The sequence below is a fragment of the Zingiber officinale genome, chromosome 2A (genome assembly GCF_018446385.1).
Source record: "Zingiber officinale cultivar Zhangliang chromosome 2A, Zo_v1.1, whole genome shotgun sequence".
Taxonomy (NCBI): Eukaryota; Viridiplantae; Streptophyta; class Magnoliopsida; order Zingiberales; family Zingiberaceae; genus Zingiber; species Zingiber officinale.
In genome coordinates, this window is record NC_055988.1 from 18,606,147 (window position 1) to 18,750,325 (window position 144,179).

Here is a 144,179-nt window from a genome sequence, read left to right on the forward strand (position 1 = left end):
AAAATTTAAAATAAATCAGCTTCAAAATAATTTCTAATCAAAATTTTAAAGAGTTTACAAACATAAATATTTTTTGAAATTTTTCTAAGTAGAATTTTTTTTTAACTTAGGTAATTTTTAAACAATTTTGAGAATTTCTTTTGAAATTTTTTTAAGTTAAACTTAGGTAAGATAATTTTCAAAAAAAAAATTAAGAAAAAAATTCTAATTCTAGAAGAAATTTTAACTTAGGAAATATTAGTTTAGAATGTTTCTAAGTAAAAATTTTATGCATGAAACATTTTTCTAAATATAAAAATATTTTTGAAAGAATTGATTAAAAAATGTTTGAAAAACTTTTTTCAAGTATTATTTAATTTTAATTTTAATGTTTTACCAGAAAGTTAATTAAACATTTTATTTAAATATTTTGGCTTCTAGGTTATGGCGAGACACTAGGCCTTCTTGGTTATTGGAGCAACAACCACTGCCTTAGATAAAGCCTCATAAAGAAATTTTAACGTTTAATTTTCTCACTGAAAGCTTTAACAAAAAATATTTAGTCTAGAAAAGATTTTGGAACCCAGTAAAGGTTCCTTCCTACTGGATTAATCAAGAACTTAGGAGGTACATAACTTTTGGGAACTTTCCTAAGTTGTCTCTGATGTTTTCTAATGTACCAGTTTAATTTTTCATATAACTTGAATTTTGATTTTGGAAATTTATCTAAGCATGCATAATCATTTTTCAATTTTTCAATTTCTTATTTTCTAATTTTAAATTATTGTACATTTCTAGTGGGCATGCTTTTACTAAGTTTAACTTCAACTCATTATTCTCCTTTTCTAATTTAACTAAGTCTTTAGTAAGAACTTTTATGAATTCAAATGACTGCTTGGGAGTCAGATTACGTACCTCACTTACCTCTATTTCTGATCCTCCCCCTTCATCGCAGTTTTCTTCTTTTGATGATCCTCCCCCTTCATCTATGCTCATTTCCGAGCTGGTTTCTTCGAAAAGATGATTGGTCATCAGTGCTAATCCCGAAAATGCTTCGACTTCTTATTCCGAGGATGACGATTCATCCCATGAAGCCTTCAGACTCTTGCACTTCGAGGACGTCGACCTTTGAAACTTCTCCTTGCCCATTTTCTTTAGTTTTAGGCAGTCATCCTTGATGTGCCCTTCTTCGTTGCAGTTGTAGCATCAGACCGTCCTTTTGTTGCGTTGTTGTTTCCTCGACTGTGATCTAAATTTATTAGTTTTAATAAATTTATTTAACTTCCTTACCAATAACGCCGCTTCAGTTCATCGATCGACGCTTCAGAGTCGGGATCTTCCTTTTCGGCTTATAGGGCTATATTGAGATTTGGCTTTTCTACTTGTTTAGGCTATGCAATTCTAGATTCGTGAAGTTCAAATGTAGAAAATAAATTTTCTAAACTACTTATCTCAAAGTCCTTAGAGATGTAGTATGCATCTACTAAGGACACCCATTCTAGAGACCTTGGGAAGGCGTTGAGCGCGTACCGAATCGAGTCTCGGTTTGTTACCGATTCTCCGAGGTTGTTCAGTTGCGTTATCAGCTCCTTAATTCTTGCTTGAAGTTGCGCTACTTTTTCACCGCTGTACATCCGGAGATTTGTCAGCTGGGTTCGGAGAATGTCCCGTCTTGCTAATTTTTCTTCTGAAGTGCCTTCGTGGAGCTCCAGGAATTTCTCCCAGAGGTCTTTAGCGGAGTCGTAGCTTCCGATCCGACTTACCTCTTGAGGCAGTAGAATGCTGAGAAGATGAAATTTTGCCTTTCCGTTAGCCATGAAATCAGCTTGCTCCTTCTTTGTCCACTGATACTCTTGTTTGTCTTTTGGAGCTGAAAAATCAAATTTCATAGTTAGAAGAATGTCAAAATCCATTTTAAAAAAATACCTCCATTCTTCGTCTTCATGTAGTGAAGTCTCCGTCAAACTTCGGGGGATGAATGCTTGTTCCGACCATCGTCTTGATCTTTGTGCTTCAGTCGGCGGTTAGTCCTTCTGAGGCTGTCGGGCTCTGATACCACCTGTTGGTGCAGCGGAGCCGGCAAGAGGGGAGGGGTGAATTACCTGCAAATATAGAATATTCTACCTCCTTGAGCGCTGGTGCCACCAAGGCTAATTGGTCTAGCTCTTGTTCCGGTCATTCTGCCAAAATTAACACAGATATTAATCGAGATAAAGAATCGGCTACCTGGTTATTATTTCCGTCAATATGTTCAAATTGAACTGTTGGGCCGACTCCAGTGATATAATCAGTAAAAGAAATCCATCGTACTCTAAAAGGCTTGTGGTTAGCGGTTTTGCCGAAAAAACTAATAATTGACTGACAATCAGTCCTAATAAGGAGTTTTGATTTATCAAGGAAGTAGATTTTCAAGGCTTCCATAGTATTCATCACCGCATAAATTTCCGCATCAATTGTTGATTTCAGAGGATTGAACTTTCTGCTTGAATAGACGCATATTTTTAAAGAGGAGACTGGTGTCAAATTTCTTTCTCTTCCATTTGCAGATACCTCCCCATCCATCCACACATCCGTCCACGTCTAAAATTATGTAACAATCTGGAGGGGGTATTTCTAGGTTCGGGAGTTGTTTTGTTTTCTCCTTGACTTGGTGAATTAAGTCCCAGTCTTACTGATTTAGCCGTTTCTCTCCATTAGGAGATGTTTTTGCATAGAGAGGACCCAAGAGCTTCCCAAGATTTGGAATATAATTTCTTGCATAATTTAACAGTCCCAGCCATGATCGCATACCTTTAGTGGTCCTAAGATCATTATCCTTGAAATCCGCGATCTTGGATATAACATGCGGTTGTAATTTAATTCGACAATTTCCAATAATAGCTCCGAGGAATTCAATTTCTAGTACGACAATCTTCAACCAATTCTGAGCCCTCCATGCATATCCCTTATGAAATTGCATCCAATAATGAACTGGATATTATCACCCAATACCATTGGAAAACTGTAAGTGTAGGGGACTCGGAAGATATTATCTTCAATCATCATCCTTCCATTCTTCAGCTTCATATTAGCGGTTTGTTGTGAATTTATACCGCTAAAATTAATCAAAAAGGTGTTCTGTTCCAGTGCTTCTTTCGGGATTGATCTTTGATCTACGCAATAGATTGTTGTTCCCGTATCAAGGATCGCCTTTAGTTTGAATCTTGGAATTCCTGGAATTTCAATTTCAACTGTTAAGTTATACGACATATTTTTCACTAACCATGGGCTTTGTGTTGCTGCTACTGTTTCTTCAATTAGCATGTTAGCAGCTTCATCATCTTCTAAATCTCGAAAGTCCTTCTGCAAATCTTGTTCTAATTGCAGAGCTTCATAGTGAGATTTATAATAGCTAACTTCATCCTTTAGTCTCTTTATCTCTTCTTCACACCAGATAATATAATTCCTTTGCTCCTGTATCAAATTCATTGGATAAAATAGTGTTGATGGAGTAGGAGTGACAGGTACCTCTTTAGTGAAATAATATGGTCCGCACAGATTGTAGACAGTCAGGAAGTAGTCGGGGCAGTGTATTCTTGCTCGTTGTATAGTTGCCCTTTTACAACAGGTACAGATATGTGATTGGGGGGCAAAGATTCTTTCATTATGCTTCCATTGATGAAGACAGCTAGATTGAGCTTCAGTTAATTTTACTTGCTGCCTGTAACCTCCATCTTCCAATCCAAGCATATATATTGTATTTAACTGTAATGTTTGGATAGATTTTTGTACCTCATGTATATCTTCTTCTCCTTCTGATATACTGAAGATAGCGTCACTTTGGGATTCTCCCTCTTGAACGAAGAGAATGTCACAGTCTTCTGGTAACTCAAGTTGCTCAAAAATAGCAACTCTTTTTATGTTTCTTCTTTCATTGGAGCAATCTTTGGCGAAGTGCCCTTCTTGTCCACAGAGATAACATTTGCATTTTTTGTTACAAAGTAATGCTTTCTCTTTTCAATTCGTGCATGTGAATCATGAGGTTTACCTTTGTAAGTTTTCGATTGTCTTACCCTAATGTTCTTCGGTCCTAATTTTTGATAATACCCTGGTATAGGAATTTGGCTACAGAAAAATAAATCTTTTATAGACCGCTTGAAAGCTGCATCTTTACATTCCTGCTCCAGGAATTTATGAGTGAAAATGATTCTTGGAAATACTCCAACTGTTAATCCTGGGTGTTTTACTTCAAATGCTGCTTTAATCCGATTTCCAAGGTCTCCAGGCATTTTAAGCCAAAATTTCTCTGATAATTCTGGTCTTGCGTAAAGTCGTCCTGTCTTTGCTGCCAACCTCATATAATCATTGATATACTGAATAATATTTTTTACGTTATCATAGGATAACTTCTCCAGATCTCTATACGCAGAATTTTGTATTTCAGTAGAGCCTTGAGTGGGATCTTCTGCTGAGAAAACCCACCTCATTTGGGATAAAATGTTTTGGGTTCCTTCCCTTCCTTCACTAATGGATATAAGAGCATCATATTCGGTACTATAAGTCATCCTCCATTGAACCCAGGTTTTCTATGAACTCAATCTTTTCCTTGAAATCCGTAAATGCTTGAGATGCCACAAAATTCTTAGTTATGGATTCCCACCGAGAAAAGGCGTCATCAAAGAGATTTAATTGTTCTGGAATCACAAATAATGCTCCACTTTGCTGCTGTGCAGAAGGTAAAGTCCATAATTTATTATTCATTCCTCCTTTAAATTTTGCTTTTAGAGGTTGCTGCTCATAAATTGGTTGGAAGGCCAGAGGATTTGTTGTATTATTTGCCCGTGGATATCTTGGCAGTCCCATTGCAGTATCGGTAGGAGGTCTATATGGAGAAAAAACCGTGCTTGTAGAATAAATTTGTTCTATTGCTCGTGCTACTTCATCTACTAGCCGCCTTAAACTTGGTATTCCATCTCACAATTAGTAACAAAAAAAAGAAAATGTTATCTCTGTGGACAAGAAGGACACTTCGCCAAAGATTGCCCCAATGAAAGAAGAAACATAAAAAGAGTTGCTATTTTTGAGCAACTTGAGTTACCAGAAGACTATGACATTCTCTCCGTTCAAGAGGGAGAAGCCCAAAGTGACGCTATCTTCAGTATATCAGAAGGAGAAGAAGATATACATGAGGTAAAAAAATCTATCCAAACATTACAGTTAAATACAATATATATGCTTGGATTGGAAGATGGAGGTTACAGATACCAAGTAAAATTAATTGAAGCTCAATCTAGCTGTCTTCATCAATGGAAGCATAATGAAAGAATCTTTACCCCCCAATCACATATTTGCACATGTTGTAAAAGGGCAACTATACAACGAGCAAGAATACACTGCTCCGACTGCATCCTGACTGTCTGCAATCTGTGCGGACCATATTATTTCAATAAAGAGGTACCTGTCACTCCTGCCCGTCAACACCATTCCTCCTCAAGACTTTTCAACTCAAAAATTAATAGCAATAATAAAATGTAAAATAACAGTAATAAAAGAGAGACAATAAATTTAACTTGGTTACAACCAAGGAGTTGTTAATCCAAGACAGTCAAACAACTCTACTAGAATGTCTTCTTCACTGTAGGCGGAGAAGCCTTTTTTACACACTAAGAATGCTCAGAAGTTGCTAGGAACTTAATACAGAGTTGATTGAATAATTTCCTAGCTCCAGGGGTCTTTATATAGCTCCTGAAAATTCTATCTCGGGTCTTGAGAGCGCCTCCAAAGGGGTTGAGGGCGCCTCCAAGAGGCTAGACCGGATAAAACTCTATCCATTTACAAACGATCACTTTGGCCAGGTCGAAGGCGCCTCCAATGGGATTAAAGGCGCCTTCAAGCTAATAAAGACACCTCCAACACTGCAGGCAGCGCAGGCGACTTCAACCCTCCGTTGAAGGTGCCTCCAGCTGTTAGTTAGAGCCCTAGAGCCAATCATTTGATGATTGTATTATGGTCTTGTTGTATCATATTCTTATATAAATAAAGACATTTGTTTTTTGGGTTATTATACTTACTTGTATTGGTGCCAAATAAACTAAGTATAATAGCGTCCTTGAGTAGAAGCTTCTTACCTATATCAATCGATTGGTTGAATCGATAGTGAGATGATATAGGGAACACTACTCTTAATCATTCCTAGTCGAGTATTAACATTCAGGGATAATGTTAATGCAATAAGACTAGTATGTAGGTCAACTCGATGACTTGATCTCACAAGTCATGGATATAGAGATATCAAGTTGACACATGGGTATGCATTGGAGAATGTATACTGAATGACCCGCCATGAGAAAGTATCATGGATCGTTATATGAGTGTCATATACTTTCTCATGTAGTTATTAGTATGACTACTAGTCCTTGGACCTGAAGTCACCATGGATCCCTACATAAGGAGTTATGTACTTTGGTTTCGTCAAACTTCACCCGTAACTGGGTGGACTATAAAGGCGATTACTGGGTATGTAACGAATTATGCAGAGGGATGTGAGTGATGTAAATGAGATCTATCCCTCCTATATGACAGGAGCGACATCGATATTCTTGATAGAGTGAGACCACGAAGTGCATGGTCATGCCCAAATGAGTCAATATGAGATATTGTGCTCATTTGATTTAGTGAGTCTACTTGGAGATCAAGATTTAGATTGGTCAGAGGATGACACGGTCTATGCCTCACATTGATCAATTTAGATGTCTAGGATAGAAGGACACTTGTCATATATTGTGAGGAGTCACAATTAGTAGTCACAAGGTGATGTTGGATCTCAACATTCTTGTAACTTGGGTAGTAATGATGTGTTGCTAGATACCGCTCATTACTTATGCTCCTAAATGAGTTTAGGGGCATTGCCAACGTTACAAGAACCTATAGGGTCACACACTAAGGACAATTAGATAGAGATTAGGTTCATATGATGAACCAAGAGGATTAGATTCATGTGATGAATCAAATTAGATTAAGAGTAATCCTAATTGGGCTAATTGAGTTGGACTCAAGTTGATTCATGTGTTCAATGAGTCTAATTTAGATTATGACTCATTGAATCAATTTAATTAAATGAATTAGATTCATTATATTAAATTGGCTTGAATTAAATGGTTGGATTAGATCAACCATGAGAGAGATTAAGTCAAGTTTGACTTGACTTGAGAGGAAGAGGAAGAGTCAAGTTTGACTTGACTTTATGCCACATCATTTGTGACTTGGCATTAAGTGACCAATAATGGTGTTACACATCATCATGTTTAGCACATGTGTGTGCCACCTCATGTAGGTTACAAATCTCTTTAATGGCCACATTAAATGAGAATGGGGGTTTCAATTCCCATTGTGGCCGGCCACTTATGGTGGTGAATGAAATTGATTTTTTCATTCAAGCCAATTCAACTCATCTTCTTCCTTGCTCTCTCTTCTTGCTCTCCCTCTCCTCCTCTTGCCGTGACTGATTAAGGGTGCTAGCACACCTTTGTTTAGTTTTTTCTCCACCCATTTGTTCGTGTGGATACTTCTAGAGGATCGTACGCTTGACGATCTTGAGATCCGGCACTTCCTTGGGCGAGCGGGATTCGTAAAGGTCACGCATCAAGGGTAAAAGGTTTTCTCCTTGTAAATATCGTTTAGAACTAAGTCTAAGAAACTCGTACTCAAATTTTTGTTTTATTTTACTTTGCACAGATCCGGTGGCTTGGGGTTTCGGGGTTTCCGTGACGCGAAAAAGCAGTTTTCGCGGCCCGAAAAACCCAACAGTGGTATCAGAGCCACGTGCGAAGTCTTGTACGAGTTTAGTTTGCGTTTTTATGAAAAGTGTAGGTTCTGTAATTTTTCTGTAAAATTAGGTTTTTATGGTTTTTTATGGGTATTTTTCTCGTAGAAGCGAAGCACAAGTGTTTAGACACTTGTAGGCTTCGGCTACCGAGAAGATTTTTCTGAAATGGCAAGGTTTCGCCCCAAATCCTTTTGGGACAGCGGGCTAAGGTACTGTAGGATCACTAAGGAACACTCGCGATGGTTAGATCGTGGGTAGGGGCGCTGCCCCTGGCCCCGCAAGGGGATTCGTTCCGCGATTGCGCCCGAAACCCGCTAAATGGAACCGCCGGGAATTTTACTCATAAAAATTGTAAAAATTGTAGTAAAAATTACAGAAAATTATAGAAAATATATAATTTAGAATTATGTATTATTTTGTAATAGTCATAGCCCAAAAAGACCCAATCTGATTGGAAATGTGTTGTAATTCATATTACGGCCTACGAGCCGTCATTTGTGTTGTGTGTGTTGTATATTTGATACGCGACTTGCGCGTCGTGCCTTTCTCCATTTATTCTTGTTGTAAAATTAGTTTAGACTCAAATATAACTCGAGTTTCAAATATTGTAATGTACAAAATTGGAGCGGTGGAAGGTCCACTCGAGACGGAGTTACGAGGAGGGCGCGAGCAACACAAGGTGGTCAAAGGGAGGAGCTTGAGAAGCTGTTGACCTTAGGTTGACCATCCGATCTTCTCATTGGCTTGAGAAGATCGTAGTAGGGTCATGACTAATCACAAATAATTTAATTAATTGCTTGTGTGTATGTGATGCATAATTAGTAATTAATTAGTGCCTAACGATTAGATTAGATCTAAATCGTGTACAAGATGCACCCTCTCGATTAGATTAGATCTCAATCGTGTCAACTCAAATGCCTACCGTGCCGTGATACCTATCACTACCTCGATCACATGTGTTGTTGAATCTGCCAAAGCAGAGCTAACACATATTATCTTGGTAGGGTACGGAGGGACAATCTTGGTCCCGCTTATCAACGCATGGGCGAGTACAAACTCAATTAGATTGAGTATTCCTAGTTAACTCGGTTGGATCGAGTACAACTATAGACATTCTTCCAACGGTTGGAAATATAGGACATAAATCACATTTATATTAATTCTTGGGCGTATTAGCCAAAGCTAACTCAAGTTTTAATATAACTGCGGATAATGATCTATAAACAAGAGTTGCATAGAGATGTAATTGGTAAATCGTTACCTACCAATCATACTAAATCTTGGGCGTATTAGTCAAAGCTAACTCAAGGGTTAGTATGATGTGGATCTTGTCCCACATGAATTATAGAATTCAGTGGGAACATCATTTAGTTAAAGGCCTAATTAAATGATTTAAAAGAATATGATATTTATTTTCTACATTTTTCTGTTATAGATTACCATGACGTCGAATACGAACTCTTTCTCCCTGCGTTCTGTCCTTGAGAAGGACAAGCTCAACGGAGTAAATTTCCTGACTGGTACAGGAACTTGAGAATAGTTCTCACTTCTCACCCAGGAACATAAACTGTACATTCTGGAGCAGCCCATTCCGGAAGCTCCTCCTGCCAATGCCACGCGAGGAGATAAAGATGCTTACAAGAAGCATCAAGATGACGCATTAGATGTGTCCTGTCTAATGCTCGCGACCATGAACTCTGAGCTTCAGAAGCAACACGAGTTGATGGGCGCTTACGATATAGTTGAACATCTTCGTTAACTGTATCAAGGACAAGTGAGGCATGAGAGATTTGAGATCTCAAGGGCACTATTTCAGTGCAAGATGTTAGATGGGGCTCCCGTAGGCCTATATGTACTCAAAATGATTGGGTACATAGAAAACCTACAGAAGTTGGGATTCCCGCTTGGCCAAGAGCTGACCACTGACTTGATCTTGCAATCCTTGCCGGATAGCTATAGTCAATTCGTTCTAAACTACAACATGAACGGAATCGACAAGCCACTACCCGAGCTGCTTAGCATGTTAAGAACTGCTGAGCTGAACCTTAAGAAGGCTAAGCCCCACTCTGTTCTGATGGTTCAGAAACACAAGGGCAAGGGCGAGCCCAAAGGCAAAGGAAAGTCCCAAGCCAAGGGCAAAGGCAAGGCACTGAAGCCTAAAGGAGGGGTCGCCAAGGATGCTACCTGCTTCCACTGCGGTCAGACCAGGCACTGGAAGAGGATCTGCAAAGTATACTTGGAGGATCTTAAGAAGAAACAAAGTGAGACTTACACTTCAGGTATATATGTTATAGAAGTCAATCTATCTATTTCTTCATCATGGGTATTAGATATCGGATGTGCTTCTCATATTTGTACTAATGTGCAGGCGCTGAGAAATAGCAGGACATTGGCAAAGGGCGAAGTGGACCTACGCATAGGCAATGGAGCACGGGTTGCTGCTGTTGCTGTAGAAACTTATCATCTATCTCTGCCCTCTGGGCTCGTATTAGAATTAGATGAATGTTGTTATGTGTCTGCTTTAACTAAGAACATAATTTCAGTTTCTTGTTTGGACAAGAAAGGTTTCTCTTTTATAATAAAGGACAAATGTTGTTCAGTTTATTTAAAAGATATGTTCTATTGTAGTGCACCTCTGATGAACGGACTCTACATTCTAGACCTTGATAGCCCTATCTATACCATAAATACCAAGAGGTCCAAGTCAAATGACATGAACCAAACCTATCTCTAGCACTGTCGCTTAGGTCATATAAATGACAAGCGCTTATCCCAGCTCCATAAGGATGGTTTGCTGGACTCATTTGATTTTGAATCTTATGAGATGTGCGAGTCATGCCTACTAGGCAAGATGACCAAGACTCTCTTTAGTGGGCACAGTGAGAGAGCAACTGACTTGTTAGGTCTTATACATAGTGATATATGTGACCTTTCAATGTCGCTGCTAGAGGAAGTTATAGGTACTTCATTATATTTACTGATGAATTCAGTAGATATGGTTATGTGTACTTGATGACACATAAGTCTGAATCCTTTGAAAAGTTCAAAGAATTCAAGAATGAAGTACAAAACCAGCTTGGCAAGAGTATTAAGATACTTCGATCAGATCGAGGTGGAGAATACCTTAGCCATGAGTTTCGTGACTATCTAGCTGAGTGTGGGATTCTATCCCAACTCACTCCTCCTGGAACACCACAGTGGAATGGTGTATCCGAAAGAGGAATCATACCCTATTAGATATGGTACTATCTATGATGAGCCACACAGATCTTCCGACATTTCTTTGGGGTTATGCTCTAGACACGGCAACTTTTATACTCAACCGAGTTTCATCCAAGGCCGTGATAAAAACACCATATAGGATATGGACTGGGAGAGATGCCCAGGTGTCTTTCATGAGGATTTGGGGTTGTGAGGCTTACGTTAGACGTCAAGTCTCAGACAAATTAGGACTCAAATCCGACAAGTGCGACTTTATTAGATATCCCAAGGAAACTAAGGGATATTACTTCTACATTCCCAGTCAGCACAAGGTAATTGTGGCAAAGACTGAGGTCTTTCTAGAAAGAGACTTTGTTTCTAGAAAGACTAGTGGGAGTACGTTCGATCTTGAAGAAGTTCAAGATGCAGACCATAGCACTGAAGCCTCGATGGAAATTGAACTAGAACCACAAAGTGTTGTGGATGATGTTGTTCCACAAAGAGTTGAGGAACAACAACCAGTTCAAATAGACATACCTCTTCGTAGGTCTGATAGGGTACGTCGTCAGCCTGAGAGATACTCATTTCTCTTGTCTGACCATGATGACGTTGTGCTCATAGAAGATGAGTCTACCACCTATCAGGAAGCTGTGATGAGACTAGATTATGAGAAATGGCTAGAAGCCATGAGATCTAAGATGGAATCCATGTACACTAACCAAGTATGGACTCTGGTTGATCCACCATAGGGTGTAAGTGGGTCTTTAAGAGAAAGACTGACATGGATGGACTTATCTATAAGGGTCGCTTGGTAGCTAAAGGTTTCAAGCAGATTCATGGTATTGACAATGATGAAACATTTTCTCCAGTAGTGATGTTTAAGTCCATTCGGATCATGCTTGCTATTGCAGCATACCATGACTATGAGATATGACAGATGAATATCAAAATCGCGTTTCCAAATGGAAACCTACTCGAGGATGTGTACATGACACAACCTGAGAGTTTTATAAATCTACAGCATACTGGCAGAGTATGCAAGCTGCATAGGTCCATTTATGGACTAAAGCAAGCTTCTCGGAGCTGAAATCTTCGATTCGATGATGCGATCAAACAGTTTGGTTTCATCAAGAATGAAGATGAACCTTGTGTCTACAAGAAGGTTGTAGGGGATATAGTTGTCTTCCTCATATTGTATGTGGATGACATACTACTCATTGGAAAGGACATCCCTTTGTTTCAGTCTATCAAGACCTGGCTAGGGAGTTGCTTCTCAATGAAGGACTTAGGTGAAGCATCTTGCATTCTTGGCATACAGATTTATAGAGATAGATCTAAGAGATTGTTTGGCCTAAGTCAGAGTACATATATTGACAAGGTACTCATTCGGTTTGTCATGCAGAACTCCAAGAAGGGATTTCTGCCGATGTCACATGGCGTGAGTCTTTCGAAGACTCAAGGTCCCTCTTCTAGAGAGGAGAGAGACCGCATGGATCAGATCCCTTATGCCTCATCCATAGGATCTATCATGTACGCCATGCTATGTACTCGACCTGATGTCTCGTATGCTTTGAGCATGACGAGCAGATACCAGTTAGATCCAGGTGAAAGTCATTGGATAGCGGTTAAGAATATTCTTAAGTACTTAAGAAGGACTAAAAAATATTTCTTGATATATGAAGGCAATGATGAGCTAGCTGTAAAGGGTTACAGTGATGCTAGCTTCCAGACCGACCAAGATGATTATCGATCGCAGTGAGGGTTCGTGTTTTGCATTAATGGTGGTGCTGTGAGCTGGAAGAGTTCGAAGCAGGACACAGTCGCTGATTCTACGACAGAGGCCGAGTACATTGCTGCATCAGAGGCAGCAAAGGAGGCAGTTTGGATCCACAAGTTCATCACTGAACTTAGGGTGGTTCCTAGTATCGCTGACCCTATTAAGCTCTATTGTGACAATAATGGAGCTATAGCACATGCTAAGGAACCTCGCTCACACCAGCGGACCAAACACATACTACGGTGCTTCTATCTCATTCGAAAGATTATCGAGAGAGGAGATGTGAAGATTTGCAGAGTACCCACAGAGGCTAACATCGCAGATCCCTTGACCAAGGCTTTGGCACAGAGGAAGCATGATGGTCACACTAGGTCATTGGGGCTTAGAGCCTACATTGATTGGCACTAGTGCTAGTGGGAGATTGTTAGTTAGAGCCCTAGAGTCAATCATTTGATGATTGTATTATGGTCTTGTTGTATCATATTCTTATATAAATAAAGACATTTATTTTTTGGGTTATTATACTTACTTATATTTGTGCCAAATAAACTAAGTATAATAGCGTTCTTGAGTAGAAGGTTCTTACCTATATCAATCGATTGATTGAATCGATAGTGAGATGATATAGGGAACACTACTCTTAATCATTCTTAGTCGAGTATTAATATTCAGGGACAATGTTAATGTAATAAGACTAGAATGTAGGTCAACTCGATGACTTGATCTCACAAGTCATGGATATAGAGATATCAAGTTGACACATGGGTATGCATTGGAGAATGTATACTGAATGACCCTCCATGAGAAAGTATCATGGATCGTTATATGAGTGTCATATACTTTCTCATGTGGTTATTAGTATGACTACTAGTCCTTGGACCTGAAGTCACCATGGATCCCTACATAAGGAGTTATGTACTTTGATTTCGTCAAACGTCACCCGTAACTGGGTGGACTATAAAGGCGATTACTGGGTATGTAACGAATTATGCAGAGGGATGTGAGTGATGTAAATGGGATATATCCCTCCTATATGACGGGAGCGACATCGATATTCTTGATAGAGTGAGACCATGAAGTGCATGGCCATGCCCAAATGAGTCAATATGAGATTTTGTGCTCATTTGATTTAGTGAGTCTACTTGGAGATCAAGATTTAGATTGGTCAGAGGATGACACGGTCTATGCCTCACATTGATCAATCTAGATATCTAGGATAGAAGGACACTTGTCATATATTGTGAGGAGTCACAATTAGTAGTCACAAGGTGATGTTGGATCTCAACATTCTTGTAACTTGGATAGTAATGATGTGTTGCTAGATACCGCTCATTACTTATGCTCCTAAATGGGTTTAGGGGCATTGCCAACGTTACAAGAACCTATAGGGTCACACACTAAGTACAATTAGATAGAGATTAGGTTCATATGATGAACCAAGAGGATTAGATTCATGTGATGAATCAAATTGGATTAAGAGTAATCCTAATTGGGCTAATTGAGTTGGACTCAAGTTGATTCATGTGTTCAATGAGTCTAATTTAGATTATGACTCATTGAATTAATTTAATTAAATGAATTAGATTCATTATATTAAATTGGCTTGAATTAAATGGTTGTATTAGATCAACCATGAGAGAGATTAAGTCAAGTTTGACTTGACTTGAGAGGAAAAGGAAGAGTCAAGTTTGACTTGACTTTATGTCACATCATTTGTGACTTGGCATTAAGTGGCCAATAATGGTGTTACACATCATCATGTTTAGCACATGTGTGTGTCACCTCATGGAGGTTACAAATCTCGTTAATGGCCACATTAAATGAGAATGGGGGTTTCAATTCCCATTGTGGCCGACCACTTATGGTGGTGAATGAAATTGATTTTTTCATTCAAGCCAATTCAACTCATCTTCTTCCTTGCTCTCTTTTCTTGCTCTTCCTCTCCTCCTCTTGCCGTGACTGATCAAGGGTGCTAACACACCTTTGTTTAGTTTTTTCTCCACCCATTTGTTCGTGTGGATACTTCTAGAGGATCATACGCTTGACGATCTCGAGATCCGGCACTTCCTTGGACGAGCGGGATTAGTAAATATAGTTTAGAACTAAGTCTAAGAAACTCATACTCATATTTTTTATTTTATTTTACTTCATACAGATCCGGTGGCTTGGGGTTTCGGGGTTTCCGCGACGCGAAAAAGAGGTTTTTGCGGCCCAAAAAACCCAACACCGGCTAGCTTTTCAGCTCCTTTTATCTTGTTTTTTTCTTCCGAGCCTCCGATTGAATGGGTGATTGCGGCCAACCGAAATAGAGCACACCCGAATCCAATTTCTGACCTTCTTCTCGAGCAGGCTTCCAACCCGGTTCTCATCCCTCGAACGTCGTGCACATTCTTCTCATCAACCGGTGTACTCTTCCGCAGCTCTCTCGTCCTTCGGACGCACCGAGCCCGTCGGCTCCCTTCCTGTGTCGTCCTTCTCGCTAGCTACATTTTTCGCTCGACTTCCTACACTCCTAAGCTCCTGCACACTTAGACACATGGATCAAATAACAAACAGGATCTAACCTAACTTAGTTGATCACATCAAAACAACCATGGAGTCCATCAATGCTCCCAAGTTTCTATTCGGAACAAGAGTTTACACCGTTCAGCTTTATTTTGCTAGGCTTGATTTGTAGCTGCCGCTCGGATCATACCTACTAAGGTAGATAGTGAATCGGTCGCTCGATAGTGTGATAACTCACTCTCTGTGCCGATCAAGACGATGGCCGACAGCACTAGTGAAAATTTTCTTTTCCCTGCGCGCCCTCGGATGAGCGCCCTTTCATAGTAGCTGACGTCATCTAAATTTTTTGAAGACTGTGCAAATCTATGATCATTATGGTCGAGCATGAAACCATACCTTTTAATTAAACCTCATTAATATCTTCCGCTAGCTAAACGTCACGTGCCCCACTTTATGCCGCTACACGTTTAACGTGACAGGCGGATATCCGCAAGTGATGTGACAGACGCCTTTTCAAATTCTATAGCCGGATCTTCTCCTAGTTTTTTGAACCCTGGATCAGACGGCTTAGGGTGATCGGCCGCAAGGTTTATAAACCTCACTTGCGTCACCATCTTCTTAACTCTGTGTGCGTTCGTCTTCGAGCCATCTGCGACGCTTCACCTTTTCTTCTTCTCCGGCAATCTTTTCTGTATGTCTCTTCACCTTTTCCTTATCTGAATCTGTTTGCTTCTCCTTCCTGCATCTTTTATTTTTGATGGCCAGTTCTTCGCAACCACCCGTCCTTGTCCCTGTGCTCTGGTATACTTCCACTGAGTCCAAGTTCGACGGGGACAATATTGAAAGTCTAAAATCCGCCTACCAATTTCCATCCGACTACCAAGTTAGTATTCCTTCTGCATACGATCGGCCACAAGAACCACCTGCGAGTTTTTTGTGTTTTTTAAAGAACCAGTTTACCGCTGGTCTGGGGTTCCCCGTTCATCCGTTCTTCTCCACTATTTGTAAATATTTTCATATTTCCCTTAACCAGTTAGTGTTGAACTCCTTTAGACTGTTGTACGAGGGTTGTTATCTTATTCACCTGCATGACATTCCTTTGACTTCTCGGCTCTTCCATTATTTTTATTACCCTAAATTCTCTGAGCCAGGGATCTTCTTGTTCCAAGCCCGAGTGAGCTTGGTCCTTTTTGATAAGATGTCATCCTCCAATACGCATTGGAGGGACCACTACTTTTTCTCCATTTTCCTGAGCGACCAGACTTCCCGACTGGCTAGCAGATAGAGATGAGGAATCCCCCATCACTCGAAAAGTACAAAAGTCGATTGAACTTTCGCCAAGCAGCTTCCAATTTGTCCAGTCAGAAATATCATATTCATCGGTTGCTATTGGAGGGCGTCCTTTACGTGTTCGTCTTGAGCCCGATCAGCATACGACTTCCATCCAGCCTAGGTATGCTCTTTCTTCCCTTCATCCTTAAATCTAACTAACTTTGCTTTCTTTTTTGCAACTCGCATCATGTTAAGGCTGCGTCTGGCCGACAAGAGCAAGCTTACATATGTCAAGATCAATGTTACGACAGTGGCTGAAATGGAGAGTCGAGGCCTATAGCCGATCAACTCCCACGAGGATCCGCTCGGCGAGGTTGAAAGAGCAGAAGCGTCGGCCAACGAGGGTGGAAGAAGTCAAACTATGGCTAGTGGGGCGGCCGCTACAATAGACCTTCCTCCCAAACGACCCTCAATGTTGTCGATCACGATAGTTTCGGAGTTAACCACTTCCGGTGAACCCCTACGATGGCGCAACAGGTGTCACGCGAAAGTGTCCTCTCACTCTGCCACATCCGCTTTGCAGACTCTGGCTCAAGCTAGTTCACGACCATCTTCCAAACGGGATGAGACATCCATCCCCGCTCTTCTTGAGCAAGGAGCAACAGCGCTCCACACCTCCTTGCCATCTGACCGGACACCGTCGTTGTCCGGGCTACCGCTGGGGACAATTTGTGCACCGCTTGTCGCCTTCATGCCGCCCCAATCCTTGCCAGCGGCCCAAGTGTCTCGCATTCGACCGATCACAATGCCCCAGTCGACGGGCAGAGCTACCTCTGGTCCGAGCGGCAAGAGACAAATAACGGCCATTATCCATTTGCCGACCGATGAGTGGCGCAGTCCGAATGACGTTGTGTCTTGCACTCTCGAGCACCAAATACGAATCCAAGGGCTGCTCACACAAATATGGGACAATGCCCGAGCCCGTGCGGTAGTCATCTCTCTAGGGGAGCTCGCGAACAGCTATACTCAGATGTCCACTCGGGTATGTACGTTGTCTCTGTACTTACTTCTTTTCATCCGCTTGGCCCTTACCATTTTTCTGTTGCTGCAATACTAGGTCGAGAATCTGGCCATGTGTCAGAGGCTTACAATTTTATAGCATGAAGTCCAGTAATCGCGTACTCAGAGCGAACAGTCAACGGCTTCTGAGACATGCTTGGAGCAACTCAGTGCTGAGGTCGCTCAACTAAAGGTCGATCTGCAAAAGAGCGTCGACCTGCTAGAGGTAGAGAAGGGCAAGAACGCCAATCAAGCTTCGCAACTGACGAGGCTCAATAAGCAGGCCAGCTCCTTCGAGGCGAAGATCCTTTCAACTAATATCAGGAAGCTTCGAGTCATTGAGGACCTAGAGATCAAGAACAAAGAGGCTTGGATCCTGACTCAAAACCTGAAGGAGGAAGTCGCATCTTTGAATGCCGAGCGAGAAAGCCGATCAGCTGAGCAAGCAGCGGCGCAAGTACAGCTGGCCACTAAGGATGCCGAGCTGGCTACTTTGAAGGCTAAGCTGGAGGCCTCCTAAACAGAATTGGAAGCTTATCAAGGCGTCAAGTCAAGCCGGTTTGAAATTCTGAAGCGAGACTACCTCCACTTAGACCCTTTCACCGACCGACTCACCGACCAGGCGCTCCACCTCTTCAACCTCACCATTGATGGGATGCTCGACCAGTTGAAGGGTGACGGATACATCCCAACCTCCTTGACCAACAAGATTATCAGTCAAGACAAGTTGACTGAGTCGCTGCCCGATGATGTGCTTGACTACTTGAAGTGAACTCGTCCCATGAGAAGCTCACCTCTATTTGTACTGCTCCTCGCAAGCTTGTAAAAAATTTCTAAGTCTTATTGCATGATCGCTTGTTCGATATATCCTTGTTTATTTGATTCTGTATTTCATCATGCATCGTCGTTTGACATTCTTCGCTTTGTTGGTTGTCACATCTGTTCATGCATCGTCGCTTGACTCTAGTAGGACTACGAACCACTTACGTTTTGTGAAAAATTTCTAAGTGTGGTTCCATGTCCGCCCGATCACCAATGTAACCAGTCGCTAGGATGTCCAAATGATCACTCCAAAGCTACTGAATGCCTTATTTTAGTGAAAATTGCTTCTTAGAGCAGCACGTGTCCTGGTCAGCCTTATTCTCAGCTTATATATTCGTTGATCCTCTTTATTTGTCGTAGACTCAATTTTATGGCAGTCGATCAGCCGTTATTCATAGTAGACTTGGGTTTAAAGTCTCTGCTCGACTGTCGACAAAGATAGGGGTTTAAGGTCGTCGCTTGACCGCTGACAAAGATAGGGGTTTAAGGTCATCGCTCGATCGTTGATGAAGATAGGGGTTTAAGGTCGCCGCTCGACTGCTGACGTAGACAGGGATTTAAGGTCGCTGCTCGACCGCTGACATAGATAGGGGTTTAAGGTCATCGCTTGACCGCTGACATAGATAGGAGTTTAAGGTCGCCACTCGATCATTGAAATAGACGACGCCAAAATGATTCTGTCCAAAAATGGGTGGGTGGAAAGCTAGAGATGTGGCTGATGCGTTGACTGGATGTAGATCTCATCCCGCTTTGCAAAATAGGCAACGTCAATGCCGAAGTGTAGAAGGAAGCGAAGCAACAGTAACGCAAGTGCAAACAGTAATAACGCGTACCTCCTCCAGTGATGGACCCCTTTATATAGAGTCCTGGTGGACAACGTACATGCTCCTCGAGGCATACATTCTCCAATATATCCTATGAATGGACTTGCCAGAAAAGTACCTCTGACACCATACCTTAACAGGGCATGTGTATCCCTGACAAGACAGTAGAAATTTCCTTCGTATGATCTGCCTATCGACCATACCTCGTGGCATGCCTCGTGTTAGCGACACTATCTCCCAGAAGGATATCGAGAGATACGACAATGGTCCAGCTACTTAGCCGAGCGGAGTAGCCGCTCAGCCAGGACTACTCCGCTCCATTGATGGTTAGGTTCCACTGCTTGGCCGAGCGGAATAGCTGCTCGGCTGAGAATCCTCCGCTCTGTCGACCTCAGAGAGATGACAATGGTCCAGGTGCTTGGCCGAGCGGGATAGCTGCTCGGCCGGGACTCCTCCACTCTATTGATGGTCAGGTCCCGCTACTTGGTCGAGCGAGGTAGCCGCTCGGCTGGGATTCCTCTGCTCTGTCGACCTCAGCTGCTTTTCCCTGCGGTGACTAAGTGTAGTAGCATGCACCTCCCATTCGGGCATGCTCTCCGGTCTCCTTATCATCCTGCTACTCCACACTGAGCGTCTGACTGTCTTACTGTATTATCCGAGCTAGACGGTTGGCCCGCCCAGACACTTATTGCCCGACCGACCTTTGTAGTCTCTTGTCGATCGGACCCTGATTGCCCCGACCGACCGCTGTAGCCGTCCTCCGCTCGGCCACCGTAGGCGAGCTTTTTAACACCTTGTCATTGACCATCTTGACTTTGACCTCCACCTCGACAGTTGATATAATTTTTTATGATTTTTTTATCAAGTGTAGAATTATTTTTGATTTTTCAAATCTACATAGATTAGTCTAGTGAGTTATCAATTGGAAGGGTACTTTAGTAGATTAAATCTGTTTGAAACATTGTATAATTTTAAATTCATCTAAAACTTGCTTTTAGGTTATATTTATCCTCCCATCACTAATGACTCTCTCTCACTCTAAACCTGTGTTTTAGATTATTTACCCTCGCATGAATCTGGGTTATAAATTCTAAGGGGTATTGTTAGTCAAAATCAAATTTCCCAAAGGGGAAAGGGGATGAATGAGGCAGAGAGTTTTGAAATAAGACAGAAGTTTATATAGATTTAACTTTAAATCTTTGTCAACCACACCAAAATAATATAATCAGAGGTGTCTGATTGCACTAACAAGGATTTCAGTTGTCAAACGAAGGTGGTTTAAGAATGAATCATAATAATCATTGCATAGGGTAAACCCTTTAATTTCCAAACCCTAAACATCTACCATGATAACCTAACCTAGCTCATTTCAGATTCATTATAGATGTCGAACCCATCCTTACAACTTGAGAATTTGCATCAAAACCCTTATACATGATTGTCTATGTATGTGGGAAAAAAAGACGATTTGCTCGTCCTCAGCACCCCAGTCAACCCATCCCTAGGCTAACACGGAAGAGATAAATCATAGGTGGCTATTAGCCATTAGTGCAAGTGGCAAGACATGCTCAAATGCGTCGAGTTTCGACCTCAAGACTTTATGTGATAACACTTTATGCCTCAACCACTGTACCACCTCGAAGGGACAAGATTTTCTATGTAGATGCTTAATGTAGTGGGAAGGTAAAATATTTAAGAGAATAAATAAGATGATCAAAGTTTGAATTTCACTAGAGATAATATTTTAGAGGTCAACTTTTAATTGTGCATAAACTTATCCGAATTTATTCAGTAGGTGAACTAAAGGAAAAGATTGGGATTAATCAACGATACTTAATCATCCGAATTATATAAAAAAACTCAATCAATTATCATTTAATATTTTGTTCTATGAAATGATTCTATCTGAAAGCGGTGGAGATGACATGTTGAGCAGATGACTCTGATATTGATTAGGAGGAGACTCAGAGATGGAGAAGAGGTAACGCCTGATACTCCTTTATGCGCACCCTAAATAGAGCAAATAGAATGTTAGAGCGAGACCCAAGGAGTGAGTCCCTGATGCAGACACTCCAACACTCAAGTCAGTATGGTAGCCGAGCGAAAAGTGGAGCCGATGAATAGTAGAATGTGTGTGTGTGTGTGATGCAAAGTATAGTAAAAGCGCGAGCATACTTGACCAACGGAGAGCACCCCTTTTTATGTCATCTCTCATGACCTCCACAATAATGAAGTGACAAAGAATATCTGGTATCAAAATATGCTGAGTATAATCTGGAAGATGTACAGTCATCTTCTGAGGAAACTTTCGTTACATATATATGTGTGAATTGTTTTTTATAACTTTCGCAATGATGAGGTGGCTAAGATGTATGATATTAGGTAATAGAAGATGTATAGTCACCCTCATAAGAAGGTTTCATTGCCTATATATGTTATGGTAGTGGAATATGTTGGATCGAAAGCGCTAGAGGGGGGGTGAATAGCGCTCGTGGCTTTCACTTTTTCGGAATCGTAAAACCGTTCGAGTAAATGCAGCGGAAATAAAAACAATCACACAAAGAGGCAAACTATTTACTTCGTTCGGAGCCTAGATCGACTCCTACTCGAAGGCCCGCGATCCTTGATCGCTTTCGGTGGGCAACAACTATAAGCACGATAATTTGTACAATTATAGGAATTTACAGCTCATAAACTTTATACCGACAACTAAAGATGGAGAAGCGTAATTCCGGGTCGTTGGTGTCGCGTCACAGCACTTCTGGGTCGTTAGGTTCGCAGCACGTAGCAAGAGATTATTCGGAGAGAGTTGTTCTGAAGTGCTGCTCGAACCCTGCTTTTAAACAGTGTTCAAGGCGCCTTAAACAAGCTCCAAGGCGCCTTGAAGCTAAGTTCTATCCCGATCAGTTCGCTGCGATAAGCCTTTGACTGCTGGGACCTGAAGGCGCCTTCAACGCCCTTCAAGGCGCCTTCAACGCCCTTCAAGGCGCCTTCAACGCCCTTCAAGGCGCCTTCAGTCTTCTGTCCAAGGCGCCTCCAAGCTGGTTACGCAGCCAGATCAGGTTTTGCACCCGAGGCACCTTCAAACTCCATGGAGGCGCCTCGGACACTGTTCATCCGAGGGATAATTATGCACTTTGGTCCCTGCAAGATATGTTAATCACAAAAATCACCCTGCAGCACAAAATTAGCATAAAATGACAATATAAATATGATAAAGAATATTGTGGCAGTCTCTGGACTGTCCGGGTCTGACTTCGGATTTCCGACCGGAAACCCTAGGTCGACCCGACGCCTACTGTTCCCTCTACGGGGAACGTGTCCTCACCTACTCCACTCAGGAGATTTACCTGTTGCCAGTGCGATCCTCCAAATTGACTGGACTTTTGCTCAGCACTCGACGCTTCCGGACTTTCTGCTGGACATCCGCTTCCCGGCTAGTCCAGTCTTTCACCTGGTTCGCGACACCAGGACTTTCCACCTAGGGTTACCACACTACAAAAAAATTGGACATTAGGACCAAAATATTAGCAGCGATTAATGAAGCGGTTGTAAAAGCATACCCAATAGAATCGGTCAAGTGTAACCGCTCTTAAAACCGCTTCAATTGAGTTTTTTGAAGCGGTTGGTAAACCGTTGCTATTGGACACATATAGAACCGGTTATTAGAACCGTTTCTATAAGTTTCTTTTAGAAGCGGTTCTAAACCGCTTCTAAATGTTACATATGACCGCTTCTAAAGGGTACATACGAGATTAATAAAAAAAACATGCTCGCATCTCATATTATTTTCACAATTTCAGCAAACCTTTCTATTTCGGCGACCCTCTTTGTTCCAGCGACCTTCTCTTTTCTATCAACCATCTATGTTCCAACAATCCTTTCTATTCTAGCGACCCATCAGATTAATTATACCCTAACATCATCCTTCGACATCCACATCATAAATCACCTTTGATTTTGTTTCTCGAGGTAATTTCTTGGTTTAGTTTTCATATGGTAAAAATGTTTTTATATGTTAATGGTGATAAAAATTATAATCAATTAGGATTTAATTTGTGTTGGCCGGTAGATTTGTAAATTTTTCTAATAAATCCCTTTAATTTAATTTGTCTTTTTCTACAAGTTATCCGTATTATTTTTCAAGTTTATTATTGTATTTTGCTTACAGCGTGTCTATGATGCTAAACTTCATTTCATATTTTTGTTCTCTAAGTTGAATAATATCATGGATTTCTCATAAGACCATTAGCATATATATATATATATGATTTTTTATTTTAAAATCCTTCTATTTATATATTTAAAATTTTATATTTAGGAATTGTATTTATATATATGTTTGTTGAATTCTTTGAAATTTTATCTACAAAGTTTCTTTAATTTTGATAAATCTTGTTTTAATGTGTTAACTTTTATAAATTATTGAACAACATCAAATTATGCAGAAGCAATGGATGGTTGCGCCACATGATAGTCTTGAGTATCGGGTGAGAATCCTATAATTTTTAGGTTATGCATTTGGCGATGCAGCTCTAGAAGTCACGAGACCATGTCCTTGTTGCAAATGCATAAACTTATTGAGTCATGATCGTGAGACAGTACACGAACATGTGATGATAAATGGTATCTTACAAGATTATCACATCTGGAATTTTCATGGAGAAAAACTAATTGTACCTTAAATAAGAATGTGATTTTTGGTAAGAGTAATGAATCAAAACCAAATGTGAGAATAAAAACAGGATAAATTGAACAAATGTGGAGAAAACAAAGCATATTTTTTTAGCCTTCCATACTGGAAATTTAATTTGATCCGATATAATTTGGACCCTATGCATATTGAAAAAAATATTTGCGACAATGCCTTTGTGTACCCGAGTTTCAATCGGGGCGGGAAACGGACGATTTTGGGAGGTTTGAAGGTGAAAATTAGGAAACCTCCTATTTCCCTCTCTCTGTCTTGTGGAAACCCTAGGCGGTCCGAAACCCTTCGGCTCTGCTTCGCCCCATCGCCGATGGTGCTCGCAGCGGAGGAGTTCTTCCACGAGGAGGAGGTCGAGCACCCCGTGCGCTACCTGTTGCTCGACCGAGTGTACTCCTACTCCGTTCCCTGCGTCAACCCTAACGGATTCTCCTCCGTCACGTCCAAGAAGGTGAAGGCCAGGATGACCGGCAAGTCGACGGGCAGGGGGCGAGGAGGCGAGTTGGAAGGATAAGCCCTCGGATGTCGGGCTTGTGGGAATATGTAATTGTAAGGTCTCCCAAACATTAATTAAGGGATTTAATTAAAAATAAAATCAATAGAGGTCACACGAACAACTAAGGAATGTATAGGAAAATTTTATATGAATTATAGGAAAATTTTAAGATTTAACCGGAATGGATATGACACCTTTTAAGATGATAAAACAATAATAGATGAACGCATCATATACCGGGAGTTAATTGACCTCAGTTACCCGAAGTAACCTAGGTATAGGTATATACGGGACATCACGCCGCCAGCTCACATCCCCGAAATCGCCGAAACCATCGCTCCTCTCCATGAAATTGCCGACCTTGCGCCTCGCGTCTTCTCCGCCACACCGACGGCGCACCTCACCGCAGCTCAAGTGTGGGCTGAGCTTGGCAACCCGTAGACATCTTCCGTGGAGGACACTGATCCGGCAAGATCACCGTCCGCACGGTAACACAGAGCGAGGATTGCGGCTGCAGGCACAAGAAGCGAAAGGCAAGTACATCCTATATATTGATATGAACTCCATGAAGTAGAGGATAGATCCTCGGATTTATAGTGATGGTCTGGTATGATGGTTTCCTGGTTGAATGAGCTGCGAATCGAAGTTCTGTGTTGTTCTTGCTCCGCCCTAGGTTTCTTCTCGAGTTTTGGCAATGGATTTTGGGTACTGTGAGGTAGAGGATAAGAGCTAGGGAGGATTTGATAGGCATTCCAAAGATGTTCTTTATGTTCATGCTTGTTCTTGTCGTATCGTGCGGTTCCTTGCAGATTTCCGTAACTTCTCGTTTCCTCTTGCGATCCATTTTTGTTTCCAGCCATGATTTGGGGGCTTTTGAACGAATTTGATGTGTCGTGTTGTTCTCATTGGTTGGGTTTCGGTTAATTCCTGTTGTGGAAGTTTTAAGCCTCGATCGATGAGGTACTTGTTGACCCATTGCTTCGGAAATGTTGAACAGATTTTGGGACCTTGATCAATGATGTTCTTGTGATTTATTGCTTCGGTAACTTTGAACGGATTTGGGAATGTGTGGTTTCAATTCGATCAAGTGTTGTTTCTCTGGTTAACTGTGGTTTTTTTTGTGGATTTAATTCGAGGTGTGTTGCTTTATTTCATAACTTGGGATGATGAGGATTTCATTGCCAGGTTGTACAGTTTTGCAGATAGCTGTGGTTTTGGTGGGGATGCAATTTGATGCTATTTTGTTCCTGTGAATGGCCTCGGTTTCGTTGTGTTGTTCTTTGATTAGTTGTGTGTGTTGAGAACTGAATTAGAAGTCGTTATCATGATCTTTGGTTTTGTGGATAGTTTTAGTGGGTTATGAATTGATTTCAATGTAGTTCTTTCTCCTTGTGAAGGCTTTCGATTGCTCTCGTAGGGTAGGGCTAGTTTCGGATTTCATTGCAAGTATTTATTTAGGTGCATAATTCGGTTGTTTCCTTTCAAATATTGATACATGTTAGGTGCTGAATTCCCATTTCTTATCGCTCTCTTTCATGGATGAATGTTTCTGTGGTTTGCACCTTGTGATGGGAATTCGAAGGGAATTCTTCTAGTTTGATAACTATTATAGGTGCTGAATTCTTTTCCTTTAGCTCTCATTTATGTATTGCAAGCTTTTAGTTGTTATTATCTTTGTTATTGAGGATTTGATTCTAGTGTTGCTTTGCACTTACTTCTGTTATGTATGCATGGCTAGCTTAAATGTTGGGTCAGTTTGTTGATGTAGCTTTGTTAAGTAAATTTGAAAGATGATGACTGATATTGGAAGCTAAGTTAGTTCATGCTACTGGCAAGGGAATGTTTGAACAGAACTTGGTATAATGGAATTGAAAGATGCTGAGTAATTGGAAGCTAAGTTAGGTGCTTCCTCTGTTCTTGTAGGTTGGAAATTGAAGGCGTAGATCCGCATGCATTGATTGGGTTGGAATGCAAGGCAAGTAATTCCCATGACTGTGAGTATCCGACTAAATGATTTTCTGTGGATATCAGCTTTTAACTGAGCCTTTTCAGGTTCTCTGGCCTATAGATGATGATTGGTACAAGGGTTCCATCACGGAGTACAATTCAGACACCAAGCATCATAGAGTATGTATTGAATTTTGTCTGGTCAATCGTTCATTAATCTCCTAACACCTCTCAAAAACCATCAATTTGGAAGCTTCACCTTTTGCTTGCTGTACATCATTTCTCTTGTTTAGTTCTTTCGTGGTATTCCGTTAAATGAAATAAGGAGCTTGTTATATGTTCTAGTTCGCTTATGGAAGTTTGAAAGCTCATTTGCTTATATTCTTTTGTTCTTCTGATTTTCTTTTTTTCATGATTAGTTGTTGATATGTTAACAGTTAATATGTATTTTCCTACGTATCCCTAAATCGTTACTCAATACACATTATGCCTTATTTTTTAACTCAAACAAACTCAACTTAGTGCAGGTTAAATATGTGGATGATGATGTCGAGCATTTGATTCTCTCAAATGAAAAAATAAAGTTTCATTTATCTTGTGTAGAAATGAAGGATTTATGTTGGAAATGTGGTGTCCCCAACTTAGAGAAGAAAGGCCTCAATTACAATGAATTGCTGGCTTTATCACTTAACTTTCATGATTGTCAAGGTCTTGAACCAGGTGAACTTGTATGGGCAAAACTTATAGGTATGTGTAAATTTATGGTGTAGTTATCTTATATGTTTCTTGTTGATGACAAATTAGGTATTTTTATATGCAGTAAATTGATTGAACTTTGAAAATATTTTCTTTATGATTATCTTCATAATTATTTAAAATGTTAGTATTGTAGATGTTGGGATTAAATTTGATGAAAGTTCTCGACACTATTTGAAGATTTAATATGATAGTAATGTAAATTTATTATTTAATACTTTACTTTGTTGCGTTACATGCTTTGTAGCTAGTGGCTACAACCATGAAAATTGTGTAAAAACTTACTATATCCTCAATTTATCTTGAGACTGAATATTGCAAGATCCATCAACATAGTCTTTTTGTGTTTTCTCTTGCTCTCACCCTATGACCATCTGTTCTCAAATCTATCTTTGACATTATTTATTAAATCCACATTTTGGTGCTAGTAATATTTAGTTGAAATAATGTACTAAAAAAGGACCAGTTGCCATGAAGGCACAACATTGAGTATTTCATTCTTGTTTTATAATAGGAATTTCTAACATGATTGAATATGCTATTCTTATAATGTAGTTTCATGGAGGAAGCTAGACTATAATAAATATGTGTGATTACTTCATATTTATCTTAGTCACCTGTGCTTGAACATTTTAAATCTGCCACTGGTAGGTTTTGGATACGTTTGCTCAAACTGGAGCACAATACAGATATGCTTTTGCGTTAATGAATTATGAGGCCAACTTTTTTCTTGATCTAAGTAGCTTCTAATACATTGCTTCACATTTGATTGCTAGATTGAAATACCAACAGTTGGGACTACTATCATGAATATCATAATTTTGTATTTGTCTTTTCCTCTTTGCATCTGAAGTGCAAGAAGGCAAGATTTTGTCGAAGCTTGGATGAAGCAAAAATGTATGTGCTTTCTTTGATATGTGATTTTCCATTCTTTCCTTTCAAAGTTAAAAAAATCATACAGCCAATTGCCTGTTGCATCTAGTTTCAGCACTCTCTAAGTTGCTATGTTTCTTTGAACTTCATATAATCCGGCCATTGTTTTGTTGCCATGTTTTTTCTTTCATGTAAGCAAGTTCACTGTATGAAAGTGCATATATACATCTGGCTAATAGCGTGTAGTACACTTATATAATCTTTTCTCTTTATTACTTGTTTGAAGTTGAAAATGACAAGATGCCATAAACGAAATATCTTTTAATGTCATCAGAGCTGCAACTGCTCTATTTGGTTATTGTTTCAAATCCATGAAGGTATGACCATCACAAATAGCTACATAGTGGTATTTGGAAGTACTTTGCTAAAGATGTGCAATAATTGTTCCATGGACAAGCTAACATATGGTGCAATGCATTATTTTCTGATGCATTTTCGATAGCCAGGACCTTTGTTTAATGTTTTCTTTGTCTATACAATGAAGAAAAATGTAAGGTGTTTTTTATAAAGCATCAACTTGCAATGGGGGGACTAAACTGATGTGCCATTAATGCATTATCAAACAAGATTATCGCATTTATGGAAGTTATGGGCTGGTGTTGTAGGTGGGGAGGAGCACCTTTTTAATTCAACCTTTTTAATTTGATACAAGCTTTTGTTAAATATTTTTTTCATTAAATATTGAAATATGTTGATAGAATATAATTTGGTGGTTCTATTGAAGGTTGCTATTGAAGGTTGGAGTAAATGTCTTTTGTCGCTTGAAGCAAATGCCTTTTGTCGTTTGGAGCACATGCCTTTTGTTGTTCGGAGCACATGTCTTTTGATGTTTTTTTTGTGGAGAAAATTTGTTATTGAAGGTTGTATATATTTTGGAGATTGAAGAAAATATTGTGTTTGTGTTATAGTGTGGAGTTAAATGTTATATGTTATGAATATTTTGAAATGAAATACAAATTGTATGTGTTAATTTGGTAATCCAATTTATATTTATGTGTTATGGAAATAAATTAGGTTTGTTAAATAAAATATGAATATTGTCAATTGATTTAATTTGAGCATTTGAAAATAAGATTTTTTCTATAAAATTGGTAATTCAATAATAGCAGCGGTTTTAACCATTCCTATAGTTAGACCTCTAAATCGGTTACAACCGCTTCTAAAGGGCAGTTTTTTATATTGAAAAATTCTATAGAGGCGATCATTAACCACTTCTATAGGTATGTATCAGGATCGGTTATTAACCGCTTCTATAGGTATTCATCAGGATCGGCCATTCACCGTTTCTATAGGTATGCTTCAGGATCGATCATTAATCGCTTCTATAGGTATCCATCAGAATCGGTCATTAACCGCTTCAATAGGTATCCATCAGAATCGACTCTTAGTCCTGAACCACCGGTTAGCTTTAATTTACCGCACATGTTGGCTTTAGCGTCGCCAACATCCGCAACGGTTTTGAACCGGTGCAATAGATTTAGCAGCGGTTAAAAACCGTTGCTATAGGTATCTTAAAACCGCTTCTAAAAGTTTATTTTTTTGTAGTGCCACCCCCTAGGACTTTTGCCTGAAGCCATCGACCTGCCAAGACTTTCCGCATAGGGTTACCACCCCCTATGACCTAGGGTTACCGCCCCCTAGGGTTTTCCCTTTGCCTAACCGCAGCTAGGACTTTTCTCCACCTAGGGTTACCGCCCCCTAGGACCTAGGGTTACCACCCCCTAGGATTTTCACCTGCCTAACCGCAGTTAGGACTTTCCTGAAACACTCATTCAACATGTTAGATAACAACACAACTTAACTTTGAACCCTTTGTCATTATCAAAACTTGGGTTCGATCGTCGGATGCTTCCCGCAACAACAATCTCCCCTTTTTTGATTATGACAACCCAAATTCAAAGTTAAGTAAAACAAATGCATAAGTATATTAAAAAGTTTTAAGTGAGCAAGCTTAAGTATATAAATTCAAATGAACGCCTAACTTAAGCTAACACTTAAACTTTTGTGAAGCTCCTCCTTAATACAGGGTTTCCTTTTCGAATTTTTACTTTTTACTTTTGAATTTCCTACTCTCCCCCTTTGCCATTTATCAAAAAAAATAAGCCAGTTGAAAATTATTTTCAAAAACGGGATAAGTGCTAAGTTGAAAAATAAATTTTCATCTAAAATTTTGAAAGCACTGAGTTAAATTTTGCAAAATTGTGCTTTACGACTTTACAAAGATTGGAACTTAGCTAAGCTCTTTGCAAGTATTGGATTTTGAAAACTATAGCTTAGGTTAAAAACTTACCTTAATTTTAAATAATACTTATTAAATTTTAGGACAAGGAGGGAGTAGAGTAGCTAGAAATTTGGTTTAGGTTATTTATTCAAAGTCAGTTGGTCCTTAAGTCTAAGTATGAGTCAAGTTTAATAGATTGACTTTAAGAGGTATCAGAGCCCTAAAGATCAAGCATGCTTAACCTGAATATTTGAATTTCCTTTAGTTTGAGAGATACTTTTAGCTGAGATAAGGTTATTTTTGTCATTACCAAGTAACTAAGCAAATTTTTGTGATATCACAACACTTTAAATTCTTAGTTTTTTTAAAGAGGGAGTTTAGCTAAAAAAAAATTGTTCAAGACTTAGTTTAGCTAAGATTTTTACTTTTTAAAATACTTTTAGCTAAACTTATGAAGATAATAGTTTTGTTAAGTATTTAACCTTAAAAAGATTTAGTTTTTCAAAACAAACTGTTTTGATGAAATTTTGAGAATGCTTTGGAAAATACTTAGTATTTTCAGCACAACTTAGCATTTGAAAACAATTGCTTTGAGAGACACTTAGCTAATCTTTTTTTTTAAACACTTTAAAAGGTACTTAGCTAAATGTTTTTTTTTTTAAATATTTAGCTAACTTTGGAAATACTTAGTTATGTTTTCAACTTAAACATGATTGTGTTGAGAAAATATCTTGCCAAGTAGCTAAGCTTAGAAAATAATTTAACTAAGTTTAGTTAGAGAAAACTTAATTAAGTACTTAGCTTTAAAAATATTTAGCTTCTAGAGGAGTTATAATTTAAGAGTCAGGTCATCAATAATTTTAATTTTAAAGCTAAGTTAAAAATAACTTGAATTTTCGAAGATATGCCAAAAATAGTTTTTAATTTTGAGGTCAAGTCAAATTTTTTAAAGAAAAATTAATTTTAAAACCGACTTAAAATCACTCTCCCTTAATTAATGCCTTAATAAATTTTTGAGTTCAGGAGTTCAAGCATTAGAGGTTAAAAAAATTATTTTCCTAATTTTTCATCTCAATCAATCTAGATTGACAAGCATGTTTAGCATTTGAGTGAACATGAGATGGAGTTGTCTTTACAGTTGATATAAAACCTAAGTTTTGAATTTCAAATAATTTTGAAATGAAGTTTTAAAAGATTTTAAAATGATTTTTGAAATTTAGTTTTAAAAAGATTTTTAAAATGATTTTGAAATTAAGTTTTGAAATGATTTTGAAAATAAGTTTTGAAAAGATTTTAAAATGATTTTGAAATTAAGTTTTGAAAAGATTTTGAAAATAAGTTTCAAAAAGATTTTAAAAATAAGTTTTGAAAAGATGTTGAAATAATTTTGAAATTAATTTTGAACAGATTTTTAAATAATTTTGAAATTGATTTTGAAAAGATTTTGAATAATTTTGAAATTAATTTTGAAACGATTTTTAAATAATTTTGAAATTGATTTTGAAAAGATTTTTAAATAATTTTGAAATTGATTTTGAAAAGATTTTTAATTGATTTTGAAAAGAATTTAAAATTAAGTTTTAAAATCATTTTGAAATTAAGTTTAAGTCAATTTTAATTTCTTAATCATCTCACCCGATCTAAATTTTCAATCAGGGAACCCTATAATTGTTGTGAGATGAATTATGGTTGAATTTAAGGGTAAGGTTTAACTTTGTGTTAGATTCAGGTTTAGCTTTGGGTTCAACAAGTAAGCATTCTTTGGATAAACTTCTGGGCTATGGTGAGACACAAGGAACTCATTAAAGTAACCATGCCTTCGAGGTTTTCCAAATAGTCCTACCCATTGAGTTTAATACTAAACCTTGGGTCTAACTAGTTATGATCCATTTAAGGGTAGCTTCGGTCAGTTCCACTTGGCCAAATGCATCAGGTCGAAGCCATATCTTCCTAGACATGCGATGCCCAAGCTTCCCTAACATACTATCATCCAAAAATTTCACCAGTACTGTGGGTCAAGTTAAACCTTAGCCCGTTTTAGTCTAACCTTAATTACCCTGCTGGGTAATCTACTCTTGTTTTACCCATTTCGGGTAGATTAAGTTCAGTTACCCTGTCGGGTAGTTCAGTGGGGGGTGCCAGCTATTCTAGATCCTCCATCTATATTTTGAATTTATGATTTAATTTCGAATTTTTAATTTGATTTTGATTTTTGAATTTTCAATTTATAATTTAATTTCGAATTTTTAATTTGATTTTGATTTTTGAATTTTAAATTTTTTATTTTGAATTTTTTAATTTAATTTGAATTTTTAATTATGTTCGTTTTATTAATATCGTTTTTCTTTTTGCTCCCCCTGGATCATAGCCTCGATAAGGTCTATCAAGGTAATAGACTTGATCCTTGGGGACCCAATATTGACCAAGTCCAACTTGATTGACCAAGTTGGACTTAGGTACCCATGCTTGGACTACCTTTCTATTATTTCTATTTACTAATGATAAATACGATTTGTATTTTCTTTTAGTTTTAAATCCAAGTCCGGATTTGTTGTAAACGGCTCGCTGTTTTCCAAGATTCAGATCCAGATTCTTGGAACCCAAAGTAAACCGTTACAACATGTTCTTGAGTTCTTTAACTTGAGTTTTCAAATTGAAATTTTCTTCCTCAAGTTGTTGGACTTGGGTTGAATTTCCAATTTGAACTGGCTCAGTTAAAGGACTCGAGTTAGTCACTTCCTTAAGGGTTGTTACCTCCTTTTGGAGTGACTTGACTCGGACGTTGGATTTAGCCAACTTCTTTAGTAAGTAAGAAACTAAATTTTCTGAATTATCTAAGCTAATACGAGAAATTAAAGAACTTATAGTGGGTTTAGAGCCTTCGGAAACGGATACGGATTCGTGGCTTCGCTCGGACTCGGTTCCAGATTCGCTTTCGGTATCTGTCTCGTATTCGGACTCAGTTTCTGCCACAGATGCTAGTACTGGTAATGCGACGAAGCTTGTCAGTTCTTCTTCGTCAGTCTCAGATTCGTCTGAAGATTCAGACCATGTTGCCTTCATCATATGTTTCTTTCTAGCTTCCTCTGTCTTGCTTGTACCTACAACCAACGTAATACCTTCCTCGACCGAAGTAGTGTCATACTGTTCATCTAATTCAAATAAATTGTCTATTAAATTATGCTTACTTACTTGGGTACCTTCGTGTAACTGAATCAGATTCTCCCACAGCTCCCTGGCGCTTGAGAATGGGCCGGCGCGATTCAGCTCCTTATTCGTTAAGCCGCATTGTAGTGTATACGTTGCTTTTGCGTTTGCTTCTACCTTTTTGATAAGGTTCGCGTCCCAGTTCTCGTACGGTAGTGGCATGCCGGCTCCGTCAGTTGGTATTTCGAGCCCGGTCTTGGTGATCATCCAGACATCGAACTCGGTTTGTAGGTACGACTCCATTCGGCCTTTCCAGTAGCCGAAGTCTTCGCCGGAGAAAAGCGGTGGATGAGTGGTGCTATAGCCTTCTTGGAGAGCCATTGAATCTTGCACGAAAAAGTGAGCAAAAACTTGTCCCAGGACTTAATCCTGGATTAGTAGTGTGGTAGAAGGATAGAAATAGAAATTTACGAGTTTCGAGAAAAAATAATAAAATAATAATAAAATATTATTTCAAATTTTGTCAAATTCAATATTTTATCAATACTAATACACCGTGAAAGGATGAAAATAAATTTTTCGAAAATAATTTTGGAGGGGAAAAAACGAAAGGCGTAAGGTTTTATTTTTACCCTATATAAACGACAAAGCCATGAAAAATGCTTGAATGGTGGTTGCACCAGTTCAAAGCGACCCCGCTCTGATACCAATTGTTAGATCGAAAGCGCTAGAAGGGGGATGAATAGCGCTCGTGGCTTTCACTTTTTCGGAATCGTAAAACCGTTCGAGTAAATGCAGCGGAAATAAAAACAATCACACAAAGAGGCAAACTATTTACTTCGTTCGGAGCCTAGATTGACTCCTACTCGAAGGCCCGCGATCCTTGATCACTTTCGGTGGGCAACAACTATAAGCACGATAATTTGTACAATTATAGGAATTTACAGCTCATAAACTTTATACCGACAACTAAAGATGGAGAAGCGTAATTCCGGGTCGTTGGTGTCGCGTCGCAGCACTTCTGGGTCGTTAGGTTCGCAGCACATAGCAAGAGATTATTCGGAGAGAGTTGTTCTGAAGTGCTGCTCGAACCCTGCTTTTAAACAGTGTTCAAGGCGCCTTAAACAAGCTCCAAGGCGCCTTGAAGCTAAGTTCTATCCCGATCAGTTCGCTACGATAAGCCTTTGACTGCTGGGACCTGAAGGCGCCTTCAACGCCCTTCAAGGCGCCTTCAGTCTTCTGTCCAAGGCGCCTCCAAGCTGGTTACGCAGCCAGATCAGGTTTTGCACCCGAGGCACCTCCAAATTCCATGGAGGTGCCTCGGACACTGTTCATCCGAGGGTAATTATGCACTTTGGTCCCTGCAAGATATATTAATCACAAAAATCACCCTACAGCACAAAGTTAGCATAAAATGACAGTATAAATATGATAAAGAATATTGTGACAGTCTCCGGACTGTCCGGGTCTGACTTCGGATTTCCGACCGGAAACCCTAGGTCGACCCGACGCCTACTGTTCCCTCTACGGGGAACGCGTCCTCACCTACTCCACTCAGGAGATTTACCTGTTGCCAGTGCGATCCTCCAGATTGACTGGACTTTTGCTCAGCACTCGACGCTTCCGGACTTTCTGCTGGACATCCGCTTCCCGGCTAGTCCAGTCTTTCACCTGGTTCGCGACACCAGGACTTTCCACCTAGGGTTACCACCCCCTAAGACTTTTGCCTGAAGCCATCGACCTGCCAAGACTTTTCGCATAGGGTTACCACCCCCTATGACCTAGGGTTACCGCCCCCTAGGGTTTTCCCTTTGCCTAACCGCAGCTAGGACTTTTCTCCACCTAGGGTTACCGCCCCCTAAGACCTAGGGTTACCACCCCCTAGGGTTTTCACCTGCCTAACCGCAGTTAGGACTTTCCTGAAACACTCATTCAACATGTTATATAACAACACGACTTAACTTTGAACCCTTTGCCATTATCAAAACTTGGGTTCGATCGTCGGATGCTTCCCGCACCAACAGAATATTCCTTGAGGAGTAGTTGTTCTTCTCTGACAGGTTGTTATGATTCCCTGGCAATATTGTCCCTGGAGGTAGTTCGACTGGCTCTATGAATATCCGACTAGATGTATGAAGGGAGACTAACACATGAGAAGTGGGGAATTGAGCCCCAAAAACCCACCCGGCTCCATGGCCGCTCGACTCCATGGTCAACCAGCTCCATGGCCGACTGACCATATGATGAGTGTTCTTACATTAAGAAATGGGGATTCGTGTCCCATAAGTTCGACCGACTCTCGGTCCAATTGACTGTATGTTGAGAGTTGTATTGCAGGGCTGACCAACTATATACTGAGTGTCTTTGTTGTGTGATGGGAGATTACCTTTGTTGTGTGCTAGGAGATTACCTTTGTTGCATGTTGGGAGGCTACTTCTGAAGGGTAGGGAGTTAAGTCCTGTATGTTTGACTAGCACTAAGGTTGTTTGAGTTTATTCTGTATATTTTGGCATTGAGTGAGGTGATAAGTCCTCTAAATCTGATCGGCTCTTAAGCCAACCGACCGTATGTTGAGAGACTTATGCTCAAAGAATGGGGAGTTGGGCCCTTCGAGCCCGACAGACTCTAGGGCCGACCGACTTCTCACTGAATGTTTTAGTGTTGAGGGGTGAGGAGCTGAGTTCAGGCGAATGTGACTTATTCAACTGCATATACTCTAACTGTCAGCTCTCCCTGACTTTAACCACCACATCACTTTGACTTTAACTACAAAATCTTTTTAACGATCGATCCCACGTTACCTCTGGATCCATTCACAACATACCATATCACAGAACTTGATGACTTCTTCCGAAGAAATGATTTGTTGTCATTTCATGTTTTGGCCCGACTTCTCCAGCTACCGTGATTTACCTCCCTCGTGAAGACCTTGGGCGTGGTGCGGCGGGAGTACTAGGGGCGAACGATATTGCCTTTTGCCACATGTTTTGGCCCAACTTCACTTCCACGGTTCCACCAACCAAATCCGTTTGATGATAACTTCTGTCTTTTTAAATATCGGTATTGATGAATAGATAGATGATTAGTCATCATGCTTTGGCTGGAGCCAACTTTAGTGGCATTTAATTAATTAGAGATTTCATCTTTTCGTAAGGCATCCTACGTGTGTTTAGTCAAATTTCAATCTTGAGTTTTTGAAACTCTTACCAAGTATTTTCCTTCATGCACAAGTCATTGTAAGAACAAATTTAATATATCTATACATTTTTCACGAATGCATAATTGTACATATCTTAAGGAATCCATGTATGAACATCACCTCCCTATCGACAAAACAAACAAGCTTATAATATAGTTTTTCATCAATCGAAAGAAGAAAGGAATTATTGTGCCTAGCTAGCAAAACTTTTAAGGATTTGTCCCATCGATGCCTCCGATCGGACCCGAGGGTGGGACGGGGGCTCTAGGGAGCATAACAAACATCATTGGCACCTTCTCCTTCACCATCATCTCCAAGCTCGAGTCTATCCTTGTAGTCGTCGTTGTCGTATGAGCGAAGGAGCCTTCCTTGATGCAGAGGCCTCGTGCGGCCATGGATTGCTGCAAGATACTGAACAGGAGGAGGAGGAGGAGGAATATGGTGAGTTTAGATTTAGAAGCCATTGGCAAGGAGTGATAGAAGATTTAGCTTACAACATAAGCTCAAAGGAGGCGAAGGTTTAAAATAAATAGAGAAGCCAGAGTTGAATTTCGATGCAATGTTGCATTGCTTGAGCTTCTGAAACTCATTTTTAAATAAATAAATAAATGCAAAGTCAGAGAAGTAAACCGACTTGGATGTTCGAGGTGGCTTCCTTGGAAGGACTGATGACAATGTCAAATTCACACCTAAATGAAAACATTGCCAGGCACTGTGACTAGCTAGATCTTGATGACGAGGATGGATGTATCTTGGGCAACAATGTTTTGACTTTAGTTTATAATGTCTTCAGGTCAACTGGGACAATGACAAACTGAATCCAATTTTGAGATCGAAGCCTGCATGGAGTCGTGGGGAGGAAGGACGTTTGTTGCATGCTTTGTCTGTTTGACGAGGATTTAGAATGACTCTGATCTTTGTTCCTATGTGTTTATAATACATTGACTGTTGTTATAACTTGAAATGAGTCAAAAATGGAGTTTAATCTCACAGTTAAGAATGTAGTTGATACGGCAAATAACGTGGGGCCCTCAAAGTCGAGATTGAAGTTAAGAAAGTCAGCTGATGTAGGTCGAAGTCAAGGAGGAGTCAACACTCGAGGTTAGCACGTTCACATGTCTCGGCCGGATGGTCTAGCCGATCGGACAGCTGGTCCGATCGGATCCCTAGTCCCTCAGGATCGATGAAATCTGGAGTTGTATTAGTGTCATTCAGAGCTGAGTTAGGTGTCTCTGTCGAGTGGTCTTGCCGATCAGACCAGAGGTCCAATCGGACATGCTAGGCACACGACTCATCCGGATCGAACTCTTTGGTCGAGCAGAGGCCGAGTCTTTGAGAGTGACATCATTCCTTAATTTTGTTGGTGCAATTTCCTTACGTCAAAGTTAATCAATTTGACTAAGCTTGAGTTGGCTCAAACTTGAGTCTTGATGTATGACAATATATGAAGATTGTAGGTGCAATTGTCCGTTTAAAGAGATTATTAGTATAATTCTCCTCTGGTCAAAATTTGACCAGTTCGATGTGAAGAAGAGTCAAGTAGGTCAAAGATGACCGAATACTTGACTGGAAAAGTCCTAACTGAATATTAAGCAAGGGCAAGACTAAAAGGATGGTTGGCAGAAGAAGAAGAGCCGAGTATGTCAAAGTTGATCGAATACTTAACTGAAAAATCCTAGTGAGTGAAGTCAGGTGAAAAGCCCTAGTGAGTAAAGTTAGGCAATTCAAAAATCCTGGTGAGTGAAGCTAAATGAAAAGTCCTAATGAGTGAAGCTAAGTAATGAAAAGTCCTAGTGAGTGAAGCCAGATGAAAAATCCTAGTGAGTGAAGTTATGTAGATGAGAATCCTAGTGAGTGAAGGTAGGTAATGAAAAGTCCTGGTAAGTGAAGCTATGTGAAAAACCTAGTAAGCGAAGCTAAGCAATAAGGAAGTCCTAGTGATTGAAGTCAGACAGTTGAAAATCCAAGCGGATCAAAAGTTGACCAGGCACCAAGTTCAATCGGACATGCTAGGCAAACGACCCATCCAGACCAAACTCTTTAGCAGACCAGAGGCCGAGTCCTTGAGACCCTACCACGTCTGCAAACGAGATCTGATTGGGCTACAAAGGGGATTCGGTCGGTCTGCTAGGAAAGCATATTAAAGGTTCATCAACTCAATAACCTAATATTCTCTTTTGGCATTTTGTGTAATGGTTATTAGAGAAACAAAGGAGTATTCCATGTGCAGTCTTTATAAGGGAAGCTTCTACTCTGCAAATCACCGAGATTGTGGGTCCACTTCTGGAAAGGTGTCAGAATGTCAGCAGGGTCGGTCCTTTTTTGAAAATGCGTCGATATTCGTGTATAAAAAAAATCAACACTATATAAGGGGTCTCCTCCTAAAGGCATAGGTACGCTATGCAACATTATGCACTTAGAGTCCACTGTTCATTTCTACTGTTCATTGCATCCTGCTTCCTCTTGACCACTTAACTAACTTGAGAGTTGAAATGTCTACACTGGGGACCCCTCCCTGACCCCATTACTGAAGTTTTCTTTCCTCTACTTTCTTTTTTGACACACAGGATCACTTAGCGCCCTCTGCTTCTAGCTTAAAGTCTTCTCACGATCAACATCAGAGTCACCTACCGAGCGCACCATCTTCCCTGATTTCAGACAAGATTAGTAGTGTTGGCTGACGTTTTCTTTCCTCTACTTTCTTTTTTGATACACAAGATCGCTCTGCGCACTCTGCTTCTAGCTCAAAGTCTTCTCACGATCAACATCAAAGCCACCTACCCAGCGCACCATTTTCTCTTATTCCAAATAGGATCAGTAGTATTGGTGCAATCACACGCTATGTAGTTGGATCTCACAAAACTTGTGACTCAATGAGGTTGAATGTGGATGATGATTTAAGCATGGCCAAGGTAACATGTTAATAGCATAAGGTTTGATAGTGTTCAAAATAAGCCCCCAAAGCATAGCTGAGTTGGTTATCACATGATAGATTTACATAATTAAACAAGAGTCAAATTCCGACAAAGAATGAGGAATTATCCTCCCATGTGATGTGATGACTAGCTTCAATTTCCTTATTTACTCCCTCCCAATGGTATAGGACAGTTATAGGAGGACCGTTAGGATGACGGATTTTACCTCTTAAAGAAAGGATAGTGTTCAAAATAAACATGGGCATTCTGTATTTTGCAATTGAAAGTTAATGGTACTCCTTCCTCTTCAATTATTTGCGATGATTCAATACATTAAAAACAATGATAATACATAAACGATACACAAGTTTCAGCAAATCCAAACAACTAATTCATCACAAATCTTCTTCAAGCGACAGGAGAGTGTGAATGTTTCAGATCACTTTCTTTATGTTGCATTTCTTCTCTCTTTCCTCCATTCCCATGGCTTCTCAGGGTGTGAAGAAGCCCATAAGCCAACACGTTTAGCTCTTGCTTCCTTCTCCCACTGAAAATCAATAATCTCGTGAAATAGAGCTGTAACCAAACTCTTTAGATCATCTCCTTACAGGAAGACACAAGTTACTGAAACAGTCGGATCACCTTTGCTAGCTCTGGACGTTGGTCATAGGCAATGTAGTGCCATGCAAGCCCTTTCTTAAGCATCTGTTCCTGAAAAATGAACAAGTATCAGAAACTTAATTGAGATGCCATGCCATGCCATGCCATGAACAAGTATCTCACTTGGATATAGACACTATTGAAGTAAATATCTCCTACGCAGCGACCGTATCGATCTTCTCCATAAACAAGAACCTTCAGGCACTTTCCTTGGACTAACTTCACCAGAGCCTCCTTGGCTTCCTTCCCAAATGGCATGGAGCTCTCCGGCGCATCAATTCCCCTGTTGCCATTATTAGGCCGATTGATCAAAGCAAGATGAACTAAATGTTGTACCTTAGTCTGATTCGATATTTGCGCGCGAGGATCTCCTCATTGTTAGCTCCAGCAATTACTCTGCAAATGTGCCAATGCTTAAGAACATGGTCAATCGGGATACTTGAGCAGTGCATCACCTGTATCCTGCGTCCATGACAATTTTATGGAGTGCATCTGCCTTGTTGTAGTCCTTGGCAGCTCGTGCTCGTGCTCTCTCAATGGCCGCCTCGTGCACGCCTCGAGGGACATTCGCTGACTCTCTCGGATCAGCGGTGTCGACGTACACCGTAATTGTATCTCCATCTGCCACAGCTCTAGCATCCACCTAAAGTATCAAGCACTCTGTTACAAGACTGCCCCAAATGCATTGACTATGCACTACAAAAATAGTAGTGAATAACCACTGAATTTTTCGTCGGTATTTGAGTTTATCGATGAATTTATGATATCAGGAGTAATTTGGCCGGCAATGTAATTTATCGATGAAAATAAAATTCAATCAGTAATTAGTAATTACTGACGGAATTATATATTCTAAAGAGATCATATCTCACTGGAAGCGTGTGCAGCTCATACTTCACTCCTTCTGGCTTGGATGAAGGACGAACAACCGGCGCAGCATCCGGCAGGGTGTGAGGGAGTGGAAGGCCGTAGTAAGCCAAGAGACCCTGGTTTCAAAGAATCAGATTGGGTTAGCGGTAAGTAACCAGTGCAGATTGTTGTTGTCTCCGAAGTCGAGTGCAGTACCTCAACGTCTGCTCTCTGATGCCTCTTTAAGGTTTGGACGACGAGCCTCGAAGCTGCTTCTGGTGTTTTTGGCGGCGGCTTGGATTCCTTCCATGCGTCCAGCAATTTTCTGTACCTGCAAGTATTTATTTAGGCGTAGATGAGGTTTGGGAGATTGGGGATTGTTGCCTGTTGGGGAAGAGAGGAAGACTGGAAGAGGCGTACCAGTTGGCTTGTGCCTTCTTAGAGGAGACTACGTGGTGGCTCAGCCTCTCCGGAACCTTGGCTCATCGGCAATTAAGATATTATTAGAAGAAATTGGCGACGAAGTATTGATTGCGGTGGGTGAATTGGGGAAGATAAATGACCTGCGATGTGACGCCGAAGTGGTGGAGATCGTGGGCGAGGGCGGAGACGGCGTCGGTGGCGGCGGGAGGGGCGGCGGCGGGAGAGGAGTGGTGGAGTTGGTCGGAGAATTTGCCGCAGAGGAATTTGAAGAGGGAGTTGCCCATCTCTCTCTCTCCCTCGCTCTCCTGGCTGCGATTCGATCGATTGGAAGGATGAATTCGATGGGGGTGGACGAAGAGGTACGCTGACTTTCGTTTCCTTTCTTGGAAAAGTGACACTTGGAGGACGCCCATTGGTTTTTCTTCGAGAATCTAGATCTGATAAGATGAGTAACTTTTCTGTCTCGAATATGAGCGTGTGGGGTCACTCGTGATTCGTGAAACCAGTAGCAAAGAAGGTGCAAACTCGGGCAGTTCACCTTACTTGCAAGTAGCAAAAGATAACATGGTCGGTCCCAAATTCAAATAAAGAAAAATAATTATATTACACTATCAAATTGTAGTGAAATATGAATTCATTAAATTATTATATCAATATTAGATTGCTCTATGAAAGAAATATATTATAGGATCTAACTGTAACGTCTCGATAAGAATCGCTATATCTTAAGAATTTGAGTGTAGTGTTAAATATATCAAAATTTACGTTGCAGGAATCCGACTATAACGTATCGATAAGTAACGTAAATAGATCTATTAAATTATTATGTTAATAGTAAATTACTCTTTGAAATAAATATGTTACATGATTCGACTGTAACATGCCGGTAAAAAAAGTTATATCTCAAGAACTCGGGTGTAGTGCTAAATATGTAAAAGTTTGTAGTGCAAGGTCCGACTATAATGTATCAACAAAAACTGCTACATCTACGTGAAAACTTAGGTATCGTGTTAAATAGATAAGAGTTCTCATCTCATACGTTGGATAAAAATAAATATTATAGAACAACTAATATTCTAAGATTGAAAACTTGAAATATAAGAACCCTCATTGATAAAATAATAGAGGTAGTAGATGTGATATTAGAAGAAGGATTAGTGTGTTATATGTATAAGAGACAAAATGAGTAAGCGGAAAAATAAAGATAATAGATAACTCAAGTTTAAGTTATGATACGCAAAACAAAACAAAGTAAAATAAAAAAATGAAATGAGTATTGTTGTAGATAATTCATTAATGATTTATATATTTATAAGAATGAAAAAAAATTAAAATATACAATAGTAATGAATGAAGTAAAAAAAAAAACTTTTGGACGTTATATTAAAAATCAATGCAAAAGAAAAGAAAAGAGATATTGAAAAAATAGCTAAAGTAAAAAAAAAAAGATTTTATAAAAAAAATGTATTAAAGATTAATACAATAGGATACTAAGTAAATAATAGAGAAATAAAAGAGTAATCAAAAAAAAATATTTTCATCAATTTTTTAAAAAAAGTTTAGATGATCAACTTATGATAATTTAAATAAACTAAATAAAGAACAATCTTATCTAAGGAGACAAAGTATTGAATAAATTATAAAATTATTTAATATGATATTCAAAATAAAAAAATCTAATAAATGATGTATAAATACTTTAGTTCCCTTAAATAAATTTAATGGAGATACAAAATTATACAAACTATAAAGATATTAAACTAATAAGTTATACCATAAAAGTTTGAGCAATAATAATAGAAAAATATTTAAAAAAATTCATGAGGTGACCAAAAATTAATATAGATTTATATTTGGAAGGTTAATAATATAAGTTATATGTTTTCTCATACAACTAATTAGAAAATATCAAAAGTAAAAATAATATTTACACATAATATATATTCATTCACAAAGTCTTAAGAAAAATTATATAAAATCTCATTCTTTTTTATATTGATATACGAACTTACTGGACACATTACAAATAGAGTAAAGAAATAATATATAAAATTTAAAAGAGTTTCATGTATTTAAATTTAATTTTTTTTATAATAATAGAGAAATTAAGAAAAATGTCTTACATAAAATATAATAAAATATAAACATGATTAAAATTGAAAAAAAATATTAAATGTTTTATGTTATCATAAAATACATCTAAAACTTCAAAAAAAAATTATAAAAAAGACAATTAAACTTAATATGTTATACAACGTTAATGTTAAGTAATGTTAAGTCATTACCCAAGTACATGAAAAGATAATCAAAATTGTAAAGATGTAGATGTTAAACGAGATGTATAAACAAATTATATCATATTAAGGAAAAATTTTGAAGGACATGCTTAAAATAGACTAAACATGCACTTAAATGAATAACAAATGCTTCAATTAGATAATATAAAATTATGACAAATAAATACATCAAATAAAAAAAAAGACCGAAAAATTATGTGATTAATAATAATAAAATAAAATTTATTTAAATATAAAAGATGATATAGTAAAAATAAAATCCTATATAACCTATCACCCTTAATGAAATAAAACTTAATTGTTGTTATTTAACTAGTAGCAAATTATTGGATCTCCATAAACTGATAATACAAAACTCATGGACACATACAAAATGCATTTTTTAGATTCTTGTATGGATGAAATCAATTTTCAACTCACCTTCATTTTCAAATTTAAATCTTATAAAAAGTACCTACAAAATAATTTAAAAACTACCAACAAAAATAGCAATGTATTTTGGAAACCTTAAATTTAAAAGTTTATTACCAAAATCGCATACATGAGCTAATATATAAATTTAATAACTTTTTCAATTTTCTCATAGCTAACAAAATATTTCAGCAATTGAAATCTATCATATGCATACAAATTATATTAAAAACTAGTATGCATTGATTTCAGAACTTTGCACCCATATATCATTATCTCAACTCAACCAACTGGATTAAAGATAGATCTCTAGTTTATCAAAAGGGATCACTATTTTTGAAGTGGGAAGCCTCACTATTAAATCAAATTCGAAATAATACAAACAAAAAAACTGGGCATTGAAAATAATTGTCTGAAAACTTAAGGATTGCTTTCTTCAAACTTTTGTCATGTTGGCGTAGCAATCTACAAACTCGACCAAAACATGCATTACAAATCCAAGTTTAGTTAAAATCTAATTTTGTTTGAAATTAATTAACCAACACAAGTCAAGATGAAAAATCAAGAAACAAGACAACTTTTCAATGTTCAGAAGCTGATAGCTGACATATTTTAAAGAAAAGGGAGCATAGCCGTCCATAGTAGTCTGAATTCGAGTTCTAAATTAACCAATACCAGATAAAATCTCTTGAACTTCACTATTTTGGGGCGAAGAATTGATTTATGCACTCTCTGGCATCGGGTACTCAAAGACAACGTCCTTGCCGCAGAGCTTCCGGTAGACACCTGAAAATGTCTCCAGCTTGTACTCTGTGTTGTTCCGTTCCTTCGGATCCAGGAAAATCTGGTTCAAGAAAACTCATGTTAAGCTACACAAATCAATTCCAACAACAAAATTAGCTTAAAACAATGTGGATTTCGATTACAAAAGTAAACAATATGTAAAGAAGAGTAATCAAATGCTATTGCAATCGGCCTGTTTGCATGCCTTCCACTGTCGTTATCTAGTAAGAAATCCAATTTCAGAAAACCAGGTGATATGCACAAGTCAATAAGACGAGAGAAACATCATTTTTGCTGTGGTTGATCCTGGTACAGAATTGGTACCCATTGAAAGTGTAATAAAAGATGAACCAACAAGTCAGAACATATAAGACTATTTTGTATTGTTTTCTAATGGAATATAATTTTTTGATAGGCTCTTTATGTATGTGGGTTGTTTCCAGAAATATTACATTAGTAAAGGAAAAAAAACACTAACCCAACCAGAAGATCAACACAAAAAAACACAAGAGACAGTGACCTCAAGGAACAACCTTTATTATCTTGGAGCCATCCAAACGATATCTTATACGCTTCCCAACAATCTCAGCAGGGAATACAACATCCTCTAAGATTGCATCATGAACTGCAGTGAGTGTTCGACTGCGAGGACGCACAACAGCAGAGCCTTTCTTTGGAGGTCTTAATATCCTTCTTGTTGCAATTAGAACCACATCCTACTCATAGAAATAAAAAACCAAAACAATGATAACCATGAGCAAAGATATGAGTTAAATGTATAAACAAATCTCACATTGGATTTAGGGAGCATACTTAACACATATTCATCTTCAGCATGGTTGAGTGCATGTAGTTTCAGTTATTTATTTAACATTGTTAAATATAAGAAAGAAAAGAAAGTGAATGAAGCCTCACCTTTCCACTAAATTTCTTCTCCAATTCTCTGACTAGCCTCACATGAATTTTCTTAAAAGCTTTCCGGAGCCTGAAAGGAATATGAATAACAACAGCTTTCCTGTTGCCTGCAATATCTGTTTGACTGCATCATAGAGCAAATTTCAATCCAAAGATTCAGCCTATCAGCTCTCTTTGAACAAAAAGATAAGTAAATTGGCTGCACTTACACTGCTGAATTGATATATAGGTCTTTTAAGTCACTCTTCAACTCCTGGTTACTATTTTCCAAATCAAAAAAGGCCTGGAGGAAAGCCCAACCAATCAGAACCTAAAATAAATATTGAAAGGATCATCACGCTCATATGTATCATTACCTGAGCAACAGTGTCTTCAAACTCTGTAGGTTCCAATCCCTTTTCCTTGTGGATTTTCTTCCTTGCAGTAAACATTTTGATTGCTTATTGCTCAACCTGTTACAGAGAATGCAAAAAAAAATTAAATTTAAATGTAAAATAGAGAGCAATTAATGCTGTTAAGGAGGCATGTTAGAGCTGTAAATAGAGTGGTTTACCAAGCTTGAATTCAAAATAAGAATTTGACAATTAAATGCTTTCACCCTAAAACTCCTAGAACTAAATTTCTCATGTTGATTATCCAGATATCTAAAAAAACCTAAATGTGTCATATCCACGATGACAATGTTAAATATCCAAATCTGTACATTACTAGTCAAACTAATAATTGGCATGAAAAGTCGATTCGGTGAAACTAACTTCGAAAAACTAGTAATAATTCAATGGAAGATAATAAAGTGGTGATTTAGAGCTAAATAAAACGTTTCATGGAAAGCAAGTACTGATGTGATCCACAGAGGTCTTACCACAAAACAACATTGAATAATTAGACACAATTAGCATCCATCTAACGGAGCATATAAGTCAAAAGCACAGGGAACTCGATGAGCCCTTATAATCCAAAAATCAATTGGACCATGGACAACAGTTTGATCCATCAGCGCTCAACGGATTAAGGTTAACAGATGGAATAGGGACACACCGTAAAACTTATTTACAAAAAGCAGATTCTGAGATTAAGCTGGATCGTAAAGGGAAAACAGAAATGAACGAACGCAGAAAAGCACACACAAAACAAAACTCGAAGAAAGAGTCACCCGCAAGCTTCAGATGAAATGAAAAAGGAAGAAGCGTTTGAGAGGCGAAAGGAAATACCTTCGTGTCCGCCGAGTGGAGGAGGAAGCTGGGAGATCACAACGGCGGATTAGGGTTTGGGGACCGGGGAGCGACCCTCTTATATTGCTCGAAGCGACGAGGGAGCCTCTTTAAAATTCCAGTTTTACCCTAATATGTCCTATGGATGAGTTAAATCTCAGCCGTCTAAAAGCTGATGGATCGACATCAGTGGTGACATCATTTGGACGGTTCATATTGAAGCATCAATTGAATAGGATGGATCCACTATCCTAGCCATTGGGGCAGGGACCAACACGGACAAATATCCTCGGAATAAAATTTCTCCTAACGCTTACTTATCTAGGATCGACTATAAATTAATTCTATTATTTATCTCTCTTTATATAATTTGGGACAAACTGTAAGGAATATCTAAGATGAACGTAATTATATTTTGCTATAATATTTCTCATTAGTCCTCACGAGGATATCCAGTTGGTTCGAAGGTTACAGATTTATTACAATGGGATAGGGATCAATTCCCAATAGATGTATGCCCTCCGAGAAAAACTTCTCTCACTCCCTAGTCAATTGACGGTTGACTATAAGCCGACTCCATAATTTACCTTTATTCACGTAACCCGAGGACAGACTCTGAGGACATATGCTGTGAGTTTGTTACAATGAGACAAGAATCAATTTCTGATGGATGCATGCCCTCTAAGAAAAAACTCCTCTCACTTCTCATACCATCTTCAACCGACGCCCTTTTACACCATTTTAGTATAAAAGGGACACCAAATTCTCTCCAATGAAGATCCCAAAAATTGCACCAAAATTATGTAAGTGAATAGTGCAACACCATCTTGATGCTGCACTATTTACTTGCACCAAAATGGTGCAAGTACGGATTTTTTAAATATAATATATTATAATATTAAATTTATATTTAAAATATTCTTAAATATTATAAATTAATATTATTTAATTTAATTTAATTTATTATGTAAATTTTATATATTATAAATTTATATTAATTATTAACTTAAATAATTAATATTTAAAATATTTGTTATATTACTAAGATTATAAATATATTAAAATTTATAATATTGATAATTTTATAAGAAACATACAATTAAACATTTAATTTTCAAATTACATAACATATAGTCCATCATACAATTGAAAGATGTCACAAACACTAAAGTAAACATACATTTAAAATTAGTTATCATGTACAATAAAATTTTTAATTTTAATAGTAATTATTATCGTAATAAAAATATTTAACAACTTAATATGTATATTGAATAATAAATTATAAGATGAAAAAAAAAATATTCTAAAGAATATTTCTTTTAGTGTAGGAAATGGTGTGCATTGGTTGGAGTTGGAAAAATTTTTGGTGCTCAAATGACACCAAATTGGTGTTGAAAATGCATCAAAATAGGTTTTGTGGTTGGAGATGGTCTTAGTCACTTAGTGGTCGGATATAAGCTAGTCCCGTGATTACCTCCCTTCATAGAACCTCGGGACAAACTGTGAGAAGCGCCTGAGATGAGTATAATCATATTTTACTACAATGTTTCTCATTAGTCCCCACGGGGATACCCAGTTGGTTAGAAGGTGACAAATTTATTACAATGGAGCCGGGATCAATTCTCAATGGACACATATCCTCGGAGAAAAACTCCTGTCACTTCCTAGTCAATTGATGGTCGGCTATAAGCTGACTCCATGATTTACCTTTCTTCACATAACCTGAGGACAAACTGTGAGGACGTGCTTGCTATCGGAGAAAAATTCCTCTCATCTCCTAACCACTTGATGGTCGATTATAAGCTAATCTCATAATTATCTCCTTTCATATAATCTAAGGACGGAGGATGAAGAGCGCCTGAAATGAATGTAATCATCCTTTACTTCAATATTTTTCATTAATGTGTCCTCGTGATGTAACTAAATTGGTACTCAGAGAATTATTTCATTGAGTAAGAGTCAATTCCCACATAATTTATTCCCTCACCTAGAAAGCTACTCGATATTTAATTTACCTTCCTCCCTCCATCCCGATATGGACTGATTAATAGGATCGACAATGAAAGACACTCCGAATAAATAAAATAAACTTTTTTTTTTTGTTTCAATGAATCTCATTAATGTCTCATTTGTAACAAATAGTATCCTAATAATAACTACTTTTCATCTATATGTTCCGTTTAACTCTTTAGAAAATATATATTATCAAATGTGAGTCGAGAACCAAAAGAGATAATAAGCAGATTGAGTAAATTGACATCTTTTTGGAGCCACAACTGGAAATTTCCAAGGAATCACAGCTGAGAATAAGTGGAGCATCATATTAAATAACATAATCTAGCTTTGATGGGAACAACCCCAAACCAAATTGAAGAAAGTGGAGAACACTTTCAAATACTGGAGGGGAAAGATGCATATAAAACTTTATCGACAAACTAACAGTTAAAATCACAAAACGTTTTGATAAATAAAATGATGATAGAATAGGCATTTTTGACTGAGTTTAAGATGCCACCACCATGCGAAGGGCATATTAGCAGGAGAAAATTGACTTGTATGATCCAAAGTTTCTTACTGCCAAATAACCTGATTGGCAAGCTACCTTTGTAATAAAACTGCTGCTCGAGACACCTAGTTAACTTCAAATTTTGCAGGACAAGCAAGTGACACCAATCCAACCAGAAATCTAGGTGTCATCAGCTTGTCATAAAACAAATTTGAATGGTCTAGGTTGAAAGGATTGAAAGTGTGATCCCGTGGAAGTTAGTTCCTGAGCACATCAAAGCCAAACTAATAAGAAAAAGGAAACAAGGGTTCGTCCATGAATCCAAAGCGACCATTCAACTCCTCTGTGAATAGACGTAGAAATAGAATGAGAAGTGCGGACTGCAACAGTGTATAGGCAATCATCTATCGACGGGTCCACAGTAGTTATTAACCCCAAACCACCAAAATCACAACTATCTGCACTCTGGTCATGAAGCTGAAAGAAGCTGTTGAAAGCATATGAGGCATTCCCAGGCCAACCAATTCCAGAGCAAGAGCCTCCAGCAGACAAAGCAGAGCAATCAGCATTAGAACAAGCTTGTGACACACTGCCAGAAATATTTGACGTGTCCTTGTTGTTATTCACTACACACCACTTCTGAGCAAGATATTCAACATCATGAGCATTTACAAGTGCTTTCGAGCCTTGACCGAGGTCCACTGTATATTTTGCCTGGCCATCAAATGTGAAGATGCCCCAATGTCTTTCATAATTTCCAGATTTGATGCTCCTTCGATCTTCATCTAGTAGACTAAAGGCATAAGTTTCCCTTGTTGGTCTTTTTGGTCTGAGTGGAGTACCAGCTTTGCTCTGCAAGTGGGTCATAAGCCCTTGCATGAACCTCTGGGCAATTGCAGGTGTGGCATTCATTGCCCCATCTGTGGGCCATCCTATCTTCCCCACAATTATATCCATTTCACCATAACCAACTTTTGATAAAGCAGAAACCAAACTGTCTATGCTCATATCAAAGTAGTTTTTGTACTTGTTAGCTCCATCAGTTAACGGGTGCGAATTTGTTTGAAAGAGAAAATGACCAAGAGAAAGGTTCTTATTCTGTTGAAGGCTTGCGAAAGGATTCATGTTAATCACAAAGGGTGAACCATACTCGTGGAGGAAAGAGAGGAGCTCAATCATAGTCTTGTTGAGATCAGGCCTGAAGTGATTCTTTGACGGCAGGTTAGATTCAGACTGGTAGATATCAGAACTGCATGGAACAATGACTTTTATCTTGTTTGCTAAATCCATGGCAGCCAATGACCGCTGAACATTAGTTGCAGCACCAACTACAAATGGCTGGAATTCTTGCCCATAACTGAGGAGAAATGGTTCATCACCAATAGCAACAAATCTGTTAAAAAAATATTTAGTTAGTTTTTAGATGTAGGCTCTGTTATCTTTAACAATTAGGTGAAAATATCAAAAGAAAATGTTAATGCTAAAAATTGACAAGCAGATGCATTTGTGGCATCGAAAAAAATCACTGACAATAGAACAAAACAAACTAACTTAAAATGGAGCAACAAACTCATCACTCAATGAAATCTTTGGCAAAATATTTGTTGAGCGGAAAACCAATGATTTGATCCGGTAAACCAAATATTTGCTGAAGCAGTGATCACACATAAAGTGAACTGCTTGCTATCATCTAGTTATGACAGGAAGAGAGGATGCTTTCAATTTTCAGTGCAGTAAAACATGATTGGATACAAGAGAAATGCACATGGTAAAATAGGCTCCTAATTATCTCCATTTGTTTCTAAATCTGACTGCATATGGGGATAGCGGAATATCTCATGTAGCATCTGATAGCGTGTGTGATACTCTCATAGTTGATGGCAATAATATCCCAAGATTAAAATAGACCAGCACACAAATGAATTTGTGTGATATATATACACACACACACACATACTTGATGGATCAGGGACAATAGCTATAAGTAAAAATAAATCTATTAGTAGAAAGTAGAGAGTACATGTTTTGTTTCCATGATGTAGAAATAAAATCCAAAATAGACTAATAAATTGCAACCAAATAAAAATAACTCAATCTAAAGATCCATAGTTGTTCCTAATCGCTGAAATCAAACAAAATCTCCTATAAAATAATCATAAAACCCCTCTTGCTTTTGTCTGTGAAAACTCCTAGCGCCTTCAAGAACATTGCATGAATTCATCAATATTGTCAAATACTGGCATACCCAAGATTGTTGTGCAAAAACCTTCAAAGAGATTTCTTCCCCAGATTGTAAATTGGTTGCTCTCAGGAGAAAAATTATTGCTAACGTAATTTATTTTTACATATTAGGCTTCTGGTTGCTCCATGCAGAATGAGTTGATCCAGAAGGAAACTGCATATCATGATGCTTTGGATGTTGTGCGTAATTGAGCATGAGACTTGAGCCCACATGGTCAAGTCAAGGGCTACCCAACACCCATGTCCAGTATTAAACATGTGAGCAAGTTGCCTGAATGAATCTCCCCGTGGAACTTATAAAAGGCAGGGGCCTTTAGATTGTTGGTGTCCTATCACGATGTTGCCTTGCTAGCAAGCTTCTCATGCCTCTCTGATGTAATGGAGATCGTCAATGTATCATTAGTTTTCTCATTAGCGTGTGACTCTCCAATCACTTGTCGTATCTAGCGATACCTTACATCAATATATGTTATTTTGGATTGATACATGTTCCTACTCAGATCTATAGTACTATTATAATATGTCTCATATTCATCTTGCTCGAACTCAATTCTTGAAGAAAGCCTCTTTAACCAAAAGCATCTCCTTATAAGTTCTAGCGAACAATTCTGTCTCATCCATTCAGAAAGGATCCTTCTTTTAAAGAGAGAATGGGTGGTCACTAAAAAAAAATTAGGGCTCATTAATGGACTTTGTTGACCTATTTCATGACCTTGATGCACTATTATATCTCAGAATTAAAATAATAATAAACCATGTTATTTGCATTTGATTTTGAGGTGTGCTCCAGCAATCATATCAGAGTGTCTTCACTCTGTTAAGCAAGAAGCATCAAGCTCGGAAATGATTGGAAAATGAGCATACAAAGAGACACTAAATCAAATTGAAAGAACTCAATAATGACAAATCAATTGAAATGAATCAGAAGTATCAGGTTTTGTGCTAAAATTTTGAGCAAATTGAAAACCCCTAATGTCGATCCCAAGTTAGAATGATAAAAGGTAAAGAGTTGCATTAGGTTGGTGCAGTCAACATTAAGAACTGTCTAAACCTAACATGAATTTTGACCAAAATTTTTGTATGTGAGGTCATCAGAAGCATGTGATGCAATATCTTGGTAAAAGGATAGGATAAGGGATCACCTGAAAGCAACCCATCACATCAGTGCCTAAATGTGATGTCAAAAGAGCATGGGTTCTTGCATAGCTGTAGGTCAATACAGGTAAAAAAGTAGGCATGATTATAGGATTAGATTTAACAACTTGGAATATAAGAACACTTTCAAGGAAAGAACTAAAATTAGTACATATGATAGTTAAGAAATATATATATATATATATATATATAGACAGGTTTGATATTGTGCGCGACGTGCACAGTGCGCGACTGTGCGCGTCGCGCACAATATCAACGTTTTTTTTGTTTTTTTAATTTTTTTTTTAATTTGTAAATTAAAAAATAATTAAAAAATTTCTTTACGATTTTATTTATAGGGTTCAGGCTTTGGGTATAGTGTTAAAGCTATTTTTTTTTTAGATTTTACCTATAGGGTTTAGGCTTTCCAATTAGGTTATAGTGTTTGGTTTAAAAAAAAAATTAAAATAAAATTAATTTAAGTATTTATTGAGTATTGTAATGTGTTTAGGGGATATATTTATATATTAAATTTTAAATAAGGAAATGTTGAATTTTTTAAATTCAAAAAATTTAAAAAAAATTAAAAAAAAACAAAAACGCTGATATTGTGCGCGACGCGCACAGTCGCGCACTGTGCGCGTCGCGCACAATATCAAACCTCTATATATATATATATATATATATATATATATATATAATCGATTGGAGGAAAACCCATACAAATAGAGAATACAAGTTTTATAATCCAGAGCTCAATAAAGTGATAATATTCATAAAGTTTGCCCAAAACAGTTGGGGCACACATCACTTGATGACCATGATGATGAATGAATTCATAATCAAATCCAAGATAAAGTTAAAAGGATTGAAAACATGTTAGAATTAAGTTGAAAACGAAATTCAATTAGGAATATAGTTTAGAAATGGTTAACTGAAATAGCTTTTTAACACAAGGTTAAAAATTTCAATTGTGGGACTCATCTCCATAGGAAGCCATCTCCATTTCAAACTGTGTCAGACATTTAGTGCAGATGTAACCATGTTGACCTAGTTTTAGGTCTAACAAGAGTTTAGGGTTATATATAGACCTAAGAGACCTCACTTAAGGTGTAAATGGATCAATAATAGATGAAACAATGAATATGAGATAAATAGACTTGATCTACATTCAATTTAGACCAAAACTAAAAAAAAATCAAGTCGAACCAAGTTAATTTGTACTGGATAAGATTGATTTGACATTGAACTTAGTTTACTTTGAACTAGTTCAGCTAGACCCAAACTAAGATATATAAAAATAGCATATGTTAGTTAGTGTTGAATGATTCCTCCTGTTCCCCTTGCTTTCCTCCTCATGTTTTCTTCCTCCATGTGACTTAAGTTTGAAAGCATGGATTGGAATATACATTAATTGACCAATTTATACGGATATGATCATTGCATATCAAACATCATGGTAACTATTAACCTCTAAGCTCAACAACTAGAACTGCCTAACTAAACCTCTCATGAGTTGCCTGTATTTCTCTAGATTGATTTATCTTCTTATACAAATAATTGAATGGCACTTAAGTAATTTGATCATAGATACTCCTGCAAACATGCAAAGTTAAATTGATAATAGGTATGTACAAATCATATAAGATTGATATAGTTGGGACCTATACAATTTGATGATGATGATAAAACCTCAAATGAGATTACAGGATTAATTGACCATATATTATGTAAGCAAATTGATCATTTGTGCATAACCTCAAATAGGCCAAGTCAACAAGTGAAAAATGTCTCTTTGTAGTTAAAATCTCAAACACATGCCTGAATGCATCTCTAAGACAGACTATGTCATATAATCCCCTGGTTAGTAAGGTTAACGAAACTAAGAAGTGGTTTTGCCTACATTGAGCACTGCACACCTTAAGTGGCCTTGATTGTGAATCTATGGTATAACTGACACACCTTTTCTGTAATTAATCTCTATTCAAGCAAGCAATAGAGCATTTAGGTTAAAGCATGGTCCATCTTCATGCTTTACCACTGCACATTACATTGTCCAACTAAAACTGTCAATCACATAATAAATAAGGAACAAAAGTTTTATAAATGAGTTGGACCATAGCAATATTTCAGCATTGTTTTAACTGTAGCACACTACTTGTCCTACTCAGGAGCATTCCCCTTTAGAGTCTAGACCATTACAGTGATACAACAGCCAACAGGGGCAATGATCTAAAAATTCTTCAGGACGGGGACTGACTAAAAGACCTGAACTGAACATGGGCTGAATTAAAATGGATAAAATTTAAAGAACTTCAATGTCCATATTTAATGAATGCAAGTTCATTTAAACAAACAAGTGTAGCGCTCATGATCGACATATGGTTACGGCAAATTCCAGTAGAAAATCCTTCAGTCTTGAATTGTACAGGAGAAACCCAATGAGTAGCAATCATCAAAGTTCAAAATCAAATAACGGAGAAGTAGAATATAGAGTTCAAATGAAGAGCAATGCTGTCTTGATATCCTAAAAAAATGGATAATGCCCAAGCTAACACAAATAAGAATTCCATCGGCGTGGTCAGACTCGGTCCATATATGTTCCTCCCTCAGAAAGAAAAGCTACAAGTTGAATGTAAATCAGAATTTAACAAACAAACATAATTAAATCAATTTGAACAGAGGATAATTACTAGTCAGTAACCATCAAAAACGATATAATACTACCACGACTAGCTTCAACAATAAACGAACCATGAGTCAGAATGGTAAATCGAATAAAATCAATCTAGACTAAGATGGACAGCAGACCGAAACCCTACATTTACCAATCAATCAGCCTAAAGAGAAAAGGAAATCGGACGACAAAGGCAAAGATAATGATTAATGAGTAAGAGTCTCACTCGATTCGAACTGCGCCTCCAGCGGTTGGCAAGTAGCGCATAACGTTATCGTGGACCCAACTTGCGGCGGCGGACTTGGAGGAGCTGAGTGCGCGGAGCATCTCGTTTGGCACGCCGATGGAGACGCCTATTCCGGAGCCAACGAGGCTGGCCAGCGCGGAGGGGTCGGCGTCGAAGAGCTTCACTCGGGCGACGCCGTTTGCCTTGAGGAGCTCCGTCACTACTACTGACGGGGGCAGGGTATGGGACGAGGAGGTTCCCCAGTTGACGCCCACAGCCAAGGCGCCCCTCCTCTGCCACCATGAGGGTGGCGAGATGGCCAGTAGTAGAAGCGACAGCAGCAGTTGCATGCGGTGGTTCGCCGGCATTGCGACTGCTCCGATATCGAAGAGCACGGGAGGGGGCGAGAGAGCGAGCGAAGTCTGAAGTGTGAGCACTCGAAAAGTAAATTAATTTCTTTGCTCTTTTTGGACTTTCCAGTATAAACGTTACCCAATATTCACCCACGTGGGCAACTTACTAGCTATTGCAACATAACTTTAGGGCCCACTGGAAAGCAGCAATATGATCGGTGGGTATTGTTTTTCACCTTTCTTTTGATTATTTGCAGAGCTCTCGAGGTTGGAAACTTTGAGTGGAGGTAATGCTGAGGGCTCAAATTCCCCCGCCTGAAAATCAATGGTCAAGTGTTGAATTAATTATTAAAAACATCATAATTTTTTTTAATATTATAATAAATTTATGAGGGTTTAAAATTAATAAATTACTATAAAGTTTCAAAACTTATGACAAGTCGATTAAGGCAATTTCTATTAATTTATCATTAAATATGTAATCAGCCAATTGGGTCACTACCCTGTTAAGTTTGAAATTTTGACAAGACTCACATGGCTTTTAGAAACTAAAGTTGAGCGAGCAAATAGAGAAGAAAGTAACTACTTATCATTCCCTAGCATAGGTGACTATGCCGTTTTCGCTCTGATAGGCTGAGCTGGGCTGAAGTTGAGTTTTAAGGTGTGTAAATTTATTTGATAAGGTATAGAGTCTTAATGTGTTTAAATTATTTGATAAGATAATTGAATCAATTTGAACCGAATTTAAAATGAATCAAATCTTTGAACTGATTGTTCAATCTTGATTTAATTTATTTTTTATGAGTTTGAACTTGTTTAAAATTTGACTTGAGTTTGGTTCATTTAGATATTATCGAATTCTCCATTCAAACTTGACTTGAGTTTGGTTCATTTAGATATTATCGAATTCTCCATTCAAACTTGACTTGAGTTTAGTTCATTTAGATGTAATTGAGCTCTCAATTAAACCTTGTTTGATTTTTGATAAGTTATTGAATTTGATAATTCAAACTTATTTTTTCATTTTATTTTATTTTTTTATTTAGCATATTAATAAGAATTTTATTAATGAACATAATTCGTGAACATTATTCATGAACGTTGTTCACGAACATTAACGAGTTCAACACATATATATTCAAGTTTGTTTATTTAGTTTAACGAATTGTTCAAACTTGTTTATTTAATTAATCTTGTGTATATTATACAAACATAAAAATGCTTTTATCAAGCCAAATATCAAGTTTGTTCACGAACGTTTGGTTCATTTATAATCCTACCCTCTAGTCAACAAACAATTGTAACTCCTATTGGATCTCTAAAAGGTGAATTCCGTCACCTTAATAGTCCTCGTGATTGCTCTATAGTATTGAGAGGAAGTAAATTAAGTACCGAACGCACCCTCATATAGGAGGATATTTTCACGACTTTATCGGAACTCGACCCTTTGTCAATGCTACAAATCTATCAGTATAATTGTAGGCTCGATTAGGTTGTCTATTAGACCGATTAGTGAAGCTAGAAGGAGGAATTTATAGTCGAAAGCTTTTGATTGATTTAGCATGTCTATAGATATGTGATGGAAATATAAAATAAATGCTAAATACAAAATACAAGCAATAAAACACGCCTTTGTGTGATTTAAAATTTTTTACTTCTACTCCATGCATCGGTAGAATCTCTTTTATCTTTTCTTCTTTTTGGATGTCTTTTTTAGAAGGCGAGGAATTTTCTTACAGACTTATTTTACAATAAATAAAAATAGACAAAATAAGATAATCCATTGTATATAACAATATGAAACAATTATAAGATTGGAGCTCTTTTTGGACTTGTTTACACTTGATGTCACCTGTTTTCTTTTGAATTTAATTGCTCAAGAAGGTTGCAAAAATCTCTTCTTGTTTTCTTGCTTATAAAGTTCAAAATAGCTACTTATTATTTTTTGCTCAATAGATCGACCACCAACTTATCCTGGTCAATTGCTCTCGTGACGATTTTGGCTTGAATTGACTGAGAGTAGATCCTCTGGTCCGCAAATTACGGATCAAGGGATGATCCACTACATGAGGGCCTTTGATTTAAATGGACCCTATCTATTTAAAGATAGGGTTCATCCAAATCAAATGTCCATATCAGTGGACCATCCCTTAATCCATAATTTACAGATCAAAAGATCTCTACTGAAATCGACTACACTTGTATTTAGTCAACTATCTAATTCTCCAACGACTATTTGAGTCGATTGAAGTATTATAGTTTGCAAACCATTTGACAACTTCTGTCATTCTCTATCAGATAAATAGTCTTCTTCTTACATTTATATTATTCCATCACTCAATTATTCTTATTCATGAGTCAAGATCTTGCCTTAATCAATTTTCCTATAAAAAAAAATATTTTATCCCCGCGAACTATTTTGAGTCAACTACCTAATCAACTTAATCATCAATCAACCGAATTCAATTGATTGTCTGGCCAATTCACTTGCAAATGAAAATATTGTGTTCACTAACAAACCAACTTAAGTCAATTGTCTAGTCGACTCAATCATTAATCAGATAAATCAATTCAATCAACTCAAAGGTTGAGTCTTTCCCTGACTCCTAAGTCAAATCTACTCCAAATTCAAAATAAAGGCCATTCATAACCTCTAATCTCACCTAGACATTTTTTTTGCCAAGAGGTCATACTTTGAGACTTATTTATCTTGCCAAGAGTTATTACCTTTAGGACTATGGAACTTATCTATCTAGTATCTATCAACCTTATCTACTTAGCACTTTCCCTTACAAAGAGACCTAGACTCTAAGACTTAGTGGTAATACTTACCAAAACTTCCATTTGCTAAAAGGCTGACCTACAAGACTTCCTAATCCACCTAGTGTCACTTGGTTTTAATTAGATTCAATACTTTAGGAAATAATTTAATTTAAAACCAATTTAATAATTTTATCTAAATTAATTCTAAAAACTTATTAGAAAGTTTCAAAACTTTTAGTAATAATTTTATAACAATTATAAAATTATAACTTATTCCAAATTATTTTTTACCTCACTTATAATATTAATTTGAGAAAAAACAATTTCTAATTAGAATTAATTATATCTTAATTTAACACAGTAGTGAGAAGTGAAAGAGGGCTTTGTCATATTCAATTCATGATTCAAAACTTATAAACTTCATAGGAGTTGCTGATGACCATGGCTCAAACTATAGGAAGGTATGAATGACTTACAACGAGGAAGGTAAAAACCCCAATAAGGAAACTCTTGGCATCTTGGTAGAACAGAATCTTTGACAAACGAGCTATAAAAATCTCTTCCCTTTACAGCACCAATAAGGTGCTAGCTTAGTCTTTTCCACCACAATCATTTGGATTCCAGTAAAAAGGAGAATTCAGAACATCTCACAATGGTTGATGAAAACAAAGATATAAAAAAAAACAAAAGGGGAAAAAAAATACTTACATAGCTTTATTATTTGCAGAGAAAGCAGATAATTCATCATTCGTAGATAGATAAAGCAGATTTTGATTTCTCATAGTATCTCCTTTTTAAGCATCCCATGTCACTAAACATTTCTGCCAAAGGATCTCGATCTAACAGCCTTTTGCAATTTATACCAGTCAAGGAATAGCTGCTCATATTGTTGTTGGGGGCGCGCTATTCCATTTAGAACAGTTATGTGAATATTGAGAACCAAACCACGCCGATAATTACAAAATCACTGAGCAAGAAGATGCCCCAGTGAATCAGTGACTGGTCGCCAAGGCTGTGACTAGCAAACCTAGGATCAGGAAGGGCTGAGCACTAGTCTGCTTGTGAAAAATGAAATCATGTTATTTCAATTTTGACGTCGATGACTAGGATACATGAAATGAAATGGAATTACCTGATACTCCACATCATACTTAACAGGATCTTTCAAGAAGTATTGGAACTGCAAAGAAAAATTTGAAAATATCATTAACCAAAACCAAAACAGTTTTCTTACCCCAAAGAGAGCACAGAAATATATATTTTGTTCGGTTACAGTGTATCAGGTATTCATTTTCAGAGGATTCCATTACAACATCAGATTTTTTTGCTAGAGGAATAGCTCACTGAGGTGGATAATTCATACCTGAAAATATATTTGCGGGAGAATCAGTCCAAGCAATGCTAGTGCATAGAATGTCTTATCAGCACCAAGGAGGTATGCTGGAACAAGGATAAAAACATGTTACAACTTACAAGTGAATTCTAAATTTAAAATCAGTATAAACAAGCAGTCAGAAGGCAATAACAGCATGCTTTTATCTCCAACAAATCTGTCGAAGACTTAAAGACACAGCTGCATTGGAAGTTTAAATATCAATTTGATCATTTTATCATAATCTATATTGCTAAGATTCTTCATGGAATGTGAATTTTATCTGAGTTAGTCAGCTATGGCCCTGAACAAAAAAAAAATCACAATGCATCATAAGGTGAGGTGAGAAGCTGGACAGAAACAAAAACCTAGAAAAAAGGTGATAACAAAAATAATATCCCCATCTACATGGCAAGAGGAAGAGAACGGAGTTAGAGATAGGCTCATATGAGAAGATGCTTTTGTTCTTTTAGTTGTCATTAGATTATGCTAAATCTTTCAAGACAACATTCACCTTACAAAAATGTTGCCTTTTATTAGTTTCCATAATTAATTTATGCATTCCGTACTCGTTAGACGATATCTGAAGGTTTCTATTGAAACATGGGAAGAAAAGGAGAAGATGAGAAAGCTGTATATGTATTTATATACCTGCAACTGAGAACTGGGTAATATCTATAGCACCTACGCAAATCCATTTAGCAGTATCCATGCCAAAAGCAACTGGAAGTGACTGTGAGAACAGGTGTGCAATAATGGACGTCAGTTTAAGCCATACCAATGCTAGTATTCTGGAAATATGGGCTATGAGCCAACCTGAAGTCCCAAAGCCCTGTCTCCTTCAATGCTTTTAAAATCATTTACTATTGCAATTCCAAGCTGAAACAAAAGAACATGAGATTAAATTAAATAGCGCAATATGTTTACAAGACTGGCTTGTAGAATAACCGTTAGTACCCCAGCTATGCTATAAAGGAGGGTCAAGACAATTATATCAGGTGTAAGAGTTCCAAAGAGTGCTTGACCAGCCCACCTACCAACATGCATTTGAACAGAAAGCTCAGAGCAGAAATAAATGGTAAAGAAGCAAGAGCAGAACCAATTATGATAACAAGCATCAACAACTACCATGGCAAACAGATGTAACTTGCTCCTAAAGCAAAATTTCCAATCCAGCCATTCTGCTTGAGCTGCAAGAGTCAGAAATCAAAACGAGAGTAAATAGATTTTAAGGATAGTTTGGTTCTAACAATCCAAAATTCCACTTTAACCAGAACAGTTGAGATGAAATCTCTGTACTTTAAGAGGAGGCGCTGAATATATGTAAGAGAGAAGAGATCCACCCACAGCCAAAAAAAATATGTCAGGAGATTTGTGCCCTGCCTGAAATTAGATGGTTACAAAATTTAGTGTGGAGAAAAATACTAAGCTGCCCCATGTAAGTTAACATGGTAAAAATACTCAAGAAGACCTACCCACACATCTAACAGGCCTGCCAATCCAAGGCCAGCTAAAAGAAGCAACCAAATTTGGGTTATAACCTGAGAAAGAGATCAATTAAAAAGGATGCAATAGTTTCTTAACAAGTTTGCACGATCAACAATTCCTTGTCCTTTCACCAACCGAACATTATCCAATGAATGTTTCTTAAAATGATTAAAGGAAAGAAGATAATCTGCTAATTCCATTGCTACCTATAACATCCAACAAGCTTCGTCTGCTCTGTTACGGCAGACAATAGTTGCAACCAGTTGTGGAGCCAGAAATTTTTTCTTAGTGGGTGGAGACAATGTTTTCAAAATTGCTTCAAAGCAGCCGGCAACAAAGTACTTAATCCAATCAAACTGTGCATCAAACTGAGAAAAGTCAAGAAAGAATCAAACAAATGTCAAACCCAATTGAGCCTGACTGATTTATCCATTTTCAAGTTGTTTTTCTTTTTGAATTATCATTACATTTTCCTCATTTATGTTTAACTAGATGGATTCATTACATGTCAGAACTGGCCCTAATCAGTAACTACTTATCGATTTAATATATACATAAAGCACATGATTTATCATATATATAGTTGTTGTCAATACGATTTCATGTTTACAAATTATGATTGCTCAATACGATATATGCTACTGCAACTTATAGCATAATTGTCTATGTGCATGTAAGAGAGGTATTACTTAATGCATTAATATTCTCCTTTTTAGGATTAATTGGTGTTGTATGTATTTATTTTCACCCTTGGAAATCAAGATTGGAAGGGTGGTGATATGAGAAAAAGTGTGAAGAAGTAAGGAATGCAGTTGCCCATTAAGTAGTTTTTTAGAGATAATGTGGTGTGTAGTGCTGGTGTCTAGAATGGTTTGATAATAAAATGGGAAAAAAAGGTATTAATCCTTCCATATATTACACTACGTTATTGATTTTTGTGGTCCCCCTACTTCAACATATGTAGTTCCACGTTGGTTGCAACCAATGACTAAGTAGCAGATGAATGATAGATGGAGTGTCAAATGGATCTTGAAAACATAAGTCATGGAAATGAATATTATTTAGTTTAATAGATTTATACCTCACCCTCAGAAATTGCTCCTGAAGGAATAGGACGATAAGGCTCGTTAATTGCATCAATTTCTCTGTCGTACCAGTCATTCAATGTCTACAAGCAGAATCAAATGAATGCAATGGTTCATAATCCTTTACAGAAGTTTTTTGTTTTATGAGGTTCTAAATACAGTGTACATCAGCATACCTGTGTATATCCTGTTAGACAAGGTCCAGACATTATCATACATACAATAGCTTTAGCAACATCTTCAATATTCCAATGAAAATTTCCTGGAACATTGGCAGTTTAAACATTCACTGGTAAGCAAATCACTACCTCAAATGATGATAGAAGAAAAGTTAAACATAAGGATGCATAAACTTACCCATCCCAAATCCCATATTAGCAAAAAAAAAAAAAAAAAACTCATTCAACAAAGTGATGCTTTACATGACAGTAGCGTTATTTAACAAAGATATCAAAGTTAACTACTCAGCTAGATCCTCAAACATGTGAGAAGCAGGTTCCTTTCAAAATAATTCTTACAGAAAAATAAGATGACCACATGAAATTCAGATGAACAATTTGAAAGAAGAAAAGAAACCTAAGGAATTTATTATTGGGTTATATTTGTGTTCCTCTTAAAGGAGACATCATGGTCCCGCCCTTAGAAAATTAGATAAGGTGATGAAACAACATGACCAAATCATATGGTTGATATTTTGGATTTATATTTACTGGCTTATACCTCAAAATCTGACAAGATCAAAAGATAAATTCATATAGCATTTTAACAAAATGGGTAATGGCCAAGAAATAAGTGATGGAAAACATGCATAAATGTTTATAAATTATGAAGGGATAAACTATAATCAAAATAAATATGTGTGGAAATGAATGCATTCTAGGAGAGCTGCAAGGATGAATCATACTTTTGAAGTACATATTTATGTTTATAAAGGGGCTGTTACATGTTTCTTTCCACAGGATCTTTTGACCATTTTTGTATTTGACAGTCTTTATAAATGATATTGTTTTGGACAAATACTATGTAGCTAACTTAAATGAGAATCAAGTTAGAGATTCAATATAAATGGATTGTGTTATGAAGGCATACTAAATTACAGGATGGAGATGGACAGTATCTCTATAATCTGCTCATCCACAAAAACTAGGGAATATAAGAAATAAACTAGACCAAGTTATTGGCCAATGAAGGAAAGAGTTTGTTTACCGGAAGCAGCAGCTCCACAAACCACTCCCCACACTAGTGGAGGCCAAGTGACTGGTTTTGTAAGTTGAAGACGTATCTTCCATTTATTCTGTTTTTATAAAAGAAATCAGTTCAATATTTGACAAGTACAAAAAGTAACTTAAAATGAACATACAAGTAAAATTAATTAGAAAATACAAGTAGTTCTTCCTAGCCATCATCTTTGAAAGAGAACAAGCAAAAGAATAAATACTGTGCTGTAGACAAGTTGAAAAAACAGAAGACTTCATTCCGGTAGTTTTATCATCCATTGAATTATCTTTTTCCCATCTTAGGCCTTGGTAGAGGATTCTTCCCAGCAAATATTACAAAGTCACAGTTTGATTTTGACAATATATTATCACTAGCAAATCACAGCCTGAAAAACTAAACCATCTAGGTTATGTAGAAGATGTGACTTATTCTCACTTTACTTGCATATCTTCTTTGGTGTTACTTTCATAGATCTTGGTCCTGATCATGAGCTTGCCTTAATATTTTAGCAAGAGCCAAGCAATTTTTTTAATGAATCTCCTTTAATTCCCATGCTGTTGCTATTATTTAACTTCTATTTCATTAAAATCTGTTTTACAAACCATTTTTCTACCAAAAATTCCACACCAACGAATTGAAGATAGGATGGAATACAATTCTTTTCAACATATCTTGTATTAGTTCTTTTCTTTCTTTGTCCCAGATTGTGCACTAAAAATCAACTTGGACAGAAGATTAAGCATCTCAGAATGTACCACTACCAATATTTTCCTTCACCAAACACCTTGTTAAGGAACTTCCACAAGTTTACGAGAAACACCATTAGACTACCAGCTCTAAATGTTCCTCACTTGACTTCCATAGAAGCGACACACCGAAGATAAAGACCTTCCTCTCATAATATATCGGTAGATGCTAATGATGATCAGGTTCTCTTATCTATTATTAATAAAACTCAAATAAAAGAATAATTCGTTCCCAAGTGGCCTGAATCTCATGAAGTGCATAAACATTTCCAATCCCCATCTCAGACTGAGACCACTTGACTGATCTTTATCCAATATAGAGTTGTAAGTCCTGCAGCTCTAGGAGAGAATTTTATGACGTGATTAAGGATGACCAGCTTACTGCATGAAGGATAACATAGACTAGATTCATTTCTGCAAAAGGTCATACGTTGACTTGAGCGCCCCCAGACGGCTAGCCCCACAACCATTTGTAGAGAGGTAAATCAGGAAACCAAACAGACCACTATATGAGAGGGTATTTTCCACCGGCTTCGCCGATAATTGACCCTTGTCCATTACTGCAAATCTACCACATAATGAGCGGCTCGGTTATGCCCTGGGGGCAACATAGACTAGATTCATGCACTGACACAAGTTGGATGCTTGAGGTAATAACGAGACTGTTGTGAAAAAATTGACTTCCTATTTTGTAAGTTGGAAATTGTTCAAAAAGTTTCGTACCACAAAAGTTGTCATTCTCACAATGCCATGGCTGTGAAAATAGGACTGGAGAACAATAAGATAATCAAAAAATGAATGAAGAACTTTGTACAATGTGTGCTTTCTGATTGAAGCAAATGTTATGAAACAAGCTAACGGGAAATTTGAAGGGATGTAGACCCAGTACACCTTCACATGGTTATAACTAGTTCATGAGGATTTTCTGGCTAATGGAAACAATCAATAGTAGCTTGTGCAAATACACACTCAATCCAACCAGTAACAAATGAACAATATAGCTTGAAAAGACACGAGTCACACCATCAAGTAACTTGGGGCGCACACCAAAATGCTTAAAGAACATTCATTTAAACATGTTCGTAAACTAGATCAATAGGAAGGCCTTGTCGAACTAAATCATGTATCAAACATTTGTCCGGTGTTTAAACTAATTCATCCAGTTGTTCAGCCAAATGTCTAATCATCAAAAGATGTAACAATAGGAAGAAAAGGAACTTGCAGCAGTAATAAACAAAACAATTTTCTATCAGAAGAAAAGGAGGCTCGAAGCGGTAATAGATAGGATTAGAATATTTTCCTTCCGAAAGGTTTACCGATTCTCGAGCCGCACCCTTGATGCCAAGAAGCTGATTGAGGCTCGACCCACCACTTGACGGCGCCTTCTCGGGTGCCACAGCTTTGACTGCTGCCCAGTGACATCATAAATAAAACTATTCTTTCTCTCAAGTCTCAGTAGAACTGCATAAAACGAACAGGCAAAAGCAGGCGCAAAATGACGACATCCTACTGAAATGCAATCACCCCTTACGAACCTTCCTTGGCGTCGGTCTCTGCCGCCTTGACTGTAAGCCTCCTCCGCTCGGAGGCACCTATTCAGATCCCAAACAGTCAAACCAATCTGACAAAACCGGCGAGTAAGAGAGAGGAATGCTCGAGAGAAAGGACTCACTACGACTTCGGCAATAGTGACAAGAGAAGGGTGGAGGAGCTCGGACGGCCGGCGAACTGTGACGAAGAGGGGTGCGAGCAGACAGGGTGGAGGAGGAAAAGGAGGGAACGGTGAGAAGCGCCGCCATGTCCCCGTAGATCGGAGGGACTGTGAGCTCTGGACTGCGGAGAGGATGGGGAAGGCGAGACGCGAGGCGGATAACTGGGCCATCGCGTGGCGTGATCCGCGGCTCAACGGCTTCCTTAACTTGTACCCCCTTGCTTTCCGATGTTCCGTGTTCTTATTTTTCAGTTTTTACACTTTTTAAAAACAGTAGAAGTCACTTTTTCAATTACTACTTGATGAGATTTTTTTTTAGTTTTAAATAAAACTATTATTTATCTAAACGATTACTGATGTTATTTATGGAACGCTTTTATATAGTTTTTTTAAATAAATAAATAAATTTTTTTACATCTGGATGAATAATGAATAATGAATAATTGATAAATATGATGATAGAAGGTGATTCGTTCGCTCTAGTATCTTCGTCAGTTTCTTCATGTCAATACGAAAGAGGTAAATCACGAGTGAGTCGCTAAGTCTTGGATAATTGAATAGTATATGAGGGAGGGTAGGCTACTAGCCAAGATTTGATCCATATATCTCATGGTAGTAACACCATCATGCTCTAGCTAACTATTTGTCCCGAGGGACGTGAATAATTGATAAGAAAAATGATATGTAGAGAGAAAAAATCTTAAGGAAAAGTTCAGGAATAAACACATGAAGTGATGGGAGCCAAAAAATAAAAATGATGAGTCATGAATTTATGTTTCTATCACTAAGTTTTTTCTTGAGATTTTTCCCTCTATGTATCGTTACTCAATTGATAAACATGGTGGCAAAAGACGATTCGCTCGTCTCGAGTGTCTCTATCAGTCCGTCCCTATACCAACACAGAAAAAGTAAATCACATGTGACTACTAACGTTGGATAGTTGAATAGTATATGGGGGAGGGCAGGTACCCGGCTACTAGTCGGGATTTGACCCCAGACCTCATGGTGGTAAAACCGCTATGCGCTAATTAACTGTCCATTTCAAGGGGATTGAATAATTGATAAACATGATCACAAAAGGCGATTCACTCACTCTCAGTGTCTCCATCCGTTCGAATAATTGGTAAACATGGTGACAATCTGCCATCCAGTGGTCCACCGAATAATTGATAAACATGTGGCAAAAGGCGATTCGTTTGCCCCTAGCACCCCTACCAACTCGTCCCTAGATCAATATGAAAAAGATAAATCATAGATGACTACTAGTCATTAGTACAGGTGACCAAGACAAGGGAGAAGGCATGCCCGGCGCGCACAAATAAGTAATAAACATATGGCAAAAGGTGATTCACTCGCTCCAGTACTCCGCCAACCTGTCCCTAGGCCAACATCAAATAATTGATAAATATGTGGCAAAAGGTGATTTGCTTGTCCCAGCACCCCTGTCAAGTCATCCCTAAGTCAATACGAAGGAGGTAAATCACGGATGGTTACTAGTAATTAATGCAAGTGATAAGACATGAGAGAAAGATATGCTCAAACAATATTAAATTTCGTCCTAAAATTTTATATGACAACATTCTATATTTTAATCACCATACCGTCCGAGACTGACTGTGGCCTGACATTTAGTTATCATCGACTTGGTAAGAATTTTCATTATTTGTCAGACATTTGATCTATTTGTCACATGTGTAGACCTTGATCTGTTTGAACTTTCAAGGTCAATATCTATTAGATTTCTCCATCTATCAACACTTTCCATTACCAACACCGACTAGATTTCTAAAATGTTAACTCAGTAGGACTTTAAACTATCAAATATCTAATCAATTTGGACTCATTTGAACATTATCAATGCAAAGTCTCCGGTCTCCCATTAGTCTTGACACCTATCCAATTGTAGGAAAAGATAAAATCTTTACCTCAGCAATCCCTTCAGAACAGACTCACATCTCGAGGATAAATCATAGGGAGACATTTATCATAATGGAATGGTCTTTTACATAAAAGAGATTATACACTCAGCAGGACATTTTCTAAACACATTGAAATGTATATAGATATGCTTGAAGGAACCTTAAGTTTACCCATGCTTTCATGATTATCAGACTCTGTTGAAAGCCCATATAGTAATTTTGAAACTTTGCATCAAAAATTTTTAGTTCAAATTGTGAGTTAGAGTGGACAGATGTAATCCAAAGAGATTATAGAGTCCACACATGCTTTAAAAACTATCGAACTCCTCCAAAATATCCATGTAATAGTTGTAACCCTAACTTGCTACATTACAATTTTTCTTTTTACTTAAATGATGAATTTGAATGGATAAATGTGTTTGAGAGAGTTTTTAGAATTTGCCCATGATGTTAAAATGGTCAAACTACTCTGAATGTCTATCTAGTTTTTTTATTTTATTATCATTTTTTTTTTTGCCCAAAGCAGCGATATGATATTTACCCATTTGATAAATTGAGTAGAGAAAGATGTATTTTAAAGAGCCCTTCGAGTTCACCCATAATTTTAGAATTGTGAAACTCCTTTGAGATGCATATAAAATGACAGTTTTTTTACTCAAATGATGAATATAAATGTGTTATGAAGTAATTTTAATTAATTTTTTTTAGTTTTTTTTTTCAAATGATAATAGATAGGTGTGTTTTAGAATATATTTTTTTAAGTCCATCCGAGTAGACAGATGTATTTTTAAGTCCATCCAAGCATATTTTTTCTTCTTTATCCAGTTGAGTAGATAGATGCATTCTAAGGATCTTTTTAGAGCTAACGCGTGATGTTGAAACTATAAAACTTAATACAAATTATTTGTGAAAATTTTAACGAGATACAATTTGTACATGCATACTGAATTGCTAAATACAACTGATGAACTAATAACATACAGGCCACTAAAAGATCCATGAGAACCAATTTAAAACTACATACCAATTTTAGTCAAAAATTATCATATCCTTGAACAACAGAATTAATAACATATAAAATTTCCGAATAGTTTTGGACGATAGATGTACTGATTGGATAATAATTTAAACATTGAATTAAATATCATTGTGATGATAAATTTAAAAAAAAGTACACCTTTGATGATGTAATGAACAAGGGAAAAAAACAGCTCTTTTAATTTTTGCCCAGACTGAAAAATCTCAAAATAGCAAATCACAAGACAATATTCATAACCAAAATCCTTTCTTTAACTACGTCCAGTATATTACACAAGAATCATGCAGGAAGCGCAAAATACCACTCCGTTCTCTGCATTTACTCATTTCATTTAATACAAATTGCAAGCCTTGAACCAAAATTTTTTATACGAAAGCAGCCGCCAGCTGAAATCAGTACAGGATGTACACTAGGACTAGAAACAAAACCTAATTTTAATGCTTTAATTCTGCATAATTCTTTTTCTAGTCTCCACCTTGCAGCCTGGTTTGCCAATAGTCAGTAGAAAGTCAATCATGAAGCAGACGTTTACAAAAAAGATTCTTTTGCATATCTTTTACTCAGTTGCAAAATACATAACTACCCTGAGCTAATCGCAGTAGATTCTTGGGTTACTTCTGTTGCAGCATCTGCATTGGAGCTACCAGTGTCTGCAGCCTGACTCTGGCTGGTCTGTGCTTGGCTAGAAGCTTGTGAATCTTGTACAAGCCCTAAGACTACCAGTGTTGACCTAAGACACCAAGTGCAACCTCTGGCATTTAACATTATTGAAAAAGGCTGACTACTTATGGATAAAAAAGGCAAAGCAAAACAAATATTGACCTGGGCAAAGTTGAGCGTATGTTTGGCTGGTTAGCATGCTCAACCAATGGAGGCTTCAGAACAGGATTCTTTTTCAATGCATTTTCAAGCTGCGCAGCTGGCAACTGCACCACCAAAAACATGCAGTTAATCAATGTACAGCAGTTTCAGAGATGCAATGCATTTTAAAACGATGGTGGTGCTATAGTCTAGATAATCAGATCAGCAACAAGGGCAACTCAGCATTCAACAACTAGGATAAACTTTGTGAATTTTAATCAATAAACTAACAAAATATAAGGAAGCTTCAGGTAAGTAGCAAACAAATGTCATGGCAAAAAATAAGACCACTAAATCAGTAGCAATTTCACATGATGATGTTTTAAATAATTGATGAGAATCACATGAAGAGACATAAATTCATTCTAGGTTCATACAGAAAGAATAATATTATATTGCACTGAATGATTAAGCACTATAAAGTTGTTGTTTTGTGACCAAAAGGTCACAGGTTCAAATCCTAGAAACAATCTTTGCAAAAAGTAGGGTAAGATTGCGAACAATGGATCCTTCCCCGGGATCCCGCATAACGGGAACTTCGTGCACCGGGCTGCCCTTTTTACTAAATGATTAAGCACACTTCTAGAGGTTTTTCAGGATGCCTATGCTGTAAAGGTCCACAAATCTACCAACACTGAATAGTATCCTAACTTTCACAGCCTTGAAACTTGGTAGTCCTACAGGATGTCATGGTTTACAAAGTATCTCCTGAATCCTTTTTAAGTACTTCATTCCATAAATCAACCCCTGTAGGTCATGTAGAACCCATAGATAACTTACAAGACTTGCAAGTTCAAAGGCAAAGTCGAAAACGAATCTCTCCATCTAAGCAAGAAAAGTATTCAGTAATTATCAGAATAATAGAAAATCATTGTGAAATGATTTCAAATTGCCTAATGCGTTGTGTCTATTTAAAGACATTTTTAGTGATAGGTTGTGTTTTTCTTGGAATCACATAAAATAGTAGGAAAATAGGAGGATAGGAGGGAATGGAAATGTGAAGAGCAATACTGGAGTGTTTCTAAGTTTCCTTGGGTGGATAAGAAAATTATGACTTCCTTTGCTTTTTCTGGGGCAGCCCATGAGGAGGGAAGAAACCGATTTTACCATTTGACACTTACCTACTTCTCAACTATATTAAAGAAAATCCTTTGCCAAGGTGGACAAGATCAGAAAATCAGGTTTTCTAAATCAATCAAACTAGCATTGAACTGATATACTAGATACTTTAAAAATCAGATGATTGAGGTTCCTCAATATGTCAAGTCATTGATAGTCTTGGCAGTTGACACATAATCATCCAGTGTCAACAATTAACAAATGGCTAGCCAAAATTATGCTGTACAAAATTTGAACCAATGAGAAATCGACTCAGATTTAATATGTGGTATATTTTCTGAAAAATTAAAATTACTCATGGAAGAACTAACTTACTTAAGCTGAAAATTATGCATTTTTTTCTGGACAAAATTTAATTGGAGATTGTTCCAAGTCATAGAGTAGAATTAAATCTCATGGATAGTGATCCATATTAATAGGCATATTAGCATGTCCTGATTGCATCTCATGCATTGTGATAATTAATTCTGCACTTGATCATTTGGAAAGATCAAAGTTTAGATTATTTTCTGTACAATCTTTTGGAAAGGTTACAAAATAAGAAATATTGTTGAGTTTAGTTAGGAGTCTATCCTAATTCCTAACTTATGTGTGAGAGAGATTGAGGTGCAAATAAGGTAATGCTATCTGATTGGTCTCCTTAGCTTCCCAAGCGCACCAACCTACCTTGTGCCCAGTATGTGCAACCCTCTCTGATATGAACATGAAATAGCATTTGCAAGCCATTGTCACCTACATACAGTTATCCACCAAACATAGAAACAGTTGCATGTAGCAAATGAAGTGAAGACCCACATGACATAAAAGGAGTAATGCTTCTTGCTACTGCACTTTGCTAATCTGCAACAATGCCACACACTTCCTGCATGCAACACGCTGCTTAAGAAAGGCCTGCCTGCCTTCTCTGCATTTTTTTGTTCCCGCTTCACTTTTTTTTTTTTTTTTGAAGAATTCACTAGTATCATGAAGCTCAATGATGTGTGTTTCATGCATATGGTTTTAAATACTATTTAGTATGCATTTGTTTCATTACATGAGCATACTTCGCATAGTTTCTTAGCTTTTACATTGTTTTTATTTTTTTGGTTCAAAGAACTGCTCTTTGTGCATTTTCATTTGCAGGACGTGAATTTGGGGTTCAATGGATACGAAAAGCCTTGGAAAGCACAATCCAACATAATGTACGGTCTAGCCGTGTCCCCTGACACAACCGTGCATCGCCTTTGGAGCAAGATGAGCAACGGAGTAACAATTGAGACTTCCAAACATGAGTTGGTCGTCCCCTGACATGGTCGTGTCCCTTGCTACCACACGACAAGAACTCCAGAACAGAACACAATCTGGTTGTGTTATCTGACACAACTGTGTTCTAATGACCATGGATTTCCAGCAACCAACACGCCCAAGTTGTGCATCCCAACACGGCCGTGGCACAATGGCGGCACCCCTATTTTTAGGAAAGTTGCTCTAGACTTGGAAGGCTTTTGAGGCTATAAAAAAGCTAAGGGGGCATCTGTTTGAGGTATTAAGGGATTTCCCATGACAAGGAACCTAGGAGAGAGTCGTTTCCAAAGAGGCATGAGGATTTCGTCCACCAAAGAGGCTTGGAGATCTTCTGAAGACGACATCAACATCTACGACTGAGCTTTATTACTCTTCTCTCTTTCGTTTGAGTTGTAGTTTGCTTAATTTCATGTTTTCGGCTTGTATCTCCATCCCCATGGAGTAGTTTCCTTAATTCTAGGATTAGGGAGTAACCAAACTTTGATTTGATATTTGTGTTGATATTTATCTCTTTTATTGCATGATGTGTTGATCCTTGATTTAGTTGTTAGCGTACTTAACATATTAATAGATCTTAACGGACATTAGCATAGATTCTGGGGTGAGGAAGAATCGAAAGGCGAACTCCAATCCTGGACCTATAATAACTAGACTTGAGAGGTTGTTCATGAAAGTAGTCTAAACCCACTCGAGGATTCCATTGGCTAAGCGTAAGGGATCTATCCGAGTCGGCATCACAAAGTAACAATAGCAGTCTAGGGGATTGTAGGGTTCTCGTGACAGGTGTCTCCATTAGAAAGCAATCACCCTAGGACGGCTACCATGAAAATAGGGATCGTGTTTGGGTAGATACACCGATGTAAACTCGAAAGGGAGCATCGGTTACCCTGGGATAGATCACCTTCAAGCTTGATCAACATTGAGGTAAAAGAGAGACCGCAACCACATTATCAAGGTTAATCGTGGTGAAACCGAAATCCTAGAATTGCTCTTTAAGCCTGATTTTCTCACAACTTCACTCTTGCTTTCTGAATTTGATTTCTTTCACAACCAATTCTCTCGATTTCAATTTGGTTAGAGAGCCTACTTTGCATTCGGACTAGTACTCAACTTCATGGTTTCAGAGGACAATATTTTATTACTTGACGACAACTATGTACTTGCGGAAATCACACATCACTCAACATGGTAGCTAATCCTCCATGGGCACCAACCTCAAAGAGAACGAAACGAGAGAAGCTCCAATGAAAAATACTTCTAATGTGAATATGTTCCTATGCAATCTCCCAAAATTCTTAATGGTATCGTGTTAAAACAATCTATTATTCCTGAATACTCGTGCCAAAGAATTTCCAACTGCTACCTTATTTTATTCCGTAGATAGCAAACCATACCTCTCATAATCATCTAGTTCTTAAATTATAGTCCCTGTATCATACATAGTATAATTTAAGTCTGTATCGTAAATTTTAATCTGCCATGACTGTTGCCTTCAGTGTCGTAGCCCAGTTGTATGTGGAGTGCAGAAGTGCCAACTGAAGAGTGCTAACCCTTGTCCAGTTGCTGTAGCAGTCCATGACAGTTGGTATCAAAGCCGAGTTGATTTGACTTGGAGCTTGGTAATTCTAAAAGTTCAGAATACAGAGCTGGATGGCTAGTGTTTCAGAGATGGTGCAGCAGTCCGAGCCCACGACTGTTGCCCGAGGGAAGAGCAAGGAGAGTTCTAGGGACATACTGTTCGAGTTGATGCCTGCTTAGCCAGGGCGGAAACTACCGTTGGAAAATTGCATAAGTATGAGGACTCAAAGAGACATCTTGAGGAGCTAGACTGCATGGGGAGGAGTTTAAAGAAGAGATCAAGAGATGCAGGGTGCCCTTGATAAAGTTGCAGACCAGCCATGGTGGGGGTTCTGCGCTAGGAAATGGAGGAGCTCAAGGGAAAACTTGTTTCCTGCATGATAGCCATGTTAGGAGGCATGCTCACAATGCAGCATGCGCGCCATGTGCAGGTGCCTGAATCTAAGGAGTTCAAGGGCATCAGATCTGCAAAAGATGTGGACAATTTCCTTTGAGAGTTGGACCAGAATTTCAAAAACATCAGCATCAGGGATGATTATTTCTGCATCCATGTATCTTACTGATATAGCTTTGCTATGTCATAGGTACAGTATTGAGAGGCATCGGGTGCTGCCATGCTATGTATGCATGTGTAGCCATGAATGTATATGTATGTATGTGATTGTAATAAAAATTTTGCTTACCCAATTGCTTCACAAGGCGTAGCACATGATTGCAATAGGTTACCAAAGTATTGTAACAAATGGAGATGACCAACCTGTAGCAATACAGAAAAAGACTGAGGCTTCATCTGAATAGCACATTTTAAGAACCCCACCCATAACTTAGGGTACTTCCATATCTGCAAAAAATCTCAAATAACAAGAATAATATCTAACAAAAGAAATTTAATGGTTTAAAATAATATCAAAAGGGTACCTGCTTGTTTATAAGTCGAGACAAGATTTCCATCACAAAATCCATCTGAAAAAATGAAAGGAAGAAAAAAAAAAGTAAATAATAACTGAATATTTGGATTAATAAAATGAGCAACAACAGCTTGGGGATACGTAAGCACATTATTAAACAAGGACAAAAGCAATAAATCTATTGCAGAATTACTTGTACAAAGAATTGAATCCATCCTCGCCCCACACTTAAGAAAGAAAAGAAATGAAAACAACTGATAACTGAAACAGAAAAAATCCCACACGCCTGGTCTACCAAAAAGCCTATCAAACCTCGAAAGGAACACAATCAACTTAGTTTTGCTTGAAACTATCAAACATAGAAAAATAATCCTTTTTTGATAATTTTTAAATTTACCAGATATCGTCAAAACAGAAACATCCAACCAAAACTCAAGGAACACAAACTCAATATTGTTTACATTGTCATAAACTTCTACATTACAGTGCACAGTCTATCTCATAGACATACAGCTTCTCCAACACAATAAGAACATGTTTTCAATTTGCATTCACACAATTCTTCGAGACATTATTGAATTTAGTAAGCAGAACGAATAGACAATACCTACCAATGATGGGAATGTAGCTACTGCTTGAATGACAGTTCTCATGAATAACATAGGTAGAGGTATTTGTTCAACCTGCGAGATTCCATGATTGCTAAGTACCATTTTCTAAGGAATGAGACCCCAAAACTGAACAGCTTAGAAATGCACTTACTAGTTGATTCAGAACTTTTGCCAACACCTGTTGTGTAAATATATTATGCTGCTTAAAGCAAGCAGTGCATGCATCAGTAATCTGCATAGAACACAATACCAATTTTCTGTCCAATTAGACAACAAAATTTAGCAAAATAGGGAAGCAAAATAGATACCTGTTTTAGAGGTATCCCATCCTTTTCAGGATCTATCAAATGAATGGCGATTAAAACTTCAGCAGGTGTCAGGCATGGGCCAGTTTTTGGGGACCCCTGCTTATCATTAAAAAAACACACTATGATAAGCAGCAGTTGCTTTATTTTTTCCTACCATTCATGGTACCTTTCAAGATAATTCATGAACAACAAAAACTTAAATGGTACTTCAAAAGTTTAAATATATACTAATTCTTAGAGTGCAATACATCATGCTGCCATTAAACAAAAGAAAACATGGTTTCTCATTAGCCAAAATAAGTCTCATAAATGATAAATAAGAAGACATCCGTTTTCAAGTAACTGTTTATTAGATAAGGGAAGAAAGCCTGCTAGAAGACATGGTCAATAATTTCTCAGTTTCTGACATCTTAATATCATTATATCTATGTAAATGTGATGACTAGATATAGCAACTGCCCTATGTTCAAATATAGTATTGTGTCAATGACACTCATCAACTACTTTGTCAGAATAAATGTTTAAATATATCACTACATCAGACGTTAATTTCTCAACTAACAAATCTTCAACAATATTATAAACTAAGTTGAGAAGAAAAATTCTCTTATAGTTTTATTAATGAACCAAGACACCCTTTTATAATGTGAGTTAATAAATAAAGAAGGAATAAATAGAGAGAGAGAGAAAATAATACTACCTAAATAAATTATTCTATCAAATCACTCTAATTGATTATATCCTATCTGCACCCACAAATGGCTCTATACAAAGAAAGATAAAATATTTGATTACTTCCAACACTCCCCCTCAAGCTTGGCTGTAAATATTTTGATGAGACCAAGCTTGCCTTTAAGAATTTTATGATCTTGTTCAGATAATCCTTTTGTAAGAAGATCAGCTAGTTGGAGAGATGTAAAAATATAATATTGATAATGCCTTCATCCACCTTTTCTCTAATGCAATGACAATCCACCTCTACATGTTTAGTTCGATCATGATGGACAAGGTTGTGAGCTATACTAATGACTGACTTATTATCGCAAGGGAGTAGCATAATATCTTCAAACTGAATTTTTAGGTCTTTCATCACTCTTTTGATCCAATTAAGTTCACAAATTCCATGAGTCATTTTGTATTCTGCTTCGGCACTACTTGCAACCACTGATTGCTTTTTGCTACGTCATGTCACTAAATTATCCCATACTATCGTGCAATACCAGAAGTTGACATTCTATCATCAATTAATCCTGCATAATTTGTATTAGTGTATGCACACACTCTTCTATCCTCAGTCTTCGCAAAGAATAAGCCCTTCCCAGGAGTTTGTTTAAGATATCTCAAGATTCTATATACTGCATTCAGATGACCTTGATGTGGTAAGTGTATATATTGACTTACTAACTGCAAAGGCAAGGTGAGTGTATATATGTTGATTGCGTTGATCAAGTCATAAGCATACCAAGGTGTCTGGTTCGGCATTAATCAATAGGAGGAATCGAGAGAAGAAAAAGAAAAAAGGGGGGAGGAACCATACAGAAGAACTCACAGATGACTTCTAGCTGGTGGAAGCATCGAAGGTTCCTTATAGAAGCCTCCTGCAGAACCCTAGCTCATGGTACACCTCACCAACAACCGCCAACACATGGAAGCCTCACAAGGTCCTTTGATAGAACCCTAGCTTGAAAACTTGAAAAGATTAAGTGCATGTGCTCAAATAATCCTCACAAGCCTACAATCTCTGGTATCATTTGTTTCAACAAGTTTCACATGTTTATTAATAGGCAGAATGGTAATTTAACTAAATCATAGGTACAAGATTATTTGACTCTAGCTTCACTCAATTTTGTTATTTATTGGTGCTTCAATTGGTGCACCTCTTCACAAGTGACTGAAATACATTCACCCACACGAGCGAAGCTCCTGCAGCATCGCTCTCCACCTCTCACTCCCATGTTTGTTGCATCCAACAGCTGCAACCCACAGCATTGAGGCACTAGCTACTAGCATTGGAATTGCTTCCTTCATGCTCCACTGATTGCACACCTCTATGAGCCCTTCACTATGTTTCGTAGCCTCTAGTGACCCCTCTCTTAAAACCCAAGCTCTTTAATCAAACCTCAATAATTCAATGAAGAAACAAGATTACTTTCATTAAGAACCACAACACAAGACAAACCAAAAATTTTAGATCACCAAGTGCTCCATTCCTTGAGACCTAAGGACCTTCAAGAAAACTCAAATACTTAATCCAAAAGAGCCTCTTAATAGATTGCTAAACTTCAGAATGTGCCATACAATGAACTATATGCTCTTTTTGGACCTCACCAAGATTTGTTTATAACGGTATTCTACGTCATGTGTCCATTTATAGTAACTTCTCATTTAAAGTTGCTCAATACATTGATTTAGTTCATTTGCAAAGTTATAGCATGCAAATCGAGAGTCCTACTATCTGGAAGAAAGAGACATGTTGGCATTAGAAGGGTTGAGTTAAGTAATGATTATGAGACTCAGACAACAATATAGGGTATATCTATGCATTCACTAACCTTAGAAATCTCATAATGAGTCCCCCAAAAGGCATTTAAGCTTCCACCATTTTTCTTTTGAGAAAAAATTGATTATAATGTCTACTTATTTAGCTAACTAATCTATTTAAACATTAGCTCAATTTTCAACTTGGAGAATAAGCTACATTACTAAAAGACATTCAAGTTTATGCCTTTTATGTTGACTTTACAAAAAAACCATAACAAGTTTTTCCATCTCTAGATCAATCACAACATTTTCTCACAATGAGTGTTTCCAGCTCTAGATCAATCACAGCATTTACTTATTGGAATGGGAGACTGAAATGAAAAACAAAATCCAAACCAAATTCATTTACAACAAGAGTAGAAAGGAGAAACTAGAAAGAGGAAACAACTATTTCTTACTAATTGGAAATGGTGTTCAAAGAAAAGATGATAACTAAATTGATTTCTTGAAAAACAAAACAAAGTTAAAGATCCACCAACTTCTCTCATTAGACAGGATGCCCAAGAAAAAGATAATGACGAAATCTTTATTACTACTTATGCTTGAAAATAACTGAAGAAAGATGCACATAAGTTATACGGAGTCAACAAGTCCTCTTTAGTTAGGAAGAATTATGCAATTAGGGTTAAAAGGGTTTAAAATTGTTCTGAATTTTAAGTTATTTTAAATTTTATAAGTAGTTTTAGATTTTGTTATTTTTTAAAGAAAGTTTGTTAAACTTTTTTTTTACAAAGATTCTATTGTCAATTTGTAAAAGAGGTTAGGAACACATGTAAATTTAGATTTTCAATCCATGATCTTTTTTCTCTTTCTATGTTCTAAATGCTAGTATCCTAGTCCCCACGGGTAGCCGAGTTGGTACTCGGCTGGTAGATTGCAACAAGAGTGCCAGTAGCCTAATCAACATAAAATTGGTATTAGTTTGTTGATTTATCAATTTGATCGTATTTTGTGCAGCTTAATGCTATTTTAATTTGGTATTCCTCTAGTGCTTTACCAAATTATGTTTCTATGCTGCATCAGTATAACCTCAAACCGGAACATATATTTCTTTGGAAGAAACTAGGGCTATAAATGAACAAAACGTTGATGAGTAAACTTGATGTTCAATTTGATAAAAGCTTATTTATGTTCGTTTAATATATACAAGGTCAATTAAATGAGCAAACTTGATCAACTCATTAAACTAAATGAACAAACTTGAACACACGTGTTCATCTCATTAATGTTCATAAACAATGCTTGTGACCTATGTGAATAATGTTCATGGTGTTCAATAGGATTATAGATGAAGCAAACATTCATGAGCAAGCTTGGTGTTCGGCTTGGTAAGAGCTTGTTTATGTTTGTTCAATAGGCATAAAGTCAATTAAATGAACAAGCTTGAACACATTTGAATACATATGTGTTCAACTTGTTAATATTCATGAATAGGCATTGTGAAAGGTTCATGAACCATGTTCATCAATAAAACTCTAATCAACATGGTAAATAAACAAAGAAACTTTTAAAATGAATAAACAAGCTTGTATTATCAAGCTTAATAACCAATCAAGCAAGCTTAAAATTATAAAATTTTCAAACAATCAAATGGGCTTGAACTGAGAGCTTGATAACATCTATATGAACTAAACTCAAGCTCGTAAAAAAGAAATCAAGCCAAGCTTGAACAATCATTTCAACGACTTGGTTCATTTTTAGGCTCGGCTTGGTTATTTTATCAAACAAGCTTGAACACCACAATCTTGGCTCGGCTAGGCTCATTTACAGCCCTACATATAAATAAAGTTGTTGAATCATATGCATCATCAAATCTCTTATCAAACTTGCAAATAGATAAAGAAGCTCAGCTTGGATTGGTTATCTTATTAAATAAGTTAGAACAATACGAAGCTTGTCTTATTTACAACCCTAGAAGAAACGTCCCTTTGGTTTCTCAAACCATTAATCCACTCATTCAAACATTAAACTAAATAAAAATGCTAAGGGTGTAAACAATATCCCTTTGTAAACAAAATTCCCAATAGAAAATGATAAAATGCATATTATGTGAATAAACTGTGGATAGTTACATACATACATACATACATACATACATGCGCTCAAGTAATGAAATCTCAAGTCGTGCCACCCGAAACGGACTGTTTTTACCGGGAAGGGCACCAGCACAGCACGCGCAACAATTTCACGTGCGTCGTCGCTTATATCACGCACGCGCAACAAAAGGAAAAAGGAATCAATTTGAGAATGAAGCCTTTCTCATAAGCATTGGCGAAAAATTAGCTCGGCAAGCCGACGGCGACGAGGTGACAGTAAGGCAGTGGCGGCAAGGTGGTGGCGGCAAGCGCAAGGAGGAGAAGGCAAAATAGGGGAATATGCAAGGAGGAAGAATAGGGTTTTATTAAACAGTTAAATTATATATATAATTTCTAATTAATTATTATACAAATTATTAATTAATTAATATAATTATAATATATAATGTTATATTTTTATTATTTTTATTTAAAATATAAAAAATAAATAGTTATATAATTTTTAAAAAATCAAACTTTAAATTACTTTTAAAAATTAAAAATAGATTAAAATTTTATAAAAATATTTAAAATAATTATAAATAATTTTAAATTTTTATAAATAGTTTTAAAATTTTATAAATAATTCTAAAAAATTTAATTGTTAAAAAATTTAAAAATATATCAATTTGATTTTAGAATGCAATATAAACTATAAATATATATTATATAAATTAATAATTAATTAAATAAATAGTTTTTATAATTATTATATATATATTAGGATTAATTTATATCATTATTATAGATAATAAATTTTTTTATCTAAGAATCAATTTGATTTGAGATTTGGAACAATAAATATTAACATACTTAGCACTCTATTTTTAGATTCTTGCTTCCTAATCATATGAAAAATACATATTTTTATTAGAAGTTTTGAAAAAAGTACGTTGTCAAGGTATCGTGTCGTGCCAATACGGTTTCTATATCTATATATATATATAAACCGTATCGGCACGACACGATACCGAAACTATATCATTCCGATCTGGAACTGAAACCTCAGTGAGATTTTAAACCTTCCATGTGCTTCTGACTATCATCACAATTTCAAAAGTAGAGTAAAAGCACAGTTATGAAAGTCATGCAAGTTGACACCATATATGGCACCTTGTATTTAACACAATCTACTAAGTTTGATATTAGAAGTTCTCTAAAATAAATGATAACCATAACCATATAATTCTTGCTATAATAAAAATATCTTGGCCATGTAATACACCATGCTCAACCTAGAGAATGTAGAAAACATTAACAGTTTTTTGTTCCATTCTCCTTTTACTACTAACCTTTAGCATTTTCTCATCATCATTTCCCTGCCCTTTCATTATTTTTCCCTGTTCCTTTTTCTTTTCCACTTTCCCATGGGTATCTATGCATATTGAACTATTTAAGAAAATAAAATAAGACAACAATCTTATGCCAAGATCAGTTGATGTTAAATCGATAGCAAACTTTTCAGTTAACATCAATTCAACGGCCAATCCAGATGGGAATCAACTATGTCAAAAGCTACTATTATATGGACCTGGTTACACAAAAAAAAATGTTGAACCAGGTAACACCAAATCTGAGGTGGCCGGTCCGGCCCACGAAAATTTCCCACTGACAGCCAGGGTAAATCAGAATGCTATGAGCGGCCCAGAAGCCCAACATCCCAGGCATCGGTTACACAAATACTTTATTTGACAGGGTTCATTTACTAATTGATGATCAACCATCAAATGACCAAAATGTAAAATAACTATACATTACAAAGAAAAGAAGATATAGTGCTGGGGACCGAATAAAATCAAAAATTATGGTGATAAAATAATATAATGCCTTGTAAAGATGAGTGGATAAAGTAATACCATAAGAAAATCTACCTTAAGCACACGACTGAGGGCATCTTCAAATTTCTCACGGGGAAGATTGACAAGCTGGGGAAAAGTTGGGAGGATCTAGAAGATAAACGAAAAAAAAACAATATGAGACCTCTACTAAATTGATTAAGAAATTGAAAGGTGAGTCAATTATTAGAAGTATCAAGATTTAGCTTAAACTCACTGTAGGAAGTAAAATTAACAAAATACATAAGTTTGTGCTGAAAATTAGCCATAAGTAAACAATCATTAACATCATAGTAAGTACAAATTTCTGAGGAGGAAGATTGACAAGATGGGAAAAGTTGGCGAAAAAAACAAGAGACCTCTACTAAATTGATAAAAAAAAATGCAAGCCAATTATTAAAAGCATCGGGATATAGTTTTAAAAACTTGTTGGAAGTAAAACTAATAAAATAAATATTTTTGAACTGAAAATTAGCCATGACTAAACAATTATTAACAAGTAGCAGAAAAGCATAATAGGGGAGGGATGAGATTGACTTGCTTAATGCATCAGTAGTCCAAAAACAAGACATGGCATGCATATAAAATTTCATCCAAGAACAGTTAACTTGTCATTTGTGTGATTAGCATAACCATCCTACTACCCAATAGTTATTGTAGGTGCTATTGTTGACAAAAAGGAGTTGGATATAGAACCTCATCTTTCAATAGAAATGGCAATACTGGAATCAGTATCTCTACATCCTGAAAGCAACATAAATAATCATTAGTTAAGCAAAAGGAGTTTTTATACATTACATGTAATACTATACCTTAGTTCTTGAGTGATATAACTTCTTAACAGAAGATATCAATTCTTGTGAGGGGACTATCCCATCTGTTAATGTATGTAAGACCTGTACAAACACCAATGATAATGCACTCAATTTAAAAAGTAGCCAGTAAACCAACATGTATTGCAACCACCATACTTACAAAACCTTATAAACTGTCATACAATATAAATCATATTCAAGTTTTATCCAAAATTTCTTAACTCTAGGAACCACAATAACTCCTAAGAAAAAAATTGTAAAAAAAGGATTGGTTTTTGAAATCAGTTAAAACTGAAGGAGCTGTCCTCATGATAGAAACTAATCCATGTCTAAGAAAAAAATAATATAAACAAAGAAAACTGAATACATCACTAGACTGATTCTGGATAGAATCTAAGCACATGGAATGGAAATGTCAACATATATGAAGAATTAATTCTTCAGAAAGTAACCAAATATGGCATTGGGTCGCAGATTGAATTTAGAGTAAAGAATATGATGGTTCTGCCTATTTCTCATGCAAAATATATCTTAATGTTAAAACCTGCATAAGAAGATTTTCACTTCCAACTGGTGGATCTGAGATTATTCTGAGGAGCTCAGAAGAAGACCCAATAGTACGAACCAAGATGGGAATCTGAAGGCGAACTGCCTGGATGGCACAACATAAACCATTTGCGAAAAGCATTAGAACTTGGTGAAAAAGAAAAAAAAAATACAAGTACAAGGCAATGAACAAGGAAAATATAACTCCAGCCCACCTCTTTTGCAGCCTTTGATATGCTTTTGTATATTACAAAAATTTCACGAAGAAGAGAACGCTTCTGTAATGTACAAGAACAGTTAGAAATATATGATAATTGAATACATAAGAAAAGAAGCTAAGAACACATACTACAAAGATTAGAAAATATGTATTAAACCTTAGTACAAAGTGCAAAATAAAGTGACATGCAGCGTTGTGCCTCCATTGTCAGAGAGGACATCACACTTTGATCTAGTTGGGTAGTAGACATTACTCCACTGTCAGATTTAAGCCCCTCATTAGATTTCTTTCTGACGCCAGCCTCCTATATGACAGTGATTAACAAAAGTAAAGATATATGACAGTTTGTATTAAGATAGTTACAAGAAAATATTGTTTTGTTTAGAAACAACCACACAAGATATCAAATAAAATAATGCTGAAAAAAATCAGTTTCTAAGGAATTGAAGAGCTGACATTATCTCATGACAAATTTGGTGAATCAAAGATAGATAATCATTCAAGGGATGCCCAACTTGAAAAACAAAAGGAATACTAAAAGTATTCTATAATTTAAATATTACAGGACCAAATACAGAACAAGTAGTTAAATTAAGAAAAAACAAATGCAACATTATAGCAACTATAAGAAAACATCTATATTAGCAAGGGTTATAAATCAGTTAGCAAAGACAAAAGAAGTAACTGTTAAGAGGTATGACTAGGAAAGCCTGTGCCAGTGCTACACCCTAAACACTTTTAGTAGGTGAGGACATGCAATTCTGTGAGGGGCAAGTAATGTGTTAAGCTGTGTTTTGAAACTGAGAGTGGGTTAGGGTATCCCCTCTGATGAAAAGTAGGAAGAAAAGGTGTATTCTTATTCAAAAAATAATATAATTGCAGTACACCACATATTAACCAATACTCAAGCATACAATAACTATATGAAGTGAACCAGAACCAAAGAGCCTAAGTAATTCCACAAAGAGTCCTCATTTTACTTTTACCAAATCCAAGGGAACTCAAACATAATATAGCCATATAAAGAACATCTTAGAACCATACCTAACAGCAATATAATTCTCAACTTCTTTGAGGTATGAACCTAAGAGCCTAAGCAATTCCACAAACAATCCTCATCCTACTTTTACCAAATCAAATGGACACTGGTATATTACTTATTAAATGAACCAAATCTTGAGAAAACAAAATGTTTTCTAAATTAAACCTCTTGCAGCTCAGAAGACAATTCTTCATCCTCCATGTGCACCATAACAGGAACGTCCTCAATAACTGAATGAAGTTTTTCACGAGCAAAGTCTTCAATTTTCTGAGAAATGCTTGACATAGAAAATAGTTTATTTGCTACCTGGAATATCAAGAAACCAATGTTAGATGAAAATAGTTTCGCAAAGTACAAATTTTGCAATTGAAACCCAAAATTACCAAGCGTGTCGCTTTCATCCGCACTTCTTCTGTAGGATGCACTGTACTCTATGGAGAGAAGCTAGAATAAGGATAATAAACAATAATGATAAAGTAAAAAATTTCTAAACATATATGAAAGAACAGCACCATGTATTGCCAATGAAAGCGTGAAAAAGAGTGGATAAATGGACCAACAAGAAAATATGGTATCTTATCCACAAGAGGGCCAATTTTCTATGTTTGCATAACCCCTACAACTTCACTAAATATTTTCCAAGAAAATTCCTGCCATATTAAGTTTAATTTTAATGTTCATTTTCTCAATTTTGTAATTAACTGAATTAAAGTTGGTGCAATTATCAATATTGAGAATCTGCTACCTATTCAAGTGTGTGTGTTAGAGATAATATTCACTCAGTCAAAATGTCAAAACTCTCTAATCTTCAGCATTGTCATTTACAGCCATCAAGGGCATAATTGATTCAAAGATTATGTTTCCATCTCATGACAATTTGTAGTGTGATCTTCTTCATCATTGGAGGGAGAACCTGAAGTGAAGATGTTGACGATAAAGCACTTTCATTCCTTGAAGAAAATTTACTTCAATTCATTAATAGATGGATTCTTCTTGACTTGGGAGAATCACACAACTAAAAAAAATTAAAAAAATACAGTCCAACCATGGTTTAAAATATTGAGTCATATCGAAGTTTCAATTTATGATCGCAATGATATGGTTTCAATACCGTATCATACTGTGCTGATATGGTTTCGATCTTTTTTAAATATAAAATATATTAATTAAAAATAAAAAATTTAACCTAAATATTAAACAAATTAAAAAATATAGGATATGAGCGTCCTATATGATAAATAAATAAAATTACTACATATTTTTAAAATTAAAATAAATAATATATATTAAATTAATGGGATAATTTTATTAGGATTTGATTAAACCTGTTTAGATTATCCTTATAGTTAAGAGTTGATTGAAATTATTAATATCAATCTAATCATTAAACCCTAAGTTTAAGTTTAATCTCGCACTCACGAGGTCGAGGAGACCTCGGTGGCTAGCAGTGTTGGCGGTGTCAGTGGCGCGCGAAACACAAATTTCGCCTGATATGAAATTTTAAACCATGAGTCCAACAAAATAAAGTGATAAACTAATTCACAAATCTTTATTTTTTTTACTTCATCTAAAATTAGGGAAGTAAATGAGCCTAGCCAATCTTAGCTGTGTTAAGGCACAAGGTTTATGTTACTACTACATCGAAAGATATTATGAGTCCCAGTGTCATTTCTAATCCCAAAAGATAGCTAATTATCATATCTTTTTGGCATCATTCATCTCTTATTTTGGTTAAGTAAATGTTATAACTATATCAATCTCTCAAACATCTTATCATAGTCACTGAGTAATATTAGACCTTAGCTTTGCAATTTGCTCCTCATTCATCTCACAACATTATCTATTGGACTCTGCAATCCTTCACAATTTATTTTTTGTATTTTCACAGGCAACATATATTCAGGGTGATTTAGGTCCATAGGAAAGTCAATGAGAACCATAAAACTTAAGCATTGCATGTTGTAATAGATGACACATTGTTCTCATTCGAAGGTAGAAAATACAGATGACAAAGCCACCCTTCCAATCCAACAATTAAGTGAGCACTTGCACCCATAAGAGAAAATGGGAATCACTGAGTTTATGTTAGGCTTCCAAATGAAGGAAAAGCCAAGTGAGAACCATATAACCTAAGCCTTGCTAAGTTGTAATAGATGACACATCATTCTCATTCAAAGGTAGAGAATCTAGATGATGATGCCACCCTTCAAATCCAGCAATAAAGTGAGCCCTTGCACTTGTAGATGAGAGTGGAAATCATTTGGTTTGTTAGGGGTTCCAAAGAAGGTAAGAATTTCTGATTGAATGTACTAGATGCCATGAAGTGGATCACCTCTATCTAGTCATGGAAAAAACAATTAAAAGATAGAAGAAAGAAGAGAGTCATTAGAGAAAGAGATTATACAACCCTAGGAGAGAAGAAACAAATTGGACAGTGGTAGGAAGGAACCATGAGTTTATCCAAACAGCTGATGGCAATACAAAGGAGAGGGATACAAAAGTAGACCTTGAACACCCTCTCTAATGTCAAGTGAACCCACAACTAGGAATAGCAAGAAAAATTACTACTTAATGAAAGCATATGCATAGATAGAGATCATAAGTAAGTTGTACCACACTAAGAATATAGTTAAATTGCAATAGCTTAAAAAACTAGTTTAACAGTTGATATAAAAATAAAGGTATTTTAATATAGAAAAAGAACAAGAATCTATGATTTTCCTAGTTCGACTATTTTAATTAAATCATGTAAGAAGTTGCACGGACAAAAACTTACAAATCTAATTAAATTTTCACATTTTCAAAATTAAAATTTTCAAACAACAAAGAGCTTCTATGTTTTCACCAATAAAAATTTCTGATTGAGATCAATGCTGTTACATCATATGGCAAATTTTTTCTCCCTATGACAATTTCTAGCCTAGAAATTTGTTTGAAAAGCTACGAACCAGAAGTATAATTTCAAGCTCTCAAATTTTCCAGCAAAGGTAACCAGATGAACAAATATGTTATGAGAGGCAACATAAGAGCTCAAATATCAAGAACCGCATGAAATTTCATAGTGAAAAACAAAACCATTTGGTGACTTCTTTAACGTCATAATTCTTTCACTCAGTAATCCAATATGAAAGCTTGGAGTCACTAAGGACAAGGGTATAATATGAATAGATATGTATCCATAACAAAGTAAAAAAATCATAGAGTGGGGGATTCAGCTCTTGATAGAGTAATCCAAGCAAATCCAAAGGTGAATATGACTCGTTTGCATTAAATGAATTCATTTCCTTTTACCTAAAAATTGAAACTGCATCATAACTTACATCACAAGTTGTCAAACATTAAATAACAGAAAACACTACCAAGGAAATAGCTCAAACAATGAAAGAGAATCTGAGAGAGTAAATGATATTTTGCTAGTAAAAAGATGATAAGTCAGTACTTGCAAAGCAACAAGGAGGCATCTGGCTCGACTAGAAGGTCTAAGCAAAATAAGATTCCATACAGCACTCAGGCCTTGAGTAACCCGATCCCCACTTTGGAAATCCTTATCATGTTTCTCAATTCGGTCAGGAGAACACAAACCCTCCAATAACTTCAAAACACCCTCTGACAAGTAAGGAACTTCAACAAGCAATCTGCTGAGTGATTTATCTGTGGCTGGGAAGTTGTCACGGATAGATTCTGCCTACAGAGAATAAGGATGATTATAAGCGTAAAATCAGGTAAGATATCCACTAAAGAATGGAGCAAAACACACCACAGTCAATAGAAATGTTTCATAAATTGATACAGCAGTTCTAGATGAAAGAAAGTCTTGATCCTGCTCTGTCTCCCGATGTAACCTGTATAGGATATGCAAAGTCAACTCGTGCCCCTGATAATGATGAATTCAGGAGTCAAAAAAAGTGATAAGATATAATAAACAAATGGGACACAGAAGAACTGAACAAATTAATATCATGGGGAAAAACAAATTAATTTAAAATAATATAGCAAAAAACAAATCTGAGCAGCAGAAAAATTATAATAAAATTTTCTAGATTAAAAAGATTTAATATAGAACATTCCAGATTAAGCGTTCAATCAGGTCAGTGAAGCTTTCTAACAATCAGGAAACATTATCAGAGCTTCCAGAATTTATCACAGATGTAAAACATGAATCATCAAAATCAGTAAGACCGACATCTGTACCTTCAATTTTGCCCTCTCTCAACAATCAAGACCGAAATTTCTAAACTTGTAAATGATATTTGTTTCTCATATAGTAACATTGTTGAAGTTTCATAACCTGGATACATATTGCGGTCAGACATGTCGAAGTGGACTGGTCGAATTGAATATGTGGTAGGACTGGTCAGATTATTCAGACGGGCTGGGTGGCCCAACCAAGCTGGTGATGTTATAACCCTAAAATTTTAAGAAAGGTGAATTGTTGCAATTAACAACAATTAGGCTAATTAGATTGTAATGGTTAATTTCTGACTTTGTATTCAATTTATTTGAGGTGGATTAATGGTGAACAGAGGTTAATTAAAAGTTAGCTTTAGGTTTGACTCAAATTTGAGATTGTTTGATTTTCATTAGAGCTGAACCAAACTGTTATTGATGCTAATTAAGTTTCCATTAGAATCCAAATTTGGCTTTAACAAGTTCATCAAGTGAGCCTTGTGGTTAGAAGTTGGATCAAATTGGGCACGATTTGGATTAATTTTGACAGCTCTAGGGCTGAAGCAAAATTATAATGGGAATCAACTAGTTTAGTCAAGTTAATGCTAGATCACATAGAGATTTCAGTTGCTTAGGATTATTTGAATCCTTTTGCTCCTCTTTCCCACATGATTCCTCTTTTCCTGTTTATTCATGCCTCTTATTTTTCAGGAAACTGCCCTGATAGTGACACCGAGTCATACAATCAGAGCCCTGGTGAAGAGTGGCCATTCCTCACAGTTCAAGACCTCTCTCCCTTTCCTCTCCGATGAGCAATGATGCTCATTCAACCCTCTAGGCAGTGCAACAAACCACCAACAGTCCTCCCTCTATCAATCACTCTCTACCTCGCGCTCTCTTATTCCCTTAGTGACAACTCTTCTTAGTGTCGTGGATATTGCAGATCATCCTCCGCAAGATTCAGCTGAGACCGCCGATCAGCAGCTATCAATTTGCAACTTTTTTCTATCAAACAATCTAGTGGGCACTGGTTTAATTCACATCTTCCCTTCCATGATAGTTGCCTTTTGGATTGATCTTATCTACTGTTAATCATTTAATTCTTGCATCTTTTCTCTTTTAATAATCTTAGCTTAATACATCTTTAAAAGTTGTTGAAGTTGTTGATCTGATCTCCTTGAATTGGAATTTCTTGATTGAGCTACACTGATTTAGAGGCAAAAAGTAAGGGTGTGGTTGGTTAGTGCATTTTTCGTTTTCATTTTCTGAAAAACGCACGTTTTCTGAAAAATGGTGTTTGGTTTGCATTTTTCGTGTCTGTTTTCTAAAAAAATAGAGAGCATTTTCTAGAAAAACAGAGAATGACAAAAAGTCATTTTCTATTTTCTAGAAAACACGCGTTTTTCCAGAAAATGAAAATGGAAAACGTGCAAACCAAACGCACCCTAAGTGTTTCTTCTCTTCTAATCTCATTAAATTTCTTGATTATTGCTAAATAGACTGTTATGGCAATGATAGCTTGAATTAAAGCTATTATCCTTGGAGTGCTAGTGGATACATTGAATTAGATGTTAACCAAATGATTACTGTTTATGTTGGTAGGATAATTAAGTTGTTTAGTAATGTATTTCTGATCTTGAGCATGTGTTTGCTATTCTTAGTCTATTGTGTTACTTTGATGGTCTTTTTGTGTTACTTTGATGGTCTTCTAGGCGGAGATTTGCTTAATTGTAGAGCCAAATCTGAGAAGAGAAGAACATGTTGATTGCTTTTTGAGTTCTTCTCTAGTCGCATACTTAAGATGGGTAATTATATTCTTGGACTCAGTTATATGATTCTTCATGCATGAATTAAATGTATAAAAAGATCATATATGCTACCATAATTGGTTTTGAAAAGAGATTTAAACAACACTTAACTAGCAAGATAGGGTTCTAAAAGAATTAGATTATTGGGGTTACTTAAATGGTCCTTTTTTCTACTCTATACATGTGGGTGAGCTTGTGGAGATTAACAAGGGAAAGGTTATTTTCAAAAGAAAATATCGACACTCTGGGTACTTCATATTTGATACATGTCTTTAAACAAGTTTACCTCTATGTTATATGTTGATACCTGTATTCTTCTCTTATGCTATAAACAGCTATTTAAAAACTATAATCAATAATGATGTAGCCCAAAGTGACATAAAGACTTCAAATGGAACAACTATTATAAATGATGGAAATAAATATTGAAACATAAAAACAACGAGCCTACTACCCACAGAGATGTGGTAGTGTGGGTACTTGCAGTCAGTATTTATTTTGTGTGGGGATGTTATATCGTTTTTTTCATAGGCTTTAGAAGACAATATTTATAGTTTGAGAACCTAGCTCTAATGATCCACTTCTTAGTGAACTTGTTGGTGATAATTAAAAGTGTATTTATTTGAGATAAAAATATAGTGATAATTAAGTGAAATGAAGTAATATAAAATGGTGATAATTAAATGGAATGACTTGCGATAATAAACAGTGATAAGTGACATAAAGATAAGAATTGACTATATTAAAATAAATACTCAACTTGAAACTCTAATGATGTAAAATTTATGCGCATGTTTTGTTTCCTGACTTAGCAATTTGTATTCAATTTTTGAAGTCCTTTGACCACCAAGTGTGAGGTTTCGATTCTAAGAATCGCCCTATTAGACATGTTTCTTCTAAGGTATGCATTTTAGTTAGATTTTGTGTTACACTTTGCTCTGACATTATTGTAAACCACGCACAATGAGCGAAACCTACCTCAAGGCAAACCTAGCTTTTGGAGGATGTGACAGCATGGTTTCAAGGCTTAAGGTTAGGCTGTGTCTGAGCATTTGGAGAGACTGTTGTCCTACACATTGTCCATTCCTGGGTTGAGTGGTGATTATCAGCTACTCTCTTGAGCTATCTAGGCTGATTAGTTTCTGAATTGATCCTAAAAATTAATGTCTGCTGTTTCATTGAGTTGAGTGGTCATCGTTAGCTACTCTCTTGAGTTTAATAGGCTGATTTTAGTGTTTTGCTACAATTGTTAACACTCACTACCATGGTTTAAAATCTCGACCCGTGCCGAGGTTTCAATCCCGGACCGGAACGATACAATTTTGGTATCATATCGTGTGGATATAGTTTCAATATTTCTTTAAATTTTAAATATAAATGTAAATTAATTTTATTAATATTTGATTATTAATATTTCAAAAATAAGTAATTCTCAAAATTCAATACTAAAATTAAAATTATAAAATAATTTGAAAAACTAAAAATAATCATAAAATTATTTGAAAATTTTAAATTATTTTTTTAATGAATTTGTAAATTTTGAACTTAAAAAAATTATTTGAAATGCATAAGAATTATATTTTTTTAAAAAATAGATTATTTTAAATTTATATTTAATTTTAAAATTATTTTAAAATGTAAATTATTTTATAAAGTATTTATTAATTTTAAAAATTATTTTAAAATTTTGAAATAATTTTTTATATTTTATAAGTATTATTAATAATAGTTTATTTTAAAAAAATACATATTTACAAAATAAAAAATTAATTAAATCAAAAAACTAGAAAAATCGTGGTTTCAATGAATCACGGAGGTGGTCGTGGCAGCGCGGCACCATGGCCCCTGCGGAGGGTTTTAGGAATATGTAAAATTTTATTAAAGGGCAGCCCAGTGCACGAAGCTCCCGCTATGCGGGGTCCCGAGGAAGAATCCATTGTACACAGTCTTACCTTGTTTTTTGCAAGAGACTGTTTTCAAGATTCAAACTCGTGACCTTTTGGTCACAAAGCAACCACTTTACCGTTGCGCCAAGGCTCCCCTTCATATAAAATTTTATTAGAATTTTAAATAAATTTTTATATATTTTAATGGGATAATTCGATTAGGATTTTAGGAAATATGTTTGGCTATCTATTTAAGTTAGGGGTTAATTGGATCCATTAAAAATAACAATAACAAAGCTAAGAGATAAATAAATAAATTTTATTATATATTTTAAGAATTAAAATAAATAAAATATATAATTAATTAGATAATTTCATTAGAATTTAATTAAGCCTCTTTGCATTATTTGTGGTGGCAAAAGATAAAGTCATGACCTTAGCGACCCCTCCAAGGCGGTCCCACGCAGTCTGAAAGGATAAATCATGGTAACTAATTCAGCCTTAGTCGAGCGGCCTCCTAAACAGTGGGCACAAGATAACCCGAAACAGTATTTACACCTACCGGCCGTGTTCTAAAATGCGTCATTAAGCGTCGCTTAAGCGTGTTTAAGCGTAAAGCGAGAAAGAAAAGCTTCGCTTTAGGTGAAAGTGGGAAAAAAAGCGGTCAAAGTATGTTTGACCAAATTAAGCATAATTAAGCGCGCTTAATAGCGCTTAAGCGCGATTTTTTATTTATAATTTTAATTGATTTGTAAATTTTTAAAGAACATAAGGAAAAAAATTTAGAGAAAACGAAGAGACACAACGTCTCTCAACTCTTGAGAGAAAAGTCATAATCTATCATAAACCCCCTATTTGTCTGCTATCGAGAAAACCTAGAAAAAGTGATCAGAAAGTATTACAACTTGTCACCGACTTCAAATTTTGCAAACAAATCGGCGGTGTGGCGGCGGCGGCGGCGACAGCTGCAGGGGCGACGGTTTCTGTCTGATCTTGTCTTCTTGTTTCCTATCCATTCTCCGCTTCTCTGCACAGTTAGTCTCCCCGGCGATTTATTGAAATTTCGTTGATCGACCTCTCGCTCGAAAGCAAGTTTCGATTTGATCGTCATTCTCTGATATGTGATTCATGGTCATCTCTGGTTTTATCAATTATTAGGACAAATCCAGATCATGCGATCCTTTTTTGTTGAAGCAACCAACAAAAGGCATGTAGATGTAGATCATGTAGTAGATAGTTGTTTTGTTTATTTTTATCATATTAAATGCATGTCTTTTGTTAAGAATTAAGATTTTATTTCTTATCTAGATACACACCAAGAAAAGGAATAGACTAGATGCTACAAGGATGAATAATCTAGTTTATGTCCAATTTAATGCAAGATTGATGAACAAGAAGAAGGGCAAGGATAAATTAGAGACTTTACTTGCACATGATGGTAGCAAGGCACAATCTTGGATAGTTGAGGGTTGTGATGATGAAGTTGAGGTGGAGATTGACACTTTACAGCCAACAAGAGACATTAATGCTAACATTATAGGGGAGCCCGATGAAAACGAGTTTGTATCGGATAATACGGAAGATGAGATGAATGAAGATGAGGAGATCGAATTAGAATCAGACAAGGAATTAGATAATATCTAGTTTTTTATGTTCTTTTATTGTGAAAACTAAAAACTAATAGATATTATAAACTTTGTGACTTTTGTCTTTCTAAACATGTGAGAAATTTATGCATGAACCTTAAATTTATCATGTTTAAGTATTATTTGATCTATTTATTTGTTTAAAATAATTAAATTTTATTTAAAAATAAAAAATACTTTTTTACTCTTAAAATTGTCCTAAGCTCACTTAAGCTTATAAAGCTTGAAGCTTGGACTCGGCGCTTCGTCGCGCTTCGCGCTTTTTAAAACCTTGCCTACTGGGAATCGAACCATGCCTCTCTAGTGGCAAGCCCTTCCCTAGTATCAACTCGACTACACCCTCTTTGGATTACCCCTATCATAGCTGAGAGTTGATTGACATAATAAACCTAAGTCCAATTTTAATTATAAAAAAAAACCGTCAACACATCACTCGCAGGGTCACGCGACCCATCCAAAGCAACCACGGGGGTCACGCAACCCTTCCGACATGGCCCGGTCATGCGAGCCTTCTACGACGACCACCGGAATCACGTGACACCTCTGACTGTTGTTAGGCTTTGTGTCAGATCGTGTCGATGTCGGTCAGCAGGCCAAACAAAATGTTTTGACTATTTCGACCGGCTCGACACGATATTTCAACACCCTAATTCCTTTGTCTTCCTTCAACAATCTTGCTCGCATCTTGCTTCTCCAACTTCTATCATGAGAAGCAAGCATCGAACCCTCTGCGTCGAAACTCGTGCCTTCCTCTAACACCCTAGCTCCTTTATCTTCCTCTAACAATCTTGCTCACGATCTCACTCCATCTTTTAGCACAAGATGCCTGTGTTGAACCCTCCTGCATGTCGAAACCCTTATCTTCTTTCGACACCCTAGCACCTCCATCTTCTGAAAAAAGTAAATGTCACAAGGCACCAAATCTTAGTTTCCTCCTACAGCGTCAACTCACATGACGTCTCCCCACTTTAGGTAAGCTTCCTTGTATCCAACTCTTCTTCCTCTTCCTCTGACACTCATGTTTTCTCTTCTTCTTCCAATCCCCCTATGCCCCCTTCTCCTTCGGCACACCTCCAACACCACTACTGGGCCTTGACGACACCTTGAATTAATCGACAACTTCGACTTGACTCAAGATTTCAATCCTTGCATGCACCACAATAAGTTGGTTGTCGCTGAGCCAACAAATTTTTTATGTCCAAGATTAGCCAATGAAAGTGAAGGTTAAGCCAATTTATGTGTGAGCAATGACAATGTTATTAATGTTGCAAGGTGGTAATGAACAAAATCGGTAATGAAAACATGTTATTTGGAAGGTTGCAAGAGTCTTCACATATACAAAGTGGTCTTGCAGCCTCTATATGAACTGCCTTCATTAGTTACAAATTGCTACAGATGAGAGGCGATTGTGCATGTTTGATCTCCCATGAGCTCCCCCAAAGAGAATTGACGAAAAAATAATGCACTAGACCTAGATCATATTGCTCTAATACTAAGTTAAGTTGAAACTACCAGTCTAACCTTAATCAACAAAATGCAGGGCACAAGGACCTATTATATATATATAACAGAAAGAAAATAATTAATACTACAACAATATGATGCTAACATGGTATGCTATCATTGTAAATTAGGAAAGAATTTGAGAGAATAAGTAGATAGCTAGAAGTATAATCTCCTTCAACGGAAAGAAACAGTTCAGAAGTTAGACTAACAACATGTATATTTTGTTAACACATGCCACATTAAAACTCAAGAGGCCTATATGAGGGCCTCAAAATGACTAGGTGTACATTGTTTATGTTTATACAAGCATGAACTATATAATGTGCATTCAGTGTTTATTTAAACAACCCAAATCAAAAACATTATGCTGGAACAGTCTCGTTAATTTGGATAACTTACACATAGGAACCTAAAACTCATGAAAAAAAAGAGATGAAAAATCTGCAACTTCACGCCAAAAGTAAACTGAAGGTTCATTCTCGCCTTTATTAAGGTTTTTTATTTTTCAATTTTCTTTCAACACCCAAGCCCATCAACTCCTTTAGTTATGAAAAATCACCATCAAAAAACCCCTCATTGGAATTGACCAGGCATCATATAATGGAATCCTTAATCAGAAAAGAATTAATAGCAAGGCCCTTAGCAAATCACCAAATAAAACTAACAAAATCAATTGTGTATCAAGTATAGCTATCTATATTGCAACAATTGTTTGGTCTAGTGGTAAATGAGCTAGATACCAAAGATCAGGGTTTGAATCTAGTTAACAACACTGTTGGGAGGAGTTTCACCTTATCGCTCCCACCCCAAATGGAGAATTATCTCACAACCTATACAGTGTGGGGACACCTCGTAGTTAGAGACCAAAAACAAAAATATAGCCATCTACCTGACACTGAACACAAAAGGTCAAGAGTCTACAAGATTAAAATGTTAGTTCATGAGAAATATAAAGCACTGAAAACTGTCAATTTTGAAGTAGAAACAAGAGGTTCAGTGACTCAGACATATTTTAATGAACAAAAAGCAAATTAAAACATCAAAATTATAACTACCTCAATAGAATAGAACAGAAACTGATTCAAATTGCTGTGATGATGTAACTTTAGGGAGAATTCAGAAAAAAATTATTGCAAAGACTTTAGTCAGAAAATTCAAAAGCTCTACCTCATGCTCCAGATAGTCTGATACAATGTGTTTCTGTAAAAGCCCCCAAGGATCAAGCTCCAAAGGAAACTGAATAAAGAATCAATCAATTAGTTGTATTAAATTTGTGAAGGGATGCTTGTACCTAAAGAACAAAGATGACTGTGTCAACATGTATAATGATGACAAAAATAAATGGGAAGGAAATAAAACTCAACTCCAAAGTGAAACAAAATTTGACTATGTATGAAAGTATTTTGTGGTCATGAATCAATATAAACAATTCAAAATTTTAAAAGTTGCAAACATAATTCCACAAAAGATAAGAAGATCCGGAAAGCAAGGAACACTTGAATTTCACTTCATCCCTATCTGCACAAATAAGTTGATGAGTATAATAACGCATCTACAACTCCACTCGTCAAGCATGCAGTTATGGTTCAGGTGGAAACATGCGAGTTTAAATTGAAAGTTTTTTTATCATAAATGTTATAAAATCACTTAGCTTTTAAGCAACTGAAAGGGTATACCTCCATTCCCAAGTGAGCAAGCAGTGAACGGCGAGTAATTGAGTCACCAGAACCTGCTGCTTGCTTATAAGCATCAAGTACACGGATAAATGCCTCCTTTTGTAGCTGATCCTTAGATTCATCAGTTAGGTTTGCATCCATAATTATCATTTTTGGTAGAACATACTGGAATGAGGTGGCAATAGATGATGTAGAAGTTGCCTGACATGTATCAGGATTAATCACTCCAGTACTCTGGGCTCCTGTAACATCAGAGACAAGGGATTCAGCTGATAAAACATTTGAAGGCAGTGTGTTGCCTAAACCTGTGATAAGATCTTGGCTGGTTTCAATCAATTCAGGGATGGAAGAATGAGAAGCATCATGTGATTCTTGGATTTCATCAGAAGAATTGGTTGAATCAACACCAGGAATTTTTCTCTCATCCATTTCCGAGTTCACTATTGATGAAACAGCTGAATGGCCATGTTCAGCAACATGTGGAAGTGGTAAAACAGAAGCAGGGAAACTGGGAGCTATTGTTGCACTACCATCAACTAAGGTTGTTTGCGTTCTGTCAGTCATTTCTTCATCATCATTCTGATGATTTTTCTGCAACTGAAAATGCAATATACAGCAAACAGAAATCAGAAATCCAGGATGAGTGTCATACTCCGAGAAGGAAACATAAGAAAGCTTACATCAACATCACAAGATAGTGAAGGTGGCACTAGTAGTGATGCTAGAAGAGGGTTCAAACTTGATAATGAACGAATATCTGAAACAAGTGAAGGCAATTGCACAGTGGGCAACACAGAGGAATAGACCATTTTGGAGGATGAACTGCCTTCTTTGTCCATACTAGGACATATTGGAGGGAGATGCTGCATATTAGAAATAACTACTTCTGCTAGCAAGTCAGAGGAGATGCTTGCAGTAAGGATATCGAGGGAACCAGCGGCTTTTTCACCTTGAGAAACCAATGCACCAAACATAGCAACAAGTTGTTGTACAGGTCCTGGGCTCTTATCCTTATTAGGTACAGAATCAACAAGAGGAAGCTTGTCCTCAACTTGATCAGCAGACAATTTAGAGGATTCTTCAGGAAGATCTTGTTCCATATCAGATGACAGCCTAATTCGTTTACTAGATGTAACATCATCGTGCAGCAAATCATTGCTCACTTCAGCATTAAGCCTCTTATTTGCAAGATCACTACTTGGCTCATCACATGTGTGCATCGATGAATTATCGCCCTGCAATTGTTGGCACAGCGCATGCTAAAACAAACCAACAGAGAAATATCACATAGTCCGGTATGCTTATTAGTTATTACCTTTCCTGGTAATGAGTTTTGAGTGCTAATTGAAAACTCCCTATAGTTCTTTTTAGTTGCCTGGTCGATCGACTCACCAGTATCAATGGCTTTTAAGGCTTCAGTCAAGCGGGCTCGCCACTGAAGAAACAAGCAACATGTTCAGAATCCTCTAAATGTGTAAATCATCTCTCAATCTAATACTTGGAAAAATTAGTAAACAACAGCACTGGATATAAAAACTAAGAAGATTTTTCTACATGTAAAGCTGACACTTAAAAAACTAGTTAGGTGGTAGATATATACTTTATAAATTGCAACAACATACACTTTAGATAACAGTAAGAATGCAAACTACATCAGGAAGGATTACCGGTTCTGCGCTTGAGTGTGTGCATTTCAAACAGGCAATGAAGGCATTTTTTAGGGCGTGGTGTGATCCTGGGACTTGTGCACTAACAACTGAAATTGCTGGATCCAAACCAAGTAAAATTGGTAAAATGCGTCCATAAAAGGAAGGCCTTTTCACTGCTATAGCTGAGAGACTGGCAGAAAACATCAAACCAGCCAAGGAAACAGTAAAGAGAAAAATATTGTAAAATATGAAAATAAATAAAATCCCTAATATGCAAACTGCTGAGAGACACATTTCAGTTGTACCAGAAAACATCAAGGTATCTGTCAAGTAGAACATACAAAAAGAGCATGAGTCTCAAAGATTACATGAAACTAGAATAACAAATTTTCATCTAAACACCAAATTGTATTGACAAATTAGCAGCTACATGCCAAATTCTAATGATTTGTTAGAACCTGATTCTTGTGCATAGGGAGCATCCATAATAAAAAAATCAAATCATCTAACTTGCATATACAAACATAGGCAATCCCAGCATCACAAGTGGAACATTCTTCAAACATATTGTTTTAATAGCTTCATCATGCCAGAGGAACAGGTAAGTTATTCTATTAAAAGGGTACAATACCCAGTATTCACTTCAGATCACTTTGATCTAGTAGCAGGATTCAAAATTTAGTAATTTGCTACTATATAGAGGCAGTAAGGTAGAATTGTACTAATTCCTATTAAAACCTTGAAAAAATAAACCACTGAATTCCATGCAGTCTCAGTGAACAGTGATTCTAGTGCTTATATGGTCAGTACATATTGGGCACCCACCATGGTATGCTAAGAGTGCCCACTACAGCAATAGAAGAATGTCATTTTCAACCATTTTTGTTCTTGGTGCAAGTGGGACAATACCCACTATGTACCAGCCCAACCAATATCAAGACAAGACAAGCATAGGATTAGCATTATAAATGATGCCAATATCTAGTAGCACGCAAAAAATAGCTTGCATAATTCGAAGGTGTGGCCTATGCCAAAGTAAACAATATTATCCATACCAATAATGGTCACTTGTAACAATAAAATGGAGACAAACTTGCATTTAGATATTTTAGAATAACTTTATCTATGAAATTGTTGTGTTGCCAATAGATGAAGTACCTGAATTGAGCAGACAATGTACATAGGTGAACAACAATGACGATCAAGTAAGAACTCCAAACTTTCATGTGCTTTTGCATTAAAATTCAACAAATTTTATATGATTAGTATGAGCAAGAACAAGAGCTAGGTGCACCATTGCTCTTGTTAAGCCATGCGGACATAATGGACAATGGCTCGAAAAACAGCAATGAATACCAATAAGCTATGATAACTAGAACACAATTTACATACACTATGGAAAGCATAGCCCCACAAACAATTTGATGACCATCTGACAGTGAGTAATTATTCTGACAGTGTGGGATGTTGGGATTATACATGCCGAGGACCCTACTGGTATTATAGAAGCATAGTGGTTAACTTAAAGTTGTAATATGATATTATGTGCATAGGTAGAGAGGTATGCCTAAGATGCTCCTTGCAACACGAGTATGTATCCAAGTGTCTGGCACAAGTGTTTCTAAATTTTTGCATGTGATAAATAGGAATGTCAAATATCCACTCTGTCAGCATCAATGATACAAACAGACAAAATGAAGAGTCCAAGTACCAACAAAACAAACTCACAAAGTCATTGAAATGTTTAATAAAATTCGTTAGAAATTTTGTTTCCATTCAAAACTCAAGGAATGAAAAGAAGATTGGAAGAAAGCAAGAATCTCCTGGATTTTACCAATTCATCGTGCCTTACCTTTATATTTGTTTGTGGCCATCTCTTTAAATACACAAGCACCTAATATAAGCAAATCAGTAAAGTTTAAGGGAGATGGTTCCTAGTTTATCTACTCTTCAGAATCTTGAGTGTGAGTCTTGTTAACTAAGGAAACATATTCACCATTCCAAATCATTCCAAGGTTGTGTCAACTTCCATGCTTCTACACCATCTTCTTTGGTTCATTAATATTTGGGTCCGCAAATGTGTCTATTAAAAACTAGGTTTTAGATATTTTGCTGCCTCCATCAATAACTACTCTAGAATGACATGACTTTTCTTAGAGAAAGAGTCTTCAAATACCCTTTCAGTTTTTTGTGCCTTTTATCCTGAAATAAGAACACAGTTTAGTGATTCAATCAGGTATTGAAAAATTAAAATGCTAGAGTACTTTTCATATCTTTTGCTCCTTCCTTTCTAGTCAGGTTTCCTTTATCAATCAATTTGCACTTATACTTTAAGCAAAAATGGTGTTGTTATAAGAAAGAATAGGCACTTGGTTGAGACATCTTGTGCATTACTATCTTGCATAGGAGTTCCTATCATGTTTTGAAATGATGTAGTTCTCACCAATATTACTTTTGTTATTCACAATCAAATTCACTTTTCTATTATATTCGCTTGTGTAGTTAAATTCTTTCTTCTACATTGCATGTTTGGTTGTACTTTGTTTATATTATCTCCAAGTAAAGACAAGTTGTCCTAATACCTGTCAAGTATGCATTCCTTGATTACTCAAATCAATAGAGAGAGATCATTATTATTCTCCAGTGTTACATCAACTAGATGTGACCTTTTTGAGTCCATGACCTTCTTGTCCACATCAACCACCATGTTTGAGTATGCAACAAAGGTACTTCTCATTTGTACTTCATTATATATTTCATCATCCTTTAACGTAGAGATACTAGTACCATGCCTAAAGATTTTAAATGGACTTTATGTATCATTAAAATGGTACAATTCTGACATTCTTTTGTATGGATACAAGATGAAAAAAATAGCAATATTATCTTAATTCATCTTGATTAGTGATGTAGTGTGCCAAAAGGTGTCAAGTATTGGTATGACGCAATACTCATTGAGATGATGATGCAACGACTCATAAGACATTGTGTGTGCTGAATAGTATCTAGTGTTGGTAACTTATCATGCCAACCAGCATGGTATGAGATTTCAAACCATGACTAAAACAGAGTAAGAACTAAACACATTGCAACCAGTTCTCAAAGCTTGATTGTTCTACCATAACCATCCCTAAGGATCCTACCAAAAATGTACACTTTTTGTCCTATAATTAAAATTGCTCTATATCGACTCTTAACTCACCTTAGTATCATTTTTCTAGTTAGATACCAAAAATACAGTGATGTTACTAAAAAAGCATACTTCGAGCAAGCACCTAGGTGTATTGCTCAAAGGGAGTGTCATCTTGTATCCAAATTCAAACAAAACAACCTGAAGTATTCTTCAAGAGCATTATTTAATAAATTCAGTCCTGCCCTTCTATATTTGGTATGATTAGGACTTAGGAGTGTATCCGATCATTCAATGTTCAAATTATACCTCATTTTTCTTTGTATATTTAGATGACATTATCATTAACATAAGTTAATATAATCAAACTACAAGAATCACAACATTGAAAATATATCTTCATAAACACTTCTAGACCAAGGATTGGGTCGTCCAAAGTATTTTTAGCATAAAGCATGCCCTCTAAGTAGATATTAATATCTCTCAATGGAAATATTTGTATGATATGCTTTGACACCCCCCTGTAAATAATGTCAGATTAATGCCAAGATAGCAGATTAAGGAAGTGTAAAAGATAGTTGGTAAATTGAACTATGTCACTATCAGTAGACCTAACATTTCATATGTTGTTGGTGTGATTGGCCAAGTTTTTTGAGTTTCATGCCATGACCATTAGAAGGCAGCTATAAGTACCTCACAAATACCCCCAAGAAAGACTATTATATCATGATTGAGGCCCTAACTAGATCGTTTCCTTGATAATACATCCATCTCTATGTCTTTGAGACAATACATCATATTTGTTTTTGGTGCTAAACAATAATGCCTGTTAGAGATAAAGTATATAGAACTTAAACTAGTTTTCAGTTGGTTTGGAGGGCAATTTTTTCCACATGATCACTAAAACCCTGTATTTTAGATCTCTTTAAATCTTGTCTGACATGAACAAGGCAAACCATTCCTTGCGTGTGTTGGCACAGATATAAGCACCAAAACATAGTGCCACTAGAGGTACAATGCAAGACGATCAAAGGAAAAAAAAATATTAGCAGGGGAAAGAAAGAAGCTTTAGTGGTTTCAATTGTTGGAAGGGCAGGCAGGAAATTGAAATGTGAAACTAAGACCAAAGTCAACAATGAAAACAATGAATGGAGGAAATAGGTAAATTTCTTAAGCTCCATTGATGTTGCTTCCCCTTTCACCATGTCCATCTCAAACGTTGAATAACACAAACACAAGTTAAAACTACCATAGAATGCCCTAACAGTGGTTTACCAGCTCCCAAATCCGTATTTTGAACCTTGCTAAAACTGATAAATTGTAATATCAACCTGCTTTCGGCCATCATATGATAGACACTTAAAGATAATACTGAAGCAGCAGCATCAAATGTAATTCAACACCACTCATAGCATGAAGGTTTCATAGAGTGAAGACTAATAGGAGCTGTAAGAAAAATGTAAAAATGACTTATATTTCTTGGTTAATTGCTTTGCATAATATACATTTCCTAACTTGTTCTCTAAGAATGATGACATCCAACTCACATAAATGTGAAATCATAAATCATGGCGATATGAGGAAAACCTTGAACTATAGTATGCATACTATCCAAACTGTTACACATGCACACAAGGAATAAAGATACGACAAGTGAATACTACACAAGTTGGAGTATACAAATCCAATCTAATATTGTTTAATCTTATGTTACCCGTGTTGTAAATTGTGGTAGGCGGTGGCAGGGTTGTTAATGACCGCCTCAGCCGCCTAGACGGTTGATTTTATTTTATTAGTTTTATATATAATATTAAAAATAATCATTATTCTTTATAATATTTACTTTAAATAAAATATTTTAATTAAAAAATAATTAAATCTGAATATTTAAAAATAAAAAATATATATATGTATATATATATATATAATCAATGGGATAATTTTATTAGGCTTTAAATTAACTCAATCATACCTAGAAGTTGATTAAAATTATTAACCTAAAATTATTTAATTAAACCTAACTTACAACTTACCAACGTACCCTGTTTCGGCCGCACAACAAGTCTGGCATGTCGTCAAGACTGTGCAACACATCCGGACACGTCATCGGGCCTAGGAGACGTGTCTGGTCCCGAGCGACGCCTCCAAGCCCCTTGCAAGGCTTGGGCAACGCTTTCAAGATCCCACAACCCATCCAGATGCGTCGCGGTGACAAAACGGCGGCAACAGCGATGGCAGTGGCGGAAGGAGGTGAATTACCGCCTAAAGCACCATCTCAAGCAAAAGCTGTGTGTTTGATGCCCGCCTCCTGCCTAGGCAACCGGCTCAACATCCATTTAGAACATTGTCTATTCCTAACATGACAGTGTCTCAACTCAATAGTTACTAAAAGGCACAATACAAACTAAAGATAGCATTTTCTAGTCAAAATTCTGTAGGTATAAATTACCAAACATAAGTTAGGTAAGATGAAACAACCTTTTGATTAGTACAATGACCATTGAATTACTAAGTGTTTTCACTTGTGGAAACCGCAGCTGATCAAGTAATAATCCCAAGCTCTGACTAGCTTCAACAGCCAGCTCTCCAACATTAAGCAGAGCATGGCCAACCCTCAGCCATGAAATATTGAATCCTACATCTGTAATAATATAAATGAAGTAGAAATGAGTATCTGGTTGTATGTAAGAAGGCTGGAAGCCAAGATATGATCCATTTCTGTGTCTGAAAAAAAATGATTTACCAAAGTCAGATTCTTGAGGTGGATCTGAAGAAATATAGGGATCAGGTGTATAAAGTAGAACCAATGTCTCAACAAACTTAACTGCCAGCAATCTAACTCCATCACTTCCTGACTGAAGGAGTAACGTTTTTGTCAGCTTATATCAAAGAAAATTAAATCAGCCTTATTGAGAGGCTAAAGTTACCTGGAATGCAGTATGGACTACTGTGGTTTTGAATTGTAGCATCCATGTCCATGATGATTTTAATGAAACATCTATGTCATTGGAGTATAAACCCTAAAATCAAGAACAAAAACAAAATATCATACTTGCTTCTCATGTGCAAAAAATATTACGAATTGCTAGACTAGTTGTTATTGATTAGAAGTTCTCATCTCAGATATGTTTCCTTAAGTCAGGAGTAAAGAAGTATCAGGTATTAGAATCAACAAAAATTCTCTTGGGCAAAAATCAAAAGAATGGTTTTATTTTCTAAAGAATAAAAAGGGCATCGCATATTTGATTATTATGGATGTGGTGCCTCACCTCTTATACCTTTACTATACCTCCTTATCCTTATCCTGTTTTAAAAACTGAACAATTTCAATAAAATTATTCGGTTTGAGTCAAAAGTTTCCCATTTCCATTCTTCCATCCGTTGGAAAAGAAATACTATATAAAGAAAATAAATATAAAAATTTGTCAGTTTCTTAATAGCTTGAGCTTTTGGAATACCAATAAGCCCATCAATTATAACATGGTATCAAAGCAAGCAAAAATATCAAAGTTCTCATCCTGCCTATCAAAAAAATACTGTTTGAGGCAACTGAGTCAAATATGCCCTCTCACACATCTGATGGAGAATTAATAATATAAATATAAAAATTGATATCTTCCTTGCTAGCTCGAGCTTTTAGGATAAGTGATTAATCAAATCAACTTCAATAAAAAATAGATCTCAATCAAGGCAATTTTTCTTATATCTATGCTATATCATTGCCACCATTTTGGGCCTTTTGCAGGTTAAGACCCAAATTAGTAAAAAAAAAAGAAAAAGGTTTCTCCAAGAAAATATATACAATGCTTCTAGCCTGTCTCTGGACAGTAATGCTTTGATAGCCAAACTTTATTACTCTTAGGTTCCAATTGAAGTGGAGTATTCCTGAAAAACTAGTGTTTTAAGAGCCTGGCTTTCAAAGACTCCATTTTAAGTAAATCTGAATGATACCACAAAAATATGTGGTGATTATGTCAGATCTACAAAATCTTATCTGCAAAGTATATAAGATTTAGTACTTTCCTGAGGTATTTGTCAGTTCATCCTCTTTCACTCGACAAATTAAACTATTGCAAATCACAAGAGATCTCCTTCAGTTTTTACTCAAGTAAAAGGGCTTTCAGTTTCAGTTTTCTCCAAATCCATGTCAAGACAACTTAGCTTTTAAAGAATAAGCAAAAATTTGGTACTATATATTTCCATCAGAGTTGAAAGCAAACATAAACCATTATTTCGAGACTAAAACGGGGACAAATTTGATGTTCGAAAAAGTGTTGCAATAGACAATTAATCAAAACTCAAGAGACAAAAAACAAGCAGCAGTATACTCAAATTTATAAGCAGGGAAGCCAACATATGGAAGTTAACTACAACATTCTTCTTGTATATTAAAGCTGACCCATCAAGCTAGCCATCCCTTCTCTTTCTTCATAAGCAAGTTCTACTTTCATGAAAATCAAACTCAAGAATGATAGAAAATAGCCTAAACTCTCCAATGAAATTCATCAGATATCTTGTGCACCTTAATGTATATTCTAAGAAGACATTAGTTATTTATAAAACATTAATTAATTACAGACAATTATCTGCTACTCCCATCAACCAGCAAGTATCCACAAAGTATTCCTGCATGACACCTTTAATCTACTATCCACGAGGCACGAGGAGTTTTCCATTCTCCGTGCCTCTTCTTCAGTTGAACAGCAGAAAAATGCTGACCCGCAGATCTCTTTCAAAATTAAGAGATAACATCATTCAAAATTACCCTAGAAATTATACTTTTGCAGTTAAGCGCTAATAGATAATGCAAGTGTTCACTTAATCACACCTTAGATGAGGGCAAACAAGGAAGCAGTCCAGAAGAAAGAAAATAAAGACAGTAAAATCACATAATAAGAATGAATAATTAAATTAAAAACAATAGACTAACAGTTAATAGTGTTTCGTTGACAACCAAAAAAGTTCTTGAACAGGTTTATAATTATAACTTCAAAAAAAAAAAAAAAAAAAAAACATGCCTGAATTACAAGCTTCTCTAACACATGGCCAAACAGTGCAGTTCCAGTGGTGATGGCTTGACGAGCAACAGCTGGAGTTTCATCTTCAAGAAAAGATATTAAACAAGGAAGCATCTCGTGCAAAACATCTGTATGCTTGGATCCTATGTCACCAATCATCCTACAATAACATGAAACACAGAAAATCTTTTACTGAACAAGCACATGAAGTAAAATAAAAGGACCAATATGACAAGCTACGATTCTAATATTCATTGAATGTGCCAGTCAGGTTTAGATCCAGTCTGGGTCTATTATTTACCATAAAGGTTACAACAAAATTACATGTATACAGTGTCGCAAAACAAATTAACTATGAGTAGCAGTCTGTAAGAGTCCAATCACTGTTATTTGGTCGAAGAAGGTTTTGTTATTGATAGAATTGTGGAATTCCATCACTGCTTTGGCAATGAACATAGGGTAGATGCCCTATTTTATAATAGTGGATATCAGCAGTTTATTGTGATTGAAAAAAATGGAGACTATAATAAGCTATTAAGGTAAGAAATTAGAGTGAACTGGACTAACACATAAAATATTTTAGGTAATTACTCTCTATCTCTACACTCCAACATGAAGATGCTATATCAGATTAGTTTTAATGATGTTGCAGTGCTAGATGCTCTCAGACACTCCCTAAATGTTGAAGAGGGTGTCTAACATGTATCTCCCCTCATCAATGGTAGAAAAGGTTTCAGATCTTGTTTCTCCTTCCTATCTCAATGAGGAGATGGATGGCTTTTGATCCATGTTTCCCCTCAATCTAGTTTCAGTGTTTTAAATGACAGTCGAGGCGGCCGCCTAGGCGGTAGTCGAGGCGGCCACATAGGCACCGCCTAGGCAGGAGGCGGGCATCAACCGCACCGCCTCAAACTGAGGCAGTGCTTTAGGCAGTAACTCACCTTCTTCTACCACCGTCACGCCTAGAGTCGCCGCTACAGCCATTTCGCCACCGCAACACATCCGGATGCATGGCTTGGGCCCAACAATGAGTTCGGATGCGTCGCGCCAGCCCGGACACGACGTGTGGGCCCTGCAACGTGTCCGAACTCATCGCGCAAGCCCGGATGCATCGCCCGAACCCGGCAATAGGCCTCGACACATTGCTCAGCCCAGTGACGTATCCGAACTGATCACGTGGTCCCGGCGATATGTCAAACTCGTCACCCGACTGAAACAGAGTACGCAGGTAAGTTGTAACTTAGGGTTTAATTAAATTACTTTAGGTTAATAATTTTAATCAACTCCTAACTATAATTGGGATAATTTAAATAGACTTAATTAAAACCTAATAAAATTATTCTATTAATTTTATATGTATATATATATAGAGAGAGAGAGAGAGAGAGAGATTAAATATATATTTTTAATTAATATATTTGCTTAAAAGTAAATATTATAAAGAATAATAATTATTTATAATATTATGTATAAAAAAAAGTAAAAAATATTCAACTGCCTAAGCACTGCCTAGGGCACCGCCTAGGCGGCCGAGGCGGTAGGCGGTCCCACCACCACCTACCGCCATTAACAACACTGTCTAGTTTGCATGTTGGGAATATGCAAATTGAAGATTGGAATGATGATAATCTGTTTGGTGCTAATAGCAACAAGATAGCAGCAATTCAGTATGTATCCGGGTGGAAAAGAGATTGATGAAATTGATTTTGATGCTGGATCTTATTGCTTCAGTTTGGTTGTGTTGACAGCATGATATGTACAAGTGGAGATGGACATGGTGTTGACAACATGATTATTTGAAGTGAAGGTGGACATGGAGTGGGAATGGAGGTCATATATGCTATAGGAACAAGCAGAATATGGCCAAGGGAGAAAACTTGCTCCAATATCATGGCTATGTTTCCTATATTACACAGTCGATATATAGGCTTCCATTGGTCATCAACAATAATAAAAAAAAAAAGGAATATAATAAAAGTAGGAAATGAGGGTAAATTAGATAAATGCAGAAAAATACATTAAAAAGGTAATTTAATTATTGATAGTTACATCGAAAATGAAATATGTAATTTATGACTCAAATATGTTGTTTGGTAGAAGTGGAAAAGAAAAAAAAATCAATCATCGTTCCTAGACCCCTCTTCAACTGTAAACAATAATTCGATCAAAAAGAAATTGGTATATAGGTATGATTTAAAAAACCTCTGGTAGGTCATTGTCATGCCTCTATCAACTGTAATATTTGTTTCTCTTCTTGAAATTCAGATATCTAAGGAACTTCAATGTATGTTGAATTATAAAGAAAATGCAAAGTACGACTGTATGATGCAAGATAGCAAGTGACAAACATGGCTAAAACTGGGACCACATATCTAAATTGTGCACGCCTAGAACCTAGCAACACAAACATATCTTTTAAATGAGAACAAACAACAGATTAAACCAAAGCTCCTAAACACAGACTAACCTACTAATACGTTTATACAATGAATCATCAAAAATGTTTTGATGATCAGATATCGCATCTCATTGGGAGTGTTGTGCGCCTGAAGAGAATTTACATTTTTCCATGCAAAGGTCATCAAGCACAAGCTCCAACGTTTTAGTTTATTATAAAGATCTTAAGTGCTAATGGCTCAAAAGACAGCCATAAAACCATCAGTAGGAGTCAGTACGATAATAAACCTTGACACCAAAAACAAGTTCATATTCGAAACAATGCTTCATTTCCTTTTCATTCACTTGTCAATCTATGACGGGCAAATGTCAGAAAAGCGACTTCTCCGCAAGCAATACGGAAGAAAAGGCAAACCATAAAAAGTTAAAGAATAAACAGCAAAGCGAATAAGTGGAATTACTCAGCAAGGAATTTCCGAATGGGACTCGCCCGCTCACTCTGGAGCTCAGCGAGGCGTGTAACAAACTCGGCCAAGAGAGACGTGTCGCGATTCAAAAGAACCTCCTTGAGTTGCCGCAATTGCTTCAGCTTCGAAGACACCTCACAAGCCGCTCTTGCAGACTGAAGGAGACCGTCCGCTCGTTCGCCCCAACTCGCCGCCACCATGGCCACCATTGGCGCTGCGTCGCAACCCTAACTCCCACGGCCAGGGAAGGGCTCCCTTGGCTCAAGGAGAGGAGGACGTAGACGGTACAGGCGGTGACTCCTCGGAGGAAGACGCTGGTGATTTTGAGGTATCACAACAGAAGGAGATGCATCACACCGCCGGACCCTCCGCGTTTCTCGTAGGAGGCCACTCGCAAGGAAGAGGGAAAGGGATTTAGCACATACCAACTCGGATCTTTGCTATTCTAAATATCGAACTTCACCCTCGAGAGAAGTAGAATTTTGAGTTACGCCTCCCTGCCTTTTAACGATTTGCTCCAACTAATTTTCCAAAATTAAGATAAATATAATATCAATTTCTCTATAATATTTTAAATTTTAAAATAAATCATCTACTTTATTAAATTTAGACAATCATTTTTCACTACACACTATATCAACAATCCTAAAATTTTTATTATTTTTATTTTTTAATTATTTTCTTCTCTCTTCCTAATATCTATTTTTTATTACCCAATCTATTTTATTTATTTTTTATCTCTTTCAAATTAAATAATATTTTAATATTTAGATAATGAATTTCATTTCTTAAATTTATAAAGATTTGTTTACATAAATAGGTAAATTCTATATTTAGAAAATTGCTCTAAATAAAATCCCAAATTTATATCTTCAAATTGGCTCAAAGTTTCATACCGAAAACCTTCTCAATTGCACACTAACACTAGCAATGCACTAAAATTTTTTAAAAAAATTAAACATGATAAATACATTTGCTTCAAGTCAATTTATTGTTGAAAAATAAATTCTTTTAAAAAATATTTAAATTTTTAACACTGACCCAAAACTCAAAAGTTTCACAAAATATTAACTTCAAATCGTTTATTTTGAGATGTTAAGATTGAAAACAACTCTCTTATTTTTTTTAAATGTTAAATTGTATTTTTTAAATAAATATCCAACTATGCTTTCCAAATGCGTAGAACTAAATATACATGATAAATAGATTGATCTTCCTCCTAATTGGTTACTGATCACTTAGTTTGATCTTTTAAACTTTTTTTTTTAATCCAAGTATCTCATTCTTGTTGGTGCAACATCCCTCAGGTCAAGGTTGACCTAGTTGACCAAGTTTGAGTCTTGGTTTGGGTTTCGATGTTTGACAATGCAAGGTTGATTGAAGAAGAGTCAAGTAGGTCAAGGATGACTGGATACTTGACTGGGAAGTCCTAACTGGGATGTTAGGCAGGAGGAAAATCCTGGTGAGTGAAGCCAGGTGAAAGACCTAGTGAGTGAAGCTAGGCAATTGGGAAGTCCTAGTGAGTGAAGCTAGGCAGGAGAAAAATCCTGGTGAGTGAAGCCAGGTGAAAGACCTAGTGAGTGAAGCTAGGCAATTGGGAAGTCCTAGTGAGTGAAGCTAGGCAGGAGAAAATCCTGAGTGAAGCCGGTGAAAGACCCAGTGAGTGAAGCTAGGCAATTGGAAGTCCTAGTGAGTGAAGCTGGCAGGAGGAAAATCCGAGTGAAGCCGGTGAAAGACCAAGTGAGTGAAGCTAGGCAATTGGGAAAGTCCCGTGAGTGAAGCCGAGAGAAATCCGGAAGGGTCAAGGTTGACCGGACATCCGGTGAGAGTCCAAGTAGGTCGAAGGGATTGGATACTTGGCACGAGAAAGAAAAGTCCAAGTAGGTCGGAGGGACCGACCGGATACTTGGCAAGAAGAGAAAAGTCCAAGTGGGTCAAAGGATTGACCGGACACTTGGTGAGAGAGTCCTAGCTGGTCAAGGGTGACCGGATGCTAGGTCTTATGTACCAACAAGTCATGGTTGACTAGATGTTGGTTTAGGGGCTTGGACTTGGTTTGGGCAAAACCAAGGTTTGGATTGATCCGTGGATTGATCCAGAGTTTGATTGATCCGTGGATTGATCCAGCAGTTCGATTGATCCGTGGATTGATCCAGAGGTCGGATCGATCCGTGGATCGATCCGATCTGGATCGATCGGTGGATCGATCCAAGATTGGATCGATCCGCCGATCGATCCGGTGAGTCCTCGCGAGCCCTCTCGATCGATCCGTGGATCGATTCAGAGGTCCCAATCGATCGCTGGATCGATTGGGAGGCCGTCCGCGATAAGCGCCGGATCGATCCGTGGATCGATCCGCCGATCGATAGGCGCTGGATCGATCCGTGGATCGATCCAAAGCCTCCCCAATCGATTGGGAGCAATCCAATCGATTGGGATTCGACCGTTGGCGTCGTTTATAGCTGTTGGCGTGTGGTTCCTTCAGCAGAACTTCACCGATTCATTCCAGATTCATCACAGCTCCTCCCCAGCACTCTCTAAGTTTCTCACCGCCAGTTCTTGAAGGTTCTTGGAGGTTCATCCAAGTCAAGAGGCGAGTTAGAAGAAAAAGGGCTAGGGTTTTTACTGCATCTCTTGTAAGCTTTTGCTTATTCTTTACTACCCTTTCTTCTACTTGTATTGAGAGTCTTGTAGGGCTTCTCCGCCTTCGGTAGTTACCGAAAAGGAGTGTTTATTAGTGGAGGTGTGTGTGTGTGCGTGGATCCTTGGACTAGTCACCTCTTGTGAGGTGGATACCAAGTAAAATCCTATTGTTAGCATTGTTGTAGTTTGTTTCTTTGTATTCCGCTGCGCATCACTTTGAAGAAACAAACAACGAAGCTCAACGAGCACGCGAAGAGCTATTCACCCCCCCCCCTCTAGCTACTTTTCGGTCCTAACAATTCTTACCATCCAACTCAAGCAATATAATATAATACTATATATCATCATAATCCCCCCCCATAATACCTAGATTCATTGATATTGATCCGGCGGTAAGGATGGGGGACCCTCGTTGGCGGAAGATCAATGACACGTGGAAGTCAAAGGTCAAGAGATTCAACCCTGAGACCCGACCGACCGGACTGAGAGGGTCGACCGGCCATCCGACCGACCGAGCTGAGAAGGACGGCCGGCCGGGAATCCCCCGAGCCGAATGAAAGATAACCCGACTAGGGGTCGGGTTTCCGATGCTCAAGGTAAAAAGGTTTCATGGCCGAGCGGACTGTCCGTTCGGCCGGGGCACAAGGTAACAAAGACAGGCATGAGCAATTTCATCCGAGCATACGACCAGGAGTCCTCCCAGTCGGACCAATACCTACAACCGGGGCAGAAGTGATATGCCTGCCGAGCGGTCAAACCGCTCGGCCCTGAAACAGGCAGGAGGCGTAAGAGGACAAAGGAGACAAGGGATAACATCATCCTCGAGACGTCTGTCGCCGATAAGCAGCAGAGTTAGCGGCCGAGCCATACACAGGATCATACGGCGGAAGCTTCCACCGTCACATCCGGGATATATTCGGACGATTGCGGAATGGCGTCAGGGGTACTTTTCTGACATGGGCTCGTTAAGGTATGTTTGGCGAAGCGTGCACGCATCGAGAAGCATGTCTGCGCCTCCCCGGGGTCCTATATAAGGACCCCCAGACGTCGACGAAGGTATGCGCAGATCTTCATTGTAGCCACAGTTACGCTACCTCTCTCATTTCTCGTTGCCTGACTTGAGCGTCGGAGGGCCGCCACCGAGAAACCCCTCCCGGCTCAGCTTCTTTGCAGGTTCCCTGGAGATCTGCACCAACAGTCGGAGACAGCGGAGCGTGCCACGTCCCCAGCGTCCGTCGACTCAGCGCTCGGACAGGATCAGATATAAAAATTCATGTTCTTCTTATATTTTGTATGTATCAAGTCAATCATGTGCAATAAATCTTTAGTATCCTCCATTGTGGCTGACTATCTTAGGATGATAATATTAAGCTAAGTACTAAGGATCATGTATGATAGATCTTGTGTGTAATTTACTATAGTTGACCACCCTAGAATAATAATGCCATATTAAATAACAAGTTAACCATGTATAATAATTATTCTATAAAACCTTTTCTTTCATTTTAATTTTTTTTAATCCATGTATCTAGGCCTTAGACCCAATTAGTCTTGCATATCGGTAGTTTTTGTTGGGATCAAGGGGAGCTAAAGGGGTGAATAGTTCGCTCGCTTCAATAAAAATGATTTATAGTGGAATACTTGAAGTGAAGAACTCTTCAATGTTAACATAAGGATTTACTTGGTATCCACCTTTTTGATATGATTAATTCAATGATACATACAATGCACGCATCTACACTATGAAAACACTCCTCAGAAAGAATCCAAAGGTGAAGAAGCCTTGTACACACTCACAACACGAAAAACACCAAAAAAAATAAGAACAAATACAATGAAATCTTACACGAGATTATAACAATGAAATATTAGCTTGCTCTCTTCTGGTTGCTTGAATCTACCTCTTGGTAGAAGAAAATGCAATAGAACATAACTCCAAGAACTCCCAAAAATTACGTTGAGTGTTATTATGGAGAACGGTTATGAAAATATCTTTTCTAGGGTTACATTAGGGGCCTTAATCACTTAAGCTTCTCCTTAAGCTATTATCACACCAGCAACCTACTTAGAACCTATATAACAGCTCTTTTTCAAACTTTAATTGAATAGTGAGTAATCTCAATCGATTCAAAAAATATTAATTGATTACCCAATTAATTTTGCAACTCTCTGTTTACTCATAAAAAGACCTTAATAGATTAAGCCTTGCAACAATCGATTCCATCTTCTTGCGACAAAGCACTTCCTAATCGATTAGAAGTAGTTGAATCGATTGGGTCAATCGATTCAATCATGTTTTTCTCGAATTCCTCTTCACGAATCTCCTGGCCCTAATTGATTGGTCCAATCGATTAGGCTAGACCAAATCAATTGACCAATCGATTCAGGCTATTTTTGTGTTCTAGCAAGAACCTCTTAATCGATTAGCTTAGAGTCAATTGATTACCCCAATTGATTATCCAACCCTAACTTACTTAATCTAAGTAAAATCGCTTAGGATTTTTCTACACACTTAGTTCAATTTATTAGATAACAAAAAAACTTAACTTTAAAACCTTTGTCATAATTAAAATTTAAGTTTGATTATCTGGTGCTTCTTGCACCAACAGTCTCTCTCTTTTTAGTTATGACAACACAATTCAAAGTTAAGTAAAACAATAATTAATGTAACATAAGTAAGGAAAAATAAAATAATTTGATAATTTAACAAAGTAAAGATTCTCCCCCTTAATTTAACACTCAGAAAAAAAACTTAACTTTTGAAAAAACTTATTTATTATATTTGGCTTAACTTTTAACTTTTCTCTCCTCCTTTGATATATATCAAAAAGAATACTAAGAAAAGATGCTTAATTTGTAAAGATAATACTTAATTTTTGAAAAAAAAAACTAACTTTTAATTTTTCTTCTAAAAATTTAACTTTAAGCTCCCCTTGAAATCATCACTTTAACTTTCTTTTAAAAAAGTTTAACTTTAAAAGAATTTCTTTGCTAAACATTTAGCTAATTACTTAAAAAGAATTCATAAAAAAACTTTAGTTAAATGCTTAGCTTTGAAAATGATTTCTTACTTATTTTTTTTTAAAAAAATTCCTTGTAAAAATACTTAGCTAAATTCATAGCTTTTGAAATGGATTTCTTGCCTTAATTTTTTAAAAAGAATTTCCTTATAAAAATATGTAGCTAAATTCATATATTTTAAAAAGGATTTCTTACTTAGATTTAAAAACAAAATCCTTATAAAAATACTTAGCTTCAAAAAAGATTTCTTCAAAATTCTAAAGTAATATTTTGAAAAAGCTTAACTTATAAACTTTCTTTTTGATAAAAAAACTTAACTTTTGAAAATACTTATTTTTTAAAAATATTTAATTTTTGAAAATATTTATCTCCTCCTTAAAAAATTTTAAGTAATTTGTTTAGGTTGTAGAGGACAATGAGCTTAAGTAATTTAATTAATACCTTAATTAATGACTATGACCCTAGAATTCGAGTATGAAAAACAGAAAAGTAATTATTTATTTTCCTAACTTTTCATCTTACCATTTCTAAGTTATTAAATATGTTAATCTTAATTTTGAAGTTCATTTTAAGTTTGAGAATATTATCTCTGAAAAAAAATATTTAAGTTTGAATTTTAAAATTTTAAGTTTGAATTTCAAAATATTTAAGTTTGAATTTTGAGTTTGAATTTTTAAAATTTAAGTTTAAATTTTGAAAGTGTATGTTTTAATTTCAAAATATTTATTGAGTTTTCTGAATAATATTTAAGTTTGAGTTCTCTGAATAATATTTAAGTTTGAATAGAGTTTAAGTTAATTAATTTTAAACCTAAATCTATCTCATCTTTTTTAAAATTGTCAATTAGGGAACTTTATCTGTTTTGTAAGATGATTAATTTTATCTTTAATTTATATTAAAATCTAAGGATTGATTTATATTTAAGTTAAGCTTAGATTTAATAGTTAGTCAATTAAATATCAATTTCAATAATTGGCATCTAGGCTGTGGCGAGGCACTAGGTCTTCTTGGGTATTGGAGCAACAACTACTTCTAGATAAAATATTTTTAAAAAATTAAATATTTAATTTTCTTTCTAAATATTCTAGGTCTAACTAGTCAAGTGTCAATCAACTCTAAGTCCTTATCTACCCTAATCTAAGCATGAATGAGAACAACAGTAAATCAAATATCAAATAGGTCTATTTAATAACAAAAATAGTCTTTTTATTGACTCTCTCTATATCATAGCCTCGATAAGGTCTATCAAGGTAGTGTATTTGATCCTTGGAGATCCAATAGTGATTGAGTCCAACTTGATTAATCATGTTAGACTTGAGGATCCAGGCTTGGACTGGATTTCTATTTGATCATTTTACTAAAGATAAGCATAATCTAAATCTTTATTCAGCCTTATATCTGAGTTCAAATCGATTGTATCCCTTTGTCTTCCAAGAATCAAATCAAAGTTCTTCGAATTCAAGGTGAATCGTTCTATCGTGTCCTTAAGTTCCTTGACTTAACTTTTCAAAGTGGAGTTCTCTTCCTCAAGTTGTTGAACTTGAGTTAAGGTTCCATCTTGAACTTGTTCAATCAAAGAGCTTAGGTTAGTCTCCTCCTTAAGGGATGTGTACCTCCTTTTGGAATGACTTAACCTGGAGATTGGATTTTGCCAACTTTTATTAATAAGTATGAAATTAAATTTTGTAATTTATCAACTTGAGTAGAACTTACATTATTGTTTGTTCCTTCGGAAATGGATATGGATCCGTGGCTTCTTTCGGACTCGATTTTTAATTCAACTCTAATTTCAGACTCAGACTAGGTTTTGGCAAAGTAAGCTAATTGTATTGGTAGAGCAAGGAAGCTCACTTGCTTGTGTCCTTCGTCGGAGTCTTCCGAGGATTCAGACCATGTTGCTTTCAAAGTCTGCCTTCTTCTCTGCTTCTGATTTGGACATTCTGACTTATAGTGTCCTTTCTTGTTGTAGCTATAGTAGGTGACTTCAGACTTAGCCTTCATGTTTGATTAAGTCATCTTCTTCTTATACAGTTTTTGTACCAGTTTCACGAGCTCGACAGTGATTTCATCATCGTCTTCTGAGTTTGATTCATCTTCAGACTCGGGCTCGATCCGACGCTTGGTGTTTGGTTTCCTCATTCTATGTGTACCTACGATTAAAGCAATACCTTTCTCGACCGGCAGTGCATTAGTCTATTTATGAAGTTTGAATTTCAAAAATAGCTTATCTAATTTAATTAGCGAAAGATCATTAGATACCTTATAAGCATCTACCATTGATGTCCACAATGTACTCATCAGAAAAGCATTTAATGCGTACCTTATTACATCATAGTTCTTCACTTTCTGTTTGATCGCATGGAGACTATTGAGCAGATCTTGGATTCGGGCATGTAGTTGGCTCGCCGATTCACCATCATGTATTTTAATGTTATATAACTTATTTAAAATAAGATCACATTTACTTACTTTTGCATCGGAGGTGCCCTCGTGCAGTTCCATCAATTTCTCCCATAAATCCTTTGCACTTGAGAATGAACTCACTCGGTTCAGTTCTTCTTTGGTTAGGTCACATTGGAGAATACATGTCGCTTTTGCATCCGCCTCGATCTTCTTTTTTGTTGGTGCGTCCCACTTATCACAAGGGATGAGTACTCCATCTTCAGTGGAAAATGTGAATCCGGTTTAGATTATGATTCATATTTCCACTCAGGTCTTTAAGTGGTACTCCATTCGGCCTTTCCAGTAACTGAAGTCCTCGCTGGTGAAAAAGGGCAGTGTGAAGTACTTGTAACCTTCTTGATGGGTCATTTAGTGAAGATCTTTCAAAGACAAAAATAATGAAACTTATTCCAAAACTTATTATTGGATTAGTAGTGTGGTAGGAAGATAAGGCGAAAAACGGATTCAAGTGGTATTGCATCAATTTTGAGGAAAAAATTGATAAATCGATAAATTTGTCAGGAGATGTTATTAAACAAATTCTAACTTATGGCGAAAATTTGAAAATAAAAAAAGGCGTAAGAATTTATTTTTACAAAAAACGGACAAAAAAACAACGCAAAAGATTGATCGGACAATAATTGTACCGATTCAGAACGGTCTCGCTCTGATACCAATTGTAAGATCAAAAGCTAGGGGGTAAATATTGCTCATGACTTTCATGTTCGTTTAAAAATTAGAGAAACAAACAGCAGCAAAATAAAGAAACAACACGCTAACATGACCAAGATTTACTTGGTTCGGAGCCTGTGGCGACTCCTACTCCAAGGCTCACAGGTGAGAGTGCTTTCATTGGACAATCACTAGTTAATCGGAAAGTTACAAAAGTAAATTATAATTTTAAGTACAAATAACTTTGAAATTAAACAATATCGATGACTTGGAGAAAGAAATCTTCAACGTAGTTGTCGTTGAAGCAGTTTTTGGGCATCGTAGAGGCCTTTTCAGTGCAACGCATAAAAGCGAAAGTTGTTTGCATTGATGTGTTGAAGCTATTGGTGAAAGCCTACTTTTATAGCTCCATCCGGCCGCCTGGATCCCCTCCCGAGCGCCTGGATTGTGTTGACGTAATGAGTTCTCGTCGAAACTTCATCCTCTAAGTTTATCCACGTCTGGGCTCTCGAACCCCCTTCGGGTGCCTAGACCACTGACGTGGGTTTGAGTGTTTGGCAATCTGGGTGCCTAGAGCAACTTCGGGTGCCCAGACCACTCGGGAGCCTAGCACCCACTAGGGGGTCTTCCTCGATGAGGTTTGTCCTGTTGGTGCAATATCCCTTGGGTTAAGGTTGACCACCTTAACCAGGTTGACTAAGCTTGAGTTGACTCAAGCTTGAGTCTCGATGTTTGAAAATATATGGATATTACAGATACAATCGTCTAATTGGGGAGATTACTGGTGCAATTTCCCTTTGGTCATAGTTTGATCAAATTATTGTGAAGAAGAGTCAAGTAAGTCAAGGTTGACCGAATACTTGACTAGGAAATCTTGGTGAGTGAAGACAGGTGAAAGACCTAGTGAGTGAAGCCAGACAGAGGAAAATCCTAGTGAGTGAAGCTAGATGAATGTCCCGGTGAGTGAAGCGGGGCAGTGGAAAAATCCTGGTGAGTGAAGCTAAATGAAAGTCTTGGTAAGTGAAACTAGGTGAAAGTCTTGGTGAGTGAAGCCAGACAGAGGAAAGTTCTAGTGAGTGAAGCTAGGCAGATGGAACATCCTAATGAGTGAAGCCAGACACTTAGAAATCCAGATGGGTTAAGGTTGACCGGACATCTGGTGTTGGGAAGTCCAAGTAGGTCAAAGGAGTGATTGAATACTTGGTATAAAGAAATCCAGATAGGTCAAGGGTGACAGGACATCTGGTGGAAGGAAGTCCAAGTAGGTCATGGAGGACCGGACACTTGGCACGAAGATAAAAGTCCAAGTGGGTCAAAGGATTGACCGGACACTTGGTGAAGAAGTCTCAGTAGGTCAAGGTTGATTGGATGCTAGGCATGAGAAGTTTCAATAGGTCACGGTTGACTAGATATTGGATTTGGGGACCCTAGACTTGAGTTAAGCAAGTCAAAGGGAGCCAATCGATCAACTGATCGATTGAACTGTGGTTCAATCAATCAGTCAATTGATTGAAGGTGTGCTGCGAAGAAGGCTAGCCCAATCGATTGAACGATCGATTGGGAAGTGAAATCGTGAGCACAGAATGCTCCCCAATCGATTGGGGGATGTTTCTCGTGTGTGGATGCGAGGGAGGCTGAATCGATCAACCGATTGATTCAAGCCTCCTGAATCGATCAACCGATCGATTCAAGCCTCCCGAATAGATCAGCCCATCGATTCAAGCCTCCCGAATCGATCAGCCAATTGATTCAAGCCTCCCGAATCGATTGGGAAACGATCGTTGCGCAGGATGTAGGGTCTGGACGGTTGAGATTGCTGGGATCTTACGTGGCAATCGATTAAGAGCATGTCCAATCGATTAGGAGCCCTAGAAGCGATGAGTATAAACTATAAAGCCGTGGAGAGCTTTCTTCTCCGTAGCGTTTACACGATTCTTCACTACGACTCATCGCCAGACTAAGAGCTTGGAAGAGAAGTGTTGTTGCACTTTCTAAAGGCTCCAGAGGCATCTATAAACTATAAGGATTCAAGCAAAAAGGTTTTTCATTTGTATTATCTTGTATTTACTTTTTGTTTCGAGTTGTATGCTTGTGTGAGTTTGAACGAGGTTTCTCCACCTCCGGTAGTTACCGAGAAGGAATGTTTTTGTCACGCCCCAGAGGAGTCCCTGTCCGAAGAAATTTCGGCAGCATCTCTCCTGTACGGCAGACAATCTGAAACTTTCTACATCTCCATATACCTCAGCCACATGCGGCTGGAATAATAACAGAAATAAAATACCACACACAGACATTCCACGCAATTTAATAAGCAATGATAAGAAGACTCAAAATCCACCCTACTCAACTACACTCATAAAACACAAATCCGACGATAAGATCAATTTACCTCTTCTGTCATCTAGGCAGGCATGTAGTAAAAGCAAAACCAAACCAAATCCATCGACATCACAAAATCCATACCATATCCATACCATCAAACAAAACAAATTTAGCATAGTCTATGTAAGAAAAACCAAAAGACCAATAATATCCTCGAGGTCTGCAGAGACTAGCAACTGGAACTCTCTCCTGACAGCATCAACCTGAAAAATAACAACAATAGAGGCGGGGTGAGTCCAACACTCAGTAGGTAAAACTGCTATACAAAGTAGGGAAATAACACCTAGCACTAATCATGCGTATAGTCTCCTGATATAAGAAAGATAAAAATGCATCTGAAGTAAACAGGAAAGAAACTGTACTAACCAAGACCTGGGTATAAGGACAAACAGTCCGAGTGATATAGAAATCCTATATGCATGTCAAACATAGGTATCCAAACAATATGCAGCATATAAATGCAGCAAACACAAACACAAGCAATAAATGCATCATGCATATGATGCCAATGATGCGTCATGGTCACCCCTGACGTCAGTCAATCATCTCACACAGAATAGTGAGGCCGAGTGGGTAAGGCTGTGACAACCGTGCACTCTGTCGTCACTACTCCTGATGAGTGACAGAGTGGACGGGATGCTGTCGGAGTACACCTATCCTCCTACCCCAAATCATAAATGGGGGAGCGCAATGCTCTCAACTCCCGGTACACGATAACGGGGAGGAATCCCTGCCGGCTAACACGTTGCATCACGCTACCCATGAGCGGACCAACGGAGCCAAACAAAGTCCCTGCTGCAACACACACTGCCTGAATCGACCACTAACCCATGAGTGGTGGTGTGTGCAGATCCATGTAACTGGCGATGTGCTCAACAATAATGAAGCGAACTATCGCACAACATGCAATCATGCAAATGGTGCATGACACTAACCACAAAATATCCTGAGCTAAACCATGTATATATATAGAAAGTGCATCATAAGTCAATGAATCAAAACAACGGTACACAGATCAGATAAGGTATACAATCTAGGTCCTGAACATGGTGAAGCATGGTATATCACTACCCCTACAAGCATGTATAAACAGATAAAGTATACATGAGATGCAAACTAAGCAATCAATCAAGCATGTAACAAGTTTTGGGTAGTGATTAACCGAAACAGAATGAGGAACATAATTAATGCAATTTGTTAAATTCACTACTATGTATATCAAACAACATAAAGTCAAAAGTACCCGCCTCCAATAGAAATGTCCAAATCTGACATCGAGATACTCGTCTCGCGTCAAAGTCCTGTATTAATACGACATACAGGTTTAGCTAATGATATACAAATTAATTAGCTAAATCGAATTCCTGAAATCTAACTTAAATACAACCCAATTTATAAACTCCAATTGGATCATCAATTAACTTATCCAAATGGAATACAACAAACTCATTTATCAATCTAATATCAACTAATCAACTGGTACTATCCCTTACTATTAATGAAATAAAATGTAGAATGGAATCACCTCTAAACTCACAGCTATAAACAAGGTGGCTGTTGGAAATCCACCTCACTGCCCTAAGGCTTCGGTCGACAACTACCTAAGAACAACAAAACATACATTCCTCTTAGAATCAGTCCAAATAACTGAATTACAGCAAGAAAACTTCTGATATCCGAACCTTACCTCAATTCACAGCCTTGTTCAAGAACAAGAAGTTGCTGAAATTTGCTGAAATCAATGACTGCCAGATCCACGAAAACCCACAGCACAAGACTACCCTCGTAATCACTGATCCACCGAAACCCTACAACTGTGGATCAGATCAGAAGGAAATCAAGCATGCAACCAAACGTTCCAAATACGACCAACTCACCTTGTTGGCTCGGCAGTACAGTACTAGGCACAACAGAGGGCAATAAGGCAGTGTTAGGGCACGATACAAAGGAACACCGGGAAAACAGAGGAGAGAAACCTAGGCACGCGGCTGGAGGCTAGGGCAGAGGCGTCCGAGGAGAATCGACAGTAAGAGCTCGGCAAGCAACTGTTGCCGGCTGTGGCGACCCGAGGGCGAAGCGAGTAGAGGAAGAGAAGGCGCTGTCGGAAATGGCTAAGGCACAGGGGGGTGCGGCGCTGCTCCGTGTGTCGCCGGCGGCTAGGGCACAGAGACGGCGTCGCTGTGGTGGCGGTACGAGAAGAAAATCCTAGGGCACAGCCGCGACTGGTGCCGAACCTGGTGGCCGGCGGTGTGCGACTCGGGAGAGAAGATGAAGAGGCGACTCTCACCGTCGGCGGCCTGGCTTCTGGTAGAGAAAACAGCGAAATTGGAAGAAGGGCTCGGGGACGAAAGGGAAAGATGGTTTTGGCGTCGCGGTAGAATAAGGGAAGAAGGGGGAGAAACCGTCCCGAGCGGTTAGGGCTCGGGTTCGGCGAGGGAGAAGAATAAAAGAAAAAGAAATAATAAGAAAAAGAAATATTTCCTCGCTTAACTGGGGTAGCCTAAACAGACTTTTCCGGGCCCCGCTTTTATCCCCGTAAACTCGTCTATACGAGCTCCGAAAAATTTCCAAAAATTTCGAAAAAATCCCTTATTATTATTCGTCATTTTTCCGATATTTTACATTCTCCCCCACTAATAAAAATTTTATCCCCAAATTTCGTTATCTACCATTAGCAAATTCCAACAACAGATATAGAGTATAAATGCTGAACGGTAAATAAATCACATACCTCAAGTGAAAAGATGGGGATATCGAGCTCGGACAGTATCCTCGAGCTCCAAAGTAGCCTCCTCGTCCGAATGATGCTGCCATCCGACTTTAATCAGCCGGATAGTATTGTTCCGCAACTGATGCTCTTTCCGGTCGAGAATTCGTACCGGAACCTCCTCATAAGTAATGTCAGGCTGAACTGGAACTGGGATATCTGCCAGCACATGTGTCGGGTCAGGTACGTATCTCCTCAGCATCGATACGTGGAATACATCGTGAACGCCTGACAGGGACGGTGGTAGTGCCAGTCGGTAAGCTATCGCTCCGATCATCTCCAAGATCTCAAAAGGGACAATGTACCACGGAGCTAGCTTACCTCTGAGGGCAAATCTCTTCACCCCTTTCGTGGGTGAAACTCGCAGAAATACATGGTTGCCAACAGAGAACTCTAGTGGTCTGCGTCTCCGATCAGCATAACTCTTCTGGCAGTCCTGCGCCTCTGACATCCTCCGTCTGATAGTACGGACCAACTCTGCATCCTGTTGTGCTCTATGAGGTCCCAACATCTGAGCCTCTCCAACCTCATCCCAGAGGACGGGTGCCCGACAAGGTCTACCATACAACACCTCAAACGGTGCCATTTGGATAGCCGAATGAAAGCTGTTGTTGTAGGCAAACTCTACCAACGGCAGATGGTCCTCCCAACTGCTTCCGAAATCCATAACACATGACCTCAACAGATCCTCTAAAGTCTGAATAGTCCGCTCTGACTGTCCATCTGTCTGTGGATAGAAGGCTATACTGAAACGTAGCTGTGTGCCCAAGGCCTGCTGCAGACTCTGCCAGAAACGAGACGTGAACCGTGGATCTCTATCCGAAATGATACTCAACGGAACACCATGTAGTTTGATTATCTCCCGACAATACAGATCTACCAATCGATCCAGGGGATCAGTCCTCCGAATCGCTAAAAAGTGCGCGGATTTGGTTAATCGATCAACGATTACCTAAATCGCATCATGACCTCGTCGTGTCCTCGGCAACCCTACCACAAAGTCCATGGTAATGTGATCCCACTTCCACTCAGGAATAGGAATCCGCTGAAGTAATCCTGCAGGTCTCTAGTGCTCAGCCTTCACTTGCTGACAAACAAGACATCTAGCTACGAAATACGCGATGTCTTTCTTCATGCCGTTCCACCAATAGGAACGCCTCAAGTCTCGATACATACGGGTCCCGCCTGGATGGATCGCAAATCGAGAACGATGAGCCTCCTGAAGTAGCTCCTGTAAGACTGGATGAGACTGAGGTACGCATAATCTGTCTCGGAAGTATATAATACCCTCCTCGTCTCATGTAAACTCGTCTCATGGATCGCATAAGCTATCTGACTGCTAATGAACTGCAAATGCTGATCACCAGCCTGGGCCTCTCGGATCCTAGTCCTGATCGACGACTGAGCAACCATGGTAACCAGAATACCCTGCTCTGTCGGTCCCTGCTCCTCAAGGTCTAACTCGGAGAAACCCTGAACCAAGTCTGTAACTGAAATTCGATGGCAAGCCAAAGTCCCTCTGGACTTCCTGCTGAGTGCATCTGCAACCACATTAGCTTTCCCCGGGTGGTAGCTAATGGTACAATCGTAGTCCTTCAGAAACTCCATCCATCTCCTCTGTCGGAGATTAAGCTCCTTCTGAGTGAAAATATATTTAAGACTCTTATGATCAGTGAGAATCTCAAATGTAATATCGTATAAATGATGACGCCAAATCTTCAAAGCATATATAATGGCGGCTAACTCCAGGTCATGAACTGGGTAGTTCTTCTCATGCTCCTTCAGCTGACGAGAAGCATAAGAGACTACTCTGCTGTGCTGCATCAGAACAACACCCAAACCTGTAGATAACCGTCGGTGTAGAGTGTTGGTTGCTACTCGGAAAACCTAGAGGTTCCACTGTACAAAAATTTTGTACAAAGGTCTGAACCTTTTCCTAGCTACCATGTGTTCTTTTAAATTAAATTTTGGATCGCCTGCGGAACTTAACACGTTTGATCCAAAACTTAATCTATTTGTTCTTTTAGGTTTTGACTTGGATCTCCTGCGGAACTTAACACGTTCGACCCAAATCACCTTAAGTTATTAATTCCATTAAATATTAATTTCCATAATTGGTTCCCAGTACTGACGTGGCGAGGCACATGACCTTCTTGGATATGGGAGCAACCACCACCGACTAGACAAAACCTTTTATGGAAAGCTAATATTTAATTTCCTAAAATAACTTTAGGTTAACCGAAAAGAACAATCAAATCACAAGGAAAATAAAACAAAAGAACACATCATCGAAAAACATATTCAAAAACTAGAATCGTAAGCCTCTTGTATTTGGTATTATTTCCATAAATAACTAGCATGATGCGGAAAGGAAAAATTACTAGTTATACCTTCTAGAAAGACCTCTTGATCTTCTACCGTATTCCTCTTCTAACCTCGGACGTTGTGTGGGCAACGTTCTTCCGAGATGAGAAACCACCAATCACCTTCTTCTTCCTTGCAAGTTTCGGCCATCAAAACATCTTCTAGGATGAAGAGGTTCGGCCACCACCACCATGCTCCAAGGGATGCTAGAACGAGGCTTTTTTTCTCCTTCTTCTCCTTCCTTGATCCGGCCACTAACAAAAGCTCCACCAAGAGATAAGTTTCGCCAACAGAGAGGAGAGGAAAGAAAGGGCCGACCACACCCAAGAGAAAAGAGGGAGAAAAATAGAATAGAGTCGTTAGCCTTGAAGCCTCCTCTACCCCCTCTTTATAATCCTTGATCTGGCAAATAAGGAAAATTTAATAAAAATTTCCTTAATTCTTTTCCATTGAAAAGGAAAAATTATTTAATTAAAATAATTTTCTTTCTCAATTTTATTTGGCCACATAAAAGCTACAAACAAGGAGAGTTTTAATTAATTAAAACTTCCTAATTTGTCTCCGTAAATTTATAAAATTTCTCCAATAATTTAATCCTTCATGATTGGTTTATAAAAAGAAATTTAATAAATTAAAATTTTCTTTTAAACATGTGGATAAAAAGAAAGTTATCTCTAAAATTAAAATCTCTTTTAATCTACAAATAAGGAAAGATATCAAATCTTTTCTCAATCTTTGTAGAAACTAATAAAAGAGAATTATTAATTTTAAACTTTCTTTTAAATTATGAACATGGTTAAAAGGAAAGTTTTCTTAAAATTTAAAATCCTCCTTTTATCAACAAATAAGGAAAGATTTCAAATTTTAAACTCTCTTTAAACATGTAGATGATTTACAAATAAGGAAAGTTTTACCAAAAATTAAAACCATCCTTTAAACTACAAATAAGGAAAGAGATTAATCTCTTCTCTTAATCTTTGTAGAAAACTATAAAAGGAAATTTTAATTTTAAACTCTTTAAAATCATGATATCCACATAAGAAATAATTTTAATAAAAATCCTTTTATAATATTCTAGTGGCCGACCACCTAAGCTTGGGACCTAAGCTTTGGCCGACCACCTACATGACTCATCCACTTGATATTGGCCGCCCTAGCTTGGGTTCCAAGCTAGCTTTACGGCCCCATTGGATGGGTAAGAAGGTGGGTATGTGGGTATAAATCTCTATATACTAGAGGCTACGATAGGACCGAGAGGAGGAATTGTTTTGTCTCCGATGAAATTACATCCCGTGTTCGCCTTAACATACAACTTAATTTCATCAATAATAATCATTCCACTAAAGAACTATTATTGAACTACCGCACCAATCCCAAATTACATTTTCGCTCCTTCTTATTATGAGTGTGTTAGTCTCCCTGTTTAAGATAACAAATGTCCACTAATTAAGTAAGTTACTGACAACTCACTTAATTAATATCTAGCTCCAAGAGTAGTACCACTCAACTTCATCGTCATGTCGGACTAAGTCCACCTGCAGGGTTTAACATGACAATCCTTATGAGCTCCTCTTGGGGACATTCTTAACCTAGATTACTAGGACACAGTTTCCTTCTATAATCAACAACACACACTATAAGTGATATCATTTCCCAACTTATCGGGCTTATTGATTCATCGAACTAAATCTCACCCATTGATAAATTAAAGAAATAAATATCAAATATATGTGCTTGTTATTATATTAGGATTAAGAGCACACACTTCCATAATAACTGAGGTCTTTGTCCCTTTATAAAGTCAGTATAAAAGAAACGACCTTTAATGGTCTTACTCAATACATTCTTAGTGTACTAGTGTAATTATATAGTTAAGATAAATTAACACCTAATTACACTACGACCTTCCAATGGTTTGTTCCTTTCCATCATGGTCGTGAGCTACTATTTATAATTTATAAGGTATTGATAACATGATCTTCTGTGTGTGACACCACACACCATGTTATCTACAATATAAATTAATTGAACAACTACATTTATCACAAATGTAGACATTTGACCAATGTGATTCTTATTTCTAGATAAATGTTTATACCAAAAGCTAGGCTTTTAGTATACACTCTAACATAGAGTACAAATCTGTCCTCTCCAGAAGGTAAAACCAAAACTGGAGCCGACACTTATCTCCGCTTCAGCTCCTGAAAGCTGGTCTCGCAATCCTCGGACCACGTGAACTTCACGCCTTTCCTGGTAAGGCGTGTCAACGACATAGCAATACGCGAGAAACCCTTGACAAAACGTCGGTAATATTCGGCCAATCCCAGAAAACTGCGGATCTCCTGAACTGACTTCGGCTGCTCCCAACTAGTGACAGCCTCGATCTTCTGAGGATCAACTGAAATACCTCTGCTAGAAACCACGTGTCCCAGAAAACTGACTGGGGATAACCAGAACGCACACTTGCTGAACTTCGCGTACAGCTGATGCCATCTAAGAGTCTCCAAGACTATACGAAGATGATGTGCATGCTCCTCCTCGGAATGCGAGTAGACCAATATGTCATCAATGAAAACGATAACAATCTTGTCCAGATACTCCAGAAAGATGCGGTTCATCAAGTCCATAAACACCGCTGGAGCATTGGTAAGCCCAAATGGCATTACCAAAAACTCATAATGACCGTATCTCGATTGAAAGTCGCTCGATATCTCGAGTCTCGACCTCAATCGATGATATCCGGATCGCAGATCAATCTTAGAATACACCGATGTACCTCTGATCAAACAAATCCTCGATTCGTGGTAAAGGATATTTATTTCTGACGGTAAGCATTCACCGTCTGTAGTCAATACATAACCTTATAGTGTCGTCCTTTTTCTTGACAAATAATACCGTGAACCCCATGGAGAAACACTAGGGTGAATGAATCCCCTGTCTAAAAGCTCCCGGAGTTGAACCTTCACTGCTCAACTCTTTGGTGCCATACGATACGGAGCTTTCGATGTCGGTGTCCCGGAGTCAGCCCAATAGCGAACTCCACTTGCTTTCGAGGCAAACCGCAGCTCCTCCGAATACATCCGGGTACTCCTGACTACGTAAACGCAGAGAGCTAAGCATCATTGCCTTCAAGATTAATCGAGATAATAGGAAACCATGACAACGTGAGATAAGAATCACCGAATCGCCAAATAATCGAGATGTCATCGTCTCGATGCTAGTGAAACTCCACGAAGGTTGGTTCTGAGGCCTAAGGTGACCACCGTCGGCAATCAACTAGCATGATATAACGACAAATCCAGTGCTAAGAATGATATCAAACTCGATCATCTCCAATACTAGAAGATCTACCGTAAGTATCATGTTGCCAAAGTCTAACGGACAACCTCGACCTCCGGTGACTTCTAAAGTATCACCGGACGGTAGGGAGAGTCAATCGCTGCAGCCTAAAAGTAGGTAATCTACCAATCTCCGCATAAAGGTACGGATATAAAAGAGTGCGAGCTACCAAGATCAATCAATATATCGGAAAATGCATAAATGGAAATCAGATCGCAAAAACGGACCTGCCTTGTTGCGATCCTCTCGTAATCGCATGAACACGCCCGCCTCCGGAGGAGGAGGTCGAATCGCCACTGGCCGGGCGTAAGCTCGCCACCGAGACGGCCGGATAATGTGCCGTAGAAGACCGAGAGGACGGATCGATATCAGCGTCACGACTGGACCGAGTCTGCATCGCCTAGAGGCCGAGGCCGATCTCGATACTACCTCGGCTTGATAATAAGGTCCGGAATGGAACTCGGGTGCTATGGAAGCACCGAGTACTCCGCCCAAGCATGCCAATGCAGTGAATCTATCCTCACGACGATGTGAAGATTGGGCCGCCTCCTTGATATGCCTCGATCGATTAGACTGCCCCTCCGACCGACCTCCGAAACTGCCCGAGCCTTCACCGACAATCTCGGCTCGGTGCCTGTAGTTTGCAATAAAAGCAAACCGGTCCCAAGAGCAAGCTAGGTAAGGTGATCTCGACCCACATCGAAACAAAGGAGTATCGGAGGTGGTTGCTTGCTCACGAGAAAATCGGGAACATCCTCAAGAAACCACCCCGACTTCGAGGCCTACGAGATACCCTGGCAAGTACTCGACCGACCGATCGTGACTACTCGCCGTCCCGCTGCTTGTTCACGGATCTGTCTCGATGCCCGACCAGATGCTTCCTCTTCCGCCCGTAAATGCTCTCTCGAGCTAACTCTATCATCAAAGCTCGATCCAGTGCATCTGAATAAGATACGATCCCTAAACCGGCAAGCCTTAGTTGCAGATAACCATCTAGTCCCTGTATAAACTACATCATGCGAGATCTGTCCTCCACAACTAACTCTGGACAAAACTTAGCCAACCGGTTGAATTCAGTATTATACTCTGTCACCGTGCGAGTATTCTGACGCAGACTCATGAAATCCTGCCGGCGAGCCATCTGATATGATAGTGGGAAAAAACGGCTTTCAAAAGCCTCTCTGAACCTGGCCCAAGTGTCACGCCCCAGAGGAGTCCCTGTCCGAGAAACTTTCGTCAGGGAAAGCAGCCAGCTCTGCTTTCTCCCACTCGGAGCAAGCCATATAGAAGAAGGTCTGCTCCATAGTCTCTATCCATGACAGGGCCATACTCGGATCAAGGTCTCCTCGGAAGAGTGTGAATCGAGTCTTCATTGACTCTGCTAATACTGGAATCCTAGCTCGTGCCGCGGCAATGTCAGTGAGGTGTGTCGGGACGGCTGTAGGAACTGGCGGAACCACTGGAACTGGTGCTACAAGTGGTACCGCGGAATAAACCGGAGGAGGAACTCCCGATGCTGCTGTATAAACTGGAGCATAAGCAGTCGGTGGTACTGCCGGGTGAACAAAAGTGGCCGCAGCTGGAGGTACAGTAGGTAATGGTACCGAATGTGGAGCAGTTGCTGCTACTGTAGGCACTGGGGGCACAGATGCCACTGATGTCGGGTACACTGTAGGTCCAGGTGGCGGTGGTGCCGAGTACGCCGTAGGCTGCGCTGGAGCAGATATCGGGAACGCCAATGGTACCCTTGATGGTACCGGAACTACAGTAGGGATAGGTACACTTGGCATAACCGAGGTAGGTACCTCTATAGGAGCCGTTGGGGTCTAAGAGCCCGACGCGCCCGAAGTATGCTGAGTCTGTCCCTGACTGACAGGCTCATCAACAGTAGGCATCTCTGGCATATCCAGAGATCCCGTGGTCCTCGTACGTGGTCGTCCAGCACCACGTCTCCCCGCAATACGCGTAGATCTCCTCATATCTGTTAAGTTATATTACAGATATTACTACCAATATAACAATAATAAAATAAACATCATACCTATTTGCAGTCTGGAGATGTTCCGTAGCTGTCCAGTCCCCATTTTGACCTCAAAATTCTGAACGAAAAATAAATCATCGGAAATCCATATAAATCAAAAACGGAAATCCAAAACATAACCATAACGAAAATCCGGAAATGCCCAGTTTGACTCGCAAACCTGGCTCTGATACCAAATAAATTGTCACGCCCCAGAGGAGTCCCTGTCCGAAGAAATTTCGGCAGCATCTCTCCTGTACGGCGGACAATCTGAAACTTTCTACATCTCCATATACCTCAGCCACATGCGGCTGGAATAATAACAGAAATAAAATACCACACACAGACATTCCACGCAATTTAATAAGCAATGATAAGAAGACTCAAAATCCACCCTACTCAACTACACTCATAAAACACAAATCCGACGATAAGATCAATTTACCTCTTTTGCCGTCTAGGCAGACATGTAGTAAAAGCAAAACCAAACCAAATCCATCGACATCACAAAATCCATACCATATCCATACCATCAAACAAAACAAATTTAGCATAGTCTATGTAAGAAAAACCAAAAGACCAATAATATCCTCGAGGTCTGCAGGGGCTAGCAACTGGAACTCTCTCCTGACAGCATCAACCTGAAAAATAACAACAATGGAGGCGGGGTGAGTCCAACACTCAGCAGGTACAACTGATATACAAAGTAGGGAAATAACACCTAGCACTAATCATACGTATAGTCTCCTGATATAAGAAAGATAAAAATGCATCTGAAGTAAACAGGAGAGAAACTGTACTAACCAAGACCTGGGTATAAGGACAAACAGTCCGAGTGATATAGAAATCTTGTATGCATGTCAAACATAGGTATCCAAACAATATGAAGCATATAAATGCAGCAAACACAAACACAAGCAATAAATGCATCATGCATATGATGCAATGACATGTCCTGGTCACCCCGACGTCGATCATCTCACACACATAGTGAGGTCGAGTGGGTAGGTTTGTGACAACTACTCTATCGTCACTACTCCCGATGAGTGACCGAGTGGACGGGATGTCGGGTACACCTATCCTCCTACCCCAAATCATAAATAGGGAGCGAATGCTCTCAACTCCCGTGACACGACGACGGGAGGAATCCCTGCCGGCTAACACGTTGCATCACGCTACCCATGAGCGGACCAACGGAGCCAAACAAAGTCCCTGCTGCAACACACACTACCTGAATCGACCACTAACCCATGAGTGATGGTGTATGCAGATCCATGTAATTGGCGATGTGCTCAACAATAATGGAGCGGACTATCGCACAACATGCAATCATGCAAATGGTGCATAGCACTAACCACAAAATATCCTGAGCTAAACCATGTATATATATAGAAAGTGCACCATAAGTCAATGAATCAAAATAACGGTACACAGATCAGATAAGGTATACAATCTAGGTCCTGAACATGGTGAAGCATGGTATATCACTACCCCTACAAGCATGTATAAACAGGTAAAGTATACATGAGATGCAAACCAAGCAATCAATCAAGCATGTAACAAGTTTTGGGTAGTGATTAACCGAAACAGAATGAGGAACATAATTAATGCAATTTGTTAAATTCACTACTATGTATATCAAACGACATAAAGTCAAAAGTACCCGCGTCCAATAGGAATGTCCAAATCTGACATCGAGATACTCGTCTCGCGTCAAAGTCCTGTATCAATACGACATACAGGTTTAGCTAATGATATACAAATTAATTAGCTAAATCGAATCCCTGAAATCTAACTTAAATACAAACCCAATTTATAAACCCCAATTGGATCATCAATTAACTTATCCAAATGGAATACAACAAACTCATTTATCAATCTAATATCAACTAATCAAATGGTACTATCCCTTACTATTAATGAATTTAAATGTAGAATGGAATCACCTCTAAACTCACAGCTATAAACAAGGTGGCTGTTGGAAATCCACCTCACTGCCCTAAAGCTTCTGTCGACAACTACCTAAGAACAACAAAACATACATTCCTCTTAGAATCAGTCCAAATAATTGAATTACAGCAAGAAAACTTCTGATATCCGAACCTTACCTCAATTCACAGCCTTGTTCAAGAACAAGAAGTTGCTGAAATTTGCTGAAATCAATGACTGCCATATCCATGAAAACCCACAGCACAAGACTACCCTCGTAATCACTGATCCATCGAAACCCTACACCTGCGGACCAGATCAGAAGGAAATCAAACATGCAACCAAATGATCCAAATACGACCAACTCACCTTGTTGGCTCGGCAGTACAGTACTAGGCACAACAGAGGGCAGTAAGGCAGTGTTAGGGCACGATACAAAGGAACACCGGGACAATAGAGGAGAGAAACCTAGGTACGCGGCTGGAGGCTAGGGCAGAGGCGTTCGAGGAGAATCGACAGTAAGAGCTCGGCAAGCAACTGTTGCCGGCTGTGGCGACTCGAGGGCGAAGCGAGTAGAGGAAGAGAAGGCGCTGTCGGAAATGGCTAAGGCACAGGGGGGTGCGGCGCTGCTCCGTGCGTCGCCGGCGGCTAGGGCACAGAGACGGCGTCGCTGTGGTGGCGGCACGAGAAGAGAAGCCTATGGCACAGCCACGACTGGTGCCGGACCTGGTGGCCGGCGGTGTGCGGCTCGGGAGAGAAGATGAAGAGGCGACTCTCACCGTCGGTGGCCTGGCTTCAGGTAGAGAAAACAGCGAGATTGGAAGAAGGGCTCGGGGACGAAAGGGAAAGAAGGTTTTGGCGTCGCGGTAGAATAAGGGAAGAAGGAGGAGAAACCGTCCCGAGCGGTTAGGGCTCGGGTTCGGCGAGGGAGAAGAATAAAAGAAAAAGAAATAATAAGAAAAAGAAATATTTCCTCGCTTAACTGGGGTAGCCTAAATAGGCTTTTCCGGGCCCCGCTTTTATCCCCGTAAACTCGTCCATACGAGCTCCGAAAAATTCTCGAAAAATTTCCAAAAATTCTGGAAAAATCCCTTATTATTATTCGTCAATTTTTCGGTATTTTTCAGTTTTTCTTAATGAAGAGTGTGTCATGTGTGGATCCTTGGATTAGTCACCTCTTCTTGAGGTGGATACCAAGTAAATCCTCTTGTTAGCGTTGTGAGTGTTTGCTCCGAGTTCTTTTTCGCTGCACATCATCACGAAGCATCAAGACAACAAACGCGAAGAGCTATTCACCCCCACTAGCACTAACCGACCCTAACATATCCAAGCGCCCGGAGCAACTCCAGGCGCCAGACCAACTTTTTGTAACCTTTTCTTCCAGTAAAATAAATTTAGTCCGGACAATAATATATAAAACATAATAAGTTTTGACAACTTTCAGACTATCCGATCCTGACTTTGAGTTTTGCTGAAAGTCTTGGTCGGACCGATGCCCATTGCTTCTTCTTCGAGGAGCATATCCTCGCCTACTCCTCTCAGGAGAGATTACTTTTTGCCAAACCGGTCCTCCAAATCGTCTGGACTTTTGCTTAGCCTCTGAGATATCAGGACTTCATATTGGACATCCGATATTTGATCCGTCCAGTTTTCCATCTGGTGTCCCCGACCCCTAGGATTTTCACCTAGTATCCTCAACTCTAGGATTTCACCCAACGTCCTCGATTCGCCAAGACTTTGCCCAATCCCCCAGCAGCTGAGACTTTCCACCTACATAGCCTTAACTACGACTTTCCTTTTATCTAAAATTACTTAGGACTTTTCTACACACTTAGTTCAACTTATTAGATAAGAAGAAATTTTAACCTTGAACCATTTTCCATAATCAAAACTTAGGTTCGATCATCTGGTGCTTCCTACACCAACATTTTCTACCTGGCTTCACTCATGAGAGTTTTCTCACTGCTTAGAACTTCTTAATTACCTGATTTTACTCACTAGGACTTTCCAATTATCTGACTTCACTGACCAGAACTTTTCATCTAGCTGACTTCACTCACCAAGATTTTCCATCCACTTGGTTTTACTCACTAGGACTTTCTTCACTGCCCGACCTCACTCACTAGGAGTTTTCACACCAAGTGTCCAGTCCTCTATGACCCACTTGGTTTTCTTCTTATGTCGACCATCTCGTTGGTCTTACGTTTGTCTAACCTCCTATTAAGACTTTCTTAGTTAAGTATTGAGTCAATCTTAACCTATTTTACCAACCATCTTGTTGGTCTTGCCTTTGCCTAACCTCCAGTTAGGACTTCCCAGCCAAGTATTCAGTCAACCTTAACCTACTTGACTACTTTCTCATATCAAACTGGTCAACCTTTGACAAGTGGAGAATTGCATCAACAATCTGTCAAATGGATAATTATACCTGCAATCTCCGTATATTATTAAATATCAAAATTCAAGCTTGACTCAAACTGGTCAACTTTGACTCAGGAACAATTGCACTTATAGTCTCCCTTTTTTTGATATTTGACAATACGTTTAAGTTAGACTAATCCATATTAGCCCAACTTTGACTTCATCTCATGCTCGAAGCATGAATGTGAGTTTTTAACTTAAACCCCACATTTTCTCCCCCTTTAACAAACATCAAAACTCTTCCCCTTAATAATTAATTTTGCCAAAGTAACTTAATGAAAGTCTCATACCCTTCATTTTATCCTATGCTCACCCTTGAGCGTATATTGTATACTCACCCTAGAGCATTCATTTGTTTCTTTGGGTAGACATTACTTATATCATATACTATTAGAGAAAAATAATCTTCTATGAAATAACCCCCATTTTCAAAGATTGACACGTAATTGGAAACCATTGAAACTTTAATATTTCTCTCAAGTTTGTATCCAACTATTCAATAGTGATTGCTATCAATAAATAGTCTTCACCAAGATTTTAAAAAAACTTTTTTGAAATCATTTTTCAAAACCAATTTCCAACCATGATTATTGGACTAAATACACATGACTTGTAGACTTACTTTCCTTGTGATTGGATAATATATAATCTATGTATTTTGATCAAACTAAAACTAAAATAAATGTACTAAATCAATATCTTGAGTTTTGTTCATCTTTCTAACATCTCACTTGTATCTATATGCATCAAGACATATACAAACCAACTTATTGTCCTTGTGAGATGTAGATATTAGTTTACCCTAATCTAAGAGATCATACATTTCTAACTGAACATTTTAAATTTTGATCATCCACCTAAGATGTCATTTAATAATTCATATTATTATCCTTAATCACAAGGAATTAAAATAATACATGAAAATAGTCATGGCATGCATCACATGCATACTTTCTAAAAATGCACTCTAAATATATCATAAATGAAATGATACATGTATGAGATGTATCAAAAATATCATGACATTTTCATAATTAAATATGAATATCAAAAATGACGTCATGATAGCATGACATATGATAGGGCAAACAAACATGACAATTTAGCATAAATAAGAATACTTAGATTTTCATCTAATTTTTATCCTTAATCCATTTTTGCTAACTTAAACCTAATTTGACTTAAAAGCCCCCCTTTTTCATTAAATGTGTCAAAATCCCAACTTAGCACATTTCTTTGAATTATATCCTAGTTGTGTCAATTTAATTAAGCTTGATTCCCCCAATATTTTAATTGACACATATTTACTATTTAAGAGTAAAAAAGCAAAATTTCATTTTCAAAATCTCACAACACCTTAAAAGTGTCCTAAGATGCCAACTTTTTCATGGTTAGGTTAACTACCCTTCCCATTATTATTTGTATTTTTTAAACTCGTCTAGGGTGTAGAAAACATACTCTTAGGAATCCAAAATTTAATATTGCTCTTTAGATATTCTAGGTATTCATTAGGAATAACTTATCTTAATATCTCCTTAATGACCTTCCTAGGCTTCTTAGAAACCTTGGTTACACTAGATTGTTGGATCGAGAAGCGCTAGAGGGGGGGTGAATAGTGCTCGTGGCTTTCACTCGGTTCGAAATCGTAAATCATTCGATTAAAGTCTTGAGTAACGCAGCGGAATAAAAGAGAAAGACAAGCAAACACAAAGACACGAGGATTTACTTCATTCGAAGCCTTGATCGACTCCTACTCGAAGGCCCGCGATCCTTGATCGCTTTCCGTGGGCAACAACTATAAGCTCGATAAGGTTTACAAGTATAACAATTTACAGCTTAATTTAAACCAGAAATCTTATACCGACAACAATGGATGAAAAAGCGAAGCTCCGGGTCGTCGGTATCAAGTCGCAGCACTTCCGGATCGTCGATTTAGCAGCACGCAGCAAGAGTATCACTTGGAATGAGTTGATTGAAGATGCTTCTCGAAACCCTCTTTTAAACAGTGCTCAAGGCGCCCTAAAGCCCATCCAAGGTGCCTTAAACCAGCCGAGTCGCCCGCGTGGATCAAGCCTGAACTGGTCGTGACTTATCCCTTCAAGGAGCCTTCTGTGCTCTCCAAGGCACCTTCATCCACCAGTCCAAGGCGCCTTAAGCAGCCTCCAAGGTACCTTCAAGCTTACTTCGCAGCCAACTCCAGCTTTGCACCCGAGGCACCTCCAAGCCCCATGGAGGCGCCTCGGACATTGTTCATCCGAGGTGTACTTTGTGTTTTTGGTATTTGTAAACATGTTAGTCCCAAAATACCTACAACACAAAGTTAGTGCACAATAATAGTATGAATATGAAAGTTTGACAGCCTCTGGACTGTCCGGCTCTGACTTCGGATTTTCGACCAGAAACCCTAGGTCGACCCGACGCCTACTGTTTCCTCTACGGGGAACGCGTCCTCACCTACTCCACTTAGGAGATTTACCTGTTGCCAGTTCGATCCTCTAGATCGACTGGACTTTTGCTCGGTGCTTGATGCTTCCGGACTTTCTGCTGGACTTTCGCTTCCCGGCTGGTCCAGTCTTTCACCTGGTTCGCGACACTAGGACTTTCCACCTAGGGTTACCCCCCTAGGACTTTTGCTTGAAGCACTCGACCCACCAAGACTTTCCGCATAGGGTTACCACCCCTTAGGGTTTTCACCTTGCCTAACCACAATTAGGGCTTTTTGCCTAAGTACACTTAGGACTTTCCTGCAATCTCATTCAGACCGTTAGATCACCACACATCTTAACTTTGAATCCTTTGTTATTATCAAAATTTAGGTTTGATCGTCGGATGCTTCCCGCACCAACATAGACTCCTCATGGTCAACTCTAGGGATAACTTTCCTTGTGACCTTCTTAGTGACTTTCTTAGGCTTCTTAGAAGTCTTAGTCACATTAGTCTTTTCAAGATTACTTTCAGGGATAACTTCCTTTGTTATCTTAATTTGACTCCAAATTTAGAGTTAGTTCCATAGCTATATGGAACTCTATGGTATGAGACCATATTTTCCTTGGACTTAGGTTTATATCCCAAACCTTTCTTGCCCTTGGATGACTCTAGCTTTCCTAAACCTAGGTTTTGCTCGACCCCTTAAACAAATTTTCTATTCTTTTACGCCCTGTTTGGAAACAACTTAAGTGAAGGAATTGAATTGAATTCCATTAGGAATTGAATTCTGACAGGAATTGAATTCAATTCCTATGTTTGGAATGGATTAGTGAATAATAGAATTGAATTGAATTCCTTAATTTGGAATCTATTTGAATTGAATTCCATTCTTATATATTTACCATTTTATCCTCATAACTAACCATTTAATAATCAAGTTAAGTATTAGAGAATAGGAAGAGGGATGATGATGCAGTGGTGGCGCACGGGAGAAATGGTACAAGGAGAAGTTTTCGGTGTAAGGAGAAATAACGCACGGGAGAAAGGCAGGAGAAAATAAGAGAGTCGACAGATGGAAAAAAGCGTTTTAAGTTAAAAGGGTAATTAAGTAATTTTAATTGTTCATAGTAAATTCCCTATCCAAATCTGACCATTTGAGGTCTGATTTACTGTTCACGTTTTGAATGGAATTGGAATTGAATTACATATCAAATCCATCTCAAAAATTCATTCCAAACTATGGAATTGAATTCCAATTATCATAGGAATTCAATTCCACAGGATTCCAAACAGGGTGTTAAGGAATTTTTCTAACTTATTAAGTTTTGATTTCAAAATTTGATTTTTCATCCTTCAATCCTCAAATTTGAACTTTCTTTTATTCCGTGGACATTTTTCTTTTTAGGCACATTTCTAAATTATTTTGGTTTCTTGCCTAAACCATTTTATACCTTCCTATCCTTAGGTAAGGTAGTTCTCACATGAAATGATTTATAATTTTTCCTAAGATTATCATACTTCCTATTTTCATGATAAATAACATTAAAAAGATAAAATTTAGATCAAACATGTTATTTATTATGACACACAAAAAAATACCATTAACTAATGGTACCTTAGTGTTATTCTTGGAAGTTCCCCCTCGACTTGAGCTTCTTCCATTCTTTTTAGTCTGATCTCTTCCCCTTGGACATTGGTTTCAATAATGTTCCTTTTGATTGCACGAAAAACACACAATATCCTCCTTGCCCTTGCGTACTATGGGGCCGACCTCCTTTGGTTTATCCTTGTCCTTGGGTGCCACTTGACCCTTCTTCTTGGTCAACTTTGGACACTTACTCTTGTAATATTCATTTTTCCTACACTCAAAGTAAATGATATGATTTTTATTTTTATATATTAAAATTATTATACCTTCTTTGTTTATAGGAATGGTACAAGACTCTTCTTCATTTGACCGAGAAGTACATACCTCTTTTGCTCTAGTGTCAAAGGTTGACGCTCCCCCTCGCTACTTGAGGAGGATGACTCTCCAATTTCCTCCTCGAACGTTAACCATCTCTCAACCTCCGAATACTCATGTACATGAAATAAAGGGTATCTCTCTTTGTTTTTATCATTGCACTCCATTGAAGATGAATCTTCAAGGAGCTTTACTAAGAGCATCCACATCAATTATCCTAAACTAAACTTTTACCTTAAATTTTACATTTTACATTAAAAAAACATCTGCATCCGGTAGGGGTGTCAATTCTGATGGGTCGGGTCGGGTTGGGTCAGGTTGAGTTTTTTTTAACCCAATCCGAACCCGACCCGAACCCGAGTTCAACCCAAAATACCTAAACCCGAACCCGACCCATATAACCCGAAAATACGATTCAAAACGATTTTTTTTGGCTGTTTTCCATATAATTCTTCACTTTTATCTCAATACTTCTGTTGGGACCGAAAAGTAGCTAGAGGGGGGGGGGGGTGAATAGCTCTTCGCTGGCTCGTCGTTGGTGTTGCTCGTTTCTTTGATGGTATGCAGCGGAAATATAAGAAACAAAAGCATACAACGCTAACAAGGTTGGTTTACTTGGTATCCACCACACAAGAGGTGACTAGTCCAAGGATCCACACCTACACACACACCCTCCACTAATAAAACTCTCCTTTATGGTAACTACCAAGGGCGGAGAAGCCCTACAAGACTCAATACAAGAAGAAAAGGAAAGGTAATGAAATACAAGCTTACAAGCTTACAATGAGAGCAAAAACCCTAACCCTAGTTTCTTCTTCTTGCTTTGATCCGCCTCTTGACTTGGAAGAACCTCCAAGAGCCTTCAAGAACTGGCGATCTCGAGCTTGAGAAGAGCTGTGGAGAAGCTGGTGAAGATCTGAAATGAATCGATGATGAGGTGCCGCAGCCATCGCACGCCTGCAGCTCAAATACGACGCAACGGTCGGATCCCGATCGATTCGACAACTCCCAATCGATCGGGGAGGCTTTGGATCGATCCACGGATCGATCCAGTGGATCGATCCAGATCTGATCGATCTATCGCGCGAACCAGCAGCGTCCCAATCGATCGGCTGATCGATTGGGACCTCTGGATCGATCCACGGATTGATCCAGAGGCTCTCTGTTCGCTGGGAAAGGCCTGGATCGATCCACTGATCGATCCAGCTCTTGGTTTTTGCCCAAAATCAAGTCCCAAGCCTCTCAATCCAATATTCGGTCAACCTTGACCTAATGGTATATCATGACTAGCATCTGGTCACTCCCTTGACCTGCCAGGACTCCCCACCAAGTGTCCGGTCAATCCCTTTGACCCACTTGGACTTTTCTCTTCGTGCCAAGTATCCGGTCAATCCCTTTGACCTACTTGGACTCTCACCAGATGTCTGGTCAACCTTGACCCATCTGGATTTCTCTTGCCTGGCTTCACTCACCAGGACTTTCCCAATTTCCTAGCTTCACTCACTAGGTCTTTCACCTGGCTTCACTCACCAGGATTTTCCTCCTGCCTAGCTTCACTCACTAGGACTTCCCAATTGCCTAGCTTCACTCACTAGGTTTTTCACCTGACTTCACTCACCAGGATTTTCCTCCTGCCTAACTTCACTCACTAGGTCTTTCACCTGGCTTCACTCACCAGGATTTTCCTCCTGCCTAGCTTCATTCACTAGGTCTTTCACTCTGCCTAACATCTCAGTTAGGACTTTCCAGTCAAGTATCCGGTCATTCTTGACCTACTTGACTCTTCTTCAATCAACCTTGCATTGTCAAACATCGAAACCCAAACCAAGACCAAGCTTGGTCAACCAGGTCAACCTTGACCTGAGGGATGTTGCACCAACAATCTCCCCCTTTTTGATGTTTGACAATACCAACACTATCACTTACAATACCACATGTAAGTTAGGCTAATCCTATAGTCTAAACCTTCTTCATGCCACTAGGTAATGAATACATAAGTTAAGCCCTTCATTCTCCCCCTAAGAAAGCAAACTCCCTCTAGGTAATAAAAGCCTAACTTACTCCCTTTCATTCTCCCCCTATTGGCACACATCAAACCATGCCCCATTTTTGGGCACACATCAACAAATTCACTTGTTGAAAACTCTCCCCCTGAAGAGTTGCTCATCGTTGTTCACAACTTCACTCGTTGTGATCAACACGATAATGAAGGTCTCATACCCTTCATTTATCCTTAACCCTACATTCTCCCCCAATGTAGGCAAATGCCCATCCTTGAGCATTATCCACTTGAAACCACTTGAACAATGAGGATATCCACTCCCCATTAAAGTTCAAACGCTCAACCTTGAGCATGTTCTTAACGGAAGGTTAACCACCTTCCAAGGTTCATGAAAAATAATTTTCATGTCTTTAAAGAGTCCCTCCCCCTAAAGACATGGTGGTAACTTCTGTCATTGCACCAACAATGACTTGGAATCCCTAAAACTTTAGGAAACCCAATTTTAGAAGTTTTGAGGTTCAAATATTCAAAATTTGAAACAAACCTCAACCTAAACTTCAACTTAGCCTTCCTTAACCAATCCATCCTTATTTTCCACACGAAAACACCCTTTTTATGTATACAAATGTATTTTCAGGGGTTGGGAATGGTTACCTAGACTAAAATAGGTTCAAAATGCTGAAAATAAGCTTTCCCAGCCAAAATCAGCATCTTCAATCGATTGGAGTTGGGTCCCAATCGATTGAACCCTGCTGAATCGATCCACTGATCGATTCAGTCTTCTTGGATTGATCGACTGATCGATCCAGCGAGCTTCTGCTCGCGAGAAATGCCTTCTCAATCGATCGGTTGATCGATTGAGGCACTCCAATCGATCCACTGATCGATTGAAGACCTAAAATTGCTGAAATTCAATTTCAGCCAATTTCAGAAACCCCTAGAAAATTCTACAAAATTCCAAAAATTGTAAAAATTTGTGTAGACATTATATAGGGTATAATTTATCATGGAAAAATAGTTTTCTATGAAAATACATCATATTTTCAAAGATTGACACAAACTTGAGAACTTGCAAAAACTTTAGTGTTTTCTTCAAGTTTGT

General features: G+C 37.7%; 5 protein-coding genes and 1 long non-coding RNA gene across 12 annotated transcripts; 1 reads left to right on the forward strand and 5 right to left on the reverse strand.

Annotated features, from left to right (window-relative positions):
• The first annotated feature begins 26,493 nt into the window (after positions 1 to 26,493).
• LOC122040894 lies at positions 26,494 to 29,086 on the forward strand. Of its 3 annotated transcripts, none has more exons than XR_006128742.1 (4): positions 26,494 to 26,571; positions 26,995 to 27,138; positions 27,799 to 28,044; positions 28,805 to 29,086. It is a non-coding gene; the product is annotated as an uncharacterized LOC122040894 (long non-coding RNA). The 3 variants fall into 3 exon arrangements; XR_006128741.1 differs by having other exon boundaries at positions 27,924 to 28,044; XR_006128740.1 differs by having other exon boundaries at positions 26,995 to 28,044.
• A 10,776-nt stretch (positions 29,087 to 39,862) lies between these two features.
• On the reverse strand, positions 39,863 to 41,861 carry LOC122040895 (probable staphylococcal-like nuclease CAN1). Its single transcript, XM_042600380.1, has 9 exons — positions 41,635 to 41,861; positions 41,492 to 41,547; positions 41,288 to 41,402; positions 41,095 to 41,208; positions 40,678 to 40,865; positions 40,559 to 40,618; positions 40,346 to 40,505; positions 40,205 to 40,273; positions 39,863 to 40,109 (listed from the first exon to the last, which is right to left on the reverse strand). Exons 1-9 carry the CDS (start codon positions 41,776 to 41,778, stop codon positions 40,011 to 40,013), a joined length of 1,005 nt encoding a protein of 334 aa, XP_042456314.1. The 5' UTR covers positions 41,779 to 41,861; the 3' UTR covers positions 39,863 to 40,010.
• Positions 41,862 to 44,610: 2,749 nt separating this feature from the next.
• LOC122040896 (40S ribosomal protein S7-like) lies at positions 44,611 to 47,226 on the reverse strand. Its single transcript, XM_042600381.1, has 6 exons — positions 47,112 to 47,226; positions 46,257 to 46,352; positions 46,110 to 46,183; positions 45,901 to 46,024; positions 45,519 to 45,701; positions 44,611 to 45,046 (listed from the first exon to the last, which is right to left on the reverse strand). The coding sequence occupies exons 2-6, from the start codon at positions 46,329 to 46,331 to the stop codon at positions 44,924 to 44,926; spliced, it is 579 nt and encodes a 192-aa protein (XP_042456315.1). The 5' UTR covers positions 46,332 to 46,352; positions 47,112 to 47,226; the 3' UTR covers positions 44,611 to 44,923.
• Positions 47,227 to 49,396: 2,170 nt separating this feature from the next.
• LOC122040897 (glucan endo-1,3-beta-glucosidase 9-like) lies at positions 49,397 to 56,532 on the reverse strand. The gene is made up of 2 exons (XM_042600382.1): positions 55,899 to 56,532; positions 49,397 to 51,013 (listed from the first exon to the last, which is right to left on the reverse strand). The coding sequence occupies exons 1-2, from the start codon at positions 56,264 to 56,266 to the stop codon at positions 49,894 to 49,896; spliced, it is 1,488 nt and encodes a 495-aa protein (XP_042456316.1). The 5' UTR covers positions 56,267 to 56,532; the 3' UTR covers positions 49,397 to 49,893.
• A 3,030-nt stretch (positions 56,533 to 59,562) lies between these two features.
• LOC122040898 (chlorophyll synthase, chloroplastic-like) lies at positions 59,563 to 66,827 on the reverse strand. Of its 3 annotated transcripts, XR_006128743.1 has the most exons (16): positions 66,596 to 66,827; positions 66,459 to 66,515; positions 66,240 to 66,331; positions 64,166 to 64,253; positions 63,136 to 63,221; positions 62,956 to 63,042; positions 61,862 to 61,927; positions 61,686 to 61,769; positions 61,515 to 61,576; positions 61,344 to 61,419; positions 61,203 to 61,265; positions 61,038 to 61,119; positions 60,378 to 60,454; positions 60,147 to 60,194; positions 59,723 to 60,069; positions 59,563 to 59,609 (listed from the first exon to the last, which is right to left on the reverse strand). XR_006128743.1 is itself a non-coding variant. In XM_042600383.1 (15 exons), the coding sequence occupies exons 1-15, from the start codon at positions 66,720 to 66,722 to the stop codon at positions 60,007 to 60,009; spliced, it is 1,158 nt and encodes a 385-aa protein (XP_042456317.1). In that variant the 5' UTR covers positions 66,723 to 66,827; the 3' UTR covers positions 59,706 to 60,006. The 3 variants fall into 3 exon arrangements, 2 of the variants coding, with proteins under 2 accessions (XP_042456317.1, XP_042456318.1); XM_042600383.1 differs by lacking the exon at positions 59,563 to 59,609 and having other exon boundaries at positions 59,706 to 60,069; XM_042600384.1 differs by lacking the exon at positions 59,563 to 59,609 and having other exon boundaries at positions 59,706 to 60,069; positions 66,240 to 66,328; positions 66,596 to 66,826.
• A 2,836-nt stretch (positions 66,828 to 69,663) lies between these two features.
• Positions 69,664 to 111,119, reverse strand: LOC122040899 (symplekin-like). Of its 3 annotated transcripts, XM_042600387.1 has the most exons (29): positions 110,680 to 111,119; positions 107,822 to 107,981; positions 105,731 to 105,823; positions 105,547 to 105,658; positions 105,282 to 105,444; positions 99,692 to 99,863; positions 99,340 to 99,459; positions 98,705 to 99,259; positions 98,330 to 98,621; positions 98,025 to 98,266; positions 97,516 to 97,584; positions 89,093 to 89,209; positions 88,775 to 89,020; positions 85,719 to 85,766; positions 85,501 to 85,641; positions 84,451 to 84,597; positions 84,289 to 84,351; positions 84,072 to 84,179; positions 83,525 to 83,608; positions 83,409 to 83,456; positions 82,749 to 82,823; positions 76,262 to 76,357; positions 76,105 to 76,185; positions 75,954 to 76,025; positions 75,353 to 75,397; positions 75,192 to 75,275; positions 70,415 to 70,518; positions 70,176 to 70,322; positions 69,664 to 70,075 (listed from the first exon to the last, which is right to left on the reverse strand). In XM_042600387.1, exons 1-29 carry the CDS (start codon positions 110,892 to 110,894, stop codon positions 70,057 to 70,059), a joined length of 3,918 nt encoding a protein of 1,305 aa, XP_042456321.1. In that variant the 5' UTR covers positions 110,895 to 111,119; the 3' UTR covers positions 69,664 to 70,056. The 3 variants fall into 3 exon arrangements, with proteins under 3 accessions (XP_042456321.1, XP_042456319.1, XP_042456320.1); XM_042600385.1 differs by having other exon boundaries at positions 98,025 to 98,621; XM_042600386.1 differs by having other exon boundaries at positions 69,664 to 70,322; positions 98,025 to 98,621; positions 110,680 to 111,118.
• Between the last annotated feature and the right edge of the window lie 33,060 nt (positions 111,120 to 144,179).

What these genes read in the sequence shown, in the direction of transcription:
- LOC122040895 (XM_042600380.1), bottom strand. Translation starts at nt 41,778, where the DNA reads ATGGGCAACTCCCTCTTCAAATTCCTCTGCGGCAAATTCTCCGACCAA. An exon ending in AAGAAGGCACAAGCCAACTG is followed by an intron (nt 41,403 to 41,491) that starts GTACGCCTCTTC and finishes AAATACTTGCAG; the next exon opens with GTACAGAAAATTGCTGGACG. An exon ending in AACGTCCAGAGCTAGCAAAG is followed by an intron (nt 40,110 to 40,204) that starts GTGATCCGACTG and finishes ATTGATTTTCAG; the next exon opens with TGGGAGAAGGAAGCAAGAGC.
- LOC122040896 (XM_042600381.1), bottom strand. Translation starts at nt 46,331, where the DNA reads ATGTTTACTGCAAGGAAGAAAATCCACAAGGAAAAGGGATTGGAACCT. An exon ending in CTATATATCAATTCAGCAGT is followed by an intron (nt 46,025 to 46,109) that starts GTAAGTGCAGCC and finishes TCTATGATGCAG; the next exon opens with TCAAACAGATATTGCAGGCA. An exon ending in AGAAGAAATTTAGTGGAAAG is followed by an intron (nt 45,702 to 45,900) that starts GTGAGGCTTCAT and finishes TTCTATGAGTAG; the next exon opens with GATGTGGTTCTAATTGCAAC.
- LOC122040897 (XM_042600382.1), bottom strand. Translation starts at nt 56,266, where the DNA reads ATGCCGGCGAACCACCGCATGCAACTGCTGCTGTCGCTTCTACTACTG. An exon ending in GGAGGCGCAGTTCGAATCGA is followed by an intron (nt 51,014 to 55,898) that starts GTGAGACTCTTA and finishes TTTTTTTAACAG; the next exon opens with ATTTGTTGCTATTGGTGATG.
- LOC122040898 (XM_042600383.1), bottom strand. Translation starts at nt 66,722, where the DNA reads ATGGCGGCGCTTCTCACCGTTCCCTCCTTTTCCTCCTCCACCCTGTCT. An exon ending in AGGGTGCGGCTCGAGAATCG is followed by an intron (nt 64,254 to 66,239) that starts GTAAACCTTTCG and finishes TTATAAAAACAG; the next exon opens with AATAAATGGAAGATACGTCT. An exon ending in ACAGGGCTTTGGGACTTCAG is followed by an intron (nt 61,120 to 61,202) that starts GTTGGCTCATAG and finishes CTGTTCTCACAG; the next exon opens with TCACTTCCAGTTGCTTTTGG.
- LOC122040899 (XM_042600385.1), bottom strand. Translation starts at nt 110,894, where the DNA reads ATGGTGGCCATGGTGGCGGCGAGTTGGGGCGAACGAGCGGACGGTCTC. An exon ending in AAACATTTCTATTGACTGTG is followed by an intron (nt 89,021 to 89,092) that starts GTGTGTTTTGCT and finishes TATTCTCTGTAG; the next exon opens with GCAGAATCTATCCGTGACAA. An exon ending in CTTTTTCTGTATTGCTACAG is followed by an intron (nt 70,519 to 75,191) that starts GTTGGTCATCTC and finishes TTGGTGGTGCAG; the next exon opens with TTGCCAGCTGCGCAGCTTGA.